Genomic DNA, 144179 nt, shown 5'->3' on the forward strand with positions numbered 1-144179 from the left:
TGGATGTGTGTGATGTGCTTAGGTTTAAGTAGTTCTAAGTTCTAGGGGACTGATGACCTCAGAAGCTAAGTCCCATAGTGTTCAGAGCCATTTGACCCTGCTTAGCCCTTTTGCACTTCCTGTCAATTTCATTTTTTGAAAGTATTGCATTTAGTTGGTGCGTCCAGTGCATTTTAATATTTTCCCCTTTCATTAATTAAATTCAGTATCTCTTATTTTATCCAAAGATTTTTTACTGGGCCTTGTCTTTTTACATATTTGCTGTCTCCAATATTTCATCTCTCAAAGTGACCCATTCGTCTTGAACTGTATTCGTTACCCCTCTTCCTCGCAATCTTTGCCTAATGCTCCTTGTGGAACTCTCAAGAACCTATGGTCCCGTATGCTTAACTTCCTATCTTTATGCAGTTCGTTCAGTTTTGATCTGTAGGCGATTACCACGAAACTGTGGTCAGAGGCAACATTTGCCACAGGAAAAGCCTTACAATCAAAAATATGGTTTCAAAAATCTCCGTCTTGCTATTATATAATGATTGTGGAACCTTACGGATCCTCCAGGTGTTTTCCATGTATACAACCTTGTTTCGTGATCCTTAAATCCAGCGTAGGCGATGGTTAAATTATACTTGTGCAAATTTTTACCAGTTCGCCTCCTTTTTCATTCCTTTCATTCCATATTCAAGTACTATTTTTCCTCCTCTACCTTTTCCTGCTATGTCTCCTTCGCTTCATTTTCCTACTATAGAATATCAGTCACTAAATACTGTTAAATACTCATCCCCCTTAACTTCCTGGATAATTTCTCTTACGTCGGCATATATTCCTTAGGTCTCGTCGTCATCTGCGATGCTAGTAGCTCTGTGGTGTGTGTGCGCTTCGTGTTTATCTCGGTCACGGTAATGCCTTTTTATGCTGTTTATAGTAGCTTAAGGGCATTCAGTTTACTTATACGTTGCTAAACCTACACCTGCACTATCCCTATTCGATTTTGCATTCATAGCTCTGTATTGACCTGACGACAAGTCCTGCTCCACCTGCCACTGAACGTCACTAATCCCCAAACATATAACTTCATTCTGTCCACTTCTCTTTTTAAGTTCTCTAATTTGGCTGCACGTTTAAAGGATCTAACATCCTACTGTCTGATACGTAGAATATTAGCTTCGTTTCCCTTGATGACTTAATGACATTCTCTTGACTAGTCACCGCCCAGAGATCCGAACGGGGACTATTTTACACCTCGAACATTTTACACAACACGATGTCATATCGTATAATATAAGAACCATACAGTAGAGCTGTATGCCCTGATGGAAATTTACGGCTGTAGCTTCCCTTATCAGCCAAATATCCAGTCTGTTACCCCTGCAACTACTGAAAAGACTGCTCCCTCGCTTTAGGAACCACACGTTTGTCTGGCCTCTCAAGGGATACCCATCCACTGTGATTGCCCCTACAGCATAGCTGTTCGCATCCTTGAGGTATGCCAGTCCCTGCCCCCACCCCTATTCCGCCCATGAACAAGTGGATGTCTATTAAAGCGATACAGTCCTTAGCAGGCAATTTCAAGTTAACCTGCCGCACCGCAGTTGGGTGTTGGTGGACCTCCTTGTCCCCATTCTCGTGCAACCAAAATGGATCATGATTCACAAAACAAAATACCCTCCAGTAGATCGGGTGGATCACTGATTGTACCGATCAGAAATCTACTGGTTAATCCTCCAGACGAAGCCACAATGTTTATGGAGAAAGTGAACGGTAACAGTGTATCACTGTATCAAATTGTATTTACAGTTACTAACTGAGAAATAGCTACCTTCGAGAAGTTTTGTCTTTTCTGTGTTTAGAAGGCACTACTGTGCATCCGTTCGCTACTAAACCAATTAAATCGAGCAGTGATCACATGACAAACATTGGTTAGAACTATCATGGATATCCCGGTAACATACAGGCACAAATTTGTCGACTCAGAGTCTAACAAGAAATTAGTGGTCAAAACGCCGTTGCTTAAGTACTGAATTTGTATGTAAATAGGGATATAAAGAATCGCACGAAAAGTTTTTGTTATGCAAGAGCGGTTAGCAACAGGTATTAATTGTATCTTAGGGGCCAAGACGAAACTTTCATCTGCAGCACTGCCAATGTTAAGCATAAATGGACAAAGTTTAAGCGTATTGTACAATTCGCTATAGAGAGGTATGAGCCGAAGAATTTGTGAGGAATGTGGAAGACCGTCCGTGGTTCGACAGCTTGGCAGACGCCTACTAAGAAAGCGCAGAGCCTCACTGCAAATTTAAATGTAGCCAAAGCCTCAGAGACAAACAATGACCTAAACAAAAATTAGTATGAAACTTCCTGGTAGATTAAAACTGTGTGCCGAACCGAGACTCGAACACGGGACCTTTGCCTTTCGCGGGCAATGTTCTACCATCTGAACTACCCAAGCACGACTCACGGCCCGTTCTCACAGCTTTACTTCTGCCAGTACCTCGTCTCCTACCTTCAAAACTTTACAGAATCTCTCCTGCGAACATTCTGGAAACATCCCCCAGGCTGTGACTAAGCCATGTCTCCGCAATATCCTTTCTTTCAGGAGTGCTAGTTCTGCAAGGTTCGCAGGATAGCTTCTGCCAGGAAGTTTCATACCAGCGCACACTCTGCTGCAGAGTGAAAACTTCATTCTGGAAAAATTAGTATAAGGGAAGTTAAGCTTGAAAGGGTTCCACGAGTTCGAAAGTAAAATTATATCTCTAGATGTTTTTGTCTTACGTGAAATTAGTAAACAGTTCGAAGCCATCTATCTTTGCAGACACTCTGTATCCACAATGGCATCTAGGATTACGCACACAAGGCAGGCTAAAAAGGGGCGTTTACAAAGTTTCAGTTTGACGGAGTTGCTTACATGGATTGCTATGTAAGCACCTAAATACAGGAAAGATGGTGGTAAATTCCTATGGGACCCAACTGGTGAGGTCGTCGGTCCCTAGGCTTACATACTATTTAATCTAACCTAAACTAACCTACGTTAAGGACAAGGACACCCATGCCCAAGCGTGGACTCGAACCTCCGACGGGGCGATCCGCTCGAACCGTGGCAAGGCGCCTCGACCGGGCGGCTATGCGGCTTGGTTGTAGATAAGGCATCAGTTTTACAGGCGAAGCACAAGCATGTGGTACAAGAGAATGTTGTTACCAGATGCGCCCAAACAGGACCAAATGCTGTTATTCTGCTCTTGGCTGCCGAAGGCCAAACACCGGTAGACATGCATCGTAGAATGAGGAAAGTATACACGGCAGCATGTATGAAAAAAATCACGGCTGTGGACTGGTGCTCCAATGGAGGCTGTTGCCTCATGATAACGGACGTCCCGATACCGCAAATGTAAAGCAAAATCTACGCCATCTTAAGTGGGAGGCATTCGAGCCCCCACCTTATAGTTATGATCTCTCGCTGCCCGAATAACACGTCTTTGGTCCCTCAAAAACAACGTTGAAGAGTCGACCATTCCTGTCGGATGAGGATGTGCTGCGGCAGTTACCGACCTCAAGGCTGTTGACATAATCAGCCAGGAGATTCGCATGGTGTAAATTTTCTATTCATCTTAGGGATTGAAGACCCATGCGGTCAAAATCGCAGTTAAAATCTTCATCTGGACTGAATGCTAGTTTCGGTTAACAATCAAGCTATCTTTTTGTAACATTGTACAAGTGAATAATATGGCAGCTGATGGTGTGTTCTTGTACCTGTTGTAACGTAGGAAAGGCGAATAAGAAGGCACCTGATGTACAATAGAACTTTCAGGAAACGCAACACTCGGCATGCACATAGTGTACACATCTGTGGTCATCTGCCATCTTAGCTTCATTTGTTTTTAATCGCTAACATAAATTGAATAAATAAAATACAAAAAACTTTACTGACATCTTCACACTGGAGGACTGCATGTTTTACGAGGCCGATATCTTCAACTTGGTGCATCGGTGGGATGATTGTCTCAGTGATGACGACGATTTTGCCTGATTACCATGCTGATTCTGGACTGTACGGCCTTCGAACGGAAACTTTTTGATCACTCCTTGTACTAAATGTCTTTTTCTATAACAGTTTCATTGACTAAGATAACACTGTAGTTCTTCCTCTAAAGGATTCGATGAACGTCGAAGTGTCAGGTTGAAATTAATGACCATTGGATGAATAGCAACTGAAATCTCTCAACAGAGGGAAGGCCACTGGATCTGACGGGGTGCCAATACGATTCCACAAAGGTGATGCAAAAGAACTGGCCTCTTCTCTCCGTAGACAGCTGGAAGAGTGAAGCGTTCCTAATGATTTCAAGAACCGCAGGTTATTCCTGCTTTCAAAAACGGTCATCGAGCAGTCGCGTAAATCTATAGTCCTGTAACTCTGACGTCGGTATATTTCTGGAGATCGAAAATCTCATCTTTAGGAGTCAACATAGGTACCGATTACAACAGTCGTTTGAATCTTAGCTCGCTCTGTTCGTCCTGAGACCTAGAAACCAGTAGATACCTGTGCTCTGTTTACGTCACGCTTCTTGTATATCCAGTACATTCAGTACAACTCCAAACTGTCGTTCATTGAACTAAGATCGAGCGTACCGAGTATATGTACGCTCTTGTGGTTGAACTAGGCACTTCATGGCAGATGTAACTAAACATATGCATCTTGACGGAGTAAAGTCCGTACTTGGAGCATAAATTTCAGGTTTAGAGCCTACCACAAGGATGTCTGACCGGGCCATTACTGTTTACAATATATTAAATGATCTAGCGGATAAAGTTGGAAGCAACAATAGGCATTACGCTGACGCTGCTGTTGTTTGTAGGAAGACTGCGACGCGAGGAGACGGTAGCTAAACGAACAACACCTGCAGAGAATCGATGATGGGTACACGTAGTGGTAAATCAACGAAAGCACGAATCGCCAAGCATTTAGACGAACACAGACGACTAAATTATAATCAACATAGCTGTCGAACAGATATGAGTACAGGAACAGTGATAAATTGTTAAACCGACTAAACTGTTAGATCTTTGGATAACAACAATAGTGTTTTAGGAGATATCTTAGATCTTTCTACAGCTTTCGATGCTCTAGGATTTACTGGGTGCACTTCAGATGAAAATAATAGAAAAAATGGGTCCAATCATATTTCCAAAACAGATTACAGATTATCGAGCTCACATCAACTTATGCTAACTACAAAATCCAATTAATGTGTAATGCAAGGAAAGTCGAAGAGGTGTACACCAAGGTAGTGTGTTAGGCAGCATTCTGTTCTTAGTTTTGTAAACGACATGCAAAAATCATAAACTGCAGCCAATATCATGTTGTTTGCTCAAGTCGCTGGTGTAATAGCGAGGGATGTAAGGAACCTCTGTCCACTAGAGCTGATAAGTTCTGTGTTCATTCATTCATGGCTCAGAGTGATCAGGTTGACCCATAGTGTGAAGATAATAAAAAATGTATAGTTTCGGAAGACCAACCGAAACTAAAATTTCTGCATGGTGTTCGGCGGAAATGAGTCACTAAGGCTACGACGCACAAAACTTTCAGAAATGTATTTTGAGTAAGAGAGATGGTTATTCTTATCTTGTAATACAGCTTGGATGGGGCTCACTGAATGACCCCATTAAAAGGTTGCGTTTGGTTACTGTACCCTCCTGTATGCACACAAATATGCATTTGTGACTAAGGCCAGACTTTGTGACCTGCAAGCCATCCCCTATTACCTGAGTTATAATACTCTCAGCTGTGGGTCACACCATGAAGAACAAGTTAGAACAACCAGAACTCAAAGGCATGTAAGCCACTTTGCTGTCATTCTTTTTAATGCATTGTCAACGTACGTAAAGAGGTTGGAGACATAAACGCGATTTAGATCAGAGTTAAAATCATTTCTTATTGAGAAGTTTTTCAACAGATTACATGAATATGTTAGGATACAGGATTACAAACTCCTGATTTATTGTTAAGTTGTTTTGATTCTGTTAATACCATACATGCTGTGTTTATCTTTGCAAAGTATTTATCTGCTACGTAAAACATTCTCGGTTTTCTTGCCGCGTCAATTCGTAATAAAATCTTGAGCTTTCGACGATAGCCACCATAGGCATCGTCAGGAGTAACTGTCTGTCTTGATGGAGCTGTGGGCATTTTGTAGCCCGTGGAGAGCTTATGATTGGTGGCTCATTCTTATTTCAACAGGCTCCTCAATAACAGAACCCCAGGGGAAAGAATTTTTGTTTCATCGAGCATTATCTTACGATTGTTCGTGAGCCTGTGCACCGCAATTGCCAATTTCTGAAGTTCTCTATTTTTAATATGGCATTGACGTTCCGCACATTGGTCGGAAACGGTACGAATGGACTGACCTATAATTGATTCCATACTCACATGGGATATTATTAATTCCAGGGACCCTGAAGCCGAGACTGTCCTTAACAGGGCGCATAATGTCCTTAACTCTCTTAGGGGGACGAAAAATCGGTCTTAAGCCCCGTCTACCCAGGACTCTTCCCATCTTTGCTAACAGTTTTTGCTCTATTTACCAAAGTGTTCAAAACTGTTCTCTCCTGAGGAGGATGATAGAAACTCTGTGCATTAAGGTAAAAATCGATATGCGTTGGCTTACGGTATACAGAGTGGCCGAGACGGTCGTAAAGTAAGACATAAAATAGATTAGAAAAACATTCATGCGCCATTGAATAATACTTTAAAATGTGTATGTTAAATGAGGTATGTCACACTTGTCTCTAAAACATCTAATTTCTTACTTTGGTACCACATTTCTCTAACACAGAATTACAGAATTACATAGATATTTGGTCATTTAACTGAGAGAAATAAACTTTTTACTTCGTTACTGACACAAATCCACTTAATTATACAGTTCAATAACTTTGCATGTATGAAGTTATACTTTGTCTGTACCTTGTAAGACGTTTGTATATTTTCAGACCCATTGTGATACTGTGAGAGATTTTACTGATGTACATTGAATGGACTCTTGATTTTTGAGGTACATGACACTACTGAAACGAGCAGAGAGCACTTTTCTTAAAGTTTTGAGATATTATGCTTATTTTGAGATGCGATTGATGTATTATGATGATGTTATTATGAAGACCATGTGTACTATGATGTTGAGATACGTTTATGATCAGTAAGGCGATGCTATACGAGGAATATCATTATGCTATGTCTTTATTATGATGTAGTATTGAAGAAGTATTGACGAATAAGTAATAAGACGATGAATGTTGAATAGTGGTTAGGGACTCTGGTTTGTGGAAAAGAATCTGGACACCAATAATTGTACTTTAAGAGTTATGAAATTTGAGTATAAATGTGAATGTGAGTACCACAATGCCGACGGAAATTTTTGGACACTGTAATTGCTGAAATTTCGTTTCCTAAAAGTTCTCCAGTAATTTTTCGACTTGTGAAATTTTTTATTTGTTTGAAACTGTCGTTGTAGCTGGAACTGTTGTCACAAACATTTTCATAAAGTGTGTACGTGACCTTGACGTAAGGCTCTGCGGCGCCCTTCTACGCTCTATCTGCTTGGAAAGACCCAATGTATTGTTGCCATTCAAATGCACAGCAGTAGAAAAGAGAGCCCATTGACCTCGCTATTGACATTTATTTGCAGAACACACCACAAAGATCACTTACTATTACTTGGAAACATATGATTACACTTTGGAGTTGATACTTCGTGCTGCTCACAGAAATGCTTATGAAGTAACGAGAAATATTCTTACATCTACACACCTGATTATGATAACTGTCTCTCTACGAGAGTTGAGAGAATCTTTACTGTATTATGAAATGTTATATGGCTGATGAAGGATGTTTTATGCTTTGCTTGTGCATATTTGCTGATTTTATTTGTTATCTGGTACTAGATGCGCAGCAGCATTGGTCTTATAAAATAAAATTCGGTACATATGATAATGTACACACTTTCTGTCAACAGATCCATTAAACTATAATTTTGTGATCCACATTCTTAATAAAGAGCACTTGGAGAGGAAAGAACTATAACAAGGGGAAGCGACTAGTGACCGGAATTTCATGCATAATTTTCTTTTCAAGGAATTGGTAATTTTTGGGTAGAATAACTTGTTGTGGTGCACCACTCTAGTGTTAACATGTGACATAGACATAAAGATGTGAAAAGACATTTCCCTTATCTGCATTCCTGTCTTTATTGTAATATGTTTTCTGCTTGTGCGTTGTCATGTTTAGGTATAAGTTATTGCATTTGCTGCTGCTATTTGTCAGGCATTGTCCTACTGAATTTTACATTGTATAACTTTGTTAAGCCAGTTTTACCATTAATTTATTTTTCATGTTTGCTGCATATTTTATTATATTAGTTGTACTGTTGCATTTTCTTTGTCAATTTAGATATGCTGCTGCTTCCTTTGCCACTTTGCATTTTTGTCATTGTTGTTTGAGTCATTTGTTTTGTGCTGCTGCATTGCCTCATTCTCCAGTTTTTGTATCTGAGCTCAGTAGATTTAAGTTAGCTTAAGAGGGGGTATTCTACATAAAAAATGAGTTATCATGAATTGGGAAGAAATGCTTGAGAATCTATATGGGAAAGGTTTGGGCAAAGAGTATTGTACAATGAGGAACAATTATTTTGAAAATGGAAATGGACAGATTAGTAGGATATAGTGACAACATGTTTAGGTAGGATTCTCTTGGAAACATATGATGTAAGAAATATATATATATGAAAGTATAAATACAGATAGATAGGACTTCTTTTTTGGGAATAAATGTTGAACTAACGGATTTCTCTGAGAATTAGATGAATTTGTTTTGGCTGAAAGTTATAGAGGTATCAGAATGAAGGATATTATTGAAAGGAGAAAAATGAAAAATAGGTATATAATGCTCACCACAAGTACTGCAAATACCAAATGTCACAATGAAAACAGACCCTGTTCTTTCCTTTTGTGTTATTCTGCTATGCTTTTGGGTACCTTTGTGTGTCTATTTTCTTCATGTCTTTGTGTCTTTACCTGATAAAATAAATTATGTAGAACTTTTTTCCTTCTAATTCTAAGCTGTATTCACTATGATGAGAAATAGTATTATTCTCAAATTTCATCTGTTTTTGTAAGATTTTCTGTACTTTGGAAAGATGTTTACTCATTATTTATTTTGTTATGTTTTCTTTTAATGCTCATGTGTGAAGTCAATGTTTCTAAGGCTATTGTCATTTTTCATTTAGTATGTCATAATTCCTGTAATACTCATGTATAATTTTATTTTCATTCTTTTTGTAAAGCCTGTAAATACTGCAAATGTTATCTGTATTATCACGTTATTTACTGTAATGATGTTTTCTTTACCTTTGTAATTGTATTATTATGCTGTAAAATTGTAATTGTATAGACACCAGTTCTCCATGTTTGGTAAATAGTACGGATTAATTTCACTGCACACATCTGTCTGTTGGTCATACAATATGTATAAAATCTCAGTGGTTTTATTACTGTGTTGATGCTTGCACGTGAGACGTGTGTTGATAATTCAGCAAGGGATTGGCTAACAGCATTGCTGGTTCCAAGGATATTGCACAAAAAAAGTATGTTCCCAAGTGGTAGTTCATGGACTTGCTATATTATCCTCAAGACTCTTCAGTTGTGATTGTCCACACTCACAGTTGCAATGGATGGCTGCCGGCCATCTCTAGAAGTACTACAGTGGGTTTGCACCTTTTGTGGTCCACTACTGCCATAATATCTACAAGGTCTACAGTGGCTCTGCAACTTTAGTAGCCCATTACTACTATAAGCTCTACAAGGAACACTGTGTGTGCTCTGTGGTGACCTACCTTTTCTACCAATATTCTTCAAGACTTCGACTGACTCTCTTATGCGTCTGCTCTGTTGTGGCCCATTACCAATCTTCATGTCTTCATGTCAAGAGTCGGCACTGTGTTTCTGTTGGGATGACAACGCTACTTCTTCAAGACTGCATGGAGGTCAGCTATTTACGTGGGCACTTTATTATGCTGCTCAGACTTTGTGCACAAAACTGTCATAGACTACGCTTATGATGAATGATTAGGACTGTCTGTATGGACTGTTACGACAATTTTTGCTTTGTTCACCAACATTTTATTACTAATTGTGTGCATCTAATCTATTAGATATTGTTATTATAACAATTCTCAACAAGTTAGTCTTGAACACCGCACAAAACACTTTCAAATTTTTTTTTCAGAGGAGTAGGAGGGTATGTATGTAGCCTGTTTATATGTTTGTTTGTAGACATTGCTTTAGACTGCATTAATATCACTAACAGCGCTGAGCGCCCTCTGTAAGAGACTCTGTGGCTGGTCGGACTCGCTGTTAGAAGTTAATAGTTAGCATTGATCGAGATTAGAAGCAGTGTTAGTGCGGGCGGACGGTCTGGACGGGTGTCCGTTATAGAGATTTAATGTTGGTTGGACATGGATTGGAAATTGTGGGTAATGGAATCATAGCTGATTATATAATTTTTGTAGCTAGATGTAACATGATTAAGGTAAAATCTGCTAAATACATTGTTTGCTCTGCAACAAAATCTTTCCTTTGCCAACCGCATTTCTATTAGTAGTTAGAGCCTACAGTAGTTAGAATCCTTTTAATTAGTTAGCTGTATTTGCTTTAGTTCGTGTCATGAGGATTTTCTGTGAGGTAAGTGACTTATGAAATGTATGGGTCATTGTTGGGATTTCTTCTAATTCAGGGCCATTCATCTGTGTTAATCAAAAGTCAGATATCGCTCTCCTTGTATGCTGTGGGTCATAAATGAATAGAATAAGTATGAGCTGTATTTGTCAGAGAAAATTCTGTAGGTCAGTGCTGAAACGATAAAGGCAAAGAGACAATAATTTCAGTTTCACTTAGCAGTTTCAAAAATAAACGTAGAAGTTTCACCTTCTGAGTTATTTCAGTTTAATTAAAAAATAAAGAAGTTTCAAAATGTTATGCTGCTGTGGTATTAAGTGTGAAATGGTTTTCTTGGAACGAGTAGTACATTTAGGACGTTTCGAGAAAGCAAATCAAGTGTCAGCTATCTCAGGAAAACCTGTGAATAAAAATGATCTGTCGTAAAGTAAGAAATAAAATCGATTAGAAAAACATTCCACTCACCTTTGAATGATACTTCAAAACATGTGCGGTAAACGAGATACGTCACATTTGTCTCTAGCATATATAATTTCTTCCTTTTAGATAAAGCATTCCACAAAAGAATTGAGAGGCATTTTTTCATTTTTTTTACTATGGCAAAGTGCTATTTCGTGCTCTAAATAAAGTTTTCTGCATGCCGATATAATTTTCTCCACGGTTGTTGTTTGGTACAGAGAACTGATTACTCCACATACAATATATAACTGTGGCTCACAATACGTGATAAGTCGCTTATTAATCCCTGTTTTCACACTTCAGCCATTCGACTAATTTCATACGCGTCGTTTCGCCCTATCTCGATTTTGCAAGCCTACAAAGTACATTTTTAAAAATCTCTTTCGCATATTTTAATCTTCACCTATCACTTTAAATGTTGACCTCTGTTGTTCACTTCAGTTCTAGATTAACTATTCGTAGGTACGTAAGTGCTAGCCTGTTGTAATCAATATGTTCATGCTTCAAGGTTCTTGAAATTTTTCATACAGTCAACATGAACGCCAGACATCAGCGCAAGTGATTGGAAAAATCTTCCTCGTACACTCGCGTTACTCTAAGCGGTTTTCCTTTTTCTCACAGTTACGTCACCGATTTCGGGTATAGAATTTTCTTTAACAATCGTAGAAACAGTTTTCCATATCAATCACTACTTGAGAAATTATTTAAAAAAGGAAGAAAGGAAATACTCAAGTATTTCGTGAATGAAAATATAAAATTTCTGTCAGTACTTACAAGTAACAAATAACAATGCAAACTACATCGAATCTCTAAGCCATATTACTGCACCCTGTTTCATATTTTGATTTATATATGTTTCAGAAAACGGTTTGATTATCAAATGCTAGCATACCGTTCGTATCAGTTCATTGGAGACGTTAATTCTGTTTCCAGCAACCAACATCTGAACGACTTTCCTTGTATTTGAGAAGTTGTGCTAGCGTTTCCTTTGTTTTGTTTATTGTTATCGCCACTTTTTCGAGCACCTCGCAACAACGGGTGTCATTGTACTGCTCCGTTACTTTTTCCTGCTTGTGCGTAATACTTGAGTTAAGCTGAGATAACAGAAAACGGATACCCACAGAAGTTAATCACTCATCAATACAGCTGAGTTGCTATTTCACTCACCTGTTTCGGCATGTTCTTATTAAACACACAGTAAGAAGAGAAATTTCTAGTAAGAGAGTGAGCTCTCACAAATTACTTCTGACACAAACTTCTTATAATGCTTTTTAAAATCAGTGCAATGCAGTGTACGCACAGGTTCGAAAAGAAAATTATGTTACTTTTACTGAAAGCTTTCTTTCCACATTTAGTATGCCAAAGAACATACCACTTTTCTAGCACCAGTGTGTGCCGTAGAACTGTTGTGGAGCGAATTACCCTGAAATTAGAATAAAGAGTGCAGTCATTTGTGTTTCCAAGACGAATCGTCGAACAGACGCACTAACGTATAGACCAACATGTCTGACATTGTTGCACAGTTTTTGAAGATGTTCCACGCTCGCTCATTTTGACGTTTCTGGAGACCTGTTCTGTAGGAAACAAAATGTGTTCAGAGAAGAGCAATTGTATAATATCCAGCTCTCTCAGTTCGTCGACGAGACCCAGAAAGCAGAAGATACCGGCGCCAAAGTCAATGTTGCGATACTTCACTTCGAGAAGGTTTTTGATACAGTTCCACAGTGAAGCTTAATGAAGAAAGTACGTTCGTAAGCAGTGTCATACCGCCTGTGCGATTCGACTGAAGAGTTTCTTGCAAAGAGAACACAACATGTTATTCTATCTAGAGAGAAATCTTCAGACGTAAAAGTGGTTTAGGGCGTACTTCAAGGGACTGTCATAGGGTCATTATCTTCCACAATATACAAACGACCTAGTAGTCAACGTCGGAAGTTTCATGATGCTTTTCGTGGGCGGTGCTGCTGTATATAAACAAGTCGCAACGCTATAAAACTGCAGATAAATGGAGACCTGGAGAGTATCGGCGTTCGCTGAAGTGATTGGCAGTTGACCTTCATCATAAATAGGCAGAGATACATATTATAGTATTACAACATGCTCTGCGCTCTTAGGTAGCACAACGCTTCTTGTACAAGCCTACCGCTGCGCACGGGGATCACAGCACAAAGTAACGACACCTGAAGATCGGCGTATGAGAGCCCGAAAACGGTCGTATGATAATAAAAGAACTTTACAACTGAGGTGGTATTTTCAAACCCTGGTATTACAGTACCAATCACAGGAAAGAGCCATACCCATAAAATGTCTAGGAGCATGGGGGCGGAGCTATCTAAGGTAAAACGACCTGGTGAAACCAGTCGCGTGTAAGGCAGTCGTCAGACCGAATTTCATTGGAAGAATCCTCCGTTAACGTAGACCCCCACTCACAAAGGAGGTAGTTTACAACACTCTCTTTCGACCAGTACATGAATATTGCTCACCACTCTGGGATTCACAAGAGATAAGGTTGATAGAGGAAGTATTGAATATCCAAAGAAGAGCAGCGCGTTTCGTTAGAGGTTCATTTAGAGTGGTTCAAATGGTTCAAATGGCTCTGAGCACTATGGGACATAACATCTATGGTCTTCAGTCCCCTAGAACTTAGAACTACTTAAACCTAACTAACCTAAGGACATCACACAACATCGAGCCATCACGAGGCAGAGAAAATCCCTGAACCCGCCGGGAATCGAACCCGGGAACTCGGGCGTGGGAAGCGAGAACGCTACCGCACGACCACGAGATGCGGGCATTTAGAGTGTGCGAAAGTGTCACAGGGATGTTCAGCTAACTCCAGTGGCTGATGCTGCGAATGAGGCATTCTGCATCACGATGTGATTTATTTTTACAGGTCCGAGAGCGTATTTTCTGAGAGTCGACCAATGTATTGCTTCCTCTTCACTGTTACAGTTTCGAGAGCGCATTTTTTTGGAGTCAACCAATGTATTGCTTCCTCTTTATAAGTATAACCCGCAGATATAGCATGAAGATAAAATTAGAATCTTCGAGCTCACACTGAGGCATGCCAGCGATAATTCTTTCCGGGATCCATTGCCATTTGGGGCACGATAAGGAGAACCGGCAATGGTGTACAAAATACCCTCCGCCGCACACCGTAAGGTGGCTGGCGATGTGTAGATGTCGACGTATCTTTTAATGTAGTACGGTAAAAATTCTGACAAAATGAGCTTTATACGAATCACTGTGTAATGTAAAAGGAAAGCCACAGACATAATGGCTAGGCACATGTTTCGCAGTTCACCAACTGTTCCATACATACACATATACTTAGCATGATAAACGTATAGCTTTTTATTTCTCATTGACACTAGTATTCTACCGCTTTAAATCCCTTGAATCATGAGCACAGAGAGGTCGTGGAACACATAGACCTAAAACCACGATCACTTTCAGATGCACCGCACATTCCCAAAGGTTTTCCAACAAACCGAATTCGCTCTTCCTATAACAGATTTTAAATATCAGGGCCAGTCCATACCGCTTCATGGCGTTCAGCTCCTGTATTCAGTAAATTCAGACACTTTTCGATGGTATCAGGTGTTCTCCTACCACTAACCAGGCTACTGCACCTTTCAGATACTCTTACACACTATACTTCTTCAATATTCTGAGGATAAAATGATGAGTAAAATTGTTCCTCTAATAAGTGAATTTGGCTCCAATTATCTCACGAAGCATCAAAAATAGAAATTTAAAATTAAAAGGAGTTATGTGGAAACTTGTCATAAACGGCATTCAGATTAGTGGCGCTCAAGACCTGTCGCATCAGGCTATGTTGTTCCCTTTCGAGACGACAGATATCTATACCCTTTCAAACGAGCACCGCCTATTTCCTTTCCCAGTCTTAGCCAGCCTGAGGTTGTGCATCATTTTTGATGACCTCGTCGTCTTCTCTCAAGGCGCCTTTGCTTCTGCACGATGAAATACTTGGATATGGATTCTATCTCTCTTACATACATGGCCTCATAAGATGAACATCAGGATTTTATGGATTGCTAAATCTTATTGACCTGCTGTACACACACTTGGGTGTGCTGCTTCGCCTGAGTCTCGCCAACGGGGTCAAAACTTCAACTTGTCAGTGGCTCGTTTCTCTTTCTTCCACGATCGACAGAGGATCTGTCACATCGCCGTGAAACTAGCATCCCTGTGAGCTGGCTGTATGATGCCTTGAGGTATTAGTCCTTCTGGTCTACGCGCAATACTCGCTACGCGCGCGGAAGCTTTTATTTGGCAAGCAGCTCTTGGGACCCTCTGTCGGAAGAGCTCTGTCAGCGAAAGACCCATGTCAGCCGGGCAAGAGCATATGTCCACTTCCATCTGAGCAACCTACAAATCATGTATATTACGCATATATCGACGAAAGGTGGAACTTCAGCTCTGACTTCAAAACAATCGCCAAATATTGCAAGTGGTAGGATAATACATTCAGGGCAATGCTGCCGTTGATCAGTACATCGCTAATGGGTACAAATTACAAATCGCATCACATTACGTTTAACTTTTGTGGGTGTCTTGGTGTAAGTGAGAGGACAGAAAATTTTTAGAAAAGGGTAGAATATGGTCAGAATATTGCCTTGCAGTGGACTGCAAGCTGAATCACAGATACGAACTGTTATTAGTGCTATTACTCAAAAAGATATCGATACTGAATAATTACACGGCCAGAAAAGAATAAGTACACTCTCTTAGAGACTTTCACTCAAGATTTGTTTCTGCAATATTGCTTATGGAATAAATGAAATTACATTTAGAGATTAATAGCAAAAGCGGTTATGAAGTGCCAGGTATCAACCCATGCTGAAACACCAAAATTAGTACGTGGTGTGGCCTTCACGTGAAGCAATGCAGGCAGTGACTCTGGCAGACAGTTGATCGTACAGATGGTGAATACTGTCCTGGGATACGTTATGCCTTGCCTGCTTAGCCTGTTCTCGAATATTTGTTGTTTGATGAGTCACACGTGTCACTACTCGTCCCAACATCTTCCACATACGCTTGGCTGGAAGACAAGGCTGGAAATCGTACGGGCCAGGGAAGTCCCTATTCGTCTTGCAGAGCACGTTAAATTATACCGGCAATGTTTGGGCGAGTATTATCCTGTTGGAAGAATACATAACCTTCCTGATGCAAGAACGGCAAGTGAACCGGTCTGACAACATTCTGCACGTACCGGACACTGGTTAGAGTCCCCTCCGGAAACGCGAAAGGTTGTAGTTCAGCGCACCTCAGACCATAGGTTTGAGGTGGGGCCAGCCTGCCTTGAACGAAAGCACTCAGCGACATAGCACTCACCAGGTCTACGTCGTGTGCGCACACGACCATCACTTTCATGCAACCAGAATCTGCTTCTGAAGTCCATGGCGCGCCACTCCAAGTGTACCTGAAGGCAACCGTCGATCCGTGCGCATCGATGCTATGGTGTGAGTGAAAGATGGGCTAGAGGTGTGGGTTCCTGTAATCGCAGTGCTAATAATTGGTTCGCAACAGTTCGTACTGACACGTCTGGGTTCACCAGCTCTCTTATTTGTGCTGTGGTGACTCTACGATCTGCCATTGCTACCCAATACGACGACCAATGTGGGCATCTGAGCTGCGTGGACGTCGAGAATCTCGTCTAAGGGTCTGAAATAGTCACGTGACCACTGATACCAGCACCGTTATACTAGTGAAGCTGCACGTTCCACCTGTGTGCCAGTTCTCCGAAAGTACAATCCCGTCACTCGCAATGCCACAGTTGAGCCCCTTTCAAATTCACTCATTTGGCTGTAGGAAACACGAGCGGGACTCCGTGGCATGGTTGCCTGCTTGCTCCACACGTTTGAACGACACTGAGCCTTCTTGCTGAAAGCATTTCGTATTAAAGGGTAGACACATACGGCGCTGCTCTGGTAGTTATGCCACTACGCTATCTGTTGATGGACGATTCTCAGTGAGTGCAACTACTATACCATAGATGGCATATGCCGTTATCGGATCAAAATCAACGTCATCTTTCCAGTGGCACAATTTCTTTTTTTTTCTATATTAATGAGGTTCTATAAATATATAGAATTAAACGGAGACTGTCTTACGAGATAATACCACAACACTATGTAATAAAGCTTCTATATCATTAATCAGTTTGTGTGACAAAATAATTTCTGGAAGCACATATTCATTTATTAATATCAAATACATGTACTACTTTAACTTTAATTCGAAATGCAAACGTTTTGTACTTCCAGTCGGTAGTCACTCAAAATCGTAGCCACATAATGAAAGTTATTTTATTTTACAGTTGGATGTTTTATTATTAGTTTGATAGCCTAAGATAAAATGTTTATGTAGTAAGAATTTCGTTGTCACAGTTAGCTTTTAATTAACTAAGACATCAAACTTGCACACACGCAGTGATGCCACCTTAGCTGCCGTTAATTCTGCATGCCATCATATGGTACTCACCTAGTAGCCACGGAAGATGGTGGTGGTTAGTGTTTAACGACCCGTCGACAACGAGGCCATGAGAGACGGAGCACAAGCTAGGGTTAGGGAAGGAATGGGAAGGAAATCGGCTGTGCCCTTTCAAAGGAACCATCCCGGCATTTGCCTTGAAACGATTTAGGGAAATTACGGAAAACCTAAATCAGGATGGCCGGAGACGGGATTGAACCGTCGTCCTCCAGAATGGGAGTCCAGTGTGCTAACCTGTGACCACGGAAGAAAGAAGTTATTAAAAACCACGCTGGAGGCTAACAGTGCAGGTCTTTAAGACTGGTTGAAGAAATACAAACATAAATAGTGACTGTAATCACTGTGAAACGTTGAACGTTGTCCAAGCAATAATTCCGCAAAGCAGTAGAAAAGACCGCTTTTGACAGGAACGGCTATACTCCTGGATTCCACGTACGTTGCTCAACGTCATTCTGATACATGTGGCATCCATCGATAAACATTATTCAACATCTAATTATGTTTCATCTTTACTTATTTATTTAAACTTTTTGGTAAAGCAACATAGGTATTTGCCGCAACCGAAGCGTCAACGCATTTCACCATGACGTTTTGCAGACCGCATCCTGCAGTCCTTTTACCATTAGTTAAGGTTTACACAGGAAAATTAATACAACCTATATTTATAACCAACAGGTTTATTTTTAATTTGGCAGTACGTTGTCAATGAAACCATGTATCCTAATGAAAGAAAATCAGCGATTTGAATGTATAGCTTGATTGGGCCGAATGTGACTGACGTTATTAACGTGCATTTATTATTTTCCAGTGTCAGATGCTATTGGCAGATAAATTTATTGTGTAATCAAAAATGTAACACCAGATGACATGGGGCTTCCTTTGGGTTTGAGCCAATCTATTACAGGAAAAGAAAATGATAAAGAAGGACTGAAAACTGTATGTAAATAACAAGTTGTATTAAATAACAGCTGATTTGATTTATTGTATTTCGTGGTCGAATCAATGAAACAGAAAAGTCGTTGAGGTTATTCAGGTAGTTTTGTTGCTAGTACCTGAGGTAAATTCTTCTGCTGTCGGATTTTCTTGGTACCTCTAAGCACACTCATTATTTTTCTGCTTTTCGAAGATTCCTTGTCGTCAGGAGATCCACTCGGACGTTACTCGCTGGAGGATGAGTCTTCTGTTTCAGTGTCTTCCTCTAGATTCAAACGCCGGGAAGATTTCGTTTGCATTGGGCAAAGTGACGTGGTTGCTTTACACATCTCCCTTGGTACAAACGTGTAAACTGTAACAAATAAAAGGAAGGATATCTTAATAACGGTAGTATCTGTGAAAAACTTTTCTACAGGTGTTATTATTTATTGTTGATAACATATATGTCGCTTTTTCCATTTCCTTAACGGCACGGACAGCTGTTGTTGCAATGTGACTAGATCATGTTCTGGCTTCGCAATTTAGAGAAAGTTAGGGATTCATTAGCAAGAAGTGGGTCCCCACACGCCCAAGAGCATGTTAAAAATATAGAATTCCTTTGACCACATTCCCATTAATACAACTGTGTCTTGCTTGTTCTTGAGCGTTTGGTCGTCCATATTTGCTTGCTCGGTGAAGCATTGTCATAGCGAAAATGTTTGATGGGCGTTGGAAGTTACCATGTGTGCCTTCTTGTGTATCTTGTGTTTTGAAGGCTAGTGCAATGGCGTTTCATTACTTACACTTGTGCTACGTATATATTTCGGAAGTGCAGCGAGTTCTTTACATCTTTATATGTTTAGTCATCCACATTACTTTCACGGACGAAGCGTAGGCAGATGACTGTTCATGTGTGTCTTTGTCTCCAATCTTTCATTTCATCTTGAAAGTGTCTGTGGTGATACGTAAAGGGATGTAAGGTGCGAGCTTTTGCGGTACTGCCGTAATGTCGGAGCGTGATTCAGGTGGTACTTTGTAGGCCAGAAGGAAATGAGATCGTGATTTAGCCATCTAGATTCCGAGGTAGATACAGTCCTCTATTAAATAAACTCGGCCTGAATATGTACTACATCCCGATAAGGCGAAGCATTCGTTAGTAACAGCAGTAAAATTTTTCCCATTTCAGTGGTATCAAACGTATCATGGCAAGAGGGCTTCCGGTTTAGTGGTCTGTACAAATACCTAGCTGTCCGTGGAAATAACGTAGTCTTCGATTTCGTAATTTACAATACCACCAAGAGAACGGATGTATCATCAGGCTGTACAACCACCCATACAAACCACGGAGCTTGTCTTAGAGATCGTAAAAGAACACGTCTCACAATTAGAAATGTGTTTATAGCTATAAAAATAAAGAAGTTACATATTTCTATATACACAAAAGTTTTGAAGATTTTACTGTAGACGTACATCAGTGAAAATACTAAGGACAGCATACACTCTACAGTCGAGACAACAGGAGAGTAACGTATTACCAGTGAGGAATAGACAATGTCAGCATTGACTGCAAAAGACTAAGGGAAAATAGTCGTATTTGTAGTAATCGGGTAAAAAAGAATATCCACAGAAAGTTCCCTACATTACGAAACTTTTTTTTACATAATACTTAGTTCTCTTCTATATCTGCTTCAAAAAAGATAGTTGCGTTATATATAAGTATGATCATCTCGACATTGTAACGTGCCAACAAACAAGCCATTCGCAGAGATTACAAACTGATTCAATAACTAGTTTTGAACAATCAGTTCTGTATGAAAATTCCTCTAAAATACGGAGAAGAGTTACTGGAAAACAACGACAGCCTTGTGTCCTCAGAGTGTTTCACGGCGACATGACTGGACAAAATCGTATCAGTTTTCAAGCCGCATCAGTTCCAACAAAACTCTCGAGCTCTCGATGGCAAGCTCCGCCATCGACGACAGTAGTACTGACTGCCAGGACGGCTCTTTTGTGATTTCATTCCCCTGCCTTGTCTCCGATGTGTTTGGTATCCCTTGCGAGTTAGGCAGCATCTATAACGACCTGACAATCAACACAGTTGCGGTGCGTTGTACAGTGCACGAGGGACATACTAAGCACAGGGAGCTCGACACGTCGGTCATAGCTGAGCATTGCCTCAGAAACGGATACAAAGTACTGTCTAAGAACACAAGAGTCTGGGCTCATGCGTCAACATGCTGGGAATCAGTTATAAAAGAGGCTGCCGAGATTAGAAAGAACAGCAACAATTGCAACAGATATTTACTATTAACAACAGCCTTGATCACGATTTATTTATCAAGGTGACCGGTTTCGACCACTACTGTGGTCATCTTCAGACCATTGAGTAGTAACCTCTTCTGTTGGAGAATGGTAGTAGTGATTCTCCAACAGAAAGAGGTTCCTACTCAATGGTCTGAAGATGCCCACAGTTGTGGTCGAATACAGTCACACCTCGATAAATAAATCGTGATCAAGACTGTTTTTAATACTGAATATTTGTAAGACATTGATCACAGCATTTCCCATAATGTATTCAAAAGTAATTGCAACAGAGACAAGGGATACACACTAAGTAGGGCATGGCGGCGGGCTTTGGGCGTCGAAAGCAAGCAACGGCGGATGCTTAAGGGAGGCGGGAACTGCAGTTCCAAACGTGGCGCCGGCCCATCGCGCCATCTGACGTCATTCGGTCCTGCAGCGTGCCGGAGCTGCCGTGAGCTGCCCAACTCGCCTTCCGCGTACCCCTCGTTTCGGCCCTCTCTGGCTGGTGCCAGCGGCCGTAATCTTAGGTATGAAAGCGGGAAATGGTGGCATCCCGAGGCCTCCCCTCCTTCGGCATGTCCCTCCATGCAGTTTTTGCTTTTCTTCGTGTGTAATGCATCTCGTACGGTTGTTTTAAAGTGTAATCGTTCTGGTATGTTTTAATACTGTGGCCAACCTTTAACTTGTGCATGTGACTTCAGTGTTTTTTACGTGTTACACAAATCACCAGCTGTGTTTTTTTTAACTTTATGTGGACTTTCTTTTAACTATCCCACAATTAAGGTCTCCGCGTACGTGCGTTTTTAACCCCCACTTATTCGGTTCTTATGTTCCTCTTTATCGCCTTTTATATGTATTGTTTTCATCTTTTTATTATTATTATTATTATTATTATTATTATTATTATTATTATTATTATTACTGTTTATTATCACACGGCTGAAGAGAGACAGATTGTGCCGCTGCCAGTCCTTCCCAGCCCAGCTTCATCTAGGGGGGTAGGGTAATAAAATCACAACAAAGAAAGGAAAAAACGCTATCCCAGCAGTCGGTAGTTTTACTTCTGACAACAATGCGGAGCTCGAGAGTTTTATAGGAACTGATGCGGATTCGAAACCGAGAACATTTTGTGCATGGTCAGACTTTTCAATGATTAACGAAAATATTGGACCAAATAAGCCCTCGGTTACAAATATTAAGTCAAAATTGACCTGGTCTCGACGCTACTATGAGCGTCGTCTTCAGAATTAGACTAACTGTTCTAAAACAAATTAGTTCAGTCTCGTTGCTACCCTTGTTAACAGTACGATCAGCCCTTAGCGGCTCGCCATCTCACAACAGTTTATGACGTCGCCTTTCCGGCTCAGATCTTTTTTAATATGTGCCTTGTATGTACTGCATCATTTCCAGTCAGTACAAACTTTAATTTTATTAATGTAGTATATACCTAATATGTTTTAGAACAGTTACTCTAAATCTGAAGACGATGCTCATGGTAGCGTCGAAACCACGTCAATTTTGACTTAATATTTCTGACCGAGGGCTTACTTGTTCCCAATATAATTCTGACACGGTCACTGAACCTTAGCAGCTATGTTACAAGTTTTAGATTAATGAAAACCATCTCAGCTGTATAGTTACATATTTATTGAGCTAGCTAACAGCTAAGTCGCTATACAGATAAGGCGCTAATCATTACCTATTAAATTTTACCATGTATAAGTCTCAGCATGATCAAGATTGTTGATAGTCTTGTTATTCATATTAATAATGCTCTTTAGCAATAAGAATTTAAATGTGTTCACACCCATTATATGACTGCCTTAGCGATATATTATTGCAGTAAAATTTATGGCCTAAGAGATGCTAAGAACTATTAGAGAGTGACGATTTACCATAAGATAGTGTGTTCTGTGACTGCATCTTCAACTTTGTTCTCTATTTTAGCACATTAACTTCTTTGTATTGTAAATTAAATGCAAGAGCCTTGTTTATTCGAAAGATGGCATAGTGCATATACAGTGCACTCAATACTCTGTAGAAGTTCCTCTGGCAGGCATAAATAGTCCAGTCAACTTGCAGAAATACCCTGCAGAAGGTGGGGTAGAAGAGTTTATTTTTTCAACTCGTTCATATGGTTGGAAATATTAGAAAACCGAGTTTTGCCAACAAAATTTGGCTTGAGAAAACTTTCTGCAGTCAAAAAACTTGGAAAAATTCGGCCTTTTTTCCGTTTTTTCAAAATATCTCAGTTTCATTTGCTCCTATCGCTTTAACGTCTATGTTCTTTTTTAAAGAGCACAAAATTATCTACAAATTTGATTCTTGCCATTTTTTTCTACTTCCAATATCTAAGGCACTACAGCGTCTCCAAAAATAGCAATTTCTCAAATTTTGAGCATAGTGGCAAGATACCTTATTTTCGAACACTATTTTTTCAGTTTTTGTTTGCGTAGAATAAATACATTATACATCATGTTGTATGTTGGAATTTACCACTCACTTTCAAGTAGTCGATTTCTCTGTATGCAACATGAGGATTGCTGGCCACCCAACTGTTGTGATTCTTACATCACTACCTGAAATTCACTATGGGCCACTTCAGCCCTGGTATTTGTAAAATTATAAATATAAAAATACATCACTAACAGACACATACATACATACACACACACACACACACACACACACACACACACACACACACACACACACACACAAAATAAATTGTCTCAGGGAAATTGAACTATTATTAGCTGCAATAAGCAGCCTAATTAGGTAGGTAATTATTCTGGTGTATAAAAGCCACACAGTTGACAATAAAAAATTAGCTTTATTACAATTAAAATGCATTGTCAGTTACTAACAAATGTTGACAGTTCTGGGTGTGTCATACTTGTGATATCGCTCATTAGCGCACTTGAGACAGATATGAGCATCACTTCCAACGTTTTGATGGGCCAGGTTCCTCAGTGTCACCAGAAATACCTTGAGTTACGGATTCAGGGTCTGTACCTAGAGTTGATCCCAGATTGACCTCTTCTTGAAACAGCGAGTCAGCCTCAGCAAGTTCACTGATTTCGTCAGCGGTTTCCTCAACATACCCCATAACATCTTCTTCACTGTCTTCATATAAAAATTTTGGTACATTTTCACAGTTGACCCCAATACATTTCTTGCAAATTGAAGAACATTTCAAACCCGTTTTTCTGCAGGAGCACGCCCCGCCACAGTTCAGCTTGCATGAGCATGAAACAATGTGAAGTGCTACAGGTGCTGGAGCTTGGCTCATTATAACGGGTATTTCACCGTGGTCACTGTGATTCCAGCCCCATTTCTCAGGAGTTTTCCAATTTCCCATGCAACTTTGGACTTGTTGGTAAGTCCGCAACGAATGATGTGTAGCATCTAGTGTAGGTGGCAACCGTGCAAGATTCAGTTTGCTTTTTGTGGCAGGCTTGGCGAATAGCTGGTACCAAAAATGGTCTAGTGTGTGGGAACTGCTGACACCTCCACTATACAATGCAATAGTAAACTGTTCTGTTGCTGTTATTATTTCTTCATGGGTAGCATGTGGTTTATTGCCGTGCAAAGCGCTGAGGTTACGTGTTCATTTTTCGCAATAATATTGCAGCACATAATTTTTCCTTGACCAAAAAAAAGCGGATGTTGTATCACATCCACTAAAGGCGTAAGTGAACAGAATATATTCACTGTCAAATTTGTAAGATGCAGTGAGAAACCACATGTCTTCTGCATTTCCTCTTCCTGGCTTTAAGAAAAATAAGTTTTCAATACCATGCCCCAAACCAGTCTTGAGCACAAGCAGGTCAACATCTTCTCCTGTAATGACAACACTTCCCAAATATTTGGTCCTTGAAATGACAGATGTTACAATCATAACGTCAGCAGCTTCTTGTGCCTGGTGCACTTCAACGCTACACTCCAAAAATTCCTGATTAAGAAGTGTGATCAAACGTACCTTGTTTCGTTCATTGTACAAGAACTTGTCCTGAGAGACTTGGTTCACCATCTCTGATTCAACCACAACGTCAACCGAAGAATGTTTTTGGACCTACCAATCCTCTCAGCACTCTTTGTGCTACATTTGTCTCCCACGCATGGATACCCATCACATACAATAGCAAGTTGAGATCCAAATTGACGTTGCAGGTAAGACACATAGCTTTATGCTATTGACTTGAAGCAAACATATCGGGTCCAAGTCACGTTGTGGATAAGGTAGCCTCCATCAAAATTTCGTTTGGCATATGGCAGTCTTAACTGCTTGGTTAAAAATTCATCAGAATTCCCTTTTGCACATAAGACGCATTTCTCTTTTAACTTGAACTGACCTTTTTCCTGCGATCGACATAGCATGCCTGTTGGTTCCTGAGGATGTCGATGGCTAGCTGCTATCATTATCTCATTAAAATACTTCTTGTAGCATGCTACATGCACCATCACTTCACTGAGCGTTTTCAAAAAACGGGTGTGACTAGACTCCCTGCGTTTAGCAATACAATCAGTAAGTGTGCTCAGTCATTTCTTTTTCACATTGCATCCAGCACTCATCTCAGTTTTTTCACAAATGAAACACAAATTCATGTCAGACATACTCATTTCCATATAGTGAATGGAAGCGACTCCAAACTGTAGGACCCTTATTGTTGTATCCTAATAGCTGTCAGCGCGCTGTGAACAATCACTAGAGATAATTGCCTTCCGCCCGCTAAAGAATAAATACGCTTTTGTCTGCTAAAGAACAATTCCTACATACTTTTTCTTATAACTGATCATTAACGTCAATCAACTGTAGAAAATGTACGGCACCTGCATGCAATCGTATTACATATTGTAACACAAATAAACTTCATGCAATCCGACGTGAATGTGTTCGTAGTTACTGAATATGATGCTGTTTGTCCTGGCCCTGCAGCAGAGTGAGATGGTAAATTCCAATGAATAACATGATGAGTAATATGTTTATACTACACAAATAGAAACTAAAATAAGTGTTCAAAAATTAGCTAATTTGCCACTTTGCTCGAAATTTGAAAAATTGGTATTTTTTGACTCACTGTAGCGCCTATGATATTGGGAGTAGACAGAAATGCTAAAATCTAAATTTGTAGAGAATTTTGTGCTCTTTAAAAAAGAAACTAGACGTCAAAGCGATAGGAGCAAATGAAACTGAGATATTTTGAAAAAACTGAAAAAATTCCGAAATTTTCGAAGTTTTTTGACTGCAGAAAGTTTTCCCAAGTGAAATTTTGTTGGCAAAACTTTGTTTTCTAACCTTTCCAACAATATGAACGAGTTACAAAAATAAAATCTTCTACCCCCACCTTTTGCAAGGTACAGGATTTTTTTCTGACAGTTTTACTGGACTGAAAAGCTCTGATTGTTCTGGGTATCGATTCACACACGTCTGACTCATAAGTCAATATGTCCTTTTTACAATCTCTCGCAAAGGAACTACTTGTGAAATGTGTGGGACGACCGTAAGGCCAGTCGTTACTATTGCACTGCACATCAAAATGACTCGTTAATATTCAGAGGTGACTATTTTCAAGACAGAAAGGAAGAACTGCTTCAACCTCGCTATACTCAAACTATTCTCAGTCATTGGTGCTTCCTGCACTGCAGACATCCTGAGGACGACCGAAGATGGCTTGCGGCCATCTGCTTCGTGTGGAGAAAGCACTATCGTGGGCGTAGGGTGTGACGCAGCACCGATCCTTGTGGCACGCGTGCTGCGATGGGTCTGACCGTGGTGACAGAATTGCAGCAGTGCCATGAATGCCTTCTTTCTGCAGTTCCTGTCCTACTCTTTTCATTGTTATTATCCTCTACAAGCCATTAAGCCTAGCCATCACCGCCGGGCAGTAGTTTAATCACAATCTTCTGTAATACAGTCCATGCATATAACTAAATTTAGCATGATTTTACGTCTAGCAGATAAAGTTTTCCTGTTAAGTACGTAAGCTATGCTGTCTTAACACTAGATACGTTATCTCTACAAATATGCCTTCACTAGATTTACGACGATTGTCTCCTATGTACTATCGCTTTGGCCTCGTTCAAAGTTTGTTTATCCGACACTATGGTTCATCACCATCCCTAGCTACTTCCGGCTTCTCAGCTGTAGAGAATTTCAGTCTGTGACAAAAACTGAGAGATTCTGTCAGCGCCATGATGCTCACACTTCTCTAGTCTCTTTTTCACCACTTACTGAGAGAGATCGGGAGCAATAAATGCAATTTTCTTGTCCGTGACGTTAGAGAAGTATCTGAGGGATATTGTTATGTACAGATCTCGAATGCTACTGACTTATTACCTATTGTTCTGTAACAGATCACACATTAAGGCGGTCACATTTCTACACACGCATTAGTAACACATTTCCACAAAGTGCATGGAACTCACAGCCTAACATTAATTTCCTACATGTATACCTTTCACACAAACATCTTGAATTACTTCTTTCGAGGAACTAACCACTAATTTCATTAAAAGTTTCCTTCCATTTGTGTCTACAGTGATGTGAGTTGGAACATTTACTCTAACTGGACGGTGGAAACTGGGAGAATCCGTTGTAGCACCGCTTTGCTATCATGTTCGAACTAGTGAGAAACCTATGGTATCGTGTGGAGTGCAATCTATGTAATAACAAAAGTAGCTCTTCACATTAATTGGGATTTTTCCAAACGAATGGACGGACCTCACTGGCGGGAGTGGTATCTCCTACAAGTAATCATTGGCAATTCACAGTGGTATGTAGGAAGAACAGTACAATAGTAACATGAGGCAAATTTGACATTGGTGACAAATTATTGTATCTATAACATTCTGAACCCTTATACAGCGGAATGCAAACATTGTTACAGGGAGCTGCCCTATGCGTTCCCCGAGAGGTGGCTCTGTCTCTGTTGTAAAGGTACTTACCTATAAGCTCGAGCTTATCCGACCAAGATAACCCAAGACCACTTTTTTCAAGGTGTGCTTCTGATGTCATTACACAACAATACAGCGCGACACTAAGGTCTGATAAACTTCGACGATCACAGGAACTCATCTCGGGAAAGCACATACACGAGACTTATATGTCAGTCGTCTACGAGCGTATTAACCCTCCTCTGCCTTTCCCCACTCCCTCTCGCGTCTGCCCAGCCCCCCCCCCCCCCCTTTCTTATGAGCCGTCGTCCTCCGCCGGCTCCTTCCCCCCACTTCGTTTTTCCTCTCCTTCCGCCTTTTCTTTGCCATCATCTGTCCAGGTTCCCCCCATCTTCCCTCGGCGGTGGTGTGTCATATTTGTGCCAACATTTTAGTGCAGTGTTCAAGTGAGCGTTCAGTGTTGTGCGTCTTTTCCAAAGTGTTGCGATCAGAAATCATGCTGTCACTGGGTGTGATTTTTATATCTCTTGCGAACAGAAACCTAATTGTCTGTCTATTATTTTACCTGTCTGCTTTCTGTGTATTTTATTAGCATCGTCAACCCTGTGTTTTATGTTTTAAGTTCCAGAATTTTCCGCTATTTTACCATTTAAGTCAGCGATTTTAAAGCCTGCTTTTATTATTTATTATATTCATTAAAAAAAATATTCTGTAGGCTGAAGCGCGGTGTACTAAGCTGCTGCCAGTCCGCCCTCTTCTGGGGGAATCAAATCTCAATAAAGGAAAAAAAGGAGCGTATTAACCGGTTGTGACTGCTTGACGTTAGTTAGCATGTAATAACAACTCAGTAGAAGGAAATATTTTATTCAGTCCATCTGGCTACCTTAAGTTCTCCATGGACTGCCGACATCAAGATCATTACAGATATAGAGCTAGTTCACACAGACGATGGTACAAATCGGCAGTAAACTCATTAAAAGAAACACACAGACATTCGAAAGCGCTGATAAAAATCCTGTAGAAAGCATCTGATGTCTTTAGGGCGCTTATAGATACGTCTCCAACAAACTAATACAGTACTGCCAGACTGATCTTTCCTGCTGTTTCCCCCACGACTAATCAGACCACCCTAAAGTGATAATTTAGTAGAACCGCATTGACTACCGGGATTCAACTACTAATTTTCTCCAGTTTTGCAATCTGTATTGCTCTCCAAGGAGCACTTAACACAGACGATCATTCTGGTCTTTGAGGTTATCGTGGACTCTGACGGAACAACTATGTCTCGTAGACAATTAAGCCCATGTGCAGTAGAAATGAGTGCATTTCGAGAATAATACTGTCATCTAATATGAGAATTATAAATTTTCAGAAGTAAATTCATTGGTCGTTATTCACAACTGAGACGATGTCATAAAGATTGTGATCCTAGTTTCTATTCGCCCCAAATATGGGTTCATTAGAGAATAGTAATGCTGCATTGCTTTACGGTTGAGGTGGGCGATCATTATCAACATAGCCGGCCAGGGTGGCCGAGCGGTTCTATGCGCTACAGTCTGGAACCTCGCGAAAGCTACGGTAGCAGGTTCGAATCTTGCCTCGGGCATGGATGTGTGTGATGTCCTTAGGTTAATTAGGTTTAAGTAGTTCTAAGTCCCAGGGGACTGATGACCTTAGCAGTTAAGTCCCATAGTGCTCACAGCCATAGTGCTCAGAGCCATAATCAACATACGCTTCACCCCACACTCGTCTTTAGTGGCCCAGTAAGTCAGCCATAGCCAAGCATTGTATCTCCACAGGACATTCTACTCATACTTCCGCCACGGAAATCTTGATCCCAACGACAGCCTACTGGAATTCAGTTATTAAGGACTCTGTGGAAATACGTTACGTAGAAATTCTTGTAAAACGTGTTGGCGACTCAACTGGATCAGGCGCTGGACCCGATGATTTTAATATTGTCAGAAAAAAACACTTTACGCATTACTACACGCCTAGCGGGAACATATTTTAATGATTTGACAAATGGATTTTAACACCGTGGATCCGCGTTCCCTCAGAAGACTTGCATACAACATTACCTTTACGCTTGCGTCTGCGCTCCACATATGGAACAACATCTGAAGAGCGCGCTGAACTCAACAGAGGGCGCGCATGCAGTTGTAAACTGTGCGCCAGTTATTAGTGGAAACTCAATGGTGCACACCACCAATGTCCAGTGTCAAAAACCTAAGGGTGGCTGAACGGTTGCAATCCGCAGTATCGTGCCATCCGGTTCCAACGCTGAAATGTCACGGAAATCTAACAAATCTGGGAAAACTTCAAAAATGTTTTTAGTTATTTTCAAATTCACTGTCACACTGTCTCAAACACAATAAAACTGTACCACCCAGAAGGGAAGGAAAAACCGAAATGAAAGTTCACGAATTAAGAGGGCACGTGACGATATTTTAGTGACATGTTCAGGGATGATTCTGAAGAGGTTTCGACGTGCTTTGTGCATAATACACTGACCCTACCTTTTGGTAGCCAGACGATGACGACAGTAACCTTGACGAAGAATATGCCTGCCGCCACGTTCCCATGCAGTGTAACATCGGGCCACTGTCACACGCAAATGTTCCACAAGTCTGGATATTGGACGAATTGACCAAGAGCCGAAATGGAGAGTCAAATCGATGTCTCTGAAAGTGCGTCAGGTGTTGAAAATGCTGTCTCCTTAGAGTAAGCTACATTGACTATGTCCTTCACAGTAATCACTGAACATTCAGCAACGCTGAAACTCGTTAGCCACGCGGAGTGGCAGCGTGGTTTGAGACGCTATGTCAGGCATTGGGATTCCGCCCCCCCCCTCCCTACGCCACCTCCTCCCCCCCCCCTCCCCCTCTGGCGGAGATTAGAGACCTCCATCGCACATGGGTAAGTCTAGAAACAGATGACCTCAGCAGTTTGGTCCCTTAGGAATTCACACATATTTGAACTTTTTTTTTCAACCCCGATATATATACCTTAACGAGCCAGAAAACAACAGTGAACACGAACAGCTCTAATGCCCTCAGGCCGCTATACCGGTCACAGAGAATTGCAAACGTAATCATTTGCATTTAACGCCGACAGTGTTCACGTGTATGAAGTTACATTGATATCCGACTATTTAATGTACACTGTGTGACCAAAAGCATCCGGATCCCCCCCCCCCCCCCCCAAAAAAAGCATACGTATTTTTCATATTAGATGCGTTGTGCTGCCACCTACTGCCAGGTACTTCATATGGGCGACCTCAGTAGTCTTTAGACATCCTGAGACAGGCAATGGGTCGCACCGTGGAACTCACGGACTTCGAACATGGTCAGGTGATTGGGTGTCACTCGGGCCATTCGTCTGTACGCGAGATTTCCACACTCCTAAACATGGCTCTGAGCACTATGGGACTTAACAGCTGTGGTCATCAGTCCCCTAGAACTTAGAACTACTTAAACCTAACTAACCTAAGGACATCACACACATCCATCCCCGAGGCAGGATTCGAACCTGCGACCGTAGCAGTCGCACGGTTCCGGACTGCGCGCCTAGAACCGCGAGACCACCGCAAACATGCTTAGGTGCATTGTTTCCAGTGTGATAGTGAAGTGGAAACGTGAAGGGAGACGTACAGCACAAAAGCGTACAGACCGACCTCGTCTGTTAATTGAAAGAGACTGCCGACAGTTAAAGAGGGTCGTAATGTGTAAGAGGCAGATATCTATCCAGACCATCACACAGGAATTCCAAATTGCATTAGGACTCACTGCTAGTACTAAGTCAGTTAGGCGGGAGGTGAGAAAACTTGGATTTCCTAGTCGAGCGGCTGCTCATAAGCTATACATTATGCCGGTAAATGCCAAACGACGCCTCGCTTGGTGTAAGAAGCGCAAACATTGGACGACTGAACAGTGGAAAAACGTTGTGTACACAGTGTGGCGATCCGATGGCAGTGTGTGGATTCGGTGAATGCCCAGTGAACGTCATCTGTCAGCGTGTGTAGTGTCAAAACTAAAATTCGGAGGCGGTGGTGTTATGGTGTGGTCGTGTTTTTCATGGAGGAGGCTTGCTCCCCTTGTTGTTTTGCGTGGAGCTATCACAGTACAGGCCTGTATTGATGTTTCAAGCGTCTTCTTCCTTTCCACTGTTGAAGAACAATTCGAGGATGGCGATTGCTGCTTTTCACACGATAAAGCACCTGCTCATAATGCATGGCCTGTGGCCATGTGGTTCCAAGACAATAAAACCCCTGTAATGGACTGGCGTGCACAGAGCCCTGACCTATGGGATGTTTTGGAACGCCGACTTTGTGCCAGGCTTCACCGGCCGACATCGACCCCTCTCCTCAGTGCAGCACTCCGAGAATAGTGGGCTACCTTTTCCCAAGAAACCTTCCGGCACCTGATTGTGCGTAAGACTGGGGGAGTGAAAGCTGTAATCAACGCTAAGGGTGAGCCAACATAATATTAAATTCCACCATTACCAACGGAGGGCACCACAATTTTGTAAGTCATTTTCAGCCAGATGTCCGGATACCTTTGATCTCATAGTGTATGTGCTTCTCTTTTCCTGTCACGCACGGAATTGCTCTTACAACTAAATCACGATCATTAACTGCAGTCTCTAAGACAACCTCCACAAATGCTGATATTTGATTGCCTACAACGAATCTAATATAATCCTGGCATTTGTAAACCCAAAACTGACGTCCTGCCAAGTTTCCGGAAAATTCCTTATAATGGTTCTTCAGGAATTTTTATTTTCCTGAGCTGTTGCTACGCTGGTCAAAATTTACTGGGCTGCTGTTGAACGTCTAGGAATCAGATGTACTAAAGAATAAATGTTTTCTTATGGAACTGCCAGTTACATTCACAAGTGAATTTGAAAGACACAATTACAAATTTTAACTTATTCTTAGCGGTCATTCTTGTTAAAATCAACACTGTTGCTGACACAGTTGCAACTCAATGTGTTTCTGAGCTAATCGCACGACTCGCCAATTTGTATTGCTTTACAAATGCTTCGGTAGCTGTTTTTGTATAACTAAGGTAGCTATTCATTATACATTTCTGATTTAGGGCTTTGTTGGGTTCCAAAGATTTCGTAAACACGACTGATCTTCAAACTCTAGATAACTTTTGCGTGGTTTTCACGGCTGATTACTGATATGGTGCATGAATAAGATTCATGGCAGTAAGGTTTATCCCATAAAGCAGAGGCCAGTACGTTTCGTCAGCACTGTCCAATCCAATCTACGCCTTCGTCCCTAATGACCTCTTATTCGACGGGGCTCTTTTTAATGAACTTCCTTTATCTTATAGGCCTATTTCCGTTTGTTCATTATAGGCAGTGTTTACGCAGACTAATGACTTCAACGCGGTAAGATGAAAAATTCATTCAGCTCTGCCGAACACGGGTGCAGGCACTGGACCTGTAACGCAGCATCTGTCAACTACCAGTCACGGCATTCGTGCCAGCATCAATTGCTTGGTGAAATATCTCTTCCCAGAGACTACTTTTTGGTACCCTTTATCCCTCATCTTCCGGAATCTGCTTTATTATTTTTGGAATATGGCATTAGTAGTGTTAGAGAAGTCGCTTAGAGAGACGACATAGCGAATGTAGAAGAAGATTATGAAAAGACTAGAAAGTATCCTTGCATAGTGCCGGAGACATTGATTTTAACTGATGAAAGGAAACAATACAAAAAGGTAGAAAAAATGACAAAAAAATACAAATGTATGAAAATGAGATTCATAGGAAGTGCAAAATGGCAAGCAGGAGTGGCTACAGGACAAATATAAGTCTACAGAAGCCTGTATATCTAGGGGAAAGATAAATATTGCCTTTGGGGAAGAAAGAAGCAACTGTATAAATATTAGAATTTCAGATGAAAAGCCAGCACCAAGCAAAGAAAGGACAGATAACACGTGGAAGGAATACGTAGACGGGATATGCAAGGGAGATGAAAACAATTTATAGAAAGGGGAGAGGAAGCAGGTGAAAATTACATAGGAGATATAAAACTGCGGGAAGATTTGAAAGTGCAGTAAAGGATCCAAGCCGAAAGAAGGCCCCTAGAGTAGGCGACATTCTTCTACAACCTCCGATATACTTGGCAAGGCACCTACATGTATGACGAAACTACACCACGTGAAGTGCAGGATATACGAGACACGGAAAGTACACTCCAAGTTCAAGGAAAATATAACAACTTGTGATCGAAAGAATGCAAGTGATGACAGACTTGAATGTTGCTGGACTATCAGTTTAGTAAGTCATCGTTGCACAATACTCATGGGAGAATGGAGAACCTGGTAGAAGCCGACCACGTGGAACATTATTTTTCTGGAGAAATGTAAGGATACGCGACGCAGTATTGACCCTTCTACTTATCTGAGAAGGGCGCTCGCGACAAGCGGTAAATCAGGTTACGAATTCCCGTACGGTACAAATTCTCATGTGCCATATATTCATACCTAATGTAGCTAATGTCAGAATGATAGCGCAGCTTGGAATAAATTTCGTAAATTTAGTAGAGCTGCAAGATCTTCACCTGTGTCTGTTCCTTCAGACATCGTAACCAAAAGAGACTGAAAGCCTCTAGTGGAAAAATAGCAATATCAACACTGACGTTGAATACGTTTGTGTCTTTCAAACGCTGTGGCGGTAATATAACTAAAATTGCGAGAGACAGGGTCGTACACAGTATGACGTATGGAAGTTTTGATCGGTCCTGCAAGCGTGCTCGGATAGCCGAAATGGTAAAGGCAAGCGCTCGGGTCAAGCTCGTACTATGGTTTAGTGTCACAATCCGGTAATAATCTTTGTGTGTCAGTAACAGGTCATGTCACCATATCTGACCCAGCTGTTGTCAGAGAGATTCTTGTATTCAAAAATTGATTTTATAAATTTGTTACGGCTGCAGGATCGTCACCAATGTCTGTTTCTTTCAGACATCCTTAAAAACGCTTCTATATCGACAGCAAAATAACTGATAATGACCCAAGGAGAGAGGATATAAACTGTAGGCTGGCAATAGCAAGAACAGCGTTACTGAAGAAGAATATTGTTACCACGTAATTCAAATCGAAGTGTTAGGAAATGTTTTCCGAAGGTATTCCTCTGGAATGTAGCCTTGTACGGGAGTGAAACATCGTCGATACGCAGTTCATAGAAAAAGGAATACAAGCTTGGGAAATATGATGCTAGACGAACGCTGAAGACTACACGATTGCATTACGTAACCGTTGAGGAGGTACTGAAATAAAACGTGGAGAATTAATTTTGAGGTAGTAACTTCACTAAAGGAAGTGATCGGTCGATAAGACACATTTTGGGACATCAAGAGTTCACCAACGTAGTACTGGAGGGAAGTGTGAGGGGAACCGAGAACAGCAGGTAGGTTTCAACTGATATTAAATTAATACGAGTACTGCAAAATTGTTGAATTGGTCAGTGAACGAAATTCCAGCAGTTAAAAACCAATGACTTTATTGGACTCGTTTCGAGAGATATCCATCATCATGGCCACCTAGGTATTCAGATGCATAAAGAGAAGCTGTAACTGATAAAGCTGTAACTGATAAGGCTGTATCAATCTTTATGCATGTCTTTATGACCTGAATATCTAGATGATCAAGACTCTCTGATGATTAGTATATCCCGAAACGAGTCAAATAAAGTTAGTGGCCTTACATTAGTGCTATTTCATTCAGCCACCAATTCAGCAATTTTGCATCACTCATATCAATTTTGATTATGACTCCATTCTTCCTGCGTGACTTTATGTCTCAATTACAGTTGATGTGAAATTGATGTGAGTGTCAGTAGTTATTCGGAAACGAAGAGGCTTGAACAGGATAGGGTAGGGTGTAGATTCTCATCCGACCTCTCTACGGACGGAAGAAAACAACAACATTAGTGGTAAAGGATGGTGGCGGGACGTTCTACCTGTCGCCCCCCCCCCTCCCCCCAACCCCCGTGAAGAAATTCGTGTAACCCGTCTGTCTACACCCAGTGGTATCCAGATGAAAAGTGTGCCAGTGTGCCAACATTTTCTAAGTATTTGTCAATAGTGTAAACGAGGTAGACAGTGTGTACCTTGCCGGTCTTCACCTAGTCGGATGTGAGAAACCGCGTAAAAACTACAACCAGGCTGACTCGCACACCGGCGCTAGTCGAATCGATTCGGGGCCAGGGTCTTCCAAAATCTTCGGAAGGGCGTGTTAATGCGCCCATTTATGAGAACGGTAAAATTTAAATGTCGTGTGAATAGGGCCACACGTCGGGTAGACTGTTCGCCGGGTGCAAGTCTTTTGATTTGACACCACTTCCGTTACTTGCGCATCGATGGGGATGAAATGATGATGATTAGCACAACACAACACCCATTCCCTGAGCGGAGAAAATCTCCGAAAGAGCCGAGAATTGAACCCGAGAACTTATGATTGACATTCTGTTGTGCTGGCCATTCAGCTACCGGGTAAGGACATCAGAACGGTAAGAGGAAAATTAAAAGATTAAGAAATGTATGTTCCAAGAATACTGAGCCTAAGCATCACGCCGTCTTTCCTTTCAGATAAGAAACGAATCTTACATAAATGTACTTATATACAAAGTTATGGTCGGTCAAAACCATGAAAGACATCTACTGGGCTCATTACGCAGTCTAAATTAAGCAGATTAAGTAGATGCAGCAAGTACCAGAGACAGTTACGAAGAATAATCCGAACGAGTTGTAAGCACAACCGCAAGATGGGAAGTCATGGAGCGAGCGAAGAAAGATAGCTTCCTGACGTTTCACTGTAAAGTACGAGGAACAATGCTTCCTTAATTCATTTCGCAGGCATAAATATGTAAAGTCCCATTCCTGGCTACTCATATTTCCATTCTGACATTAGAATCCTGCGCTAAGTAACTGCACAGTCCGTCGATATCTCATCAATAACACACGTAAAAAACAACTTGATTTAAATGCCAAGAACTTACCGAACCCTGCTTCACAGCCGCACTTTCGCACCTCACACTCATTCACGAACAAGTAGAAGTCTTGGTTGCTGTCTTCGACACACACGGGTGCGTAGATAAGTGGACAAATGCTTGGGCACGGCAGCTCCGTGTACGACATTTCCTGCGATTCTGGCGAGGCGGAACCGTCGTCTTCTGAGCGGCGCCGGACTGTTCCGGGACTGTGCCGCCTCTCTGCCGATGACGGCTGCTCGCTGTCCTCCGTGGGCTGGTAACGCGACTCCCGAGGGCCGTAGCGCGCATGCGCCACGGCGACCAGGGCTGCAGAGACCAGAAGACACACACACTGTAGCGAATATCGTCTACTGGAAGGCAGTTGAAATGTAATTTAATAATCAATTATCCAAGCACCGCCAATCCTGACAATTACCGACAATTTAAAAATTTATATTGAGCGAAATGCGCGCATTTTATAGAGATTTTTATGACAACAGCACAACATCACGCGTTCCTTGTTTATTCCACTGGTCCTGGCAACTATTCCGAAATTGTATTTTATAATTCCTGTAGGAAATTCATACTTGCACCAGCTGCGACATAGTCGAGAATACCAACAGTGATCCAATACTGATGTTAATGATGTTCACGGCATTCGATGCCGCATATATTGTCTACCATGCACCCACTATATTATCTCCTAATGGCCACAGGGGGCGGGACTCAGGGCAACCAATGATGAGCACAGCATGACGCTACGCAGCATAGTTGAACTGATTAGCCGACGAGTAGCTCACAATAGTGCTACAGTTCTAGTCGTGTTGATGAAGAGCAGAGTAATATCAACGATAAACAAAAATTGGGTTATATCCACAACAACAGTTCCCGAAGGCGACATTTTCAGAAAGGAACCCAAGGAATTTCCGAGAGTGAGAAAGAAGTGGCAGATGAAATATTAGCAGAGTAATATCAACGATAAACAAACATTGGGTTATATCCACAACAACAGTTCCCGAAGGCGACATTTTCAGAAAGGAACCCAAGGAATTTCCGAGAGTGAGAAAGAAGTGGCAGATGAAATATTAGCAGAGTAATATCAACGATAAACAAAAATTGGATTACATCCACAACAACAGTTCCCGAAGGCGACATTTTCACAAAGGAACCCAAGGAATTTCCGAGAGTGAGAAAGAAGTGGCAGATGAAATATTAGCAGAGTAATATCAACGATAAACAAAAATTGGATTATATCCACAACAACAGTTCCCGAAGCCGAAATTTTCACAAAGGAACCCAAGGAATTTACGGGAGTGAGAAAGAAGTGGCAGATGAAATATTAGCAGAGTAATATCAACGATAAACAAACATTGGATTATATCCACAACAACAGTTCCCGAAGGCGACATTTTCAGAAAGGAACCCAAGGAATTTACGGGAGTGAGAAAGAAGTGGCAGATGAAATATTAGCCGAGTAATATCAACGATAAACAAAAATTGGATTATATCCACAACAACAGTTCCCGAAGCCGACATTTTCACAAAGGAACCCAAGGAATTTACGGGAGTAAGAAAGAAGTGGCAGATGAAATTTTAGCAGAGTAATATCAACGATAAACAAAAATTGGATTACATCCACAGCAACAGTTCCCGAAGGCGACATTTTCACAAAGGAACCCAAGGAATTTCCGAGAGTGAGAAAGAAGTGGCAGATGAAATATTAGCAGAGTAATATCAACGATAAACAAAACTAGGATTATATCCACAACAACAGTTCCCGAAGCCGACATTTTCACAAAGGAACCCAAGGAATTTACGGGAGTGAGAAAGAAGTGGCAGATGAAATATTAGCAGAGTAATAACAACGATAAACAAACATTGGATTATACCCACAGCAACAGTTCCCGAAGGCGACATTTTCACAAAGGAACCCAAGGAATTGCTGAGAGTGAGAAAAAAGTGGCAGACGGATTATTAGCAGAGTAATATCAACGATAAACAGAAATTGGATTATATCCACAACAACAGTCCCCGAAGGCGACATTTTCACAAAGGAACCCAAGGAATTGCTGAGAGTGAGAAAAAAGTGGCAGACGGATTATTAGCAGAGTAATATCAACGATAAACAGAAATTGGATTATATCCACAACAACAGTTCCCGAAGGCGACATTTTCAGAAAGGAACCCAAGGAAATTACGGGAGTGAGAAAGAAGTGGCAGATAAAATATTAGCAGAGTAATATCAACGATAAACAAAAATTGGATTATATCCACAACAACAGTTCCCGAAGGCGACATTTTCAGAAAGGAACCCAAGGAATTTCTGATAGTGAGAAAAAAGTGGCAGACGAATTATTAGCAGAGTAATATCAACGATAAACAAACATTGCGTTATAACCACAACAACAGTTCCCGAAACAGACATTTTCACAAAGGAACCCAAGGAATTTACGAGAGTGAGAAAGAAGTGGCAGACGAAATATTAGCAGAGTAATATCAACGATAAACAAACATTGGATTATATCCACAACAACAGTTCCTGAAGGCGACATTTTCACAAAGGAACCCAATGAATTTCCGAGAGTGAGAAAGAAGTGGCAGATGAAATTTTAGCAGAGTAATATCAACGATAATCAAAAATTGGAATATATCGACAACAACAGTTCCCGAAGGCGACATTTTCAGAAAGGAACCCAAGGAATTTCCGAGAGTGGGAAAAAAATGGCAGACGAATTATTAGCAGAGTAATATCAACGATAAACAAACATTGGGTTATAACCACTACAACAGTTCCCGAAGCCAACATTTCCAGAAAGAAATCCAAGCAACTTCCCAAAGTGATAAAGAAGTGGCAGATGAAATATTAGCGGAGTAATATCAACGATAAACAAAAATTGGATTATATCCGCAACAACAGTTCCCGAAAGCGACATTTTCAGAAAGGAACCCAAGGAATTTCCGAGAGTGAGAAAGAAGTGGCAGATGAAATATTAACAGAGTAATATCAACGATAAACAAACATTGGGTTATATCCACAACAACAGTTCCCGAAGGCGACATTTTCAGAAAGGAACCCAAGGAATTTCCGAGCGTGAGAAAGAAGTGGCAGATGAAATATTAGCAGAGTAATATCAACGATAAAAAAAAATTGGATTACATCCACAACAACAGTTCCCGAAGGCGACATTTTCACAAAGGAACCCAAGGAATTTCCTTGAGTGAGAAAGAAGTGGCCGATGAAATATTGGCAGAGTAATATCAACGATAAACAAACATTGGATTATATCCACAACAACAGTTCCCAAAGGCGACATTTTCAGAAAGGAACCCAAGGAATTTCCGAGAGTGAGAAAGAAGTGGCAGATGAAATATTAGCAGAGTAATATCAACGATAATCATAAATTGGATTATATCGACAACAACAGTTCCCGAAGGCGACATATTCCGAAAGGAACCCAAGGAATTTCCGAGAGTGGGAAAAAAGTGGCAGACGAATTATTAGCAGAGTAATATCAACGATAAACAAACATTGGGTTATAACCACTACAACAGTTCCCGAAGCCGACATTTCCAGAAAGAACTCCAAGCAATTTCCGAGAGTGATAAAGAAGTGGCAGATGAAATATTAGCGGAGGAATATCAACGATAAACGAAAATTGGATTATATCCACAACAATAGTTCCCGAAGGCGACATTTTCAGAAAGGAACCCAAGGAATTTACGAGAGTGAGAAAGAAGTGGCAGACGAAATATTAGCAGAGTAATATCAACGATAAACAAACATTGGATTATATCCACAACAACAGTTCCCGAAGGCGACATTTTCAGAAACGAACCCAAGGAATTTCCGAGAGTGAGAAAGAAGTGGCAGATGAAATATTAGCAGAGTAATATCAACGATAAACAAAAATTGGATTACATCCACAACAACAGTTCCCGAAGGCGACATTTTCACAAAGGAACCCAAGGAATTTCCGAGAGTGAGAAAGAAGTGGCAGATGAAATATTAGCAGAGTAATATCAACGATAAACAAAAATTGGATTATATCCACAACAACAGTTCCCGAAGCCGACATTTTCACAAAGGAACCCAAGGAATTTCCGAGAGTGAGAAAGAAGTGGGAGATGAAATATTAGCAGAGTAATATCAACGATAAACAAAAATTGGATTACATCCACAACAACAGTTCCCGAAGGCGACATTTTCACAAAGGAACCCAAGGAATTTACGAGAGTGAGAAAGAAGTGGCAGATGAAATATTAGCAGAGTAATATCAACGATAAACAAACATTGGATTATATCCACAACAACAGCTCCTGAAGGCGACATTTTCACAAAGGAACACAAGGAATTTCCGAGAGTGAGAAGGAAGTGGCAGATGAAATTTTAGCAGAGTAATATCAACACTAATCAAAAATTGGATTATATCGACAACAACAGTTCCCGAAGGCGACATTTTCACAAAGGAACCCAAGGAATTTCTGAGAGTGAGAAAGAAGTGGCAGACGAAATATTAGCAGAGTAATATCAACGATAAACAAACATTGGATTATATCCACAACAACAGTTCCTGAAGGCGACATTTTCACAAAGGAACCCAAGGAATTGCCGAGAGTGAGAAAGAAGTGGCAGATGAAATTTTGGCAGAGTAATATCAACGATAATCAAAAATTGGATTATATCGACAACAACAGTTCCCGAAGGCGACATTTTCACAAAGGAACCCAAGGAATTTCCGAGAGTGAGAAAGAAGTGGCAGATGAAATATTAGCAGAGTAATATCAACGATAAACAAAACTAGGATTATATCCACAACAACAGTTCCCGAAGCCGACATTTTCACAAAGGAACGCAAGGAATTTACGGGAGTGAGAAAGAAGTGGCAGATGAAATATTAGCGGAGTAATATCAACGATAAACAAAAATTGGATTACATCCACAACAACAGTTCCCGAAGGCGACATTTTCACAAAGGAACCCAAGGAAATTCCGAGAGTGAGAAAGAAGTGGCAGACGAATTATTAGCAGAGTAATATCAACGATAAACAAACATTGGGTTATAACCACAACAACAGTTCCCGAAGGCGACATTTTCAGAAAGGAACCCAAGGAATTTACGGGAGTGAGAAAGAAGTGGCAGAAGAAATATTAGCAGAGTAATATCAGCGATAAACAAAAATTGGATTATATCCACAACAACAGTTCCCGAAGGCGACATTTTCACAAAGGAACCCAAGGAATTTACGGGAGTGAGAAAGAAGTGGCAGATGAAATATTAGCAGAGAAATATCAACGATAAACAATCATTGGATTATATCCACAACAACAGTTCCCGAAGGCGACATTTTCAGAAAGGAACCCAAGGAATTTACGGGAGTGAGAAAGAAGTGGCAGATGAAATATTAGCAGAGTAATATCAGCGATAAACAAAAATTGGATTATATCCACAACAACAGTTCCCGAAGCCGACATTTTCACAAAGGAACCCAAGGAATTTACGGGAGTGAGAAAGAAGTGGGAGATGAAATTTTAGCAGAGTAATATCAACGATAAACAAAAATTGGATGACATCCACAGCAACAGTTCCCGAAGGCGACATTTTCACAAAGGAACCCAAGGAATTTCCGAGAGTGAGAAAGAAGTGGCAGATGAAATATTAGCAGAGTAATGTCAACGATAAACAAAAATTGGATTATATCCACAACAACAGTTCCCGAAGCCGACATTTTCACAAAGGAACTCAAGGAATTTACGGGAGTGAGAAAGAAGTGGCAGATGAAATATTAGCAGAGCAATATCAACGATAAACAAACATTGGATTATATCCACAACAACAGTTCCCGAAGCCGACATTTTAGCAAAGGAACCCAAGGAATTTACGAGAGTGAGAAAGAAGTGGCAGATGAAATATTAGCAGAGTAATATCAACGATAAACAAACATTGGATTATATCCACAGCAACAGTTCCCGAAGGCGACATTTTCACAAAGGAACCCAAGGAATTTACGGGAGTGAGAAAGAAGTGGCAGATGAAATTTTAGCAGAGTAATATCAACGATAAACAAAAATTGGATTTCATCCACAACAACAGTTCCCGAAGGCGACATTTTCACAAAGGAACCCAAGGAAATTCCGAGAGTGAGAAAGAAGTGGCAGACGAATTATTAGCAGAGTAATATCAACGATAAACAAACATTGGGTTATAACCACAACAACAGTTCCCGAAGCCGACATTTCCAGAAAGAAATCCAAGGAATTTCCGAGAGTGAGAAAGAAGTGGCAGATGAAATATTAGCAGAGTAATATCAACGATAAACAGAAATTGGATTATATCCACAACAACAGTTCCCGAAGGCGACATTTTCAGAAAGGAACCCAAGGAATTTACGGGAGTGAGAAAGAAGTGGCAGATGAAATATTAGCAGAGTAATATCAACGATAAACAAAAATTGGATTATATCCACAACAACAGTTCCCGAAGGCGACATTTTCAGAAAGGAACCCAAGGAATTTCTGATAGTGAGAAAAAAGTGGCAGACGAATTATTAGCAGAGTAATATCAACGATAAACAAACATTGGGTTATAACCACAACAACAGTTCCCGAAGCCGACATTTCCAGAAAGAAATCCAAGGAATTTCCGAGAGTGAGAAAGAAGTGGCAGATGAAATATTAGCAGAGTAATATCAACGATAAACAAAAATTGGATTATATCCACAACAACAGTTCCCGAAGCCGACATTTTCACAAAGGAACCCAAGGAATTTACGGGAGTGAGAAAGAAGTGGCAGATGAAACATTAGCAGAGTAATATCAACGATAAACAAACATTGAATTATATCGACAACAACAGTTCCCGAAGGCGACATTTTCACAAAGGAACCCAAGGAATTTCGGAGAGTGAGAAAAAAGTGGCAGACGAAACATTAGCAGAGTAATATCAACGATAAACAAACATTGGATTATATCCACAACAACAGTTCCTGAAGGCGACATTTTCACAAAGGAACCCAAGGAATTTCTGAGAGTGAGAAAAAAGTTGCAGACGAATTATTAGCAGAGTAATATCAACGATAAACAAAAATTGGATTATATCCACAACAACAGTTCCCGAAGCCGACATTTTCAGAAAGGAACCCAAGGAATTTCCGAGAGTGAGAAAGAAGTGGCAGATGAAATATTAGCAGAGTAATATCAACGATAAACAAACATTGGATTATATCCACAACAACAGTTCCCGAAGCAGACATTTTCACAAAGGAACCCAAGGAATTTACGAGAGTGAGAAAGAAGTGGCAGACGAAATATTAGCAGAGTAATATCAACGATAAACAAACATTGGATTATATCCACAGCAACAGTTCCTGAAGGCGATATTTTCACAAAGGAACCCAATGAATTTCCGAGAGTGAGATAGAAGTGGCAGATGAAATTTTAGCAGAGTAATATCAACGATAATCAAAAATTGGAATATATCGACAACAACAGTTCCCGAAGGCGACATTTTCAGAAAGGTACCCAAGGAATTTCCGAGAGTGGGAAAAAAATGGCAGACGAATTATTAGCAGAGTAATATCAACGATAAACAAACATTGGGTTATAACCACTACAACAGTTCCCGAAGCCAACATTTCCAGACAGAAATCCAAGCAATTTCCCAAAGTGATAAAGAAGTGGCAGATGAAATATTAGCGGAGTAATATCAACGATAAACAAAAATTGGATTATATCCGCAACAACAGTTCCCGAAAGCGACATTTTCAGAAAGGAACCCAAGGAATTTCCGAGAGTGAGAAAGAAGTGGCAGATGAAATATTAGCAGAGTAATATCAACGATAAACAAACATTGGGTTATATCCACAACAACAATTCCCGAAGGCGACATTTTCAGAAAGGAACCCAAGGAATTTCCGAGAGTGAGAAAAAAGTGGCAGATGAAATATTAGCAGAGTAATATCAACGATAAACAAAAATTGGATTACATCCACAACAACAGTTCCCGAAGGCGACATTTTCACAAAGGAACCCAAGGAATTTCCTTGAGTGAGAAAGAAGTGGCCGATGAAATATTAGCAGAGTAATATCAACGATAAACAAACATTGGATTATATCCACAACAACAGTTCCCAAAGGCGACATTTTCAGAAAGGAACCCAAGGAATTTCCGAGAGTGAGAAAGAAGTGGTAGATGAAATATTAGCAGAGTAATATCAACGATAATCATAAATTGGATTATATCGACAACAACAGTTCCCGAAGGCGACATATTCCGAAAGGAACCCAAGGAATTTCCGAGAGTGGGAAAAAAGTGTCAGACGAATTATTAGCAGAGTAATATCAACGATAAACAAACATTGGGTTATAACCACTACAACAGTTCCCGAAGCCGACATTTCCAGAAAGAAATCCAAGCAATTTCCGAGAGTGATAAAGAAGTGGCAGATGAAATATTAGCGGAGTAATATCAACGATAAACAAAAATTGGATTATATCCACAACAATAGTTCCCGAAGGCGACATTTTCAGAAAGGAACCCAAGGATTTTACGAGAGTGAGAAAGAAGTGGCAGACGAAATATTAGCAGAGTAATATCAACGATAAACAAACATTGGATTATATCCACAACAACAGTTCCCGAAGGCGACATTTTCAGTAACGAACCAAGGAATTTCCGAGAGTGAGAAAGAAGTGGCAGATGAAATATTAGCAGAGTAATATCAACGATAAACAAAAATTGGATTACATCCACAACAACAGTTCCCGAAGGCGACATTTTCACAAAGGAACCCAAGGAATTTCCGAGAGTGAGAAAGAAGTGGCAGATGAAATATTAGCAGAGTAATATCAACGATAAACAAAAATTGGATTATATCCACAACAACAGTTCCCGAAGCCGACATTTTCACAAAGGAACCCAAGGAATTTCCGAGAGTGAGAAAGAAGTGGGAGATGAAATATTAGCAGAGTAATATCAACGATAAACAAAAATTGGATTACATCCACAACAACAGTTCCCGAAGGCGACATTTTCACAAAGGAACCCAAGGAATTTACGAGAGTGAGAAAGAAGTGGCAGATGAAATATTAGCAGAGTAATATCAACGATAAACAAACATTGGTTATATCCACAACAACAGCTCCTGAAGGCGACATTTTCACAAAGGAACACGAGGAATTTCCGAGAGTGAGAAGGAAGTGGCAGATGAAATTTTAGCAGAGTAATATCAACACTAATCAAAAATTGGATTATATCGACAACAACAGTTCCCGAAGGCGACATTTTCACAAAGGAACCCAAGGAATTTACGAGAGTGAGAAAGAAGTGGCAGACGAAATATTAGCAGAGTAATATCAACGATAAACAAACATTGGATTATATCCACAACAACAGTTCCTGAAGGCGACATTTTCACAAAGGAACCCAAGGAATTGCCGAGAGTGAGAAAGAAGTGGCAGATGAAATTTTAGCAGAGTAATATCAACGATAATCAAAAATTGAATTATATCGACAACAACAGTTCCCGAAGGCGACATTTTCAGAAAGGAAGCCAAGGAATTTCCGAGAGTGGGAAAAAAATGGCAGACGAATTATTAGCAGAGTAATATCAACGATAAACAAACATTGGGTTATAACCACTACAACAGTTCCCGAAGCCGACATTTCCAGAAAGAAATCCAAGCAATTTCCCAGAGTGATAAAGAAGTGGCAGATGAAATATTAGCGGAGTAATATCAACGATAAACAAAAATTGGATTATATCCGCAACAACAGTTCCCGAAAGCGACATTTTCAGAAAGGAACACAAGGAATTTCCGAGAGTGAGAAAGAAGTGGCAGATGAAATATTAGCAGAGTAATATCAACGATAAACAAAAATTGGCTTATATCCACAACAACAGTTCCCGAAGCCGACATTTTCACAAAGGAACCCAAGGAATTTACGGGAGTGAGAAAGAAGTGGGAGATGAAATTTTAGCAGAGTAATATCAACGATAAACAAAAATTGGATTACATCCACATCAACAGTTCCCGAAGGCGACATTTTCACAAAGGAACCCAAGGAATTTCCGAGAGTGAGAAAGAAGTGGCAGATGAAATATTAGCAGAGTAATATCAACGATAAACAAAAATTGGATTATATCCACAACAACAGTTCCCGAAGCCGACATTTTCACAAAGGAACTCAAGGAATTTACGGGATTGAGAAAGAAGTGGCAGATGAAATATTAGCAGAGCAATATCAACGATAAACAAACATTGGATTATATCCACAACAACAGTTCCCGAAGCCGACATTTTCACAAAGGAACCCAAGGAATTTACGAGAGTGAGAAAGAAGTGGCAGATGAAATATTAGCAGAGTAATATCAACGATAAACAAACATTGGATTATATCCACAGCAACAGTTCCCGAAGGCGACATTTTCACAAAGGAACCCAAGGTATTTTCGGGAGTGAGAAAGAAGTGGCAGATGAAATTTTAGCAGAGTAATATCAACGATAAACAAAAATTGGATTACATCCACAACAACAGTTCCCGAAGGCGACATTTTCACAAAGGAACCCAAGGAAATTCCGAGAGTGAGAAAGAAGTGGCAGACGAATTATTAGCAGAGTAATATCAACGATAAACAAACATTGGGTTATAACCACAACAACAGTTCCCGAAGCCGACATTTCCAGAAAGAAATCCAAGGAATTTCCGAGAGTGAGAAAGAAGTAGCAGATGAAATATTAGCAGAGTAATATCAACGATAAACAAAAATTGGATTATATCCTCAACAACAAATCCCGATGCCGACATTTTCACAAAGGAACCCAAGGAATTTACGGGAGTGAGAAAGAAGTGGCAGATGAAACATTAGCAGAGTAATATCAACGTTAAACAAACATTGGATTATATCCACAACAACAGTTCCCGAAGGCGACATTTTCACAAAGGAACCCAAGGAATTTCTGAGAGTGAGAAAAAAGTGGCAGACGAATTATTAGCAGAGTAATATCAACGATAAACAAAAATTGGATTATATCCACAACAACAGTTCCCGAAGGCGACATTTTCAGAAAGGAACCCAAGGAATTTACGGGAGTGAGAAAGAAGTGGCAGATGAAATATTAGCAGAGTAATATCAACGATAAACAAACATTGGATTATATCCACAACAACAGTTCCCGAAGGCGACATTTTCACAAAGGAACCCAAGGAATTTACGGGAGTGAGAATGAAGTGGCAGATGAAATATTAGCAGAGTAATATCAACGATTAACAAACATTGGATTATATCCACAACAACAGTTCCCGAAGGCGACATTTTCACAAAGGAACCCAAGGAATTTCTGAGAGTGAGAAAAAAGTGGCAGACGAATTATTAGCAGAGTAATATCAACGATAAACAGAAATTGGATTATATCCACAACAACAGTTCCCAAAGGCGACATTTTCAGAAAGGAACCCAAGGAATTTACGGGAGTGAGAAAGAAGTGGCAGATGAAATATTAGCAGAGTAATATCAACGATAAACAAAAATTGGATTATATCCACAACAACAGTTCCCGAAGCCGACATTTTCAGACAGGAACCCATGGAATTTACTTGAGTGAGAAAGAAGTGGCAGATGAAATTTTAGCAGAGTAATATCAACGATAAACAAAAATTGGATTACATCCACAACAACAGTTCCCGAAGGCGACTTTTTCACAAAGGAACCCAAGGAATTTACGGGAGTGAGAAAGAAGTGGCAGATGAAACATTAGCAGAGTAATATCAACGATAAACAAACATTGGATTATATCCACAACAACAGTTCCCGAAGGCGACATTTTCACAAAGGAACCCAAGGAATTTCTGAGAGTGAGAAAAAAGTGGCAGACGAAACATTAGCAGAGTAATATCAACGATAAACAAACATTGGATTATATCCACAACAACAGTTCCCGAAGGCGACATTTTTACAAAGGAACCCAAGGAATTTCTGAGAGTGAGAAAAAAGTGGCAGACGAATTATTAGCAGAGTAATATCAACGATAAACAAAAATTGGATTATATCCACAACAACAGTTCCCGAAATCGACATTTTCAGAAAGGAACCCAAGGAATTTACGGGAGTGAGGAAGAAGTGGCAGATGAAATATTAGCAGAGTAATATCAACGATAAACAAACACTAGATTATATCCACAACAACAGTTCCCGAAGGCGACATTTTCACAAAGGAACCCAAGGAATTTACGGGGTGAGAAAGAAGTGGCAGATGAAATATTAGCAGAGTAATATCAACAATTAACAAACATTTGATTATATCCACAACAACAGTTCCCGAAGGCGACATTTTCACAAAGGAACCCAAGGAATTTCTGAGAGTGAGAAAAAAGTGGCAGACGAATTATTAGCAGAGTAATGTCAACGATAAACAGAAATTGGATTATATCCACAACAACAGTTCCCGAAGGCGACATTTTCAGAAAGGAACCCAAGGAATTTACGGGAGTGAGAAAGAAGTGGCAGATGAAATATTAGCATTTCGGCAAGATGATTCAATGGAATGTGCGTTGTCGTATGCGCTGACTGTGTCAACAATCCCCATGAGGTGAACGATGATGACGATACGTGATAAACAAGTGGAAAAATACTGAAATCGGTGTCGATCATGATAATCCTTGTCGCAAAGGGAACCCGTCCGACACTTCCCTTCACAAGTGAAACATAACAGAGGACAAAGGTTGTCCCTGGAGGGTGTGGAGCGGGTACAAAAAAAATTCTGTGTATGGACGATTATCCGCAGCATAGTAAAAAAGCAATAACGAACAGATTTAGAATGAGTCCGCGGCAGTGTGGCTATGTAGAGCATCAGAAGAGCTACGGATATTTAAGGTAGGACAAAGTGCACTTGGCACAAAAACTGGTGTCTGCGCGTCTTAAAGATGCCCCTTACAGTTTACACTATGTACGTGATACCGACTACTACGTTACGCACATCAAATTGGCCGCAACACGGGTTACAGGTGATTTCAAGAGAAGCAGTCGATGGTTGCCTAACTCCAAACAGTGCTACAGAATTGGAAGATACAAGGAAACGAAATTTCAAACATAGGGTCAAGCTGTCGATGAACAGCAACCAGAGAAATAACCAAGAAAATTTGTAGATCAGATAAACAATCTTATCTCACCCTTCAGTGAGGAATGTACTTTCAACTCTGAACAATCCTGATATGAAGAAGAAATATTTGTGAAAGGGGCCCTTGAAAGTAGATACCCCAAGAGAGCTGTATTAACAACAACTAACGTCAATGCCCTTAACGCAATCGTATAAAAATATGTTGACTGTTGATCTGGATGGTAAATTGGATGGAAAGTTATATATTGTAATAGATGTAGTTGAAATTAAGACAAAAAAAAACATTAACGGCAGTTGAGAGAGGTACATCACTGAATTAATAAGACTGCGATTTATTGGCAGAGCACTTATAAAATACAACAGACGTTTTGTATTTTGTAGTTGGAAAACAAACTACAGATCTCAAAGTATACTAATTTATCATTGTGTGAGGCAGATATAGCATTTAAATTATTTACAAGGCCCACAGAGTTTGAAATACTCTTCTTTGGTTTACATTTCGTCTTGCTCTTAAATATGGTGCCCAGTTTACTATCTAGTTTGTAAAATGGAGCGGTCAATGATCATAGAACTGGACGAATAGGAGCACCTTATTTAAGCACTTTAGGAATCCCATACATTGCAGGAGGCACTGGGTTCACATGACTTGTCAGTTTTGCTTCAAAATCAGAGAATATGGCTTTGCATGAATTGATTGCACATTTAACATTCTCTTTGAATAATTTAGCACAGTCTTAAGAAGAACGTGGAAGTTCATGGTATTCAAAAAATCATTAACTTTATCCACATAATCACGTTTGTTCAATAGTACTTCACTGCTTGTGAAAATGACTTCTCCTTGTTGCAATTTCTGTTATAGGGACTTAACGATGTGAAAATCAACATCCCGTGGGATGTTACACTCAGATCTGGTCTATTTGTTCAGTGCATTGGCAACTATATATTTAGCAGTGATCTCTTCATTAGGGCATACTCAGTATCTGCTTTCGTTACATCGTGTTGTTTTTCTGACGGAGAGTGGGAAGGTGCATGTTTAAAACCTTTCTGAAGAACTTTTCGTTCATTTGGCGACAGAACCTACCTCGATAGTTATGGTATCGTGTTCGTGACAATGTATGTAGTCGTCTAAAGGTGGTAACAATGACTATCACATCCAAGTTACACCCCTGTGTATTTGATTGTGAAGTCCGTCAACCTGTAAATGGCCTTATTCATGATGTATTTTTGCGGCAGATCAGAACATTATCTATGATTTAAAACGTGAGTTCACGTCTAAAAGGAAATTGCAAACAAAAGTTTTACCAACGTGTAGTTAACGTATCGAACTTGGTTCTGTCGCCAAATTAACAAAAAGTGCAAGATTACCTTTTCGCACTGGATTCGTTTCGATATAACAGGAAATAAAATAAATAATAATGGTATGAATTACTATTTTTCATGGAACGGAAAGGGGTGTGCTGAAAACATAGCAGACATGTTAAAAACAATGAGAACACACGTTACATTCATTACCGTGACGAGTAGAGGGGGACCCTCCTATTTGGCATATGTAATGGATCCTTTTAATAGAGCATTTGGTGATCTATTAGGATCAATTAGGACATTAGGACACACCGGTGACTCCAGAAGGTATGAAATGACGTTAACAGGGGCCAATGGTACGGTTAACTCTAGGTGTAATTCGATCTGCAGTATTGTTTCTATAGAATTGCTTTTATATCGGGTAGCAATGCTCAAGGTCAACATTTTAGACACTTGGTATGATAGCCGTGGAAATTAACATACGAATCGCACCTGAGTTACATGTTTGCTTACATTTGGTATAACGTGGCAGACGTTTTTGAAACCTCTTCTCATGACTGTGGAACAATGGTTCACGAGGCTATTATTTTGATACCATTTGATCAGGTCCCATACATGTTACGCAGCTGAAATTCTCAAGCACGCTTCTTTCATATTCACCAGAAAAAATTATATTGTTGCATTAGGGAGAAGCAAAGTCTATGTCGTAATTCTGCAACTATGAACAATAAAAATTACTTTCGAACGTCTGGAAATTTGCTACATTGTTTGCTGTAGCATGGCGAAAATACCACCTCGCTGTACTTATTAATTCTGGGGTGGTCTGTCTTAACTGTCGCAGCCGGTATAAGAAAGGACTAATACCACTTCGAGTCATCTTAGAGGAGACAACTAAAAGTTTACAAAACTGGTTGAAATTGCTCTGAGCACAATGGGACTTAACATCTGAGGTCATCAGTCCCCTAAAACTTAGAACTGCTTAAACCTAACTAACCTAAGGACATCACACACGTCCATGCCCGGCGCATGATTCGAACTAGGGACCATAAAGGTTTACAACTACCTTTCATAGTTTCTGCGACTTGCATGTAAACCAGTAAATAAAATTTGGCAAAGTTTTGTAACAGAATACAAGTATATACAAACAGGGTGAGGCAGTCAAACGAAAAGGTGTAGGAACTACCTGACTTCCCTGATGTGGATTATGGGACTGGGGACTTGAACTCGAAGGTGTAGACAGATTGAAGTCTTAGTACCCATCGAACGTTGGTCAGGTGCACAACGGGCGTTTGCTGTAATGGCATATTATTACATTCGGATTTTTCTTGGAACTGAACATGCTTTTGCCATCGGGAGTTTAATTTACCCTGCACGAGGTGCCGTGGCATCTCCAAACGCTTTCTTGCTTTGGGCGACAAACTTTGAAGCCACTGGAAGCACTACAGAGGAAAGAGGTGGTGGCTTAAATACGTACAAGACGGACGGTAGATAATATTGACCGTGTGAGTGGCCTTTACGAAGGAGACCACGAAAATCAGCTGGACGGCTCAGTGCAGAACTCTGATTCTTCGAGCACTACGACGTTGGAGCAAATCGGGCTTCTGCAGTGTCATTGGATTTAGCCAGACGCGCAGTTACTCTATGCATCATCAGGAGAAATGGCGATATTTCGTAGCCGTCTGTCCACCAGCTTTAATGGCTCCAGGCTTATTTCTTTGGGGTTATCTCAATCCAAAGATTTCCGGGGCAACCATCCAAGCATCGGAAATGATTTGAACGAATGAATTTACCAAAAAATTAACAGTACTCTGTTGTAGATGCTACGTAATTTCGTTGGCGGGTTCACATCAGACTCTGATAATGTGTGCAAGACCAAGGACGCAATGTGAGTGATACCAAATTCAGAGAAAACAATTGAACTTTAAAGGTACATCTACATCTACATGACTACTCTGCAATTCACATTTAAGTGCTTGGCAGAGGGTTCATCGAACCACAATCATACTATCTCTCTACTATTCCAATCCCGAACAGCGCGCGGGAAAAACGAACACCTAAACCTTTCTGTTCGAGTTCTGATTTCTCTTATTTTATTTTGATGATTATTCCTACCTATGTAGGTTGGGCTCAACAAAATATTTTCGCATTCGGAAGAGAAAGTTGGTGACTGAAATTTCGTAAAAAGGTCTCGCCGGGACGAAAAACGTCTTTGCTGTAATGACTTCCATCCCAACTCGCGTATCATATCTGCCACACTCACTCCCCTATTACGTGATAATACAAAACCAGCTGCCCTTTTTTGCACCCTTTCGATGTCCTCCGCCAATTCCACCTGGTAAGGATCCCACACCGCGCAGCAATATTCTAACAGAGGACGAACGAGTGTAGTGTAAACTGTCTTTAGTGGACTTGTTGCATCTTCTAAGTGTCCTGCCAATGAAACGCAACCTTTGGCTCGCCTTCCTGACAATATTATCTATGTGGTTCTTCCAACTGAAGTTGTTCGTAATTTTAACACCCAGGTACTTAGTTGAATTGACAGCCTTGCGAATTGTACTATTTATCGAGTAATTGAATTCCAACGGATTTCTTTTGGAACTCATGTGGATCATCTCACACTTTTCGTTATTTAGCGTCAACTGAAACCTACCACACCATACAGCAATCTTTTCTAAATCGCTTTGCAACTGATACTGGTCTTCCGATGACCTTACTAGACGGTAAATTACAGCATCATCTGCGAACAATCTAAGAGAACTGCTCAGATTGTCACCCAGGTCATTTATATAGATCAGGAACAGCAGAGGTCCCAGGACGCTTCCCTGGGGAACACCTGATATCACTTCAGTTTTACTCGATGATTTGCCGTCTATTACTACGAACTGCGACCTTCCTCACAGGAAATCACGAATCCAGTCGCACAACTGAGACGATACCCCATAGGTCCGCAGCTTGATTAGAAGTCGCTTGTGAGGAACGGTGTCAAAAGCTTTCCGGAAATCTAGAAATACGGAATCAACTTGAGATCCCCTTTCGATAGCGGCCATTACTTCGTGCGAATAAAGAGCTAGCTGCGTTGCACAAGAGCGATGTTTTCTGAAGCCATGCTGATTACGTGTCAATAGATCGTTCCCTTCGAGGTGATTCATAATGTTTGAATACAGTATATGCTCCAAAACCCTACTGCAAACCGACTCCAATGATATAGGTCTGTAGTTAAATGGATTACTCCTACTACCCTCTTAAACACTGGTGCGACCTGCGCAATTTTCCAATCTGTAGGTACAGATCTATCGGTGAGCGAGCGGTTGTATATGAGTGCAAAGTAGGGAGCTATAGTATCAGCGTAATCTGAAAGGATCCTAATCGGTATAGAATCTGGAGCAGAAGACTTGCCCGTATCAAGCGATTTGAGTTGCATCGCAACCCCTAAGGTATCTACTTCTAAGAAACTCATTCTATCAGATGTTCGTGTTTCAAATTGTGGAATATTCCATTCGTCTTCCCTATTAAACTATTAATTTCCGCTGGTATAGCCTGTATCCATGAAAAAAAAATTAAAATTTGTTTAAATCGCCCCTTTTTTATTATTTAAATCTTCCACTCCAATGCCCTACTCGGTATTTGATGATATACTGTGACACAAGACGAAAATATTCAAAGTATTCAATCCTTCATTTGAACCAAGACAGAAAGAAGTGTAATAGTTAATTAACATGCGACAGTTGTAGCGTTAAATAGACAGTAAACAACAGAAGCAAGTGGCAGCTGTTGTTTCACATGTTTTGGGTGCATACGTATTCTTTCTAGTGACAGGAAGGGAATAACAGTATATGTCTTAAATTCTGCTGCCTTCCTGACCTGCAGTTTTCTGGGTAGGTACCTCCATTAAAATACTCTTCATTGTAGACAGCGTCACATGACACTCGAATTTTGCACATGAATTCCAAGCGTGGAGCAAGCCATTGAGTATTGTCGTAATCACAAGTGAAATACTGAGCACGGCCAATTATTCGTAAATTTTGTCCAGAACGTACTGTCCTAGGAAAAAAAGAACCTAACATTGCTCCAACGCTGTGCTTTCGACCTAGGTTTCAGTAAGTTTCCCTAGCTTTCAAGGCATACACAGAGTGTGGAAATTCCGTGCTAATTGGTAATCCATCTGCTCCACTATCAGCTCTCCTGGACTTTGGAAGAAAGTAACTTGGCTCTCCAACGTGTCGGATGTTTCAGACTCCAACCCCAAATTTCAGAGTACTTAATGAAATGAAAAATAAAGAGAAGAATAAAAAAGAACCAAATTCTACAATTACAGGGACCCAGCATGCTCGTCCAGTTCGTGAATGGAAAGTGTTTTCTTTCTGTTCTTTATGGATGCTATATATTCAGCAAAGCCTTTTACTTTACACGAAACAGAATAGTTCGTACCATTATTATTTCTTTGGCGTCCTGTTATATCGAAACAAAACCATTATCTTGCGGTAATTGGTCGCATATGCGTATCTTGTTCTGTGGGGAGATCTATGTGGTAGTCTACATTAAGTATTAACACAAGTAACAAGTAATCGATTCTGCAGAGCAACTTGAAATTGTGCTAGATGACATTCGTCTGCCTACTACCAGGTAAAACTTACCTTGTTTAAGACACTTTAGCGACTTCATGATGACTTTAACTAATAACAATTTACGAGAATATCGTCATCTTCATCAGACATTCTGAATATCTACGCAGCTGTCGTGTGGACTATGACACTATCCTCTGAATTCATTCAAAAACAGATTTCAGAACACTATACGCTGTTTTTTCTCCTTTCTGATGCTCTATTTTCCTTACAGTTCTCCCCAGAAGACGAAAACTTTCGTTCGTACTTCCTATAAGAGGTTTTACGTGCGCATTCCACTTTATATTTTGATAGTTAGCAAATTTTACAAAAGTACTACGACTCTCGTTAATTCTTTAACATCGTAAAATGTTTTCCCCTCCTGTGGCCTTCCGCATACTCGTACAAAAGCCAAGATGTCACCCAATACACAAAGTATAGTTTTGTGTACGTGTGACTGTGTTGCACAAGCAGCTGATTTTCAGCAAACACTACGTACAGGTTGAATCTGTCTAATAGGTCCTCTCTTAAATTCTTCATTCAGACCCCATTCTTTCAAGTCTTTCATGTCCTTCAGGCGTAAGGTGTCTCTGACAGATAGCACTTTAATCTACCAAAATCACACTTTCAATTGTACTAAAAAATTGTTGTTTTGGACTACATGACAGCGCCATGTCCAGAATATGGATGTTTGGGTCTATTTGGTAGTATACATAAATGAAAGAGGTAAAAAAGAAAAGGCTTTACCGTAATTGAATATTAATACAATACATTCCGACAGTACTTACCAACAACAAGCAGCAGAACGACCTTCATTGTACTCGGCAAGCTGTACTGCTGCTCGCTGCGATATATATATAACCACTAACAGTTGTCTTAAGTACTGCTGGTAACATCGAAGGTTATCATACAGCTTCAGTTCTTTTTACTTAATATTCTGTGTGCTGTGGCAGCATGCAACTCAGCAGCCAACAGAAAACCAACGCAGCGAACTACAGTACTGCTGAGTTGACGTACCACACGTGTAAGCGGCAGTTGTTGAAAATGGCTGGTGTTACATACGTATACAGAACTGCTAATGGCAATTCGGTAAGCGCAGATGTCAGTTATGCCTAAAGTGAGTAAGAAATTCTCTCAAGAAAACGTATTCCTGCACTACTGCAAGTTACTCAAAACATTTAGAAATAATTTTTTTTTTTTTACGAATAAGGCAGAATCCTGATGTACAAAATTTGTTTCTCCAAATAAAGCCGAATTTTTAATACAATACAGCTCAAATACTGATGACTTTTACAGGAGTTGCTGATAGTTTATTTCGGTCATCGTGTAACTAAATGCCTTTTCGTATTTCGACCATGTAGATCCAGGGAAATCCGCATATCGTTTACAGATGTTCAATGTAGTTTATTCAGTTGTATATTGATATCTGGGCAATACAGTACGTGGAGAGCTCAGTTCGTGTTGCCACCGCAACGAACCATGATTAAGACAGCACGCTGTACTGGTGCCAAACCATCTTTTTTCACTGTAATGTTGGTCGCTTCTGTTTTCAACTCTAGGATTTCCTGGAGAAAAACAAATTTCTGATTTCTATTGTTGAGTAAGCTAATATACATTCAGGAGCTTGTCATCTGCATCCGATGAGCGTAAATTTTATTTAATTTATTATTAACTTTACTGACGTTTATTTGATGTACTGATTCTCCTCATCACAGCGGAGATTTGCTCGTCGCATTTCCTTTGTGAAACTAGGCGTGTAAACGAAACAAAAAAATTGAAATTGTAAAAAATTCAACACCTGATGTGCTACACACAACTTTACTCTTATTCGAATACCATTCATGGTTGGTATTCACACCCCTCCCCCTCTCCGACCAACTCAACAAATGCTATTAGTAATAGCAGCTTTTGCCAAGAAAACTACTGTAAAAATGCAGGAAATTTATTCCGCTGTATAGTGGAATGTCGAAAGTGAAACTTTGTGCCGGACCAGGACCTCTTCAAGCAAGGTGTGGCCCTAGCAGCTTTGACCGTGTGCGAATCACCGAAACCCAGAACTTTCATATGTCGTCGTTTATGTGCCAAAACATTCCCTCGTACGCTACGTATATTCCGGAACAGGAAAGACATTTATTGAGAGTCGAGGCGAAGAAATGTGAAATGCATGTTTGTCCTAAGGAACCGTGCTGTTTATTAAAACAGGGATTGCTAATTAGTAATGTAAAAAACTTTTTGATATATTAAACGCAATTACTGTCTCTTAAGCTCTTGTCATAGTAGAAATTAACAACACTTCGAAGGTTTGCTCATTAAAAATGGAACATCAGTTCAAATGAATACGATTGGAGAAAGAAACTGGTGGTAACCTACTCTAACAAACCCTTATTCATATGTAGCGATTTAATGAAATTGCGGAACATCTAATTTCGGATGGTGGAGCGAGTATTCGAACTGAATATCCTGCCAAACCTACTAAACTGCTCTTAGCAACTCCCATTTGCATTCACATGCAAAAACTGTAATGAACGTTGCTGTAATTGGAACTCTTTATCCTTGACCCTTGTGATGAATTTTAGGCCTAATTATATGTTCTTATCGCTGCTAGCCTACACATAAGAACCAACGGTGCCAGTTACCTCTAAATAAATCTTGTATGGAAAAGACGTTTACGACGTAAGGCAATTCGTTAGAATATATATTTTCCGTACAAAGTAACTATTATTGAGTTATGTCTCTCATGTTCATTCAATATATATTCACACTTCAACGCTCTTACTGACGAACAAAGTAAATGTTCAAGTTTACGCACTTGAATGAGAAAGTAAAACAGGCATTCTTGGAAACTTCATCACATTGCATCCTCTCTGAGTATGAATCGTCTAAAGTTCTATTTTATTCTAGCGAAGTACTCTGTATGTTCGTGGATGGATGTTGTGTTCGTTGCTGCATAGATTAATGCACCTTTCGACACTATCAGAAGAACTGGATGAATATCGAAGAATAGGCTGAATGAAATGCCAACAGTACAGCAGTTGTCTTCAGTAGACTACAATATATCAAAATAAAGATTTGATGTAAGGGATTTATAATCCGTCTGAACTATGATTACCATTGTCAGAAGTGTGACCCCGATGGAATATTTTAAAATTAATTTTTCCAGTTATATCGTCCTTTGAGTATAGTCATCCTTCTTTGTACAAAACATTTTACGTTTTTATGTACTTAAAACACCATAACTATGGTCTGGGAGACCTTTCTTCAGTTTTTATCTCTTACAACATCATCGCCATCAAGACCACGTTTACTATTCTCGGATACTTCGACAGGCATTCAGCCACCCAGTATTTTTTCACATTTGTGGTTCGTTACATCATTCTTTCCTGCGTATACTTACCTTTTGCATTCGTAATTAACGTGTTCTTAAGTTTTGAAACCTTTCGGTTATTTAGCAATTCATATACGTCTGCTTTCTTCATTTACAATATCTTTACTGTCACGTATCACTCTCATACAGCGCTGTTCAGACACTTTCTTTTATTCTATTTTCTTCTTTTTTTGAGTCATCAGTCTTCTCATTTGTTTGAGAAGACTTCTGTGCCAACCTCTTCATCTCAGAGTAGCATTTGTAACCTACTTCCTAAATTATTTGCTGGATGTATTCCAATCACTGTGTTCCTTTACAATTTTTGCCTTCTACAGCTCTCTCTAGCGGAAGACATTTTATGATGAAACACTTGTCCTATCATCCTGTCCCTTCTCCTTGTAACCTTGTAAGTATTTTACACACATATTCCTTTCCTCTTCTATTCGACGCCGGACCTCGGCATTCATCACCTAATTAGTCCACCTAATTTTCATCATTCGTCTGTAGGACCATCGCTCAAAAGTTTCGATTCTCTTCCGTTCCGGTTCCCCGACAGTCAAATTTTCGCTAACTTTGCTATATGACTGTTCGTTGGCTGTATACTGGTTCTTTATATATTTTTAATTTATATTGAACCTGTGTTACCATCTCCACGCGTTACCTTAGAGAATTACACTAGACTTTGCGTCCTGGCTGCTAATAGATCAGGCCCATAAGAAATGATGTCTATATTGTGACCCTTATTTGATTAACTTGGTAAACAAATTAATTACATTAGAAATGTGCGCAACGGAAACTGGTACGAGTTTCTCTAAGATAACACGTTATGGGGTGGTTGAACTCACAGCCTTCACTATAGCAGCTGCTAGCCTATCTAAATTCAAATTGTAGATTATTTCTATCTTACATTAACTTTACAAGACGAACTGAAAAGGATTATCTTGTTTAATTGAACTGAATAAAACATCCTATCCATTTCATGTATCAGGTGACTGGGGGAATATTTCTTAATTGAAATGCTGACCCTCATTTAATACATTTATTTTCTACGATGTGGAAAATATTTTAGAAGACGACGCATTAGAATTTTTTTGTAGTTTCAAAACTTATGTCTGAATGAGCATTAAACCTGGGTAGGACAATGAAGAAACGAAAACACTACACGAATAATTTCATCATCGTCTCATTACACAAAAAATATATAAGTGGGACACACCGCTTTTTAGCGGGATAATCGCCATTCATTCTTTAAAACTCACGTTTCATCATGCATAAATTACACAATAGAAATATAAGGTCAGCCATTGCTTAAGATAGAGAACCTCAACCAGACAAAAGATTCTGGATAAAATGTTACTCAAACGTTTGTAGATTTTACAATAATTTACACGCCGCTGACTGTTTCAATTGAAAGCACTATGCAATGAACACGTGGTCAATCATATGAGATTTAAGAAACTACATCAAATTCATAAAATATTTAGATAAAAGCACTGTAGCACAGTAATAGCGGTTAAGTATCTTACTGGAGACAACTGTAAGCATACTGAAACTCGAGAATTGACCACATTACATGACTTTGTACTATTGGCGCCAAAATGAAGTACGAACTAAACTCACAAAGAAAGTACCAAAAATAATTAAATTTCACGACAGAGATTTCTCGATCTACCACCCTATACGCAATCTGCACTCATTGAGCTAAACGTGAAGCTTTTAACTCGGGAAATAGCTACATGAACTGATGGTTCCTGTTGCATGCTCACTACCACAAAGCAAAATTTCACAAACACGTTTCAGAGAAAACTATTGCAAAAAATTAAAACCGTAACTTGAACTGATGAAAGTATATTGAACGCGTGCTATGATCATACCCTGTCGTGAATTTTTAGCCATATTACCTCATTTTTATCTCGCCAAATCTGCGAGCTGCTGTGCTTCCGCGTCCGGTCCGTCCGGTGCTCTCCACTCACCAAAATACGACTAACGTTCCTATTCAAACTCGGTGGTGGGGAGACTCACCTCACCCCCGCACCAACTTTGTAACCTACCATCGTGCCTGTTTTCATCTTTGCTTGCTGCTCTGGCCTACCTGCCGTTATTCTTGTAATGTTGGCAATAACTGCTACTCCCTTAAACTGTTCCCTTTGGTCCATTCTCCCGCTACATTTGACTTCCATTCATACCTAGGCACACTCATACAGGATGGAACAAGGAGTTACATATAAACGGCGTGTGATCTCTTTGTAAACTCATGAAAAATAAGCTAATGCGTCAAATATTTCTTTCACCCAGGGAAATATTGAAGCTGCTAGCAATCGAAGAAAAACTTATATCTCGATATAGAATACATAATTACTTCCTACTGTAACCTGAGGCAAAACGAAAGTAACTCTTCAACATACAATGCTGTGCTCAAAGCGTACATTCATGGTAATTTCTTCCACAAATTAAGGCCTACATTGAATACTATTAGACTTCTCTTTGTCAGGAATGCCCTTTTTACCAGTGCTAGTCTGCCTTTGATGTCCTCCTTGCTCTGTCCGTCACTGGTTATTTTCCTACCGAGGTAGGTGAATTCCTTAACTTCATTTGCATCGTAACGATCAATCGTGATGTTAAGTTTTCCACTGTAGTCATTTTTGCAACTTCTCATTACTTTCGTCTTGTTTCGTTCAGCAGATCATGTAACTCTTCTTCGCCTTCACTCAGGATAGCAATGTTATCAGCGTGTCGTATCATCGATATTCTTTCATCTTGTATTTTAATTCCACTACTGAACCTTTCTATTTCCATCGTTGATTCTTCAATATACAGACACAACATTAAGGGTGAAAGACTACGTCTTTGTATTACACCATTTTCAGTCCGTTCACTTAGTACTTGGTCGTCCACCCTGAACATTCACTCTTGGCTTGTGTTCGTATTGTATATTACCCGTCTCTACCGGTAGATTACCCCTTCTTTTCTCAGAATTTCGAAGATCGTGCACCAATTTACTGTCGAACGCTTTTTCCAGGTCGACAAATCCTTCGAACGTGTCTTGATTTTTCTTTAGTCTTGCTTGCCTTATCAACCACAACATCAGAATTGCCGCTCTGATGCCTTTATCTTTCCTAAAGCCAAACTGAACTTCATTTATCGCATCCTCTATTTTATTTTCTATTCTTCTGTATATTATTCTTATAAGCAACTTGGATGTATGAGCTATTAAGCTGATTGTAAGATAAATCTCGCACTTGTAGGGTCTTGCAGTCTTCAGAACTGTGGGGATGACATTTTCCCGAAAGTCAGATGATATGTCACTTGACGCATGCATTCTACACGCTAAATTGAGTAGTCTTTTTTTCCACTTCGTCCAATGATTTTCGAAATTCTGAAAGAATGTTAGCTATACTTCCGACCTTATTTGATCTTAAAACCCCGAAGCTCTTTTAAATTATGATTCTAATACTGGATACCCTATCTTTTCTACATCAATTCCTCTTCCATCTTCTACCCCACCAGACAAATCTTCCCCTCACAGAGGCTTTCAATGTACTCTTTCCACCTTTCCGCTCTCTACTCTGCATTTAAGAATTGAATTTCCGTTGCAATCTTAATGATACCACCGTTGTTTTTAGTATCACAGAAGGTTATTTTGACCTACTATATGTTGAATCAGCAATTCGCCAGTCATTTCTTTCTCGGTATTTCACATTTGTCATGCAGCCGTATCGTCTTAGCTTCTCTGCACGACCTATTTATTTCGTTTCTCAGCATCTTGTATTTCTGTTCTCCAGCATTTCCCTGAACATTTCTGTACTTTCTTCTTTCATTGATCAACTGAAGTATTTCTTCTGTTACCCTGGCTTCTTAGCAGTTAGCTTCATTAGATCTATGTTTTTGTTTCCTGCTTACTGGACTATTCCTTATTGTTGGTCTACTGCCTTAATGTACTTCAAGTGTAGCTCGTCATTCCTTAGTATTTCCGTTTCTCACTTCTTTGTGTATTGATTCTTTCTCACTAGTCTCTTAAACTTAGTCTACTCTTCATCACTGCTACATTGCGATTTGCATCAGTTCCTGGTTACGCCTCTCAATATCTGATTTCGGCTTCTCCGTCTGACCATGATGTAATCTAACTGAAATCTTCCCGTATCACCCTGTCTTTTACAAGTCTACCTCCTCCTCTTGTGATTCTGGAACACAGTATTTGCTATTACTATCTGAAATTTCTCACATACTTCGATTACTCTTTCTCCTCTCTCATTTCTTTTAACAAGCCCATATTCTACTGTAACCTTTTCTTCTATTCCTTCCCCTAAAACTGAATTCAGTCTCCCATGAAATACAGAATTTCGTCTTCCTTTAGGTAATGTATTGCCGTTTCAGTATCCTCAAACGTACTCTACGCTTGGGCATGTACACCTGAATTATCGTTTCGGTGCTGGTTTGCTTTTATTCCGATAAGAACAACCGTATCATCGAATTGTTCACAGCAACACTCCGGCCCCGTTAGCTGAGTGGTCAACGCGGCGGAGAACCACGCCAAGGGGCCCGGGTTCGAGTCCCTGCTGGGGCAGGAGATTTTCTCCACTCAGGATGTTGTGTTGTCCTCATCATCATTTCATCCCTCTCTCCGACGTGCCAGTCGCCCAACGTGGCGTCGAATGCAATACGTACATGACCTCGGCGGCCGAACGTCCCCAAATGGGGGATTCCCAGCCCACAATGCCGTACGCTCTTTTCCATTCACAGCAACTCACTATTTACCCTATATTCCTATTCATAAAGAATCCTACTCCCGTTACATGATTCATCCCCTGCTGTAGACATTACCCAGTACTCCTGAAATCCTTGTCTCCTTTCCATTTCACGTCACAGACGCCAACTGTATATAAGATTGAGCCTTTGCTTTTCCACTTTCAGATTTTCTAGATTCCCTACCACGTTCAAGCTTCTTACATTCGACGCCTCGACTCGCAGAACGTTATACTTTTCTTCGTCATTCAGTCTGTTTCTCGTGGTCACCTCCCCTTTGGCGGTCCCTTTTGGAGTTCCGAATGGGGAACTGTTCCGGAATCGTTCGCTAATGGAGAGCTTGTTATGAAACATTTTCAATTTCAGTCCACATGTCCTTCAGATACAGGTTAAGTGTATTTAATGTTATGGTTTCCATTTCCTTCTCTATCCTTATGCCGTTGATCATTGCTGATTCTTCCACTTTTAAGGGTTTTTCCCACCACAAGGACAAGAGCGCTCGCTGAATATCTGTCCGCTCCTCCACCCTTTTTGTCAAGACCGTTGTCAGAATGAGGGTAACTTCTTATGCTGGAGGTGCTCTGCGGCCAATGCTGATTATTAATCAAAATCTAAGTGGTGGCGGGTTTCGAACGCGTTACCAAGGACGGTTGATTATCAAATACGCTATCCCTAGGCCAGGTGTTCAATGAGTTTGGACATGTAAATGAATGCTATAAATGAATATTGTTCCGAATTTGTGCAAAAATATTTAGTTATATAATAGCCATAGATTTCACAGACATCCATTGCGAATGTAACCATGTTCAGTTTAACTTAAGGTCGTAAACTGTAGTTATAATTTACTATTCAAACAGTTGTGTAGTAAATTTTAACTCCCATTTTCTCTCAGTTAGTCACTTTCGTCCCACTAAATGACATGTAGTTTTGTATGTGCAACCAGTCGTGTCCATCACTTCAGTGTTGTCTTTTGACTTTCCGGAGTACATAAACTTTTTGATGTGCTGTGTCATGCCTCATCTACATGCAGGTAGGCACAGAATGATACACCGAATTGAACTAAGAGGTGCGCCACAGTGAACGGTTGTGTTGTGAACTCATAAACATGATATATATTCGCATTTGTTAATACGGACCACCATCAGCCATATAATGGAACGAAGATAACGAAAATTCATGCCGGAAGGTGACTCGAACCCGGATTTTCCGTTTATCGCGAGTGATCGCCTTAACCTAAGGCTATCCGAGCACGATTTCTGGGCAAACCCAAGCTTCCATATGTCGTCAACCGTGTTTCTACAAAATACCCTCGTACACTCATTATGTATATTGCTGTACAGGGGAGGTATTTTAACTGATAGACGCTTACACGGTGTCGGTGGTTACAAACTGTACTGCAGTTCCTGTATTGTTTACAAGGACGATGCAAGATACATTTGGAAAGAACTTTGCACTGTCCTCCTGAAAGACAGAGGCACAGCAATATCGTATTGTGAACACAGTCAGTGGCTACTCATGCTTCAGAACTCGGGCTACACTCGATTTGCATTATTAGCTGAACGTATACATTTCTTTGTTTGATTGCAATAAAAGTGATTGTGGTTGTTTTGTAGAGCGTTTCGCTTTATTTGAAGTAATGAGAGCTCATCGAACTTTTCAATCTTCCATACTGGATGATAACAGGAGTCAGATGACTGCAAGTCTAGTAGGTAGCTGATTTATTTTGATTTGTTGTAGCTTTAAACTCTTGCATATACGAGTACATCCTAACCTGGCCTCTGTTTCAATAAATTAAGAACCGACCAAATTTGGCATGAAACTAATATCTTTATCTATGATATTATTTACTCCGAATCTCGAGAACTACACAACCCATAGTGGCCTCTATAAATGCAAAAATCAATAATTTTTTAGTATTTGCAAACATAACAATAAAATAAATTTTTTAGTTCGCAAATAGTTGTAGCTCCTGGCAACCTGTCTTCGGGTGACAGCAATGCAACGTTTTTAGGCTTCAAATTTCTCGAACTGCAAAATTGAGCAATTTTTTCCTGGTGTCCAACTAAAATATAACGCACGTAGTTTTAGCAGTTATTTAGGGCAGTATATTTTGAATGGATAGGATGAAGAAATAAATGGTTTACTCCGTAAAACGATTTTGTACCATTTTTGTAAGTGAAATATGAAATTATTTCAAAATATCTAGTTATATTAGACCCAACGGGTAAAATATTCGTTAACAGGAAGGATTATGATCTTTAAAAATGATCCAGATTGTCAGTTTCTTGTTTCTTGTATTTTCTTATTATTGTAAATAACTGAATATCTGATATCAGGGCGTGGAGCGATAAGAACGGTGGCCTTGGAGCTTGCTCGTAGAGTGATGGATGCACAAGGGCGATTGAATAAATAATGGTCCAAACACTTTACAGAGGTTAATATGTACACTACCTGTAGTGTAGGGGTAGTATCTTTAATTGTAAACAAAACGGTCAAAGGTTTGAACCCTAGCACTGTTTGAATTTTAAATACAGGCTCATCAGATATCTGGCGTAAGAAGTCCCTCTCATTCTGCCAACGGCTTTGTCAAAGAGCGAGGGATAGAGGACAGAGGTTGTAGCACTCTCTTGCTCTTGGAGTGCGAAACTACCCTTAAAAGATGGAAGAATCATCAGTGATCGAAGGCTTTAGGTTGCAGAAGGTAATGGAATCCGCTGCATTAAAAACACATAAAGCGTATCCACAGGACATACGATCTGTAACTAAGAAAGTCTCATGATGACTTCTCCATTGGCGAAAGTTTCCAGATTAGCCCCCATTAGGAGCCCTGAGTGTGACTGTTAGGACAGAGATGACCATAAGAAAGACGTTGAATAACCAACAAGAGGCTAGTGTTGTCTGAGACGGTGGTGGACTGTAAAATGTTTGAGCATGGTAGGAAGCTAGAAAAGTCTGGAAAGGGGAATGATAAGGCTTAACCCAGACCAATAAAAATAGTTCAGATATTACTGCCGACGTCGCAAGCAATACATGAAAGGACGGAAACGTTTATGAGAGTTTTGAAGAGGTAATTCAGTACGTGAAGCGAAATTGAAATTTAATAGATTTAGCTGGACTGGAATGTGGTTGTAGAGGAAGTAGTAGAAGAAAAGATACAGTAGAATATAGGCTTCGCAGGGGGGAAAGGAGAAAGGAGCATGACTAATTGAGTTCTGCAATAAATTTCAGATGGTAATAGAGAATACTCTGTTGAAGAACCACAAGAGAGTCAGGTACACGCGATTTGTAGCGCAAAGCAAGTGTCAGCACAATTTGTTAGTGCAGGTTGCATACATCACAGTCGTGCAAGCATTCGGTGCGAAACCTGTTGCTTTCTTTTGACTGCAAGACCCAGAACCTATCGCTCTGCTAAGTGGATTATGCCCCCTAGGAATAATCTCACCTCCCTCACCAGCAAACAGCTGTGAAAAAGATTCAATTAAATTGGCTATTTTGCAGGGAATCGATTACAGTGTATGGAATATTGTGTAAACAATTTCTGACAGACAAGGCAGTATGTGAAATCTCGCTTATTTAAAAAAACGTATTGAATACGAGTCAGTGTCTTCAATACAGTTTACTTGCTTGTCTAAATAATTTGCAACGAAATTGAATGCAACGTATGGAACACAATGACGAGGCAGTATAAAATATTTAAACAATTGGGGAGCTACTTTTGTCCCAATCATGCTAGGAATGCTGTCAATGTAACTCATCACACGTAATTAAACTATTCGAAATGTTTTGATTGTGATGCAAGCACAGTCTGCCATCGGCCCAGTTGGCTGCATCACATTTTCCCGAAAGCACAGCCGCACTACACCCACTGGTGCCCCATGCCTAGTAGAGCAGAAGTCGCGCTAATCCCCAAAAAAGTTTTAGGCCGTGACCACCCTTTAATATTTCTTAGCTGACACCTTCCTGACACAACATGTGCTTTCCCTCTCTCTCTCTCAATGACCACATCCTGTATTCCTGGACTTGCACACACCATCGATCACCATCGGAGTCAATTGCAAACAAAGCAGCGTTTACCATGTAAACCCCAGGTGGGGCGTATTCGAAATGTTCCAACACTCTGTCAGATTTACTGAGTAATTAATTACATCCATACCCTTTGTGGGGGACACTTTTTCCATGCAATATATTGGTGGATACAAGGATTGGAGTATCTGGCGGGATTAGGTCCTACAACTACCTGGCTTCTAAAACCTACCAGATTTTCCTTTTCCCTGGCCTCTTATTGATGCGTACTGACACTGATAGGTCATTTGGTAGGAAGTCGATTACACTGGATGTAGATGAAAATTCCAAATTTCAGATCAATTGCATGATATGTCCATAAACAATCTGTGCAGGTGATGGATGAGTATGTGTGCTTGTAATACCATTGTCAGAAACAATAAATTGTGCAGTTGGGAAACTGATCGTAATTTTTTCTGTTTTCCGTCGTTCCTTAGTTGCTTCATAATTCGTGGTGGTATGTTCCATCTATGCAACTAATTGAAGGGAGTTTTTTTATTGACATGCTTGTTTTGCTTCTTTTATTTGTGAAGCATTTTCAGTGGCTTGTAATATATCTTCGTAATTATACACATAACAAATTTATTATGTGGCAGTTACAACATCGTACTATGTTGCATTTTAACATGTTTTCCTCTTGTTTCGTAGGTTACACTTAAATTTTGTAGCACAAATGTCGTGATGTGAAATTGTCGTTTGATATTACTTACGATTTCCAGTGCTGTTACCCAATGTGTGGGGTCTTGGAGATGTATTCATTAGTCTCCATGCCCTAGTTGTCCGATTTCAGGTGTTTTTTCAGCCACATTGGATTAAACACACCGCATACATCAGTTTTACTTTACATATTATGTTCAACATGAGTGCGATTTTGCTGTGTACTCTTGCCAATCGTCGCTGTATGTTTATCTCTCATCTTTTGTTTGGTTGAGAATCTGGTTTTGTATTTTCATTTATTTTGTGTGTGTGTGTGTGTGAGAGAGAGAGAGAGAGAGGAGAGAGAGAGAGAGAGAGGAGAGAGAGAGAGAGAGAGAGAGAGAGAGAGAGATGGAGGGAGGGAGGGACAGAGAGAGAGAGAGAGAGAGAGAGAGAGAGAGAGAGAGAGAGAAAAGAGAGAGAGAGAGAGAGAGAGAGAGGGAGGGAGAGAGAGAGAGAGAGCGAGAGAGAGAGAGAGAGAGAGAGCAAGAGGGAGAAGGGGTGGGGAAAGAAAGATACGTTATTTATTTATTCTGGTTATGTTTTTGGTGGCCATTCTCATATTTCCAATTTTTTATATGTTCTTTATATCTAGTTTTGAAGTGCCTACCTGTCGTTGCCCTATATACTGAATTACATTTTTGGCACTCTTACTCGTGTGTACCTGCTCTTTGGTATTTATCTGATTTTTTGAGCAATGTGTAATTCCTGTTTCTTTAATATATTTACTATCTTATGTGTTGCTTTGAGCTTGTATGTACACCATTTTTTTTCTTTTAGTCATATCATGGGTGTAACTGTTTCGTGTGTGTATGTGTGCTGTACTCTCTCTGGGCTTATTTGCTGTTTGTATTTCTGCTTGTTTTGAGTTTTCTTTAATTGTGTTTAATCTTTTTGGTTGAGATAAACAAAACTAACACATCACACAGAAAGAACCGAAAAGCACCAACGCTCAGAAACCAACCCAAGGTCCACAGATCCCTTATTCCATTAAAGCGTGTTTTTAAATTCAAGAATGCACCAGCATACCACAAAGAGGGTCACTCCCCATTTTAACGTACAGAGTATGCACACATCAGTACCGAGAGCAGACACAACAAAAGCAACTGAAGAAAACTTACCTACATACAACAAAGTACCTTCAGACAATATTAATGAAATTAATAAAACACTCAATGCAATCACATTCCAAAATAATTTACCATTAGGAAAACAATTTTACTGATATGAAGGTGGGCCTCCATCGGTATCCCCAATAGCAAAAACACTGGCAAACATATTCATCAACCACCTATGAAACAAAATCCTTAATTCATTCGTAACAAATAAACGATAGAAAATTTTCTACGGCGACTGTTGGCAACACTGCACGCCGTAAACACAGACATGCTGAACACAACGTGTAAAGTGCAATTGATGTATACAATGTGTTGAATCAAACGTGACTGAAAGTACCAGGGAAATCGGCTATCTGTACCATGGATGCCAGTGAACAAATCTCGATGACTACACACATGGGCTCACAGCGCTGGAAATCGTAATACCGAGCGATAATTTTGCATGACGAAATTTGTGCTACGAGAGTTAATGCTAACCTAAAAAATAAGAGGAAAATATGAAAGCAGGATTGGGTTTCTAAAGCACTCTATAACACGTTAGTTGTTTCTCTCACCTACAACAGGATGAAGAATATGCAGGAGGAGGAAGAGGAGTAGAAGTAGGAGGAGGGGGAGGAGAAGGAGGAAGGGTATACTGAATGGTAACATAGAGGCAACCTTAACAACAGTTACCTCTGCAAGATAAAGTCCACTGCGATTTATTGAGAAGCACTAAACAAGACACACTTAGAACTTGATCCAATCCGCAGTGAAGTTGTGATCGGGTTTTTAAAGCACTATAGAATTCGTAAATTGACTCTCTCCATTTGGATGGAGGAGTAGGAGAAGGAGGTGACGGATCCAGCTGTGAATACCACTACAAGACAGAGTCAATCGAGATGTATCTTTAAGTACTAGACAGGTCTTAAGCCACGATCCAGCCCATAGCAGTAGTTGCCACCGATAGATGTTGGCTTTTCGTGGACGGTGCTGTTGTATACAAACAAGTTACAACTCTAGAAAACTGCAGAGAAATAAAGGGAGACCTTGAGAGTATCGGTATTCGCTGATTGGCAGTTGACCTCCACCTAAAATAGGCAGGTGAGACATATTGTTGTAGTATAACACGGTCTGCGCTCGTAGGTAGCACAACGCTCCTTGTACACGTCTACCGCGCCGCTCGGGAGTCACAGCACCAAGTAACGACACCGGAAGGTGGGCGTATTAGAGCTCGAAACCGGTCGTGTAATAGTAAAAGAACTTTACAACTGAAGTGGTATTTTCAACGTCTGGTATGAGAAATGAGAGTTTGGCGTCATTGGCCGGGAGGCCCCTCACGCGGCTTGTCCTGCCGCCTTTGTGCAGGTCTTAAAACATTCGACCCCACATTAGGCGGCTTGCGCGATGTATGGGGATGAAATGACGATGAAGACAACACCAATCCCTGAGCGGAGAAAATCTCCGACTCAGCCTGGAATCGAACCCGGGCACGTAGGACGGCAATCACGCTGACAACTGAGCTATCGGTGCGGACACCTCTGGTATTATAACATGTTTATAGAACTATCATTGGAAACAGCCACACTCATAAAATGTCTAGGAGTATGCAGGCAGAGCTATTTGAGGTGGAACGACCAGATGAAACCAGTCGCATGTAAGGCAGACGTCGGACTGACGTTCATTGGAAGAAGCTTCAGCAAACACAGTCAACCCACCCACAAACCTTTTTTCGACCCGTACTTGAATATTGCTGGGCACTGTGGGACTCACAGGAGATAACGTTGATACAGGACATAGTGAATGTCCAAAGAAGAGCAGCGCGTTTCGTTACAGGTTCATTTAGTATGCGCGAAAGTGTTAAAGAGGTATTCAACTGACTCCAGTGGCTGATGCTGCAAAAGAGTGTTCTGCATCACGGTGTGATTTATTGTTACAGTTCCGAGAGCGTATTTCCCTTTAGTCAACAAATATATTGCTTCCTCTATATAAGTATAAGCCTCGGAAAGACCATGAAGATAAAATTAGAAGCTTCTAGCCCACACGGAGCCATGCGAGCAATAATTCTTTCTGGGATCCATTACCGATTGGAACACGATAAGGAGAACCGACACTCATCTACGGAATACTCTCCGCCACACACCTTAAGGTGGCTTCCGATGTATGGATGTAGACGTATCTTTTAATATAGTACGGATAATATTCTAAAGAAATAAGCTTTGTACGAATCACTGTGTAATGTAAAAGGAAAGCCAAAGGCATATGTTTCGCATCTCACTAACTGTTCCGTATACACACAAGTGTACTTAGCATGATAAATGTTAATCTCTCTGGTTCTCATTGACAATGGTATTCTACCATTTTAAATCCCTTGAACCATGAGTTGAAAGAGGTCGTAGAACACGCAGACCTAAAACCACGATCACTTTCAGATGCACCGCACTTTCTGAAAGGTTTTCCCACAAACCGAATTAGCTCTTCCTATAACAGATTTTATGTATTAGGGTCAATCCATACCGCTCCATGCGTTCAGCTCCTGTATTAAGTAAATTCCGATACCTTTCTATGGTATCAGGTGTTCTCCTATCACTGACCAGGCTACTGCACCTTTCAGATACTCTTACACACTCTACCTTTCCATCAGTATTATGAGGATAATATGATGAAGAAATTGTTCCTCTAATAAGTTAATTTTGCTACGATTATCTCATGAAGCATAAAAAAACAAGTGAAATTAAAAATTAAAATGAAATATGGGTAAACTTGTCACAAACGGCATTCTGATTAGTGGCGATCAAGCCTTATCACATCAGCCTATTTTGTTGTCTTTCGAGAGGACAGATATCTATACCTTTACAAACGGACGCCGCTTATTTCCTTTCCCAATCTTATCCAGTATGAGCTTGTGCACCATTTTTGATTACCTCATCGTCTTCTCTCAAGGCGCCTTTGCTGCTGCACGATAAAATACTTGGATATGGATTTTATCTCTCTCACATACATGGTCTCGTAAGATGAACATCAGGATTTTATGGAGTGCTAAAGCTTATTGACCTGCTGTACACACACTTAGTTGTGCTTTTTCGCTTGAGTCTGTCTTCAAAATAATCACAAAATATAACAAGTAGTGAGATAATACATTCAGGGCAATGCTGCCGTTGGTCACTACATCACTAATGGCTACAAATTAAAAATCGCATCACATTACATTTAACTTTTGTGGGTGTCTTAGTGTAAGTGAGAGGACAGAAAAATATTAGAAAAGGGTAGAATATGCTGAGACTATTTCCTTGCAGTGGACTACAAGCTGAATCTCAGATACGAACGGTTATTAGTACTATTACTGTAAAAGATATCGATACCAATTAATTACACTGCAAGTAAATAATAAGTACACTTGAAATCTGCTTTCGCAGGACGGAGCGGATGAGGTTGTGGAAAGGAGTCCAAATTATTTTCTGTTTGTTGCACAAACATAAAAACTTTATTTTGCTAAAACACTTGTCGCACATGCCCTTAAAAGAATTCAGAAACACTACATCTCAAGGCCTAAACAGTGCTTGGAACTAAAAGAAAATCGCAATCTGAAAACAACAGAACAATGGAGCTCAGAAGTGCTCCACGGGTAGGCCTCAGACGGTAACTAACGTAAGGTTGGGTGAGATAGACAGCCAAGAATAAAATTAACTAATCAGATGGCAACCCGACGCAGGGACGGCTGAAGGACCGACCAACAACTCATTCAATTCCCTTCCGGGCGACCAGCGGCACCACAACGGAAAATGACACGAAGGACGAAGATGCCAGCAGCGCTACGTCTTCATATATTGGCGTCCAAATACAGATAAGGCACAATAACCACTAAAAAATACTAACAAACACCAAGGGCTGTAGAACTACACTCCCTACCAGACAGCCTCATACGGCGAAGAAAAAGATACTGCGGAAAACGACGCTGATGGCATCACCGCGGAGACTTCCTCGCTGCTGTGTCCCAATCGATTGCCTACTCCAGTACGATAACAGCATTAAAATCAACTACTAAGTCGAAATCACACACGCTAGACACAGTTCCACAAAAACACATCCACAAGAACTCGAACAATGCTAAAAGCAATCACTGTGGAACGACAAGGATGAATCACAAGTCGACACACACGGAGAACCCAGAAGCGGTCGGCGACCAGATATACGTCGTCCGGTGAGACGACCGACCGAATGAACAACCAACATCGTCCCCACTCAAGTCATGCGTGCAGCCACGGTCGAGCGAGTCTTGGCTATCCGGACCTCCCTGCAGCTCCATCCTGACTCAACTCCATGGCCGTCCCGAACTCGGAGAAACGGCGACCTTACCACACTGGCTCGGACCCAACCATGCCGAGGTAACACTTGCTCATTGGCAACCCGACATCTCTACACAAGGAAGGAACCGACCCAAGGTGACCAACAGACGAGGCCCAGGAACGGTCAAAAGACCAAATACACGTCGCCCGATGAGACGACCGACAGAACGACCAACCAAAGGTCATTCCCACTCCAGTCTCCTTCCGTCGGACAGTGCATGTGTGTCGCCAGCGGTCGGCGAGTACTGGCTGTCCGCACCTCACTGGTGCTCCGTCCCAACTCCACTGCCGACAGACCACGACCCGGAAATACTAGCGGTCGCTCCAGAGATAGTACGACAGTGCTCTTATCGATAAGCGCTGCTGCTGCCACTCACGGACAAGCAAGCCAGCAACTTAGTGACGCCAGTAAATCGAATAAGATACGAGATGGCGGTACCGCAAAGACAAGCTGTCAAGCAATTAATGGCAAGAACGAGAGCCACGCACCGCTCAAAACGCTTTTAGAGATTTTCAGTTCACTCAGTATTTGTTTTTGCAATATTGCTTATGGAATAAACGAAATCACATTTACAGATTAATAGCACAAGCGGTTCTGAGGTACTAGGTATGGACCCACGCTGAAACACCAATATTAGTACGTGGTTTGGCCTCCACGGGAAGCAATGCAGGCAGTGACTCTGGCTGCCAGTTGATCGTACAGATAGTGAATATTGTTCTGGAATACGTTATGCCTTGCCTGCTTAGCCTGTTCTCGAATATTTGTTGTGTGATGAGTCTCGCGTGTCACTACTCGTCCCAACATCATCCACATACGATTGGCTGGAAGACAAGGCTGGAAATCGTACGGGCCAGGGAAGTCCCTATTCGTCTTGCAGAGCACGTTAAATTACACCGGCAGTGTGTGGGCGAGCATTATCCTGTTGGAAGAATACATAACCTTCCTGATGCAAGAACGGCAAGTGAACGGATCTGACACCATTCTACACGTACCGGGCACTGGTTAGAGTCCCCTCGGGAAACGCGAAAGGTTGTAGTTCAGCGCACCTCAGACCATAGGTTTGAGGTGGGGCCAGCCTGCCTCGAACGAAAGCTCTCAGCAACATAGCGCTCACCAGGTCTACGTCGTGTGCGCACACGACCATCACTTTCATGCAACCAGCATCTGTTTCTGAAGACCATGGCGCGCCACGCCAAGTGTATATGACGGCGCCAGTCGCGCCGTGCGCATCGATGCTATGGTGTGAGTGGAGGATGGGCTAGAGGTGTGGTGCCTGTAATCGCAGTGCTAATAATCGGTTCTCAACAGTTCGTGTTGACACATATGGGCTCACAGGTCCTGTTATCTGTGCTGTAGTGAGTCTACGATCTCCCATTGCTAGCCAATATGACGATCAAGGTGGGCATCTGTGCTGCGTATACGTCGAGAATTTCATCTACGGGTTCTGAGAACGTTCACGTGACCACTGATGCCAGCACTGGTATACAACTGAAGCTGCACGTTCAGCTTGTGTGGCAATTCTCTGAAAATACCATCCTGTCACTCGGAATGCCACAATTCGATCCCTTTCAAACTCACTCAGTTTGCTGTAGGAAACACGAGTGGGTCTCCGTAGCATGGTTGCCTGCTTGCTCCACACGTTTGAACGACACTGAGCTTTCTTGCTGTAAGCATTTCGTATTAAAGGGTAGACACATACGGCGCTGCTCTGGTAGGTTTACCACTACGTTATCTGTCGGTGGACTATTATCAGTGCAACTACTATACCATAGATGGTATACGCCGTTATCGGATCTTCCCAGGCGCACAATGTCCTTTTTTTCCCACCTTTTTGGCTCCGGAATTGTATATTAATGAGGTTCTATAAATGTATGTAATTAAACTGAGTCTATCTTAGCAGATTATAGCACACCACAATGTAATAAAGCATCAATGCTATTACTCAGTTTCCCTGACAAAATAATTTAGGGAAACACACACTTATTTCTTAGTATCAAATATACGTACTAAATTAAATTTAATTTGGAATGTTTTGTACCTCCAGTTGAGAGTCACTCAAAATCGTAGCCACATAATGACGGATATTTTATTTTCAGTTGGATATTTTTATTATTAGTTTGATAGCTTAAGATAAAATATTTCTGTAGTAAGATTTTCGTTCTCAATTAGCTTGTAATTAACTGAAACATCAAACCAGCACACACGCAGTGATACCACCTTAGCTACCGTTAATTCTGCATACCATCATATGGTACTTACCTAGTAACCAGGGAAAAAAGAAGTTATTAGAAAGCACGCTGGAGGCTAACAGTGCAGGTCTTTAAGACTGATTGAAGAAATACAACGTAAATAGTGACAGTAGTCACAGAAAAACGTTCCCCAAGGAATAACGCCACAAAGTGCTAGAAAAGAGTGCTTTTGACAAAAATGGCTATACTCCTGGATTCGACATGCGTTGCTTAATGTCATTGAGATACAAGTCACATCCATTGATAAACATTATTCGACATCTAACTATGTTTCATCTTTATTTAATTATTTAAACTGTTTTTGGTAAAGAAATATAGGTATCTGGCGCAACCGAAGGGTCAATGCTTTTCACCATGGTGTTTTGCAGACCGCATCCTGCAGAGAATGAGTTCTTCAGAGGTGTGCTCAGTCTTTTTACCATTAATTAGGGTTTAGACAGGAAAATTAATACAAACTCTATTTGTAACTAACAGGTTTATTTTTAATTTTTCAGTGCGTTGTCAATGAAACCGTTTATCATTGTGATATAAAATCAGCGGTTTGAATGTATAACTTGACTCGGCCGAATTTGGTTGACGTTATTAATGTTCATTTATTACTTTCCAGTATCAGATGCTAGAGGCAGATAAATTTATTGTGGAAACAAAAATGTAACAACACATAACATGAAACTTCCTTTGGGTTGTAGCCAATTTATTACAAAAAAATGATAAAAGGGGCACAAAAATTTATGTAAATAGCAAGTTATATAAAATAAAATCTGATTTGATTTATTGTATTTGGTAGTCGAATCAATAAAGCAGAAACGTTGCTGAGGTTATTCAGGTAGTTTTGTTGCGAGTACATGAGGTAAGTTCTTGTGCTCTCGTACTTTCTTGGTACCTCTAAGGACACTCATCATTGTTCTGCTTTACGTAGATTCCTTGTCAGGACAGCCACTCGGACGTTACTCGCTGGAGGACGAGTCAGCTACTTCAGCGTCTTCCTCTACATCAAGACGCCGGAAAGATTTTGGCTGCAGTGGACAGGGTGACATTGGACCTTTACACATCTCCCTTGGTACAAACTTGTAAACTGTAACAAATAAAAGGAAGCATACGTTAATAACGCTAGTAACTGTGAAAAACTTTTCTAAAGGTCTTATTACTTTTATTACTTACTGTTGACTACATAAATGTAGCTTATTACATTTCCTTAACGGCAGGCACATCTGTTGCTGCAATTTGACCAGATCATGTTCTGGATGCGCAATATAGTGAAAGTTAGCTATTCATTATCAAGACGTGGCTCCCCATATGCCCAAGAGCTTGTCACAAATATAGAATTCCTTTGTCCACATCCCCATTAATACAACTGTGTCTAGCTTGTTCTTGAGCTTTTAGTCGTCCGTATTTGCTTGCTCGGTAAATACATTCTCAAATTTATTCCATAGCAAAAATGTTTGAAGAGCGTTGGATATTAGCACGTGTGCCTTGTTGTGTATGTTGTGTTTTGAAGGCTAGTGCATAGGCGGTTCATTATCTACACTTGTGCTACGTATACAGGTCGGAAGTGCACCGGGTTCTTTATATCTTTACATGATTGGTCGGCCCCCTTACTTTCATGGACGAAGCGTAGTCCGATGACTGTTCATATGTGTGTCCAATCTTCACTTTAATTTTTTCTTGAAAATGTCTATGGTGATATGTAAAGGGATGAGCCGCGCGGGATTAGCCGAGCGGTCTCCGTCGCAGCATTCATGGACTGTGCGGCTGGTCCCGGTGGAGGTTCGAGTCCTCCCTCGGCCATGGGTGTGTGTATTTGTCCTTAGGATAATTTAGGCTAAGTAGTGTGTAAGATGAAGAGGTTAGCACAGGAAAGGAATTCGTGGCGGGCCGCATCAAACCAGTCATTAGACTGATGACAAAAAAAAAAACCTTAGGGACTGTGACTTCAGCAGTCACGTCCCATAAGATTTCACACACATTTGAACACATAAAGGGATGAAAAGTCCGAGCCTTTGCAGAACTGCCGTAATGTCGTAACATGATTCAGGAACTACAGTTGAGCTCTTCGGTGGTACGCTGTATGCCTTTGCAGAACTGCCGTAATGTCGTAACATGATACAGGGACTACAGTTGAGCTCGTCGGTGCTACGTTGTATGCCAAAGGGAAAGGGAGGGGATCGTGGCTTAGCCGTCTAGATTCCGAGGTAGATACAGTCCTCTATAAAATAAACTCTGCCTGAATATGTACTGTGTGCCGATAAAGCGAAGAACTCGTCAGTGAGTACCAGCAGTAGAATTTGTCCCATTTCAGTGGTTCAGCCGGCCGCTGCGGGCCGAGCGGTTCTACGTGCTTCAGTCTGGAACTGCGCGAGCGCAACGGTCACAGGTTAGATGCGTGTGATATCCTTAGGTTTGTTAGGTTTAAGTAGTTCTAAGATATAGGAACAACGTGGTCTTCGATTTCGTAATTTACGATATCACCAAGAGAACAGATGTATCATCAGGCTGTACAACCAACCATACAAAGCACGAAGCTTGTCTTAGAGATCGTAACAGAACACGTCTTACAATTCGAAATGTGTTTATAGCTATAAAAATAAAAAAGTCTTTTGTTAAAGTTACACATTTCTGTACACACAAAACTTTGAAGATTTTACTGTACACATACATCAGCAAAATGACTAAGAAAAATATACATTCTACAGTCGAGACAACAGGAAAGTAACCTATTACCAGTGTGAAATACAAAATATCTGCATTAACAGTAAAATACCAAGAGAATATAGTCATAACTTTCGAGTACTCGGGGAAAAAATATATCCACAGAAAGTTTGCTACATTACGAAACTTATTTTATAAATCTTTGTTCTCATGTATATCTGCTTTAGGAAAGATGGTTCCGTTGCATCTAGACATTGTACACATGCCAACAAACAAGTAATTCGCAGATATTACTAACTGATTTAATAACTACTTTTAAACAATTAGTTTTTTTCTGATGTGGTAAAAAGTAGAATTTCTGTATGAAAATTCCTCTAAAATACGGAGAAGGGTTACTGAAAACAACGACAGTCTCGTGTGCTCAGAGTCTTTCGCGGCGACAAGACTAGACAAAATCGTATCAGTTTTCAAGTCGCGTCAGTTCCAACAAAATTCTTCACAGCTGTAGTGAACTTCAGTCTGTGACAAAAACTGAGAGATTCTGTCAGCGCCATGATTCACTCACTTCTCTAGCCACTTGTTCACCACTTACCGAGAGAGATCGGGAGGAATAAATGCTATTTTCTTGTTCGTGACATTAGTAATATATATGTCACCAGACTATCAGTTTAGTAAGTAATCGTTGCACATTACTGATGGAAGAATGGAAAACCTGGTAGAAGCCGATCCCGTAGAACAGTATTTTTTTGGAAAAATGTGAGAATAAGCGAGGCAGTATTGACCCTTCGGCTCATCTCAGAAGGGCGTTTGCTACAAGCGGTATATTCGGTTTCAAATTACCATCCGGAAAAAATTCACATGTGCCATATATCCATTTCTAATGTAGGTAATATCAGAATGATTGCGCAATTTAGAATAAATTTCGCAAATTTAGCATAGCTGCCAAATCTCCAGCAGTATCTGTTCCTGCAGACATCGTAACCAAAAGATATTAAAAGCCTCGACTGGCAAAATGCCTATCTTAAGACTGACGATGAATACGTTTGTGTCTTTGGAACACTGTGGAGGAAATATAAAAAAAAATTGCGAGGGACAGGATCGTACACAGTATGACGTAAGGAAGTTTTGGTCGGTCCTAGAAGCGTGCTCGGATTGCCGAAATGGTAAAGGCAAGCGCTCGGGACAAGTTCATAATATGGTTTAGTGCCACAACCCGGTAAAAATATTCATCTATCAATAGCAGGTCATATCTCCATACCTGACTCAGCTGTTGTCAGAGAGATTCATGTATTCCGAATTGATTTTATAAATATAGTACTGCTGCAGGATCGTCAGCAATGTCTGTCTTTAGGAATTCTTAAAAACGCCTTTATCTGGACAGCAAAATAGCTGATAATGGCCAAAGTAGAGAGGATATAAAATGTAGACTGGCAATAGCAAGAACAGCGTACCCGAAGAAGAAAAATTTGTTAACACCTAATATAAATTTAAGTTTTAGGAAGCGTTTTCTGAAGGTATTTCTCTGGACTGTAGCCTCATACGGGACTGAAACGTGGGCAATGAGCAGGTCAAAGAAAAAGAGAATGCAAGCTTTGGAAATATGATGCTACAGACGAATGCTCAGGACTACAAGGGTAGATAACGTAACTGATGAGGAGGTATTGAAATGGGTCGATAAGACACATTCTGAGACGTCAAGAGATCACTAACATTGTACTTGAGGAAAGTGTGATGGGGAACTAAGAGACGAGAACAGCCCGTAGCTTATTATGAATACTGCAAAATTGTTGAACTGGTCACTGAACGAAATTCCAGTAGTTAAAAAACCAATGACTTTATCGGACATGTTTTGAGAGATATCCATCATCATGGTCATCTAGGTATTCACATGCATAGAGAGAAGCTATAACTGATACTGCTGTCATGGCAGACATGATAAGGCTGTATCAATCTTTATGCTCTGATTAGCTAGATGATAATTGCTCTCTGATGATTGGTATATCCTAAAACGAATCAAATAAAGTCATTCGCTTTTTAATTAGTGGCATTTCATTCATCCACCAATTCGAAAATTTTGCATCACCCATATCAATTTTCAGTATGGCTCCACTCTTCCTGCGTTACTTTATGGCACAATTACAGTTCATGTTAAATTGATGTGTCAGTAGTTATTCGGAAACGAAGAGGCTTGCACCGAATAGGGTAGCCTGTAGAGTCTCATCCAACCACTCTCCGGACGGAAGATAACAACAACATTAGTGGTACAGAATGGCGGCGGGACGCTCTTCCTGTTGCCACCCCCTCCGACAGCCCCCAGCCCCTGAAACCTCGTGAGGGAATTCGTGTAGCCAGTCTGTCTACACCTAGTGGTATCCAGGTGAAAAGTGTGCCAGTGTGTCAACATTTTCTAAATGATTGTCAGTAGTGTCAATGTGGTGGACAGTGTGTACCATGCAGGTATTCACCTACTGGGATGTGAGAATCCGCCTAAAAACTACAACGAGGCTGACTCGCACACTGGCCCTCGTTTGTAACCACTGCACGTATTCGATTCGGGGCCAGTGCCTCCCAGAATCTTGGAAAGGGCGTGCTAATAAACGCATTTATCAGAACGAGGAAATGTAAATGTCGTGTGACTAGAGCTTCCCGTCGGGCAGACTGTTCGGCGGGTGCAAGTCTTTCGATTTGACGCCACTCCTGCTACTTTCGCATTAATGTGGCTGAAATGATGATTAGGGCAACACAACACCCAGTCCCTGAGCTGAGAAAATCTCCGGCCCAGCCGGGAATCGAACCCGGGCCCCTTAATATTGACATTCTGTCACGCTGGCGAGTCAGCTACCAGGGGTGGATATCAGAACAGTAAGAAAAAAATCAAACGATTAAAATAACCCTGTTCCAAGAGTATTGATCCTAAGCCTCACAGTGTCTTTGCTGTTGGATATAAAACAAATCCTATGTAAACATACTTTTATACAAAGTTGCGGTAGGTCAGTAGCATGAAAGACATCTACTAGGCTCATAAAGTATTGTAAAATAAGTAGAATAAGTAGATGCAGTGAGTTGCAGAGACAGTTGTGATGAATAATCCGAATGAGTTCTCAGCTCAACCTTAAGATGGGAAGTCATGGACTGAGCCAAGAAAGCTTCCTGCCGTTTCACTGCAGAGTACGAGGAACAGTGCTTCCTTCATTGATTTCCCAGGCATAAATATGTAGAGTCCCATTGCTGGCTACTCGCATTTCCATTCTGACATTGGAACCCAGCGCTAAGTAAATGCACAGACCGTCGATATCTCATCAATCACACACGTAAAACAACTTCATTTAAATGCCAAGAACTTACCGAACCCTGTGTCACAGGCGCACTTGCGCACCTCACATTCATCATCGAACAAGTGGTATTCGTGGTTGATGTCTTCGACACACACTGGTGCGTAGATAAGTGGACAAACTTCTGGGCACGGCAACTCCGTGGACGACATTTCCTGCGACTCTGACGAAGTGGAACCGTCGTCTTCTGAGCGGCGCCGGACCGCTCTTTGGCTGTGCCGCCTCTCTGCCGATGACGGCTGCTCGCGGTCTTCCATGGGCAGATAACGCGACTCCCGAGGGCCGTAGCGCGCATGCGCCACCGCGGCCAGGGCTGCAGAGACCAGAAAACACACACACTGTAGCGAATATCGTCTACTGCATGGTAGTTGTGATGGAGAGAAGTCTTCCGAAGTAAGAGTGATTTCAGGTGTGCCGCAGGGGAGTGTCATAGGACCGTTGCTATTCACAATATACATAAATGACCTGGTGGATGACATCGGAAGTTCACTGAGGCTTTTTGAAGATGATGCTGTGGTGTATCGAGAGGTTGCAACAATGGAAAATTGTACTGAAATGCAGGAGGATCTGCAGCGAATTGACGCATGGTGCACGGAATTGCAATTGAATCTCAATGTAGCGAAGTGTAATGTGATGCGAATACATAGAAAGATAGGTCCCTTATCATTTAGCTACAAAATAGCAGGTCAGCAACTGGAAGCAGTTAATTCCATAAATTATCTGGGAGTACGCATTAGGAGTGATTTAAAATGGAATGATCATATAAAGTTGATCGTCGGTAAAGCAGATGCCAGACTGAGATTCATTGGAAGAATCCTAAGGAAATGCAATCCGACAACAAAGGAAGTAGGTTACAGTACGCTTGTTCGCCCAATGCTTGAATACTGCTCAGCAGTGTGGGATCCGCACCAGGTAGGGTTGATAGAAGAGATAGAGAAGATCCAACGGAGAGCAGCGCGCTTCGTTACAGGATCATTTAGTAATTTCGAAAGCGTTACGGAGATGATAGATAAACTCCAGTGGAAGACTCTGCAGGAGAGACGCTCAGTAGCTCGGTACGGGCTTTTGTTGAAGTTTCGAGAACATACCTTCACCGAAGAGTCAAGCAGTATATTGCTCCCTCCTACGTATATCTCGCGAAGAGACCATGAGGATAAAATCAGAGAGATTAGAGCCCACACAGAAGCATACCGACAATCCTTCTTTCCACGTACAATACGAGACTGGAATAGAAGGGAGAACCGATAGAGGTACTCAGGGTACCCTCCGCCACACACCGTCAGGTGGCTTGCGGAGTACGGATGTAGATGTAGATGTAGATGTAAATTAATTGTCGAAGCAACGCCGATCCTGACAGACAATTTGATCCTTAAAAAAATTATATTCAGTGAATTGCACGTTTATGTAGAGATTTTCATGACAACAGCACAACCTCACTCGTTCTTGTTTATTCTACTGGTCCTGAACAACTATTCCGAAATTGTATTTTATAATTCCTGTAGAAAATCCATACTTGCACCAACTGTGACATCGTCGCGCATACGAGCAGTGATCCAATACTGTCAAACGCTTTTTTATTCCAGTCTTTCATCACAATATCAATTCTTTTGACGATGACCGGTTTCAGTCCGTGATGACCATCCTCGGATCTTTTGTACACCATATCCATGGCATTATCACCTTAGGATATGATGTGGAAACGAATGACGATGGTCATTAAGGACTGAAACCGGTCATTGTCAAAAGGAATGAAATTGTAATCAAAGACTGGAATAAAAAACATACGAATCCATACTTGGAATGCTGAAACTACTTTAATACTTTAACCCAAATGTTGCTGACGTGAAGTTACTTTGACCTCCTTGAACGTGAGGAAGGAAAAGTTTAGTGACGTTTACGGCATTCGCTTCGCGTCTATTGTCTACCATACACCCAAAATACTATCTCCTAATGGCCACATGGGGCGGGACTCAGGGTAACCAATGATGAGCACAGCATGGCGCAACGGACCATAGTTGAACTGATTAGCCGACGATACAGAGCAGAGTAATGTCGTTGACAGAAAAAGCAAACTCTGTATTACATCCACAACAACATTTCCCGAAGCTGACATTTCCAGAAAGTAATCCAAGGAATTTCTGAGAGTGAGGAAGAAGTGACAAACGAAATATTAGCATTTCTGGCTGGTGATTGAATGGAACGCGTGTTGTCGTATACACTCGACTGGGGGGGCAATGTACATGAGGAGTACGATGATGACGATGCGTGATAAACAAGTGAAAAAAATATTGAAACAGATGTCTAGTGATGTACATTATCCTTGTCGCACAGGGAACACGTCCGACACTTCCCTTCTCAAGTGAAACATAACAAAGGACCAACGTTGTCCAAGGAACGTGTGGAGCGGTTACTAAACAAAATTGTGTGTATGGATGGAGAAAAGAGAACCACTTGCATGAATATCAAGAGCTCAGATGGAAACCCAGTTCTAAGCAAAGAAGGGAAAGCAGAAAGGTGGAAGGAGTATATAGAGGGTCTACACAGGGGCGATGTTCTTGGGGACAATATTATGGAAATGGAAGAGGAGGTAGATGAAGATGAAATGGGAGATATGTGTGAAGAGTCTGACAGAGCACTGAAAGACTTGAATTGAAACAAGGCACCGGGAGTAGACAACATTCCATTAGATCTACTGACAGCCTTTGGAGAGTCAGTCCTGACAAAACTCTACCATCTGGTGAACAAGCCGTATGAGACAGGAGAAATTGCTTCAGATTTCAGGAAGAATATAATAATTACAATCCCAAAGAATGCAATGTTGACAGACGTGAAAAAGTACCGATCTATCAGTTTAATAAGTCACAGATGAAAAATACTAACGCGAATTCTTTACAGACGAATGGGAAAACTGATAGAAGCCGACCTTGGGGAAGATCAGTTTGAATACCGTAGAAATGTTGGAACACGTGAGGCAATACTGACTCAACGACGTATCTTAGAAGAAAGATTAAGGAAAGGCAAACCTACGTTTCTAGCATTTTTAGACTTAGAGAAAGCTTTTGACAATGTTAACTGGAATACTCTCTTTCAAATTCTGAAGGTGGCAGGTGTAAAATACGGGGACCGAAAGGCTATTTACAATTTGTACAGAAAGCAGACGGCAGTTATAAGAGTCGAGGGACATGACAAGGAAGCAGTGGTTGGGAAGGGAGTGAGACAGGGTTGTAGCCTCTCCCCGATGGTATTTAATCTGTATATTGAGCAAGCAGTAATGCAAACAAAAGAAAATTTCGGAGTAGGTATTAAAATCCATGGAGAAGAAATAAAAACCTTGAGGTTCGCCGATGACATTGTAATTCTGTCAGAGGCAGCAAAGAACTTGGAAGAGCAGTTAAACGGAATGGACAGTGTCTTGTAAGGAGAGAATAAGATGAACATCAACAAAAGCAAAACGAAGATAATGGAATGTAGTCGAATTAAGTCGGGTAATGCTGAGGGAATTAGATTAGGAAATTACACTCTTAAAGTAGTGAAGGAGTTTTGCCATTTGGGGAGCCAAATAACTGATGATGGTCGAAGTAGAGTGGATATAAAATGTAGACTGGCAATGGCAAGGAAAGCGTTTCTGAAGAAGAGAAATTTGTTAACATGGAGTATTGATATAAGTGTCAGGAAGTCGTTTCTGAAAGTATTTGTAGGGTGTGTAGCCATGTATGGAAGTGAAACATGGATGATAAATAATTTAGACAAGAAGAGAAGGGCTTTCGAAATGTGGCGCTACAGAAGAATACCGATGATTAGATGAGTAGATCACATAACTAATGAGGAGGTATTGAATAGAATTGGGGAGAAGAGGAGTTTGTGGCACAACTTGACTAGAAAAAGGGATCGGTTGGTAGGACATGTACTGCGGCATCAACGGATCACCAATTTAGTAATGGAGGGTAGCGTGGAGGGTAAAAATCGCAGGGGGGAGACCAAGAGATGGATACACTAAGCAGATTCAGAAGGATGTAGGTTGCAGTAGGTACTGGGAGATGAAGAAGCTTGCACAGGATAGAGTAGCAAGGAGAGCTGCATCAAACCAGTCTCAGGACTGAAGACCACAACAACATCAACATGAACGATCATCGGCAGCACAGTAAAAAAGCAATTACGAACAGATTTAGAATGAGTCCGCGGCAGTGTGGCTATGTAGAGCATCAGAAGAGCTACGGATATTTAAGGTAGGACAAAGTGCACTAGTCACAAAAACTGGTGTCTGCGCGTCTTAAAGATGCTCCTTACAGTTTACACTATGTACGTGATACCGGACTACTACGTTACGCACATGAAATTGGCCGCAACACGGTTTACAGGTGATTTTAAGAGAAGCAGTCGATGGTTGTCTAACTTCAAACAGTGCTACAGAATTGGAAGATACAAGGAAACGAAATTTCAAACAAAGCGTCAAGCTGTCGATGAACAGCAACCTGAGAAATAACCAAGAAAATTTGTAGATCAGATAAACAATCTTATCTCACCCTTCAGTGAGGAATGTACTTTCAACTCTGAACAATCGTGATATGAAGAAGAAATATCTGTGAAAGGGACCCTTGAAAGTAGATACCCCAAGAGAGCTGTATTAACAACAACTATCGTCAATGCCCTTAACGCAATTGTATAAATATATGTTTACTGTTGATCTGGATGGTAAATTGACTGGAAAGTTATATATTGTGCTAGATGTAGTTGAAATTAAAAAAAAAAAAAAAGAACGGCAGTTGAGAGAGCTACATCACCGAATTAATAAGACTGCGATTTATTGGCAGAGCACATATAAAATACAACAGACGTGTTGTATTTTGTAGTTGGAAAACAAACTACAGACCTCAATGGATACTAATTTATCACTTTGTGAGATAGATATAACATTTAAATTATTTGCAAGGCCCACAAGGTTTGAAATAGCATTCTTTGGTTTAAATTTCTTCCGTGCACTTAATTAAGGTGTCCAGTTTACTATCTAGTTTCTAAGATGTTGCCGCCAATGATCATACAACTGGACGAATAGGAGCACTTTGTTTATGCAGTTCAGGAATCCCATATATTATAGGGGCCACTTGGTTCACATGCCTTAACAGTTTTCCTTCAAAGTCAGATAATGTGGTTTTGCATGAACTGATTACGCATTTAACATTCTCTTTGAATAATTTAGTACAGTCTTTAAGAAAGACGTGGAAGAATATGGTATTCAAGAAACCATTAACTTTATCCACAAAACGACGTTTGTTCAATAGTACATTACCGTTGCCTTTATCAGATCTTGTAAAACTGACGTTGTTTTGTTGCAATTTCTGTTATACGGACTTAAGGATGTGAAAATCAACATCCCGTGGGATGTTGCATTCAGATCTGGTTTAGTTTCTCACTGCATTGGCATCCCAACATTTTGCAGTGATGTCTTCATTAGAGCATATTCAGTATCTATTTTCATTACCTCCAGTTGTTGTTCTGACGTAGAGTGGGAAGGAGCACGTTTAAATCCTTTCTCAAGCACTTTTGGTTCATATGGTGACAGAACCAAGTTCGATAGCTATGGTATCGTGCTCGTGACAATGTATGTAGTCGCCTAAAAGTGGTACCAACGGCTATCACATCGGAGTTACACCTATGTGAAGTCCGTCAACCTGTAAATGGCCTTATTCATGATGTATTTTTGCTGCAGATCAGGACATTATCTATGATTAAAAATGTGAGTACTCCTTTAAACGCAAATTACAAACAGGAGTTTTGCCAACGTGTGGTTAACCTATTGAACTTGGTTCTGTCGTCCAATCAACAAAAAATACAAGATCCCCTTTTCTCACTGGATTTGTTTCGATATAACAGGAAATCAAAGAAATAATAATGGTATGAATTACTATTTTTCAAGTAACGTAAAGGGGTTTGCTGAATACATAGCAGACATTTTAAAAACAATGAGAACACACGTTACGTTCATTCCCGTGACGAGTAGAGGGGGACCCTACCATTTGGCACATTTAATGAATCCTCTTAATAGAGCATTTGGTGATCTATTAGGATCAATTACGACATTAGGATACACCAGTGACTCCAGAAGGTATGAAATACCGTTAACATGTGCCAATGCTGCTGTTAACTCCAGATGAAATTTAATCTGCAGTATTGTTTCTACAGAATTGCTTTTATATCGTGTAGCAACGCTCAAGGTCAACATTTTAGACAGTTGGTATGACAGACGTAATAATGTAGGTACGAATCGCACCTGAATTACATGTTTGCTTACATTTGGGATAACGGGTCAGACGTTGGTGGAACTTCTTCTCATAACGGTGGAACAACAGTTCACGACGCTGTTAATTTGATACCATTTGATCAAGTCTTATATATGTTACGTAGCTGAAGTTCTCATGTACGCTTCTCTCATATTACTCAGAAAAAAATATATATTTGCGTTAGTGAGAAGCAAAGTCGATGTCGTAATTCTGCCACTATGAACAATAAAAATTGCTTTCGAACGTCCGGAAATTTGCCACACTGTTTGCTGTAGCATGGCGCAAACGACACCTCGCTGTATTTATTAATTCTGCCTCAGCCTGTATAGGAAAGGACTAAGACAACTTGTCGTGATCTTAGATTCATCTTTAGAGGTGACAACTAAAGGTTTACAAAAATGGTTCTAATGGCTCTGAGCACTATCATACTTAACATCTGAGGTCACCTGTCCCCTAGAACTTAGAACTACTTAAACCTAACCAACCTAAGGACATCACACGCATCCACGCCTGAGGCGGGATTCGATCCTGCGACCTTTCATAGTTTCTGCGACTTGCATGTAAACCAATAAATAAAATTTTGAAAAGTGCCATAAAGGAATACAAGTATATAAATCCAAGGTGAGACAGTCAAACGGAAAGGTATAGGAACTAAATGGTTTCCCTGATATGGATTATGGGACTGGGGACTTGTCCTCGAGCGTGTAGACAGACTGAAGTCTTAGTACCCACCGAACGTTGGTCAAGTGCTCAGCAGGTGTGTGCTGTAATGGCATACTAGTAAAATTCGAATATTTTCTTGGAGCTCAACACGCGTCTTCCGCCGGGAGTTTAAGTTACTCTCCACGAGGTGTAGCGGCATCTCCAAACGCTACCCGCCTTTGGACGACAAACTCTGAAGCCACTGGAAGCACTACACAGAAAAGAGGTGGTAGCGTAAGTACGTACAAGCCGGACGCAAGAGACCATTGATCGTGTGAGTCGCCTTTACGAAGAAGACCTCGAAAATCAGCTGGACGACTCAGTGTAGAACCTTGTCTCTTCCAGCAGTAGGATGGTGGATCAAACCGCAGTGTCATCTGATTTGGCCAGACGTGCATTTATCATCAGGAGGAATGGCGATATTTCGTAGCCGGCTCCAGGCGTATTTCTTTGGGGTTATCGCAGTCCAGAGTTTCCCAGGAAAACCATACAAGAACCGGAAATGATTTGAACGAGTGAATTTTTAAAAAAAAAAAAAAACATTGTACTGTTTGAGATACTACATAATTTCGTGTGCTGATTCACCTCAGACTCTGATAACGTGTGCTAGACCAAGGATGCAATGTAAGTGACAGCAAATTCAGAAAAAAAAGACAACTTTCAATGTAAACTATTAATTTCCTCTCTTCTATACGGTATGCATGAAAATAATTAAAATTTGTTTAAATCCCCGTTTTGTGTGAATCTTCAAAATCTTCCCATTCGCATGCCCTACCCGGTATTCAAACCTTTGTTTCAACTAAGACAGAAAGAAGTGTAATAGCTAATTAGCATGCGACGTGGTAGCGTTACATAGACAGTAAATAATAGAAGCAGGTAGCAGCTTTTGTTTCACACATTTTTGGTGCATTATGTATTTTTTCTATTGTCAGGAAGTGAATAATATGACATGTCATAAACTCTGCTGGCTTTCTGGGCTCTAGTTTGCTGGGTACGTACCTCTATTAAGATAATCTTCACTGCAGACAGCGTCACATGACAGTCGAATTTTGCACATGAATTCCGTATAATTGAAGTATAATGCACTTTCCACTACAATTTGAATCGACAATAGCAAGCGTCGAGCAAGTCATCGAGTATTTTCGTAATCACGTATGAAAAACTAAGCACGGCCAACGATTCGTAAATTTTGTCCAGAACGTACTGTCCTAGGAAAAAAGAACTGAACATCGCTCCTATGCTCTACTTCCCATCAACGTTTCAGTAGGTTTCCCTAGCTCTCAAGGCATACACCGGGTGTGGAAATACCCTGCGAAATGGTAATCCGTCTGCTCCACTATCAGCTCCTCTGGACTTTGGAAGAAAATAACGTGGCTCTACAATGGGTCGGATGTTTCAAAGACCGCCCCCACATTTCAGGATACCGAATAAAATGAATAATAAAAAGAATAATGAAAAGTAACCAAACTCTACAACAACAATATTTCAGAGACCGAGCCTGCTTGTCCAGTTAGTGAATGAAACACGTTTTCCATATGTTTTCATGGATGCTATATATCCAGCAAAGCCTTCTACCTTGCACGAAAAAGAATAGTTCGTACCATTACATCGAAACATCATTATCTTGCAGTAAGGAATCGTATATACGTAGCTTGTACTGTTTGGGGGTTGGGGTCTATTTGGTTGTCTACATTAAGTATTAATCCAAGTAACAAGAAATCGATTCTGCCGAGCAATCTGAAATTGTGCTACATGACATTCGCCTGCCTACTGCCAGGTACAAGATACTCGTTTAAGACACTGTAGCGGTAATCTTAAAAGAACATCATGATTATTTTAACGAACAGCAATTTATGAGAATATCGTCATCTTCCTCAAACATCCTGAATATCTGCGCAGCCGTCGTGTAGACTATGACACTAGCCTCTGAAATGATTCGCAAATAAATTTCAGAAAGGTGCACCCTGTTTTACCCTTCGTATGCGCTATTCTCCGTACGGTTCTCCGCAGGAGACGAAAACTTTCGTTCGCACTTAATATAATACGTTTTTATGTGCTCATTACGCTTCATATTTAGTTAGTTAACAACTTTACCGAAATTATTACGACTCTTGTTAACTCTTTAACATCATACAATGTTTTTCGCCTCCCGAATCCTTCCACAAACTCGTATGAAAGCCAAGATGTCACCCTATATACAAAGTATAAGTCTGTATATGTCGACCGGAAAGTTTTGCAGTTACTGTGTTGCACAAGCAGCTGCTTCCTCAGCAAACACTGAATAGGTTGCTCTGCGTAATAGGACGGCTCTTAAATTTTTCATTCAGACCCCATTCTTTAAGGTGTTATATGTCCTTCAATCGTAAGGTGTCTATGACAGGTAGCACTTTAATCTACCAAAATCACACTTTTAATTGTACTCAAAAATTGTTGATGTCGACAACATGACAGCTCCATGTCCAGAATATGGGTGTTTGGGTCTATTTGGTAGTATATGTAAATGAAATGTCTTCGTAGTACCCACGCAGCATGCTGGGTTATAGCAATTACTTCGCTGACTGTGAAAATGGGCATTTTTAAAGGATGATAGAATTATTTCTTTTAGATTAATCATCATTTCAAAAATTATTTAATGGAAGAGGTAAAAAAAGAAAAGGCTTTACCGTAACTGCATATTAATACTATACATTCTGACTGTACTTACCAACAACAAGCAGCAGAACGACCTTCATTGTACTCGGCAAGCTGTACTGCTGCTCCCTGCGATATATATATAACCACTAACAGTTGTCTTAAGTACTGCTAGTAACATCGAAGGTTATCATAAAGCTTCAGTTCTTTTACTTAATATTCTGTGTGCTGTGGCAGCATGCAACTCAGCAGCCAACAGAAAACCAACGCAGCGAACTGCAGTACTGCTGAGTTGACTTACCACACGTGTAAGCGGCAGTTGTTGAAAATGGCTGGTGTTACATACGTATATAGAACTGCTAATGGTAATTCGGAAAGCGCAGACGTCAGTTATGTCTAAAGTGAGTAAGAAATTCTCTCAAGAAAATGTATTCCTGCACTACTGCAAGTTACTCAAAACATTTTGAAATAATTTTTTTTACGAATAAGGCAAAATCCCTATGAACAAAATTTGTTTCTCCAAATAAAGCCGAATTTCTAATACAGTACAGCTCAAATACTGATGACTTTTACAGGAGTTGCTGATAGTTTATTTCGGTCATCGTGTAACTAAATGTCTTTTCATATTTCTACCATGCAGATCCAGGGAAATCCGCATATCGTTTATAGAGGTTCAATGTAGTTTATTCAGTTGTATTCTGATATCTGGGCAATACAGTACGTGGAGAGCTCAGTTCGTGTTGCCACCGCAACGAACCATGATTAAGACAGCACGCTGTACTGGTGCCAAACCATCTTTTTTCACTGTAATGTTGGTCGCTTCTTTATTCAACTCTAGGATTTCCTGGAGAAAAGCAAATTTCTGCTTTCTATTGTTGAGTAAGCTAATATATATTCAGGAGCTTGTCATCTGCATCCGATGAGCATAAATTTTATTTAATTTATTATTAACTTTACTGACGTTCATTTCATGTACTGATTCTCCTCATCACAACGGAGATTTGCTCGTCGCATTTTCTTTGTGAAACTAGGCGTCTAAACGAAACAACAAAATAGTAATTGTAAAAAATTCACCACCTGGTGTGCTACACACAGCTTTACACTTATTCGAATACAATTCATGGTTGGTCCGACCAACTCAACAAATGCTATTAGTAATAGCAGTTTTTGCCATGAAAACTACTGTAAAATGCAGGAAATGTATTCGCTTTTGCGAATATAAACCACCATCGGCTGTACAGTGGAATGTACAGGACCTCTGTGTGCAAATCACCGAAACCCAGAACTTTCATATGTCGTCGTTTATGTGCCAAAACATTCTCTCGTACGCTACGTATATTCCGGTACAGGAAGGACATTTATTGAGAGTCGAGGCGAAGAAATACGAAATGCGTGCTTGTCCTAAGGAACCGTGCTGTTTATTAAAACAGGCATTGCTAACTAGTAATGTAAAAAACTTTTTGATATATTAAACGCAGTTACTGTCTCTTACGCTCTTGTCATAGTAGAAATTAACAACACTTCGAAGGTTTGCTCATTAGAAATGGAACATCAGTTCATATGAATACTATTGGAGAAAGAAACTGGTGGTAACCTACTCTAACAAACCCTTATTCACATGTAGCGATTTAAAGAAATTTCGGAACATCTAATTTCGGATGGTCGAGCGAGTATTCGAACTGCATCCCTGCCAAACCTACTGATCAGCTCATAGCAACTCCCATTTGGAGTCACTGTAATGAACATTGCTTTTAATGGACACTTCATCCTTTACCCTTATCATGAATTATAGACTTAACTATCAGTTCTTATCGCTGCTAGCCTACACATAAGAACCAACATTGCCAGTTACCTCTAATTAAAAATGGAAAAGATATTTACGACGTAAGACAAATTGTCAGAATACATCGTTTCCGTACAAAGTAACTATTATTGAGTTTATGTCTTTCATGTTCATTCAATCTATATTCACATCTCGTAGTTCCTACAGACGAACAAAGTAAATTTTCAAGTTTACGTAAGTGAATGACAAAGAAAAACAGGCATTCTTTTTGAATACTTCATCACGTAACATCCTCTCAGAGTATGAATCGTCTGAGGTCCTATTTTATTTTAGTTAAGTACTCAATATGTTCATGGATGGATGTTGTTTTCGTTGTTGCATAGATTGACGCCTCTTCCGACACTATCAGAAGGCCTGGAATCATATCGATGAATAGGCAGAATGACATGCCAGTACTACAACAGTTGTCTTCAGCACACTACAGTATATCAAAATAAGGATTTAATATTTGAGGCTCATAATTCATCTTAACTATGATTACCATTGTCAGAAGTTTGACGCAGATCGGATAGAACATTTTAAAATTAATTTATCCAGTTATATTGTCCTTTTAGTATAGTTTTCCCTCTTGGCACAAAGCATTTTTGCAGTTTTATGTACTTAAAACACCAAAACTGTGGTCTGGGTTACATTTTATAAAGGCCCCTTGGAAAAAAAATTTGTTTACCTCTACTACTAGGCTAATTACTGTTTAGCTCTACAGGACATTTATACTGAAATGTTTCCTACACCACCTTGTATTGTCTTTCTATGTGTGTGAGTAACTATATGTTAACTGTGTGGGTAAATACATACAGCGTACACAGGGCGATGTGTGAATCTGATAGCGATTACATGCTACCACTGTAGTAGAAATCTGCTCCAGCTGCTGCAGATACCGCGTTGACCTGAAAGTAGTAACAAGAGTACGGAGAAATATTCTCCGGGGCATGTTGCATAGTAATGAGGTTGCTTTCAGTTTTGAGAAATGTTCAGGTACAATCGTGAATTTGAATGATCCATGAAGTGACTTCTTTTCCGAAGAAAGCATCGAACTATTTCACTAGAACTGAACGCTCCCGTCTTAACTGTACTCAAGCTGGTATTTACCATTAAATCACAATATAAGTATACGCTGGTTGTAGAACAACACGCACATTCTCGAAATGAACAATATTTTATTGCCGGCCGGAGTGGCCGAGCGGTCCTACGCGCTACAGTCTGGAACCGCGCGACCGCTACGGTCGCAGGTTCGAATCCTGTCTCTGGCATGGCTGTGTGTGATGTCCTTAAGTTAGTTAGGTTTAAGTAGTTCTATGTTCTAGGGCACTGATGACCTCAGAAGCTAAGTTCCATAGTGCTCAAAGCCAACAATTTCTCTCGCTCTGCCTCTCTCTCTCTCTCTCTCTCTCTCTCTCTCTCACACACACACACACACACACATATCCATTAAAAAATATCACACTCTCACCCAGAACAACACACTTACATACAACAAAATACACACAGACTTACACACACACGCACACACACACACACACACACACACACACACACACACGCACACACAAATGCCAGGAACACAAAACAAAGAAAAGAGGAGATACAAACACACAACGAGAGTTAGCAACACTACACGCCGAAGACACAGACATGCTGAACACAAAGTGTAAAATGCAAGTTATGTATGCAGTGTGTTGAATCAAACGTGACTGAAATCTGCTAACTGGACCATGGACCCTAGTGAACAAATCTCGATGACTGCAGACATGGGCTAACAGCGCTGGAAATCACAAAACCGAACAATAGTTTCACATGACGAAATTTGTGCTACGAGTGTTGATGCTAACCTAAAACATAAGAGAAAAACATGACAGCATGTAACACAGTAGCATACTGTAAGCAACACATAATACATTGATTTTATGTATAAAAATAAATCTACATTACAGACCACTTAAGAAGCTTCATAAATAAAAGAAGCGAAACACCTATGGCAATAAACAAACTGCCTTCAGTTAGTTGCATACATGGAACATACCCACACGACATGCGAAACTGCTGTGGCGATTGGGTCTTTAAGGCATTCTGTAACACCTAAGTTGTTTTTCTCACCTACAATGGGATGAAGAGGAGGAGGAGGGGGAAGAGGAAGGGTATACTGAATGGTAAGATAGAGACAATCTGAACAACTCTTACCTCGGCAAGATAAAGTCCACTGCGTTTATTGAGAAGCACTAAACGTGACACACTTAGACCATGACCCAGTCTGCAGTGAAGTTATGACCGGGTTTTTAAAACACCGTAGAATTCCTAACTTGATTCTCTCCACTACATTTGGATGGAGGAGAAGGAGGAGGCGACGAATGAGGAGTAGGAGGCTACGAATGAGGAGGAGGAGGAGGAAGGGTGTGGTGTGCGATGGGACAGAGACAATTGTGAATACCGCTGCAAGACAGAGTCCACCCAGGTTTATTGGCAAGTACTAAACACGGCACACTTAAGCCACGATCCAGCCCATAGCAGTAGTTGTCACCGATGGATGTTGGATATCGCTGAAGTATCCGTACATACCATGCACTCATGACCCGATGTCATGACACGGCGCCCCAGCACAGAGTGCCACACAGTGCTAGTTGTTGCAGTGTAAGCGAGAGAGCACCAACTACCAGCGAAGGAGGGCATCCGGGGATTATCAGAGCGGTTGTAAGTAGGATCGGAATGGGAATATGCTGTCGCAGCTCAACAAACTGTGTACAATGTGTAACGCCAGGGCCTGTCGAAGCTTTCTGCTACAATACAAGGTAATAGATGAGAAATTTCGAGCAGTGACACTAATGTTACTTATCAGGAAAATTAGGACCACTCCATAACATACAGGAACTGGGAGAAGAGCGAGGATTTTGCTAGTGCATTGAGGTGGAATTCCAAACTACATAAAGGTACTGGAGCCCAAATAGATCTGCATTCCTCGGGATGCATTCATGTCTGTCACCCAAACGTTTCTTCTATTTCTGTTATTTTATAGCATCCAACAGAGAAAAACTAAAAGCTATAAAAACTATGCTAATGTCACTTGATAAGATTGAAGTCCTCTATTCTGATGTATGGAAAACAAACACCACCTGCATGCTAACATCGAACATATGTGGCGATCCTATGACATACACAGGTATTGGTCCACTAGAGCAGGTGGCCGATAATAATAATCGCCTGCACAGACCAGTGTAAAGTTTCATCAACCATGTTATATGAGTACCATATTCCACAGACTATCAGTCGCATGACAGGGTCCCTGTGTTGTTCTTTGACAATCAGCTTGAGACAATAACACATCCAATTTCCCACACTTCCGTATATTTTGTTTTCCCACCATTATTTTGCGGTCCGTTTCAGGTGCTAAACTGACATTAACGTGTTTCAGTCCACCGGCTCTCACAAAAAGCTGGTCATCGATGGTGTAAACTATGCTGCTTCCAAAACACACGAGATGGTTTAAACAAAAGTCAGAGGCGATGTTTCTTATCGACAAAAAATGCGAAAGGCATCACAACATATGGAAACTGGAAGAGTTTGTGGAATTGTGAAGCGTGTCCAAAAAGCTACCTGAAGGACTACATTTAATCTCATCTTTCACAGTGACAGGTAGCAGATATCTAGGTGTTCCATTTCGATTGGTTACTCATATGGCAGTCATGTACGCAAACACTATGTCATGCAGGCCGTCACCAGAAGATGTTGCTCCCACCAGACTGCTTCCATCTCAGACAAGTGCTATCAGTCAGTCATCATGTAGTAATCAACAGTACTTCAATAGGCACCACAGTTGATTGTGCGATCAATTTTAGCAATTTTACCAGTTTTTCCGTGACTTCAACGCTTACCAGTGACATGACAGCATGCTTTCCAGTGTCTGTGCTACCGTTAAACCATCCCTTCAATACTTTCGGTATACTGTATACTAGGTTGCTAAAGTAGATAGATGATTGTGCAGTAGGTCCATTTATGGTTAATTCTCAAAACAATACGCCTAAGTATGCCAGACGATGCCCTCTACCGATGCAGTTACGACATCTACACATTTCTAGCACTTCGATCATAGTGCATAATTTACCATTACGATTTCCCATCTTTCCCTATATGAATGGTAGTCACACAGCATACTCGCATTCTTAGGATAAATTCGGAGAATACAAATCTCCCCATACTGTCTTTGAGCAGGCCTCCAGACAACACAGTCCTCCATTTAATTTGCAACTAACCAGAAGTAGTAGGGTACTATACCGTGCTCGGCTGATGGCAAATGTTGTGTACTTTGCTATCAAAAGGTTATCAACAGTTTAATTACATGTCATGAGTTACTTCGACAGTATTACTTGCATGAACAGGACATAAAAAGTGCCTAAATTTTTTAAATATTTCATACTGCATTGCGAATCCCAAAATATTTAAATAGTCAGTATTCCATATTCTGCATTCAATTTACCTGCAATTTTTTTTAAATGAATATATACACTGTATTCCAAAAAGGGCCTTGTATCCAATAGATAACGTCATTCCACATATTACCTTGCCTACCAGAAATAGTTCAAAGAATATTCCATGCATTGCAAACAGTTTCCCGGTACTTTCTGTAAATAAATACATAAACTATATTCCATGCACCACCTTGTATCCAATAAATCGTTTAGGTAAACAATATTCCACATATTGCATTGTCTACCAGTAATTGTAAAACAATAATCCATACACTGCAATCGATTCCCTACCAACAGCCAATCAGTTGAGCCTTTTTCCTGCAGGTTTCTAGACGGGCGAGGAAAGGGGAAGAGCTAGTGTTTCCCAGAGGGGATAGGTTAATTAATTGATCAAATTATTTGATTAATCGATCAATTTGATGTCAAGGTGTGGTTGCATCAGCGAGGGGAACTCCCAGAGGGTTGGGTGTGGATGAGGGGGAGGAGGAGAAGAAGGTGGAGGGCGAGTGGTGGAGGGAAGATATCTCAGAAGGACAGATTAACCATAAAGGGCCATAATCCGCTTAACAGAACAATAGATTAGAGACCTGTCAATCAGAAGATGTATGCAGCCTGCACTAACAAAACCCGCTGATGCCGGCATTACCTAGTACTCATTTGCAAAAAGCCAGGAGACAGAAGAAGTTTTAAGTTAAATTACCTCCTGGTCAGGCAGTCATTGCAGAATGAGATACTGCACTGAAAATGTCACCCAGGGAGAGATATAGATTCAGATCACAAGTTGGTAATGATGAACTTTAGCCTGAACTATTAGTGAGTATAAGAAATAATGCGTAAAAAAGTGCTACACGAAAGAAGAAAGAGTGAAGAAATTTGCTTGAAATTCTCTGAGGTTATAGATACTGCGATATTAAGTAGATCAGTAGGCAGTTCAGTTGAAGAGATACGGACATCCCTAAAAATGGCGATCACAAAAGTTGGAGAGAAATACATCGGTACAAGGAGGTCACGGCGAAAAAGCACTTCAGTTGATCGATGAAACAAGGAGTACAAAAATATTCAGGGAATTTCACGAAAACTGATAAACGAATCACTTAGGAATGAGTTAAAATGTAAGTGTAGGGAAACACGGGTAATATTGAATATGACTGGAAGAACAAGTACGAAGTCCATGAGTTGAGAAGGGTGTAAGGCTGGGATGTTTCTGCTCTTGCTTTTCAGTTTATATGTCGAAGAAGCAATGACTAAAATAAAAGACAGGTTCAAGAGTGGGATTAAAATTAAAGGTGAAAGGATATCAATGGTAAGATTCGCTGATGAAATTGCTATCCTCAGCACAGAATAAGGACTGACAGGAAATGGAAGGAAGAAGGAAGTAATGAGATGTAGCTAAAACAAGAACAGTGAGAAAGTTAACTAGTTAATTGGTGATCACAAAGTAGGTGAAATTAAGGAAATTTTCTACCTAGGCAGAAAAATACACTCCTGGAAATTGAAATAAGAACACCGTGAATTCATTGTCCCAGGAAGGGGAAACTTTATTGACACATTCCTGGGGTCAGATACATCACATGATCACACTGACAGAACCACAGGCACATAGACACAGGCAACAGAGCATGCACAATGTCGGCACTAGTACATTCTATATCCACCTTTCGCAGCAATGCAGGCTGCTATTCTCCCATGGAGACGATCGTAGAGATGCTGGATGTAGTCCTGTGGAACGGCTTGCCATGCCATTTCCACCTGGTGCCTCAGTTGGACCAGCGTTCGTGCTGGACGTGCAGACCGAGTGAGACGACGCTTCATCCAGTCCCAAACATGCTCAATGGGGGACAGATCCGGAGATCTTGCTGGCCAGGGTAGTTGACTTACACCTTATAGAGCACGTTGGGTGGCACGGGATACATGAGGACGTGCATTGTCCTGTTGGAACAGCAAGTGCCCTTGCCGGTCTAGGGATGGTAGAACGATGGGTTCGATGACGGTTTGGATGTACCGTGCACTATTCAGTGTCCCCTAGACGATCACCAGAGGTGTACGGCCAGTGTAAGAGATCGCTCCCCACACCATGATGCCGGGTGTTGGCCCTGTGTGCCTCGGTCGTATGCAGTCCTGATTGTGGCGCTCACCTGCACGGCGCCAAACACGCATACGACCATCATTGGCACCAAGGCAGAAGCGACTCTCATCGCTGAAGACGACACGTCTCCATTCGTCCCTCCATTCACTCCTGTCGCGACACCACTGGAGGCGGGCTGCACGATGTTGGGGCGTGAGCGGAAGACGGCCTAACGGTGTGCGGAACCGTAACGCAGCTTCATGGAGACGGTTGCGAATGGTCCTCGCCGATACCCCAGGAGCAACAGTGTCCCTAATTTGCTGGGAAGTGGCGGTGCGGTCCCCTACGGCACTGCGTAGTATCCTACGGTCTTGGCGTGCATCCGTGCGTCGCTGCGGTCCGGCCCCAGGTCGACGGGCACGTGCACCTTCCGCCGACCACTGGCGACAACATCGATGTACTGTGGAGACCTCACGCCCCACGTGTTGAGCAATTCGGCGGTACGTCCACCCGGCCTCCCGCATGCCCACTATACGCCCTCACTCAAAGTCCGTCAACTGCACATACGGTTCACGTCCACGCTGTCGCGGCATGCTACCAGTGTTAAAGACTGCGATGGAGCTCCGTATGCCACGGCAAACTGGCTGACACTGACGGCGGCGGTGCACAAATGCTGCGCAGCTAGCGCCATTCGACGGCCAACACCGCGGTTCCTGGTGTGTCCGCTGTGCCGTGCGTGTGATCATTGCTTGTACAGCCCTCTCGCAGTGTCCGGAGCAAGTATGGTGGGTCTGACACACCGGTGTCAATGTGTTCTTTTTTCCATTTCCAGGAGTGTAATACATGAGAGATGTAGCAGGGAGTACATAAAAAGCAAACAAGGACATTCGTGGTTGAGACAAGTCTACTAGTACAAAACGTAGGTCTTCATTCAAGGAGGCAATTTCTAGGACTATACGTTTGGATGAGAGCATTGTGTAGCAGAGACACATGGATTGTGAGAAAACCAAAACAGGAGAGAATAGAAACATGTGAAATGTAATGCTGCAGAGGAATGTTGACTTCGAAGAGAAACTCGTGGCGGACAACGTCAAACCTATCAAAAGACTAATAAGTTTTAAAAAAATCTTTAAATGCTGCAAATTTTGTATCTCTTCTGCACGTGTGCCAAGGTTGAAACAGTTTCGTCGGATGGCATTGCTGTAGTGTACCGTGGAAGTAGCGTCAGCGCAAGACAATTTTTACAAGCAAAATGCTGTAACAGAATTCTTTATTGTTGAAAAAGAAGCCGTGGAGTGCACCCACAAACGTTTGTGCCCAGTATATGTAAATGTAGTTGACTGCACTATTGAGCGATGAATAACAAGGTTTAAAGCGTCAGAAGGACAGCTCGGTCATCGGCCACGTTCAGAATACCTTTATAGATAATTCTCCCGGCATCATGAAAAAGATGGATGCTATTTCTCGTGCAGGATCCTCTACATGAGGCAAAGTTTGAAGCTATCGAGAGAGTAACTAAAGAAATGTAAACATGACTACTTGCAGATATCAAGAGAGTTTACCAACGGTTAACACATACTCTTACATAATGCTAGCGTAAGGTTGGTGAACGTGATGGTGACTATGTAGAAAAACTGTACACTTAATACTGGCATGAAACGCTGGCACTTAAGAGCAAATGTATTCTGAAAAAAGAAATTGTGGAACATTATTCAGAGATTGACCATTGTACTTTGAAAAGACACCTTTCTTTGTCCTTTCTTTCGCATAGATATGAGTTGAACATAACTATTTCATTTACTTAGTGGGTAGAAGTATACCTCCTCGGGTCATGTGGTTGATAAACATATAATCCTCCACTTTAATATGAGGAAAACTGAGATCTATTTCCTCGTTGTTGCCTTTGTAACTCGATACTGAGACATGTCTTGTAGATACGATACTGACCAATCGCAAAACAGCGCAAGCACAGACATTACTTGCATCTGAAGGCTGGGTCACTCAACTAGCGATGTGATAATTGAATAACACGCTACTAAACAGCCGATATGGAAGGTCATAGTGGCAATGGCTGATACGTTGGTATCTGAGGTCACTGGTGCGATTCGTACGTAATGAAGGTTGTAAGTCATTGCTTATTAAATTACGCTACTTGTCACTAAAGAATATAGAAAGGAATTTTTAAAGCAATAATTTATATCAGGCAATGGTTTTCGGCTTAGAAAGTCACTTGATAGTAAATTGCTACCTTCATTAAAAAAGAAATTAGATACGAGAGTGATGCAAAAGCAACACGCCGGATAGCCGCATACTTTATCACGGCCAAATTAGAATTCTGTGAAATGCACTGGCCAGGGATCGAATCCGCTTGATGCATCAACGACGAGGGCTATTGTGCGGGCCAGTCTGGATTGGGTTTTTAGGAACATTGCCACACATGACTAAATCAGTGCTGCTCAGCCTTTTTGGCATCACCCGTATTGCATGCAACTTAGTCCATTTATAAATCTACTGACTTGAAAATTCGTAAAAGTCTGAGCATAATACAACACCAGAACGAAAATTAAAAAGTTTAGTTACACGAAAATTGTGAAAGGGAATTTTCTCTCTGCTAAAAGTTGTAGCTCTACTACTCGGTTTTCCAGATATTATACACTTGAAAAACTTACAACATACACCATCATGAATGTTGTAAAACTTTCAGTCAGATACTTGACTCTTACATATCATTGCAAAGTTTACTGCAATTTGGTGAATAAATGGTCGGAACCATCCTTACGCAGTCTGAAAGGTGAGGATCAGTCAGTTCATTTCTACATTAAGTTTCATTATGTTCATCGTTGAAAATGCTGATTGACATAGGTGACCCAAGAACCAACAAAATATACAATCGTAGTTACACGATGTTGGAGTAGATTTTTACCCTCACTATGTTAGGAAAAGTTATCTTTATTGTACTCTGCCTTTTAGGAAATGTCATTCTGAAACCTAATTATTTTCTTTCGAAGTTCACTCGAACTGCAATAGAAAAGAGTACTATCTTTACTTGAAATTTGTGCCATGGAGACTGTTTGGAAAAGCTGAGCTATGATTTCTAGAACAGCTTACATTGCCTGGAACCGGAGAATTGGTTTTCAAACTCTGTCTTCAATACTGTCAGGTTGGCCATATACTTACTTGCAGCTTCTAGATCCAGTGATATTTGTTGATCTGACAGTTCTGACTGCATTTGAAGAAAATATTCTGCGACTGTGCTGTCCGAAGGTGAAGTCTGGCACAAAACCTTCAGTTCTGTCCCCATTTGGCGCTATCCTCGCTCGCAAAGGGCCGAGTGGCAGTTTGTGTGTAGCGACCTCACCACGCCGACGGAAAGACGGTTGCTTGGCGCGAGTGTTAAAGGTGGTGAAACATAGATGGAGTGGAGACGAAAGAAGCGGAGACAGTGTTGTCAGATTTGCCTCCTGAAAATGTAATACGAAACATTCACTGTCATAGAACTGGCATTTTCAAAAAGAGCTGATTGACACAGTTTTCGCAATAGGTTTTTGAATGATCGATTCATGGTGATCGACAGGTCGATAGCTATAAACGGGTTGAGAATCTCTGGACTTAGTTACACGATTGGCAAATATTGCGAACACGTTTTCACACTCACATGGATAACACTAGAGGCAAATAGAGCGTCTTTCGGTACCCTGTACAACTAATAATGCCAAATCCAGACTAACATGACGACCCGGTGAAAATGCGGGATAAGCCAAGATAAAAGAGGTGTGTGGTGTAAAAATAAAGTAAATAACACCTTTTACAGTGCATCAGTCACGCAGCTGAAAATATACAGGCACAACTGTAAAACCATATAAACGGAACATACCAGGAAACCTTAACTTTAAAGGGAAGGGAAATTACAGTTTTAACTTTCTGTTGACTTCGAGGCTATTAGAGTTGCAGAAAAAGCCCACGCATGATATGGATGGGAGAAGAAACCATCTGTGTCGTTTACAAAATAATCAGACCAGAATTTGTCTTAAATAAGTTAAGAAAAACACGGAGAACCTAAATGTCGATCGTCACATTTGCGGTCGAACAGCTTGTCTCCCAAAAGTCCATTGAGAATAAACTTTGAAAAAGTTATCTGTTTGTGAGAGTGAGCAGTAGACATGGATCCAAGGCATGCGATGGCAGAAGATCATGTGGGTCGTGACACTCTAAAAGTATTAATCTAAAAGTGTTAGTATTTTTATATATGATTTTCCAAGTTTCTCTGATAACTTCCAGAGGATAAATTACCACAAAATTAAGACTAGGAAATAGCAGATTTTTTAGAAAATTAAAAGACTCTTGATAGTTTGTCGACCAGGTGGGTGAGTTTCCTTCCCAACCACCTGCGGAGTAAAATCCTCCCAAGTAAAAGTGACAGTTCTGAAACTAACCACAAGTCCGACATGATTCGATACTCTACAGGTGAGACAGATGAAGCAGAGGAAGTTGACTTAAAAAAGAGAGAAGGCGATAGAACTTTCTCCCAACTAATAAGAAAGCCCTTCAATGGGAGGCAGAAAAGGCCATACATAGTTACGCATATGATTGTCTATGATGCAACCGTAATATTCGCTGCTAATGGCAACAGGGGCCGGCACTGGACGTATACATTGCTGAGCGCGGAATGAGGCTACGAAACAAACTAATCTTCTTACTAGATGTCTAGTGCTAGAGTGCTGGTGCTATTAATACAATGAAGAACAATGGCGACGATAACAAAGCAAACGTTGCATTACAACTGCAGCAACAGCTGCGAGGTTGACATATCCTCAGGAAGCTCGCATAGTGGTAAAGAAGCGACAGGTGTAATATTAACGTATCTGTAAAATGAGTCAGTGGAATGTGTGGTGACGTATACGCTACACTGTGCGGACAATGTACATGAGGAGCACAGTGATGATCAGACGTATTTAACAAGTGAAAGTGATATTAAAAGGTGTGTCGAGCCAATGTAGTTCCTCATCCTTGTTGATCTGGAAACCTTTTTCAGTGAAACATTGTAAAGGACAAACATTATGCAAAAAACAAGTGCAGAACATAGTAACCTGCATGGAAGATCATCCGCACCATAGTAAAACAAAGCAATAGTGACCGGACTTCGAATACGTCCACAGTAATATGACCAAGTAGCGTATGAGAAAAACTACAGATATTCAAGGGACGACAAGGAGCACATGTTACAAAAACTTGGTGTTTATGCGTTGCAAGAATCATCGATACTAGTCACAGGATGTGCATGATACTACGTTATTCATGAAACTTTCGCATGACATTGATTACAGTGACTTCAAGGGCAACAGTTGATGACTGCATAACTTCGAACAGGGCCACATAACTGGAATACTTAAGCTAACGAGGTTTCAGAAAAAGCGACAATCTGACGATGCACAGCAAACCGTGCCATCGGGGCGAAATTTCGTAGATGAGGTAAACAAACTTATCCCATCGCTCATTAGGGAATTTCTTTTCAACTCCGACCAACCGGGGTTTGAAGAGTAAATGTATATGAACGGAAAGATGGAAATTAGAGGTACCAAGAGAGTTGTATCAAGATCAACTAACATAACGGCCTTAATCCATTATTGCCTGACGGTACTTAAAATTACCAGTAAGTTTTGACTCTCATTATTTTCTCGTGGTGCAGTTTCGTCATCTGAGAGCCTATCGGTACGTAACAGTAACTCTGCACTACTGTTTCATAGATGTTATTGTGCAATACATAGACTTCTCGGGCGGTCAGAGCTTGAAATTGTTTTTCGTGCTCTGCTGTGAAAACAGAAGATTGTATGTGCTTGTTTCCATGGTGTTGCTTGAATTTGTGCGCAATTTATTGAAACTTCCGTTGAGTTTTCCATTGTAAGTACTTACATTCTTTGTTATTTTGTTTTATAAAAGTTTGAAACATAACGTTACAAATGAATGAGATGAAGTGCAAAATATAAAGCGGACTTGTTAGAACCGTCAGGTTGTGTGAACACTTTTTGTAGCAACAATGCGTTACCTCCCACGAGTTGTTCTGTCCACTTTTTCTCACACAGAGGGACGAAAATCGTAAAACTGGTGGCTACTTTCGACCTTTTAGTTATGCAGAGATTGAAGCAATTTTGTATGAGGACATTCCCTCTGATACTGCACAGGATACTGACATTGAAGATGATGACGAAAATGTTAATAATTTTGACAAAGCTTTTTCGGGCAATTTGCAAGAGGCAGAGTGTGAAACAAACTCCACTTATTCGGATAATAAAGCATTTTACACCTTCAGCTGAATGTGAATATATGACAAACAGAATGTGGAGAGACAAACACAATGAAACAAGGAACTGTGAATACAGATATAGTGAAGGTACCTTCTTATACTTACAATATCATAAATTCTTTTTCAGTATTAGTCAATTTCCGCTTTTTCATTTCACGAATTAAACTAGAATCCTGTTCCGTCTGTGACAACTGCAGTACTATTTCCATTCATGTATTCGTTTTGCATGGCCTTTGGAAGAATAATTTCAGGATTGCCACACAGCTACTGGTGTTTGTATTTTCATTTTGAAGCCCATAGTAGCAGAAATAATTTTCCAGAGCAATCTTTACGCAACACAAAAGGGAATAGTTCTAAATCTGAAGGAAAATGAGCTGTTTGTTTTTTTGGGAATTAATTTATTTATGGATTACCACATACTGCCGTCGTGGGAACATTACTGGCCTGCATGTGATGACCTTGGTATTTCTACTGTAAGGCGATGCATGAGTGGGGACAGGTTTGATTTTATTTTGAGTAATGTACATCTTAATGATAACACAAAAATTCCAGAAAGGAAGACTGATAAACTGTATAAAGTATGCCCCCTTCTGACTGCTTTGAATAAGCAATTTATGTCCATATATAGGGGCACTAGAGAACTCAGTGTTGCTGAATCAATGATTTTCTTCAAGGGCAGAAGTAGCATAAAGCAATATAATACATTAACATCAATCAAAAGAGGCTATAAACTATGGGAAATTTGTGCCCAAAAAGGATACACACTCAATTTTGAAGTGTATCAAGGTAGAAATGAGACACTGGAGAAGGAATTTGAAGGGTACGGTTTAGAGGAGAGAGTAGTACTGAAATTGTCTAAACTGTATTGGGGTCAGTACAGAAAATTGTACTTTGACAATTTTTTTACTTCTATTTCACTTTTGGAGAAATTAAAATCAGTAAATACATTTGTCTGTGGAACAATTAGAACAAACAGGAAAGGTTTGCCAGCGAATTTACCTAAAGAAATATGTCTAAAGCGTGGGGAATCAAATCACAGAGTGTCATCTTTAGACCTAACAGTATTTCAATAGTGGGACAATAAAGTAGTGTATTTTTCGTCAAACTTCCATGTCAGTGAACAGTGTGTAGTGTTAAGAAAACAGAAATATGGAACTAGTATGACTGTACCATGTCCAGTTATTCTATGTGGTTACAATAAAAACATGGGTGGTGTGGATCATGCAGACAGATTACGTTCAACTTATGGTCTTGACAAGCGATCAAAGAAATGATGGCACCGTCTCTTCTGGGGAGCAATAGAAATTGCTTTTGTCAATGCTTACGTCATTTTCAGTTATCTACATGGGGCACTGCCACTACTGGAAATAAGGCGTGCTGTGGCACTAGAGCTAATGAATGAACAGCAAGTGCCAAATCTCAAAAAGAGAAATAAAAAGATGAAATAACTCCCCCAAAGAGAAGAAAAGATAACTTTTATGTTCCTTAGGATGTACGTCTTGGCAACTGAGGAAACCATTTTGTAGTGTTTAGCTGTAAAAGAGGACGATGCGAACTGTGTGAGAAAAATAAAATTCAGTCGAGACCACATTCATAATGTAGTACATGTAAAGTGTATTTGTGTTGCAAAGAGAACAATTTCATGAGGTATCACTAAATATGTGATATGTATATACTGTCAAAAATGTGTAGCTAAGTTAACTATGTATTGTGAAGTTGCTGTAGAAGGTAAATTTATGCTAAATTTAAAAAATTCATAAATATAATATTTTTGCTAATTAATTTTCTAATGAAAAAGTATTTAATATTTATGTGGAATAAAGTACAAGTTATAAAAATTGGAGCATTTTTCTGCGCAGGTTATGATTCTTTCCATGGAGTCATGGAGTCTGACGGTTCTTCTGAGTACCAGGAGTGAAAAAAGCTATAAAAAATAAAACAAAATTTTACAAAAAATCCTACCGTCGTTTGAGGCCACAATAGCATAAATTCTGCAAAGAAAACGTTAAAAAGTAAATTTTTTCTTATGTCAGGAAACAAAGGTATGCTCTCGTATACAATTATGCCGACTGTTAATCTGGACATAAAATTGGCTGGAAAGTTATCTGTTGTAATACGAGAAGTTGGAGGGGCTATTGTCCCCAACGATTCTTTCTCGTATGCGTAATCTTGGAAGGGCTCTATGGAATATTCATATCACAGCAAGCAAGGGTGGGTAAATGGACGTAGGGGAGCTAGAACTATGGTACGAGCACATATTTTCGTCAATATCACGTCAAAATAACTTCCTTTTGCTTGATTCCTGGTCTCCGTGTAAAATTCATCCCCATTTTCAGGAAATTATTCCTTCTGAAGAGTATGTGGCATTGAAAATCACAGTACCTTTAGCCACAGGACAAATTTAGCCTCTCGATGTTCGTTTCTTCTGTGCTAATAAAACATATTGTCGCACTACCAGCATCTATGCCTTAGAAGGATAGGCAGTTTCAATGGAATCTTCAAGACAGATTATGTCGCATTCGGTTTCATGCCATCACATTCTGTCAGTTCTCGCCACCCGGTTACACCAACATGATTCTATATGCATTCTTGAAGAGTGTATACCTATCTGAACTCCCTGCATGGTTTGTAACTCCCAAGCATTTCGCTTACGAGCTTGATGATGGAAACATTAGTTATCAGTGTTTTTCATTCAGTGTTCCATGCTGCAAATGGAAGGTTTGTTTTAAACGCTTCTTAAATGTCTACCATGTCCAGTCTGTGAAGTGTAATAAGTACATTCCATACAAGGCTATCTACATGTCCCGGACACTTATTTTCTGTCGCACTCCTGCTCCAAATGGTGTGTCACTAGTAGGTTTTTCCTGTCAAAATTGTTAACACAACACTTGCAAATGGCCCTACTAAAGACTGAACTTATTTTCTCGTGCTCAAGTGGTTCGTTGTAAGGAAAATTATAGAAAGAGAGACTCCTGTAGCGTGGTCGCAAACTACTGAAATAAACAGAGTCCCAGCATTTGCACTCTCATGCAGTCACATGCCACAGTCCTGTGCGTTTTAGGCAGGCGTGCTATGGTAAAAGTGGACATAAATTAGATCTGAAGTGGAGAAGGAAGTGGGAAAGAGCTGTTAAAAACCTAACCCCGCCCCATTGAGCACCGAACACTGGAGAGGCACCTAATGGGAGGATAAGGAGAACTAAAGTAGAGGAACAAAATGAGACAAAAGAAATGCAACCCTAGAATCTCAGCACACAATTGTTAACATTACTACATAAATGGTAAGTTTATACAAGTATGCAGTATTAGACTTAAATGAATACAATGTACAAATGATAAAACAGCAGACTACGTAGTAGTTATAATTACACGGACAATAATTGAAATATGAATAGAAGACATTACACTCTGAAGCTGCAGAACAATTTTAGAAAAAAATTTGAAATACGGAATAAGTGATGCGAAAATGGGGTAAAATTTATTTTTCACAGTTGTAACCTATCTTATAATGTAAAAGCTAACTTGTCAGTAAATATTCAGGGTCCTCAACAGATTCAGCGTTTGCCTTGTGCTAATAGAGAGTTGGCGCGCTGTAAATATAACTTTAATTATAATACGGGCTACTGTAGACAGCTAAAACTTTATGAGCATAAATAATTTGGTAGTGCAAAAAATCTGTGTTGTAATGTTACTGAACTGAAGTTTTAAACTCTTCCACAAATTTATACATTTTCTATGCACTGGTAATATAAATTTAAACATTAATCATGCAAATAGTAATAAAGAGTAGAAATATTGCTCCCTTTCTCCATTCGATTGAGATATTTATTAGTACTATCAGGTTTAAATATATTCTCAAATTATTTTCTGTTTCATTCCGAATCTGAAAATGATTACATATTCTAACAGTGTTACTCAGAAACATTTTATGGACTTCACATAGAAGCTTTTGGTTTTCACGTCCTTATTTATTGGCCACTTTGTACAACTTCCCTTTCCTTGTCCACATTTCGTTTTGCAAAGCCTGGTCTTTCTGCTGAAGGTCCTTGGCCTTTATTCTTTTGGTTGTCATGTTGGTCACTTTATGTCTGATGGGTTTGCCTCGCGATCTCGTCTCTGCTCTCCTGTGCATAACTGATTATATTAAATGAACTCCTTGCTCTCGTAGGAACAATCTTCTGGCTATATTATTGCTTTCATTATTTCTGTTAAATATCTTTTGACCATTTATTCCAGAAATACCAAAGCTACGGAAAAATAATGAACAGAACTATCGTTTTGTTTCTTTCAACTTGGAGTACGTGGCGCACATTTCACCCAGGTCAGGGCTCCCGTTTTTTGTGGAATTATACATTGTGATAATCTCAGGCGCCTTATTCTCTCCTGTGCTATTATCTAGTTTACTATCACAGTGTGTTGATGGAAGAAGTATCATATTCTTGTTATTTTTTGGCACATACGTGACGATTGTCAAATCCCTTTGAAATCCAAATAATAAATAAATTCTGGCAGCACCTTCAGCACCTGATAGGTGAGTAACATTATTTTGGGGTCGTGTCCTTACATTCCTTGGGGGGGGGGGGGGGGCTCTTCATCCATTTCGTTTATTTGTCTTTCCCCAAGTAGACATTGTTCTTCTCGAACCTTATTTCACTGCCTTCAGCATCTGTCCCTTCATCGTTTTGATGCTCCGGTTCTTTGCACTCATCAGATAATTATGAACCTCTTCTATCATATGTTTCTTCTTTTTCAACTTCATTAATTAATCTCCGGATTCGTCTTCGTTTTTTTTTTCCTATTTTCCAATATAATGACAGAAATCACCCCAAATCCAATACTTTTATTTCACCCTGAAAGATTTACGGTAGCAGTACAAAACAACAATGGGTTCAGTAAATACACTCCTGGAAATTGAAATAAGAACACCGCGAATTCATTGTCCCAGGAAGGGGAAACTTTATTGACACATTCCTGGGGTCAGATACATCACATGATCACACTGACAGAACCACAGGCACATAGACACAGGCAACAGAGCATACACAATGTCGGCACTAGTAAAGTGTATATCCACCTTTCGCAGCAATGCAGGCTGCTATTCTCCCATGGAGACGATCGTAGAGATGCTGGATGTAGTCCTGTGGAACGGCTTGCCATGTCATTTCCACCTGGCGCCTCAGTTGGACCAGCGTTCTTGCCGGACGTGCAGACCGAGTGAGACGACACTTCGTCCAGTCCCAAACATGCTCAAAGGGGGACAGATCCAGAGATCTTGCTGGCCAGGGTAGTTGACTTACACCATCTAGAGCACGTTGGGTGGCACGGGATACATGCGGAAGTGCATTGTCCTGTTGGAACAGCAAGTTCCCTTGCCGGTCGAGGAATGGTAGAATGATGTGTTCGATGACGGTTTGGATGTACCGTGCACTATTCAGTGTCCCTTCGACGATCACCAGAGGTGTACGGCCAGTGTAGGAGATCGCTCCCCACGCCACGATGCCGGGTGTTGGCCCTGTGTGCCTTGGTCGTATGCAGTCCTGATTGTGGCGGTCACCTGCACGGCGCCAAACACGCATACGACCATCATTGGCACCAAGGCAGAAACGACTCTCATCGCTGAAGACGACACGTCTCCATTCGTCCCTCCATTCACGCCTGTCGCGAAACCACTGGAGGCGGGCTGCACGATTGTAAAATGTAAACTTTCACGGCCGGAACTGTCATGATTAATAGAATTCTTTTTCGGGCTATTATGCCGTGGTCTGATGGATTTCGCATCCATCAGACCACGGCATAATAGCCCGGAAAAGAATTTTATTAATCATGGGCTGCACGATGTTGGGGCGTGAGCGGAAGACGGCCTAACGGTGTGCGGGTCCGTAACGCAGCTTCATGGAGACGGTTGCGAATGGTCCTCGCCGATACCCCAGGAGCAACAGTGTCCCTAATTTGCTGGGAAGTGGCGGTGCGGTCCCCTACGGCACTGCGTAGGATCCTACAGTCTTGGCGTGCATCCGTGCGTCGCTGCGGTCCGGTCCCAAGTCGACGGGCACGTGCACCTTCCGCCGACCACTGGCGACAACATCGATGTACTGTGGAGACCTCACGCCCCACGTGTTGAGCAATTCGGCGGTACGTCCACCCGGCCTCCCGCATGCCTACTATACGCCCTCACTCAAAGTCCGTCAACTGCACATACGGTTCACGTCCACGCTGTCGCGGCATGCTACCAGTGTTAAAGACTGCGATGGAGCTCCGTATGCCACGGCAAACTGGCTGACACTGACGGCGGCGGTGCACAAATGCTGCGCAGCTAGCGCCATTCGACGGCCAACACCGCGGTTCCTGGTGTGTCCGCTGTGCCGTGCGTGTGATCATTGCTTGTACAGCCCTCTCGCAGTGTCCGGAGCAAGTATGGTGGGTCTGACACACCGGTGTCAATGTGTTCTCTTTTCCATTTCCAGTAGTGTATAATATGATATGGACAATGAAATGGATGCAAAATTTAGAAACAAATTGCACTTGGTATTATTTTGTCGCATTAGGACTATTGCTGGATGGAGCGCATGGGACTGTGCCTGGTAATAGTATCCTCTCGTCACTACACGCTGAGAAAATTCGGATTAAGAATTCCGTATCCTCCAATTGCGTTCCTCACGTTCTTCCACTTTAGTTGCTGTGGTTCTGAGTGACCGATATGGAACTTATTACAGTAACGACAAGTAATCTTATACTCTCTACAGTTGTCCAAAAACTGGGCCTTGCCTCTGTTGTTGAAAATGAAGTGGAATGTGGTTTTCCAGTCATAAGCATGAAATTTCATTGATACTTGTCATGAGTATGAAATGTTATATCACATTGTGCCGACATTTGAAGCAACAGCGGAGAGAGAGAGAGTGATGCAAGGCAGTTGTTTTCAGTCTTTTATTCTTACGTAAGGGGTGGTCAGTCGAGTCTCTGTTATAGTTAATGTGGAGGCAATAAATGTTATGTTCTCTAGATCTGCTTCCAAAACTTAATTAGACATTGCAATGTGTCTGAGCCTATGTAGCACGGTACACAAAGCTATTTGTTCGTAATCTGTTTCGTGCTGCGATCAAATGGTACTGCTCTCACACTTACCGTAATTTTACTGTACATTTGTCTTTGTGAAGGGGCTCTAAGACATGTAACAGGCTACACGGTTTCCTAGCACATGGAAATAGCTTTGTATGCAAGCATATCTCAGTGGCCAATACCAAACCATCTACTTCCCCACGTTTGACGGTAGATCTGTACAATGGATTAGTCAGAATAACGAAACATATCAGTTTGTACGTTGAAATGTAAACTATATACACTACTTTGCACTGTCTAGAATAGGTCAGGAGTTCACTACACTCAGCTGGCGGCTACACGGGTAGCGGAGGCTGTGTGGCGTGGACTGGGCGGTTTTTTAGGTTAGAAGGCCTCGGGAAAGTGGGGGATGGGCTGCAATGTCAAAGGGTGCTTGGCAATTACAGGACGTGCTTGGATCAAGGAACAGTCGGAATTATAGTTGTAAATTGTTGTAGTTGCGCTGGAAAAGTCCCTGAACTTCAAGCGCTAATAGAAAGCACAGATGCTGATATCGTTATAGGTACAGAAAGCTGGCTAAAGCCTGAAATTAGCTCTGCAGAAATTTTTACGAAGTCTCAGACGGTGTTCAGGAAAGACAGATTAGGCAGAATTGGTGGTGGAGTGTTTGTGTCTGTCAGTAGTGGTTTATCTTGTAGTGAAGTCGAAGTAGATACTCCGTGCGAATTGGTATGGGTGGAGGTTATACTTAACAGCCGAATTAAGTTAATAATTGGCTCCTTCTACCGACCCCCAGACTCCGACGATACAGTTGCGGAACAGTTCAGAGAAAGTTTGAGTCTCGTAACAAATAAATACCCCACTAATACGGTTCTAGTTGGTGGGGACTTCAACCTACCCTCGGTATGTTGGAAAAAATACTTGTTCAAAACCGGTGGTAGGCAGAAAACGTCTTCCGAGATTGTCCTAAATGCTTTCTCCGAAAATTATTTCGAGCAGTTAGTCCACGAACCCACGCGAATTGTAAATGGTTGCGAAAACACACTTGACCTCTTGGCCACAAACAATCCAGAGCTGATAGAGAGCATCATGACTGATACAGGGATTAGTGATCACAAGGTCATTGTAGCTAGCCTCAATACCATTCCTTCCAAATCCATCAGAAACAAACGCAAAATAATTTTATTTAAAAAAGCGGATAAAGTGCCACTAGAAGCCTTCCTAAAAGACAATTTCCATTCCTTCCGAACTGACTATGCGAATGTAGACGAAATGTGGCTCAAATTCAAAGATATAGTAGCAACAGCAATTGAGATATTCATACCTCATAAATTGGTAAGAGATGGAACGGATCACCCGTGGTACACAAAAAAGGTCCGAACGCTGTTGCAGAGGCAACGGAAAAAGCGTGCGAAGTTCAGAAGAACGCGAAATCCCGAAGATGGGTTAAAATTTACAGACGCGCGAAATTTGGCACGTACTTCGATGCGAGATGCCTTTAATAGGTTCCACAACGAAACATTGTCTCGAAATTTGGTAGAAAATCCGAAGAAATTCTGGTCGTATGTAAAGTACACAAGCGGCAAGACGCAGTCAATACCTTCGCTGCGCAGTGCCGATGGTACTGTTATCGACGACTGTGCCGCTAAAGCGGAGTTATTGAACGCAGTTTTCCGAAATTCCTTCACCAAGGAAGACGAATGGAATATTCCAGAATTTGAAACACGAACATCTGCTAGCATGAGTTTCTTAGAAGTAGATACCTTAGGGGTTGCGAAGCAACTCAAATCGCTTGATACGGTCAAGTCTTCAGGTCCAGATTGTATACCGATTAGGTTCCTTTCAGATTACGCTGATACTATAGCTCCCTACTTAGCACTCATATACAACCGCTCGCTCACCGATAGATCTGTACCTACAGATTGGAAAATTGCGCAGGTCGCACCAATGTTCAAGAAGGGTAGTAGGAGTAATCCATTTAACTACAGACCTATATCATTGACGTCGGTTTGCAGTAGGGTTTTGGAGCATTATGAATCACCTCGAAGGGAACGATCTATTGACACGTAATCAGCATGGCTTCAGAAAACATCGCTCTTGTGCAACGCAGCTAGCTCTTTATTCGCACGAAGTAATTGCCGCTATCGACAGGGGATCTCAAGTTGATTCCGTATTTCTAGATTTCCGGAAAGCTTTTGACACCGTTCCTCACAAGCGACTTCTAATCAAGCTGCGGAGCTATGGGGTATCGTCTCAGTTGTGCGACTGGATTCGTGATTTCCTGTCAGGAAGGTCGCAGTTCGTAGTAATAGACGGCAAATCATTGAGTAAAACTGAAGTGATATCAGGTGTTCCCCAGGGAAGCGTCCTGGGACCTCTACTGTTCCTGATCTATATAAATGACCTGGCTGACAATCTGAGCAGTTCTCTTAGGTTGTTCGCAGATGATGCTGTAATTTACCGCCTAGTAAGGTCATCCGAAGGCCAGTACCAGTTGCAAAGCGATTTAGAAAAGATTGCTGTATGGTGTGGTAGGTGGCAGTTGACGCTAAATAACGAAAAGTGTGAGATGATCCACATGAGTTCCAAAACAAATCCGTTGGAATTCGATTACTCGATAAATAGTACAATTCTCAAGGCTGTCAATTCAACTAAGTACCTGGGTGTTAAAATTACGAACAACTTCAGTTGGAAGGACCACAAAGATAATATTGTCGGGAGGGCGAGCCAAAGGTTGCGTTTCATTGGCAGGACACTTAGAAGATGCAACAAGTCCACTAAAGAGACAGCTTACACTACACTCGTTCGTCCTCTGTTAGAATATTGCTGCGCGGTGTGGGATCCTTACCAGGTGGGATTGACGGAGGACATCGAAAGGGTGCAAAAAAGGGCAGCTCGTTTTGTATTATCGCGTTATAAGGGAGAGAGTGTGGCAGATATGATACACGAGTTGGGATGGAAGTCATTAGAGCAAAGACGTTTTTCGTCGCGGCGAGACCTTTTTACGAAATTTCAGTCACCAACTTTCTCTTCCGAATGCGAAAATATTTTGTTGAGCCCAACCTACATAGGTAGGAATGATCATCAAAATAAAATAAGAGAAATCAGAGCTCGAACAGAAAGGTTTAGGTGTTCGTTTTTCCCGCTCGCTGTTCGGGAGTGGAATAGTAGGGAGATAGTATGATTGTGATCAAAATATCCACGGGTGTACTGCCGGTCTATAGTGTCCAACGGGCACAATATTTCGGCGATCAAACATGTCGCCATCATCAGGTGAACTGACGGCCTGAGCTCCTGTGAACGTGCCGGCACGGAGATACGTACGCTATGGCTGCTCAGGGGGAACTGGGTTCGGTCGCGGCGGCGGCCGATTTAAATGCCCTCAGCCCGCGACGCGCTCCCTCCGCCGTCCGCGCCCAGCGCCACGGTCTCGCGGTGTAACAAATTGCGACGGCGTCTGAGATGACGTCGGTGTGATGGCTCTGTCCGCCGTGGTCGTCACAACTATGCGTTTGCTCGATTTACTCTTGATTAACCCATTCGCTGGTTCCCAAGCCTTGCTAAGATTATAGCCACAATCACGGTTTATGAGGTCGTCATTGGTGCGAATTTCGATGGCCTCTCTAACAACGCTGTCCCAGTATCTCGACGTCTGTACCAGACTCCTCGTGCGGTCATACTCCATAGCGTGATTTTCCGACAAACAATGTTCAGCGACCGTCGACTTGCTCGGATACATTAGTCGATTGTGCCTCTGGTGTTCACGGCATCGATCCTCGACAGTACGCATCGTTTGACCAATATACGACTTGCCACATTGACACGGAATCTGGTACACGCCAGCCTTCCTCAAACCGAGTTCATCTTTGGCGCTCCCCACCAGTGCACGAGTTTTATTCGGAGGACAAAACACAGTTCCGACCCGGTGTTTCTTCAGAATGCGGGCGATTTTCCCCGAGAGTGCGCCTGTGTATGGAATAAATGCAGTGCCTACCTCCTCCCTCGTGACTTCATCCATATCAACAGGTTGTGCTGCAGTGGTTGGGCGGAGAGCACGTTGGATCTGCCACTCTGAGTACCCTTTTTTTTTGAAACACAGTTCTCAGATGTTCCAATTCCTGGGGTAGACTCTCTGTGTCAGAGATAGTGCGCGCCCTATGTACTAGAGTTTTAAGTACCACATTCCTCTGTGAAGGGTGGCGGCAGCTATCTGCGTGCAAATACAGATCAGTGTGTGTTGTCTTTCGATACACCCCATGACCTAGGGTGCCGTCAGCCCTTCTCCTTACCAAGACGTCAAGGAAAGGTAATTTACCCTCCTTTTCAGTCTCCATAGCGAATTTGATGTTGGGGTGTATGGACTTTAGATGTGTAAGGAAGTCAAGGAGTTTATCCATACCATGTGGCCAGATGACGAACGTGTCGTCCACGTAACGGAAAAAGCAAGTAGGTTTCCATTCGGATGACGACAGGGCTTCCTCCTCGAAGTTCTCCATGTACAAATTCGCCACCACCGGTGAGAGTGGGCTACCCATGGCGACTCCCTCCGTTTGTTCGTAGTATTCTCCATTAAAAAGAAAATACGTGGAAGTCAAAACATGCCTAAAAAGTTCAGTGGTATTCTCGTCAAACCTCTGACCAATCAACTCTAGCGACTCTCGCAGGGGTACCCTCGTAAACGAGGAAACGACGTCAAAACTCACAATGATATCTGACTCATCCAACCTGAAACTATCAAGGCGTTTAACAAAATCCATGGAATTACGGATGTGATGGCATTTACCCACATAAGGACTTAATATTCCCGTCAGGTATTTGGCCAACAAATATGTAGGTGCCCTGATGTTGCTGACAATGGGGCGTAATGGTACCCCCTCTTTGTGAACCTTCGGGAGTCCATATAGTCTAGGCGGTACCGGACCTTGGGGTAACAATTTCTTAGCGTCACCCTCCGGTAAATATGCGTCCTTGAGAAGAACCCTCGTCTTGTTCTCCACCTTCTTTGTAGGGTCAACTCTGATCTTCCGGTAGGAATCGTCATTTAGCAGGCTCTGCATCTTATCAGTGTAGTCCTTACGGGAGACAACAACTGTAGCATTGCCTTTGTCAGCCGGTAAGACAACAATTTCAGAGCGTTCCCTCAGATCACGAATGGCCGCCCTCTCTTTACTGCTGATATTTGACTTCATCGGCTTGGATTTCGTCAACGCACGACAAGTTTCACGACGTATTTCCTCGGCTGATTCTGGCGGAAGTCGAGCTGCAACCTGTTCAACAGCACTAACAATTTCTGCGACCGGAGTGAACTTGGGGGTGGGAGCGAATTGAGACCTTTCTGCAAAACCGAGACCGCATCATCTCTCAACACCATGCCACTCAAATTGATGACAGTCTTGCACGGAACCTGCAGAGATGGTTTGTCAAGGAGACGTGAGAGCTTAGCTGTTTGACGTCCCGTAGCCTTCTTATGAGCGGAATCAGCTGACACCCAAGTGACACCATCAATCCAATCCCAAGAAAAAGAAGTGAACTTAGTAGCCAGTTGCAAATGTAACTTGAGTAATTCCTGTGAGATAAACTCAAGGCTCCGGCGGGTGAATTGCACTCTCTCACGTACCAATGCGAGGCTGGCTCGTTTCTTGATTCTCTTAGCTGCTGCAGTATCGATGTGATGCATAACCTTAGCCAAATTTGGAACAACAGTCTCGGAACGACATCTCTTTAGAAAGGCAAGAGTACTTAGCAAACCACATCTACGGTGGCGCAACTTTTCAAATTTCTTCATGCTGCGATTCATCTCCTCCCCGTAAAGGTGAATGATGTGATTCTTGAGTTTCTCCCGGCGTATTTGATAATCAAAATATCCACGGGTGTACTGCCGGTCTATAGTGTCCAACGGGCACAATATTTCGGCGATCAAACATGTCGCCATCATTAGGTGAACTGACGGACTGAGCTCCTGTGAACGTGCCGGCACGGAGATCCGTACGCTATTGCTGCTCAGGCGGAACTGAGTTCGGTCGCGGCGGCGGCCGATTTAAATACCCTCCCTCGCAATCTGTTCCACCGCGAGACCGTGGCGCGGGGCGCGGACGGCGGAGTGAAGAATCTTCCGACCAAATTACTTTCTTCCATCGCTCCATAGCTCAGGTTATATGGATCCAGCAACCAGTTTTCCTGTTATGGAAATTTGCATCAGTGATGAGTTGTTTTGGAATTCCAGCTCGCCCTGCATTTCAAGGATTACAGATCTCCCTTCCTTTGTTTTTTCTTAAAAAGTTTCGGAAGTGCGACGTTCAGCCCTGCAGTGACTTTTGTAGATGACCTCCTCTTATTTTTTAACGACCGTCCATCGTGATCTCTCAACACATACAAGAAGTTTTGTCTGTGATGTTGTCAGTGCCCTCACTTTTGTATCTGCGCAGTGAGTGTTCTAATGTGTGCAAACTTAGCTTGCTAATTAGCGCGCTAATGGACAAATCATCTGCACTGTCTTCTAAAGACCAGGGCATTAAACAGATGGTCTAAATAAATATGAACTTGGCCCTATGAGGGAGCTTATATTAGGTGCAGATCGTAACAAATATCATTAGAAATGCTGCTGTCACGTACCTAGAACGCATGAATTATTAAAAGCGAAAGTTTGGGATTTATTCTAGAAAGACAAAACAGCTATTCTTTTTTTTTCTACATATAATTTATGAACTGTGCTTACAAGGGTTTAGTGCTGCACAACAATCATGTTCAATTACTTTCAACACTAAATAAAACAATATTTAACTCCTGGACATATCGAACTGACGATTACTAAAATCGTTACCTCTACATATGAAATTTTTTTATCACAGAAAAGAATGATTAAAATCTTCATCAGCTCTTTTAAATCTACGTTATCATAGCTGGTCAATGCACTGAGTTGGTGGAGAATAAATTTACTTTTTGAACCAATGAAAAATTCTCATGTACTCAATGTGAGGATAGGTTAGTATCCAAGCATTTGATATTCAATGGTCAAAGCGTATGTAAGTTGGAGTAGGCAAAATCTTGACTCAACGTATACTGTTACCTAATGCGCAATGGTACTTTACCAAGTGGCATCTGCAACAGCATTGTTTCCATGCTGGACCAGAAAAGCGAATTCCCTATACTGGCCTTAACTGAATTCACTCAGTCTCAACTCTCCTGCATTCCATACAACATTACTCTTTCCCTAGTTGAAGTAACAGCTATTGCACACGTGCTCAGGGTTGGACCAAAGACCACAATCTCCTTGCCCACAAAAATTCCTGCAGGATTAATTAACTCCCTCTTTGCTATCCATCGCCATGATGCATGAAGCGTATGGTCATCACTTCAGAGAAAGCAAAGCTCTCAATTACCCCACTATTTTCCACACACTTGTGCGGTCCGCCATCAGATTATAGAGATATCTAGCCATTTTAGTTCTCATAATGCTTTTATATTACTGTGATGTCCGCACGATGTAGCCTCTGCATCGCTCGGTATGGCTTCAGCTAATCACCATCTTGACAGAGTTGAATTTTATTTTTGTTGCTCGGTCACAGCCTAGCCCTGTTAATGCCATGCAATGCCATGTCATGCAATGACCCTCGGTCATGGCCATATTTACGTTAAAAGGAACAATGTATTGTTTTGACCTTCTCCCTTTCTGCGCCGAAGCTCTCTGTTCTCTTGTAAGTGGGGTTTTCTGATGTCATTAACCACCTGCTTTCACTTCAGCTTGTTTATTCATGCCGCTGTCTATGTATTGGTAGACATTGCTTTCTTAGTTTTCAGTACATGAGATTACTACAATTGCCTTTTGTTGATATAATATGATTACTTTTCTGAGAATCTCCTACTGTATTTGAGTGTCATTATGGATCAAGCTCATGTATGCTCCATAAAATCTGGACATCTTACACATGCCATCCCTACCGAATTAATTTCGTGCAGCTATGATCAATGTTTGAGGCACTGCTTATTGTAGTGCAAAATTATAAATACAATTAATTTTAATCATGGTCCAGCTATCTGTCTAATGCCAGATGAAGTCGTTTTAACATTTTTTTAATTTGAAATGTATGGCATTTGCTACTTAGATTATTACTATGTGGTTTAACAGTCCTTTATAGCAGTTATTTGATTAATCTTACAATACTTTCCTCTCTAGTACTTGTGGTTAAATTCTATTAAAATGGTTCATCCAAATCCTTGCTGAAGTGATTATCTTGTGCACTCTTTAAAACATTACAATGAATTTCTCACATATATAATTTTCTTTCTTCGTGCGCTTTCCACTTTAAACTTCGGGCTGGGTTTGCTTCCTGATGCTGCTGTCGAACAGTGGTCGTTAATGCTGCTAGTGAGTTGTAGACTCTGTGCGATGTTGCTGAAGATTATCAACATTCACAGTTCTGAGTGTTTGATCATGAATGCCATCATATGGTCAGCTCCATCTTGCATTGTTATGATGACAAACTGCTCGTCCCATGCCACGCCATGATGTGACAATGTAGGTGGCATAGTCCTTTATTGGTGTAGCTGCCGTCAAGGTTTATGACAGTAGCCCCTCAATGGTTGCTGCATTTTGATGTCCCCATTATGTGATCTCTATCTGATGATTTGACCTCCTTTGGTTTGTTTGATAGTTACGATGAAATAACTGCCTCAGATTTGTTGAATATTGTTCTCTCTTGATTCTGCCAAATCTCATTCTGGTTTAAGGTTTAGGTCTTCTGAAAGGAATCTTCCGGTTTCTGCCCTCATCTTGGGATCCTTTCTTCTCTTTGTTGCTTGCCATGTCTTCATCTCTTCTTTCTTGGAATTTGAAACTTCACTGGCGTAGGGATAGGATATGTTAATCAGCAAACGTTATTCAGATAGATTTCCAGTAACGTTGGTACGAGATGTGGTCGAGTCTGTATAGATAATTTTGGAAGTGATATATCTGTTTTCAGTTACTAGCTTCTCCATCTGGTATTAAGAGAAATATTCTGAGTTTTATTTTTCCAGGTGGTTGTACTATGGAGCTGTTACCAGTGCTTTGCAATTGTTAGTCGCTGCTATTGTGTGTCGTGCTAATGGGTTCACCTCGCCTTCTACACAGGTGTGCATAGCTTGTCCCTCGCTGTTGCTGGGTTTTCCCGTCCAGTCGCTGCCCAGGTGAGATGTGGGTCAATGTTCTTCAAAATGCACCTCGCTCAGTCTCCACAGTAATGTAAAGTGTGAGTCAGGAAATTCCTTACTTTCGTCTCCAGTTTGTCGCCAGTGATTTATTGTGGAATGATATAAACTCTCACGCTCAGACTGTAGACTCCTGTCGACCTTCCCCTTTTGTTTTGATCTTGGCTTCCTTCTCCAGACGATTGTAGTGATGTTATTTCATTGGTTTGAATGACTTTTTGCTTAATGCTACAACCTACACGTTTCTTTATCTAAATTTAAATTATGTTTTCATATGAATATTTACATGAATAATACAATGAATACTTAAATGTTTTTTCAGTACTTTACAGAAGAATTATCATTTACATATTAAGTTACTTCATTTTATAATGGTTAGATTACATCTTAAATGACAATGTATTGATGATATTTAGATCAGTTATTTAGTATCTCACACAATTAGTTTTCTTTTATTTTTTCGAATCTACTTTGATGACATAAATGATTAGTATTATTGCAACTATATTTGAATATTTTAAATGTTTGTAGCTCGTCCTGTCTTCCTCTTGAGATCTGCTGCTACCTGAAACATATCTACATTCTTTCGATTTATCGTCTGTGGCCCACTTATATTTTTGTTTTCATAGCTAATGGCCATATCTGAGAATATATGCTTAGAATACAGCGTTTATTGACAGTCAATAATTTTCTGTGGGAGAACAGGAAAATAAGAGAATCGAAGCCCCTGAGGATGTGGTGGTAGAGAAGAATGTTAAAAGTTAGGTGGTCTAATAGGGTAAACAATTAGGAGGTTCTGCAGAGAATTTGAGAGGAAAGGAATATATGGAAAACACTGAAAAGAAGGAGAGACAGGATGAGAGGACGCCTGTTAAGAAATCCGTGGTACTCGAGGGAGCTGCAGGCAATAAAAATTTTAGAGGAAGGCATAGACTGGAATGTATCCAGCAAATAATTGAGGACGTAGGTTGCAAGTGCTACTCTGAGATGAAGAGCGTGGCGCCGGAGAGGAATTCATGGCGCACCGTATCAAACCAGTCAGAATACATATGACTGGAATAAAAACTATAGTAAAAGACTGAAGAGGTGGCGTCTAAATTATATTTGGAGGTGGAGATTAGGTTGTGCGGGAACGCAGTCAAATGTTCATCGAACGAAAAAGTCAACAATGTGGAACGCTATAAAATGGAGGAGGTCAGAAAATGAAACAAGTCTGTTAATTTAGTAGGAACAGAATAACATGCCACCAGATTTCAAACTCTAAATTCCCTACGCGTAACGGCATGCAGGTCACATGGCAAGATCTGCAATGAAAACGTTTCTAATCAATCTCCAAAATTATGTTCAGAATGAGAGCATTCAGAAAGGCTCTGTGAGTGACCAGTATGCTCCTGCTTGAGAATTGTGTTCCACTTCCACCACGCTTGTCCCTCGTGCGCTCAATTCGCATTGTATTGTTTTGTCATTAATGGTCCCACTTCGAAAGTCACCTAATGAATGAACGACGCTGGATAACTGGTTAGAGGGTGCCAAGAATTTCGAACTCGCTTTGAAGAAACCTTGGACATCAGCAAGCGGGAAATCTATGAGCCAAGACTCCATTCCTAAGACGGTCTGGAGTAACGACAACGGTTACTGTCCGTGGTAATTCGCTGTCTGACAACACGCCGTATTTTCTTCAGAAATGATTGTTGATGCATCGACGTCCTTTGTCAGCATTCATGAAACGCCAACTAGGGCTGCAGGTTAACACGAGATACGTTTGTTTGTGACGTCCTTATCTTTGGACCTCCAATCCAAGTGTCACAGGACCTTGGGAACTTGGTGGCATCCCTTAGACGCCAGTCATTCTTAGCAGGATATAATCTTCAGAGCAAAACAAATGGCCTGTTACTCTTTACCTACCCATATTTGGTGGCTTTGGGAAAAGTTTCACGATAATATGTCTCGGCTTTACTGGAACTCTTTCAGAGCGTCCGTCGTAAAAGTGCTACACCCTTGTCTTAACCAATTTGGTATGTGTCTACACGACCATCTTCTCAGAGATGGTTGCGGGACTCGGCTGTTCGATATAGGATGGCGAATCAAACACCATTTTGCTGTCGTTTCCAAACTTACTTCATTTGGCTATCCGTTTTGGCAATTTGTTAGGCCCTCTTCAGACCCTTGACCTACGTGTAGAAAGATTGTACCGTGGTTCTGCTCAAAACAGGGGTCAGTAATACTGGTATTAGTAGATTTCTACTTGTTGTTGCGATCACTCCAACCATTATGTGCCTTCCCAGATGAAGGAACTCATGCTGCAATGGGCGCCACTTTTGCTAGTTTCAGATCAGAATAGAATCGTAGTAGGAAGAGCATGTGAGAAACATGTCTGACTCACCGATTCCTTTCTTTTAATAAGAGTTTCTGAATACTTTTCTCTCCAGTGTTTCTCATGAACTCTGCTTTTCATAATTAGCAATACTTCTGCTGCTCAACCTTTATATCCAACTACTTCTTTGCGAGCCAACCAAAGTTCAATACTTCAATCCTACGCTGTGTGGAGCTTCGAGATTTTAATTTTAGGTGCTATCTTCGTTAGTTTTGATAGCAGCAGTGACATTTCGTTGAAAAATTCCTTCCCTGTGTCAGTTTCTCTGTCAGGTCTCCTTTTCCTGTAAATTATTCAAAGATAACAGAATTCTGTCATTTGTCTACACCCAAGTGATTGCATTTGCACACATAACCGACCAGCAACACAGCCCGAAGCGCCACAGTAATAGCACAATAGTAGCACAAGTGCCCGTAATACAAGAACATACAGAGATTAAGCCCGTTGTATGTAAAGCACATACAACGAAAAATGACGTACTTCATTAATGACAACCTGCCGCTCAACAAAATTTACGTGTCGTGGCTCCGCTTCGATTGGAACAAACACTTCGTCTAACAAGGTCACCCAACGTACGATAAATGGTAGTAAGGTTCAATAACTGTCTCACACGTGCTGTTTCCATTGCATATCCAACTGTACACAGCGATTGTGCAGTATCGGGGTTTCACAATATTACCATCTGTATATCCATCTGCCACAACCATTGTCATATTTCAGCTACATAAAAAGCTTCCCACACACAGGACGTACTGTCCATCACCTAGTACCTTACCGTAGCTTTATAACCCTTCGACCGTGCTCAACGAACTGATTTCGGGATGCTTGGCAGCACTGCGCTGTGTGCTCGACGAACGGCGCTTGGGCCCGCCGTTGGTAACATTCGGGAGGCTCCACAATGTGTATTTAGGGTTTGACTCCAGCCGCAAGGGTTCACTTGGTGTTTCCATATTTATTTTTCACGGCAGGTTGTTAACAGTAATAATTAATAAAAACAGCTTGTTGGCAATGTTGTTCCTGCAAGACACAGTTCAGGAACCCGATTTCGAAATGTACTGTCCGAGTAAGTATTAGCTTCTCCAAAACATATTCGGAAGACTGTCAAAATGAATCGTTTGTAACGTGCTTATTTTTCTAGTGTACAATCTTGCTGCCAACAGCTTCGAATGTTTGACAACAGAAAATGGCAACACTCAGCTGATTTGAGAAAAGTGCACTGAAGTGAGTCAGTTTACGCCCCGCTGCAAGAAAGCGTATCAATGCGTGAGCGTAATTACAGGGGCGGGAAAAGATAGCGGCGCAAGAAATAGTCCGGTTAGGAGGTTAACAGCCGCCCGTCACGTCTTACTAAACACTGATTGCTGGTGGCACATGTGCTTCTGAAAGATGACTCCAAATGCCTGTCCTTCTGTGCTCCTGCAACAGCACCCCGATTGCGCTCGTGGCGCGACAGACTCCACGCAGTGAATTTTTACCAACATTCCGAAACAGGCAACGACGTTTCAGCTTACAGAACACACATTACAGAATTTATTTTGAAGGTCCCTGTGCTATTCCAATATCATAGTAGGTAGTTCAGTTAAGGAGGAATTGGCATCTTTATAGAGCGGTAATTACAGAACTTGAAATGACCGATATTATAAAAATGTGTTTATGTATGTACTTATTATGTATGTTCCACATCTCCACCTAAACTACTGAATCGATTTTATCCAAACTTGGTAGACACTGTCGTGACAGAACCGCTGTCGGGTTGGAACTACCTACCTGTCAAAAGTGATGGAACATTGGATGAAAAAAAATATAGCCCTCAACACGCGGATGCCCGTTCTTTATTCGTCCAGTTTTTGAGAATGAAAGCACTTAGTGACATTCAACAGCTTAGTGACATTGGCAGCCAATTTTGAACTTCTACAAAACATTTTCTCGTTTACAGCCTCCACGAAATAAAGAAAGCAATAAAGTTTCTCACTATTCATGCAGAAAACTGCCACATAACGAAAGGTATGCCAATTTGGCAACAAATTTTGCAGACAGTACCAACATTAGCTACTGAATGTAACTGCAAAATTATATCATTGTACAAACATACACTTCAGGACAGGTTCGTCATAAACATTTAGCTGCGTGAAAACGAAACTGCTGGTAAAAATTCTCTGGAGGTACAGCTGAAATGTATGTACAAATCTGTGTGTAATATATTTCACATATCTTAAATATATGTCACGTGCACTTACTGGCAAAGCTGCAGGTAAACAGCGTTTCTTAAACAACAGGATCGATTTCAACCAAAGTTGGTACACATATTACCTACATATGGAATGAAATACTGTGGGGAAGAGACTCAGCAACCTAAAGGTTGGGCAGGCTGATAACTTGGAGACAGAAGGAGGGAGAAGGAGATGGACACACAGAGAGGAAAGGAGAACATGAACGCTGATATCTGAGAGAACGGTATGAAAAGAGAGAGAGGGACTCGGGAATAGACAAAGGAAGAGAAGAGGCGGTGTTTGAGTGTGTAGAGGAAGAGATGCCTACTGGAAGGAAAGAGGAAGAGATAGACAGAGAGGGGGGTGGGAGGAGATTGAGAGAGGGAAAACGACAAGATGGAAATACAGAGCAGGAGGCGGAAATGGCACGAGAAAAGGAAGAGAAGATGGATAAAAAGAGAAGGTGAGGTGCAAAAGGACACAGACTTTCTGTCGATCTCCTGCTCCCATTTCTCAGTCTGTCTCCTTTTGCCCCTCACCGTCTCTGATGAGGGCCATGTTGGCTCGTATCGATTGCAGTCTGTAGATCGATTATTTTGTTCGTTTTCCCTCTGGTAGATGCAACGGCCTTGCCGCAGTGGATACTCCGGTTCCCGCCAGATCACCGAAGTTAAGCGCTGTCGGATGTGGCCGACACTTGGTTGGGCATACCAAATGGGCCATGCGCTGTTGCCATATTTCGGTGTGCACTCAGCGTCGTGATGCCAATTGAGGAGTTACTCGACCGAGTAGTACCGTCTCCGGTTAAAGAAAACCATCATAACGACCAGGTGAGCGATATGCTGACTGCATGCTCCTTCTATCCACATACTCAGCTGCACATGACATGGTGGTCGGATACTCCCGATGGCCCACTTGTGGCCAGAAGATGGAGTGCTATTCCCTTTTATCGCTGGGCAGCGCCCTTGCACCATGTTTTCCTGGATTCGTGCATTCATGTGTTTTAAAGCAGTCCAACCACTGTTATAAGAACTTTTAATTTCTAAAAATTGTGTAGCTGTGATTTATTGTTGCTCCATTCAAAAAAATATTTAATAAATATGAATCACTTGGCAAATAATAAATGACGCTATAACTTACAGTCTGGCCGTTCCATGAATTCCTCTTAACCGAGCTGCTGGAGCTAAACAGAATTAGAATAAATACATACCTCGACAACGCCAGGTACTAAGCCAGTACACATATAAATAAAGTAATCGCGATTTGTGTATTGATAGCAGAAGAAATCCATTAATTGATCAACAAAAGAAGGGCGAAAGGATAGGAATGTAGCGCTATAAGTCTCGGAGAAATAAAATCAGCAGGAACTGCAAGAAAGCTAAAGCAATGTTTCTGCAGGAAAATTCAAAGATATTGAATATGAAGTAATCCACAGATGGGTATATCTAGCTCATATAAAACTAAAAAGATGGATTGAACGCAATGGTTTTTACATTAAAAATCAAAAGCAATTCGACTTTTAAATGTAATATACGTATATATGTGGAGAATTAATGTCCTTTACGATGGGAAAAAATTATGTGCTGATTGATATAAGAAAAATTGGTCGCCAGTTCGGAAGACTTAGGAGATACAGTGTTCTAGTCAGACTTTGATATATCATTGGATGATATTCTCTCAAACTAGGCAAGAAGAGCAGATAATATACATTTGGCATTTATAAAATGATGGGGATGAGCGGCAACCAAACGAAATCAAGTTAAAGTGCAGAATCTGTGAGATTGGAGACATACCATCGGACTTCTGGTAGAACATCAGCACGCAATGAAGAGAATTGCGAGGGTAGCTAAATTCCTAAATTATTCAACAATTATCTAAAAAGGTGATGCATCCAAGTTGCTGACAAGTAAAATATACAGAGGAAATTAAAAGAGAATGCTGATTATCTTATACATGACGACAACTTTTTCTTTAGGTGGGGAAAAGGCATCAGAGAGCTTGTAAATTTGCTATTGATAACGAAAACAAAACTTAATGAAAGTGTAGACATTTTATTGGTATTTGAAAGAAGATACAGCTTAATATAATGCTAGGTACTTCAAATCCTTAGAAAGAAAAATATAAGCTCCAGGGTGGAGCAATATGCACAAGAACAGAGAGGACTGTTTGAATGGAAGACCAAGAGAGAGAAATGCTTACCGCAGAAGAAAGAGAAGTACTTAAGGTACTGGTGCAGTCTTCCTCCTCTGCTGTTTAAATTGAGAGTCGAAGAAACAATAACGAAATGTAGAAATGGTTCAGAAATTCTATTAAGGTTTAGAGTGAATGGTGTCAATCATAAGATTTACTGATGACACTGTGATCCCTTGTGAAAGTGCAAAGAACTCCAAGACCTGTTGCCTGGAACGAACACACTACAGTATGCGGATTAAGAGTAAACAAACAGAAGTGACTACCATGTATGAGATTAGCAAAAAAGTTAAAATCGAGAAGCCTGTATAGCATGTAGCAGACGAAGTGAAGCGTTTATGTTCCCTGGAAATCAAAACAGCACGTGGCGAACGAAAGAAAGAGGACATGTAAATGTAGATAAGGGCAGAAAACATGTCACTCCTCGTCAAGAAAAGTCTGCTAGTTTCAAATACAGGCCTTAATTTGGTAAATAATTTTCTCTATTGCACAAAGGTGAATCAAGGGCTGTACGAAAAAATGGATTCGAGATAAGGTAAAACGAGGAAGTTCCCTGCAGAATTGGACAGGAAAGGAATATGTGGCAAATACCGACTGGATTAATGTACAGGTTACCAGGACATTTGTTAATACATCAAGAAGGAAGGGAGAATAAGGTTAAAAGTCCCGATGGCAATGAAGTCACTACAGACGGAGCACAATTTCGAAATGGGAAAAAAAATCGGCAGTGCGCTTTGGAAAGAACCATTTCTGGATGTATTCCCTTCTCTCTTTTGTATTACAGGTTTTCCATGGAACCTCCCTTTAGTACCACGGAAAAGTAATCCTCTGGTGGTCGTGCGATAGCGTTCTCGCTTCCCACCAGGGTTCCCGGGTTCGATTCCCGGCGGGGTCAGGGATTTTCTCTGTCTCGTGATGACTGGGTGTTGTGTGCTGTGTTTAGGTTGGTTAGGTTTACGTAGTTCTAGGTTCTAGGGGACTAATGACCATAGATGTCAAGTCCCATATTGCCCAGAGCCATCTCTGATATCTTAACATCAAGAAGTCAATCAGTAACTGCCATAGTACTACAGGCAGCTGAAACGGTCAGAAATCGTGGGAGTTGATAAAGATTAAAATGTTTTCCAAAAACATGGGATGAAGTGTATAAGTGAAATGAAAAGTGAAAGTTCCGTCGCAGTTTTGGATCAGAAACGAGGAACCTGTGTGAAATGCTCTTGTAAAACAAAATCTTTGATCGAATAATACGAGCGAGTGCAATGCTTGTTTTCCGTATACATTACTAATAGGATTGATCGTTGAAATTTGGCCAGTGTGCACAACGCCATAAAGGTAAGAACACCAAGCATAAATGTGCACCAGGCTATATTTATTATTTGTGGATCGCCTAACCATAGTAAAGTTGTAGGATAATGTAAAGGAACATGGAATCCAAGTCAGGATTCAGATTAACACGTAATCCTTCGCTCCGATAAATAACAAAAGTCATAATAAAAATTTATAATGAACAATATACTCTAAAACTCAACACAAATTGTGAAATGATGCAGATTCTGTAAAGATGTGTCAAAAATGTGGAAGAGTATATGGAGAAAGCCCAACACGATTAGGTCATCCGGAAAGATCACGAAATCACTGTTAATGATACAACAAAATGCTGTAAATTATAATCAAAGTAAACGACAGAAGTTGCTAGGCAAAGCAGGCAAACAGCGAACTGCAGAGACTATGGATCACGCTACTGGAATTGCAAACACATTTACCCAAACTCAGTAAACTACGAACCCAACAGCACCAAACAGCGTCCGATGGACGAGATATCTTCACAATGGACAGCAATCAAATGACCACAAAAACAGATCTATCCCTACAACTTTTTACTTTCAAAAGACCCTGTGTAGAAGGTACAGGTCAATGCTGTCGCCAAAGTGACATACAAAAATATCGCTTATTTCATGAAAACATAGTCTAAACTGTAGAAACTTCATATACATGGGCTACAAAACGCACCTTAACAAATAAGAGGTTGGAGCTGTAATGGAGCAACGTCCCATCCATTGATCACCTTCTTCGCGGTAAGCTTGGGGGCAGGGTGACTCAGTTCGATTGGGTAAACGAAAGTTTTGAGTGACTGCAACGAGTCTTCCCCCGCTGATTGGTCGGCGTCTCAGCGTCACAAGAGACTCGCACAGGATAAGAAACTGCTGTAGGGGACATGAAATAGTCAAGCGTCTGGTGAGAAACGAGAATTCGTTAGTGAAGGAAATTCACCAGAAAGCCCCAGCATTATACATATTAATTAGCAGTTATGTCACGGACGTAATATTTGGAACAGAAAACGGACTGAAATCGGAAGTAAATAACCTTGCGATATTAAATTATGAATAAAGTATATTCTGGAAAGATGGAATGGAAACCAACAATGGCGGTGTATTTACTGCGGTAATGAACTTGGTAATGTGTGATTACTTAAAAACAGAGTGAAGAATGCTAGATAATCAGGGGATTATTAGAAGCGTAGGTGAATAAACTTCGTGCGCAAATTCTTGAACACTTAAATGTAATGGATGCAGGTTTGAATCCGCCACCTATAAATTACAAGACGTGGGCATGGAGAAAAAGTCGAGTGACATTGTACTGAAGGTGTTTCCTAAGGTTAACTTGAACAGTAACCTACCCTCGAAGTACATGTACTGGGTCTGCTGGCCACAAACAGTCTAACTTCTCGATTCTGTGGATGTGGTACAGAAACAGCGATAGCAGGATATCATACCATCGTTAATCAACGCTTTTGAACGAAATGTTAAGAATGTTAGATACTTCTGTTTAACAATGTGAAAAAACGGTGATTACAGAAGAGTAGCAACTCATAATCTTCAACCCTCTGTTCCGTAATTCAAGCGAAGAAAACTAGAGTTCTACTGTGGATCAATACAGTCCCGTCGAAAGTATTGTAGCGGCCGCTCAAGGCCCAGAATCAGTCACCTATAAGTCTGAATCACGCACGTTACCATAGGCAGCTCTGCCTTCTTTCAGCACTCGACAAAGGTGTACAGAATCGCTCCCATGAGTTCTTCACTCGAAAAGCCCCAGTCTCACTTGACTCCAGTAGCGTTCCGTCAGTATCCAGCTCTCACTGGCTGAGTGCTATCCGCGCCGAAAATACTTTGTTCTCAAGCTCGATTTGACTCATCTTGGTCACTTTCCTGCGATAAACAAATGTATTACAACAATGTTTAAATAAAACAAATGTCTAACTTCCTGGCAGATTAAAACTGTGTGCCGGATCGAGACTCGAACTCGGGACCTTCGCTTTTCGCGGGCAAGTGCTCTACCAACTGAGCCACCCAAGCACGACTCACGGCCAGTCCTCACAGCTTTACTTCCGCCAGTACCTTGTCTCCTACCTTCCAAACTTTACAGAAGCTCACCTGCGAACCTTGCAGAACTAGCACTCCTGAAAGAAAGGATATTGCGGAGACATGGCTTAGCCATAGCCTGTGGAATGTTTCCAGAATGAGATTTCCACTCTGCAGGGGAGGTACTGGCTGAAGTAAAGTTGTGAGGACGGGGCGTGAGCCGTGCTTGGGTAGCTCAGTCCGTTTGATCTCCGGCATTCGGCAGCCATCAGCTGCCGACGCCTCCTTTTAATGATCAGAGCAGGTCTTATGGAGTATCGCCTTCGATACCTAGATATTCTCCAACGAGCTCGATACGTCAGTATATACATCGCATTCCGAGTTCCCCATGTAGCACAAGTTCTACCTTTCCCGCTTACTGTGGCACGTCGCATGTTGGCAGCGAAGGCATCTTTCGTCAGTTCTGGGCTGTTGTTCCAAGTTAACTATGCAACCCTCACTCCTCCCCGTGAACGAGGTGGGATAGGTCTGTTTCACGTGCCCGATAGAGCTCGCGCCCTATTTGTCAGCTCCCAGATGACGGTATCTACACGTTGCCCAACGAGCTTCACTGGTCTCCTCCTGTCGGCGTATTTGCCGGTCTCACTGTCAGCCCCAGTGATGATCTCGGATGTTCCGGCCCAGTTCAATTTATACGATACTTCTTTCCTGAACTCAGTTATCTACATCTCACTTTACCAAGACAGCTTTTACTCAAGACAAAGGCAGTATACAATGTCCTCCAATTAGGTCGTCCACCTAACCCGATTGAACAAAAGTTCCCGCAGGTTGACTGGAGTCATGTATGGCGCGCGGTTTTCGCCCGTTACCTTGACACGAATGTTCAATCTGTCTGGTACCTAACTGTCAATGGTAAGCAATCAACCAATTTCACCTTCATCGTATCCACCTCGCCCATTCACCTTTCCGTTCCACGTGTGGAGTGCCAGACAATGATGAGCATCGGTTTGCGGACCGGCGGTGGAGGTTTGGTACTTGATTCGTCGTATTGCCGCTTTTCTAACGCGGGACATTCCGGATCGGATTACAACCCTTTCATTATTATTTCCGGAACGTGAATATTTTCCTCGGACAAAGACCAATGCTGTGAATTGGATTCGCGGACATGCCATTCGGTACCTATTTGGACAAACTGTAGACTCTGTTCTCGATTTTTGGACATACCTCAATGACCGTCATTATGTCGTTGTCCGTCACCCAAAATACAGACAATTTTTCTCAAACTTCCTTGGGAGTGCTTTCCACGACCTGCCTCGCAGCTGGAATGTGTTAAACCAAGAGAGAAGAAGGTTTCCTGTTTGAACCAATGAACTTAAACCAATGAACATTTCTGAACAATTGAACAGAACACATCAATTTCGAGAAGACGTGACTCAACATATTACAAGCGGGGCACAGAAGGTCTCTGATCAATTACACAAAAAAAAATCAGAAAAAGGAAAATTTTGTTTTGTTTGTAAGGATATCACTAACCTTGATTTCCTATATTTACCCTGGTATATAGGCAGCTCTCTGGGGTAGGTTTAGTCAGGAGCCAACGCCTGAAGTGGACCATATTTTTTTGTTATAGGATGAAAAGTGGCGGCGGCACTTAGGGTTTTTTAGTTCCATTTTATTAAAGGCTTTTCAAAAAGAACAAAACACGAAAAAAAAGAAAAATAAACAAAAAATGGATAAAAAAGTTGGTAGAGCACTTGCCCGCGAAAGGCAAAGGTGGGATTCATATTAAATGTCTACAGATTATCATTAAATATGTTTTATACAATTATTTATGCTTTCTTAGCGGAAGCCTCTTTCAGTTCTGTCTTCAGTTGTGTTGTCCTGTAACACATGCGACTGACCACTTTAAAATTGGCACAGTTTTTATAGCACTTTCATTCAACATTTAAATAAAATAACTGGCACAGTCGTAAACTTTTCAATAATTAAAAGCTCAAGTATGACGAAATGTAAGCCAGTAATGCTGCATCAGTTTTCTGCGTAACTGTGGAGAATGCGATGTTCTCACAAGCATTTAAATAATGAAAAAGATGTAAAAGAAAGCCGTGCATAAACGAATAAAATAGTAGCAGATACGTAGCTTTTACGGATGATAGCTACAGTGCAATGCTATCATCTCAGATAACGTTTGTTGAAATCACATGAAGTGATTAAAGGTTGTTAACTCACAGCTTCATAGTGTAAATATTTATTCACTCTGCAGATTTTAAAATACTGAGATATTATTGTGTGTTTGTATGTGGCTCGTTTTTTGGAGATAGAAGATGTATTAAGAGTTGCGCTAATATCTGACTGGGAATTACTGTACAATCTCGATTAGCTGTAACTTATCAGCCATCTGTATGATTTTCTGACACTCCGCCATTTCCTGGAGTATCATCTGAACAAAGGACATGCGAGTAACATCAGTCCAAATCACCGGATTCGTGATTTTCCCCACATGCGGTCCTTCGCTAACGCACGTGCCTCGCCTGAAGCGGCCGTGGCGGCCCGCACGGTCGCGTCGTTCTGTCGGCAGTGGGGCCGCACAGCTTCGCACACCAACTCACCTTCCCTTGCACTAATTCTAGGCCGCTGATTAGCTCTTCTACATACGAGTAACAATACACGATATTAAAACTGAAACATATTATCCACTGCTCACAGCAAAAATACTTTCAGATGCTGCTAAAGTTCTAATGATAGCTTCGACCTCGTCACATTGAGATGAGCTCAGTACTGTTATTATGACGTATATAAAGTCGTTATTGACGTTCGTTATTGACATTTTTAATATTTTTTTTATCAAATCAATAACAATGATACGAACGCTCAGAATTGCTTATTACACACAGTTCGGTAGGTACTGATGTGAGATAGATAATGTTTATATTTTTGTTATTGTTAAACAAATACATAGGCGAAACTTCCTGGCAGATTAAAACTGTGTGTCGGACCGAGACACGAACTCGAGACCTTTGCCTTTGGCGGGCAAGTGCTCTACCAACTGAGCTACCCAAGCACGACTCGCACCCCCTACTCACAGCTTTACTTCTGCCAGTACCTCGTCTCTCCTGCAGGAGAGCTTCTGTTAAGTTGGGAAAGTAGGAGACGAGGTACTGGCGGAAGTAAACCTGTGAGGACCGGGCGTGCGTCGTGCTTGGGTAGTTCAGTTGGACAGTTCGGCGCTAGCGGCCGTGCGAAGCGGAGGTCCGATACTTCCGTCTGTGCGGCGTGCGCGAGTGTTTGTATAGTTGTGGACTTAATCTGCGCGCGGGCTAGTAACAACGATCATGGCGAACAAGTACAGGAAAACTACTTAACGATTCAATTTCTGCAAAGACTACGAACGACCAAAGGCTTTAGCAGTGGAACGATTCATTCGAGAGGAAGTCACCGCCAAACGATATTGTCGGAATTCACCTGTCCATCATTAGTCCCACGGTGCATGTTAAGATGGTAGATGACGCGGCGTGTGAGAGAATTCTACAGGCGACAAAAGCAGGTCTCCGATTTCGCCATAGTGACGGGAATGTCGGCACGGTAACTGTAGAACATGCTGGTCTGGATATACGGACAATACGAGTTTTTGAGCTGCCATTTGAGCTCCGGGCTGAAGAAGTTGTCGAGGCTTTTAAGTCATACGGCACGGTACATGGTCACACGGCAGAACGCTGGACACTATTCGCCACGTACCCCGTTCTTAACGGAGTACGACAGATCACTATTGATCTTCAGAAGCAGGTACCGTCCTATGTGACAATTGGTGGTTGTCGCGCGGTGGTGATTTACGATGGTCAACCACGTACATGTTCTGGCTGTGGCCAGGAGGGACACCTCAGGTCGAACTGTATGCAACGGTGGATTACGCAACTGCCTTCAGATGTGCGGGAGCCGTCGCCGGCGATGACAGTACTACCGATCACCTATGCCAAAGCCCTCACTGCATGCGCTAGTGACCGAAAGGACGCAACCCCGGTGGAAGATCAAGATGGCACTCTCCGAAACCTTGTCGCAGACGTCGGGATGACAGAGGATGCTGCTCCATCGAGCATACAATCTACAGCGACAACATCAGATGAGACGAACTCCCACCAAGCACACCGATAGTACACGAAGCAGTTCCAACCACTACGGATGCTGTTCCGTCTGGAACGCACTCTGAGACGACAACATTAGTTTCGACCGAACTCCCGCCAAGTACAACGATAGGACTCGAAAAACTTCCAGTTCCTACGGATGCTTTTCTGTCGGGCAGCCGTGATTCCCTACAATCTGAGGAAACGGAAGGAAGATCACGCAAACAACGTTCCCCGAAAAGGAGGAAACGGCGGCGTCGTACGACATCTCCTCGGGATGACTCCCCTTGCCCCGACGACAATGTGCCTATGGACCAAGACGACACAGCAGCCTCTACGAAACAGGATGAGGCAATGGGAACTGTTCGTTCAGACCCACAGCGGTCTGTCACATTGACGGTAATGGGACGCAGAAACTTTGGCTATGAACACGAATGTATCACAGCCTGAAAAGATGTGGTATGACGGTATTGAGGAGGCGCCGGACGTCATACAGAGGCAGCCGGCACTCACGAAGACGGCCTAAAAATTGCTGAAGGTGAAAGGAGAGGGGCGAAAGAACGTATTCTAACTCAGCCCCCAGCGCCGATACAGGGAGATGTTGCGCCTCGACAGAGTGGGATTCAACGCCATGCGAACCGTATTGCGACGTTAAACATAAATGACGTGCGTTCACCGGCCAAAATACACCTACTGAAGGAAACGATTTGGGCATCTGATGTGGATATTGCTTTGCTGCAGGAAGTCCACATAGCTGCACTCCCATACATCGCAGGCTACCAATCCTATTCGTCACATGGAGATCACAATGGGAGTGGGGTGGCAGCTTACGAGCGAGATGGCTTCCCAGTGGCTTCCATCGGCCAGGGGAATGGCTTTCACGACTTTTGGGACACCGTCGGGCAATAATCGGCGGCGGGAAAGGCGATTTTATGCAGAACACATAGCTTCACTATTCCATGGACGTTATGAATGTGTAATTGGTGGAGATTTCAACAGTGTTCTCAGCCAGAAAGACCAATGGCCGCAAGCAAACATCAGCCAGGAGTTGCGAATCGTTGTCAACGACCTTTTACTTAGTGACACGTGGAAATTACGACATGGAGATGCACCGGGATACACCTATGTGACAAGTCATTCGGCTAGCAGGTTAGATCGCATTTATATATCACGGGCTCATGCAAACGATGTCCAGGACGCGGAACGCTGGCCATTGGCATTTACCGATCACAGCGCTTACATCTGTCCTGTGCTTCTTCCCCGTAGAGAGGTGTGGAACAGTAAGGCCCCGTGGAAACTAAACATTCAACACCTACATGATCCTGAATGCCGTCAACGGATTCTTGAGACATGGACGATGTGCGAGCGAAGGGTTGGAAGGTATGCGACGAAGCTTGATTGGTGACTGACTTGTGCTAAACCGGCGCTTCGCCGTACGTTCATCTCATAAAGCGGGGAGATGGCAGAATGGCGCCGGCGCACGACCGACTTTTATTTTGCAGCACTGCGCGACCTAGACGATGGTCCGCCGGGACAGGATATCTGGATCGAACGCAAAAGGATAAAAGCTAAACTAGTGACTTTAGCTCGGAAACATCTTCAGGGAACCATGGTGCGCGCCAGATGTCACCATACGATAAGGCACGAGATTCCTTCCATGCACCACGTCGTGAATGAACGAAAACACCGACGATGCGTTTTGGTACGGGAATTAATTACCCGCGAAGGCCGAAGAGTGACGCGTCAAGCGGACATTGTCTCTGCATTCGTCGACCATTACCAACACATCTATCGGGAAGAAGCAGCCCCTGTCGATGACCTCGACCGTATAGCCACGCATGTCTCCCGTACACTGAAGGTGGAAGCCGCGGAAACCTTACTGGAAGCCATTAGCTGTGAGGAAGTACATGATGCGATCGCACAAGGTGCGTTGAATCGGTCCCCACGCATTGATGGGCTTCCTGCTGAATTTTATCGAGAATTTCGCTACGAAATGGCACCGCGATGGACGGAAATGTACAACGAGATGTTAAATTCCGATGCGCCTATTCCACCGGCTTTTATGGAAGGCCTCCTGGTGACAGTGCATAAACCGAAGCCAGGAATTACGGTCAGATATTATCGCCCCATCACCCTGCTTAATGCCGGCTGTAAGACCTTTGCACGGTTGTTAGCGTCCCGATGTCGTATGTTAATTCGTAGCGTTCTCTCTCCAGAACAGACGACACCGGGTGGATCGGTGAATGTGCAAACAGGTACTGGCGAATGCCGTGATGTGATAGCGCTGGCGGAGGAGTGCCGGCTTAAAGCAGCGATGGTGGTGGTTGATTTTGACAGTGCTTTTGATAAGGTGCGCCACAACTATTTGTACGCTGTACTGGAAGAAATGGGATTTCCAGGCCGTTTTACTGGTCTAATTAGAAGGTTTTATGGGGGCACACAATCCTTGGGTCAGTTTAATGGGCGTATAGCAGGGCCCATTCAAATTCGACGATCCATTCGTCAGGGCTGCCCTCTTTCGATGCTGCTGTTCGCGATAGCGTTGGAACCATTAATTGGAAGGCTAACCAAATCTCTTTCTGGGATATAACTACGGGCTACTCCTTCAAATGTCGTGCATATGCGGACGACCTCCTGCTGCTCGTTCGTTCTGAGGAAGAGGTGAAGACGGTTCTTGAACTGTTGTTGTACCACGGTGTGACGGCGGGTAGTGCAGTGAACATGAACAAATCGGCGGCAATGCCGGTTGGAAGGGGCCTTAAGCCGGAAGAAATCAGTCCGTTTCCTTATGTGCAACGATTCCGCTATTTCGGCATAGACTTTACCTCAGCTGTAAAGCATACTGCGGCAGTTAACTACCGACGTATTTTACAGACAACACGTACCATGGTCCGACAACATCTCCTACGGTGTCTTGATCCTTTGCAGCGCGTCGAGTATCTGAACACTTATGTGGTTTCTCGAATGGTGCATATTTCGCAGATCCTGCCCCTACCACTCACGCTCGGACGTCGATTTCAATCAGCACTAGGCTATTTTGTGGAGATTGGATCGCCCGTCAAGGTGCGATACGAAACGCTCACACTCCCTACGGACAAGGGGGAACTCGGACTTACGAATGTTTACTGCCGAGCGACGGCGCTCCTTCTAGCCACTATGTACAAGCAATGGCGTAGCGGACGTGATTCCCTTACATCCCGCCTACTGGATCTCCTGGTTCCAGCGTCCCTCACATCCCCAGTGGCGGTGGGCAACATTACGCCAAATTTTGCGCATGTCTCAACATTTATCGTGGACTTAGTTATGTCAGAGACGATCTTCCGCGCACGAGACCGCCATGCGCGAAAGATTTTTATGTTTGGCTGCTACGACGGATAAGTCGTAATGTCATTGAACTCAAACACCCCAGGTTGCATTGGCCGAAGATTTGGAGACATGTGCACCAAAAACTCCTTCCTACCTTCGTTCGGGCACTGTGGTTCTCTGTCGCCTGTGGCAAGTTCAACACCAACCAACGGCTGCATGAAATTGGACTAGTGGACACTCCACTATGCCCGAAATGTCACCAAGTGAAAAACGATCATCACCGCTTAACTTGTATGGCGGTGGAGGACGTCTGGCTCCTAGGAAGACAGATGGTGGCTTGCTACCTCTGTGTGACCCCGCAACATATTACCCCTGCTTCCTTCTTACATCCGGAGAGTGACTACTATCCGGCGACTAAATCACAGTCGATCATCTGGGTCAAATGTTGGACGATCGCGTACCTCTATGCTTGACCCCCCCCCCCCCCCCCCCCCCCCACGCAGTTGGGATGTGCCGGGTGCAGTCGGTTTGCACATTTGACAGCTGATAAGGAACCTCACGCTTCTCTCACGACTCAATATGTAATGCACATACTATACGATGAAATGATCTACATGTTCCTTTTAACAGAGTGATCTTTACTGAAAAAAAGTTGGTAGAGCACTTGCCCGCGAAAGGCAAAGGTCCCGAGTTCGAGTCTCAGTCCGGCACACAGTTTTAATCTGTCAGGAAGTTTCATATCGGCGCACATTCCGCTGCAGAGTTAAAATCTCATTCTAAATACTCAGACCCTGAAAAATTTACTGAATTATTCGAGAATAATTTCATATGTAAAATACCACTTTCATGAGTGATTTAAACCGCTGCCCCGACGATATTTAGTAAGTAGTTATATACTGTTTGCAAGATGGTAAATTGAATAACGTATGATTGTATCTCCAAACTGAATAAAGCCACTAACTAGGCTCTTATAGTTCAGATTTTAGTTTATAAAATATATACAAATCCAGTATCTTACTATGTATAAAATTGTATATGTGAAATCAGGCACAAATGATCCAAAAGTATTTGCTATATACGTCTTCAATGGAGAAACTTATAACATGTTTAGTCTTATGAATGTTGGTCAAATTGTAAGTTGGTACACTCAGTCAAGGAGTGTGTCACACAATCAAGTTTTTAAATAGACGGGAAGAGCTGGTGCGCTGTCTTTTGTCTTCGTCTCTTCGTAGGTGAGTTTGCTTTTGGAAGGTTTGCGGAATCAGAGATTTGCGAAATCTTGGGGTTAAGTGTTTCCCGCGACTTAGAAATATTCCGATGTGCACCAGTTCGGGAGTTAGAAATGCACCGCAAAAAAACGTATACCAGGAAAGTCGACGTCTCAGATGGACCGATAATGGTTTCAGTGCCGTACATCAACAGATAGCCAAGTGAAATAGCTATAAGAGCCCCATTTCGGTCTACCCTTCAACAGGGAATGTTCATAGCCAGTAGGCTGAGCGTGGTGCACTCGTGTGATGCAAGGAAGCAACCATGCCAGGAAGACGTACTCGTGCTTCCTGCAGCCGAATGAGAGAGCTGACAGGAGTCAAATTGCCTTCCGAGTGGCAAGATGATCATTTAGGAGACTTCCCACACAAGTTGGACGTGCTGCATCAGTTCCGCAACGGCGCTGGTATCAGTGAACGTTCTCAGACCCGTAGACGAGGTTCTGGACATTCACAGAGCACAGACGGCCACCAGCATAGTCGTATTGTAAGGGCAGCAGTGGCATATCGTATAACAGCCACAGCACAGATACGAGGGCTTGCCGGCCGAAGTGGCCGTGCGGTTCTAGGCGCTGCAGTCTGGAAACGCCAAACCGCTATGGTCGCAGGTTCGAATCCTGCCTCGGGCACGGATGTGTGTGATGTCCTTAGGTTAGTTAGGTTTAACTAGTTCTAGGTTCTAGGGGACTAATGACCTTAGAAATGGAGTCCCATAGCACTCAGAGCCATACGAGGGCTTCTGTGAGCCCAGGCACGTCAACACGGTCGCGAATCGATTATTAGCTGTGGGATCTGAGGCCCACACATCTCTAGCCAGTCTTCCGCTCAGGTCACATCATCGATGTGCACGGCTTGTTAGTTGCAGTCAGAGGATCACTTCGAAGATGGAATGGCGCGTCGTGGTTTTCAATGAAGAAAGCAGATTCTGCTCCACGCAAGTGATTGTCGTGCATTTCCGCCCTTGGAGGCTACTCCATGTACTAATGTGGGAGTTTTGGCCTGCGTCGATACGTGGTAGCTTAGAACCGCGTGAATTATTTATCTTAGAATGTAATCATTTCATATAATCCACATTCACTGTTACAACAGTGAGTCTTGAGTGAATTTGAAGCTTCTAAAAGTGTGTACTAATTTTTTCCGCAGTGTGTTTCGGAGTTGTGGAAGTAGACTCAATGTAAAGTTTTCATCGAACTTCTCAGTCTAAGTTTGTTTTTGTACAAAGACTTGTGTGCACTTAATAAATTTTAGGATTCGGATCCAGTTTGATATGATGCGTGTCTGCATACTTTCATTTTACGTACGTTACGACCTGCTAACGCTCTGCTTCCTCTGCAGAGTCAATCACTTTGATTTCTAGTTCCTATACCTGTTCAGCAAAAGCCCCTGTGATGCCAAGATTACAAACAAATCAATCATTTGGTTGTAGTCCACTCAATTGCCCTTTATCTTCCTTTAGTATTCTCAATCGACTAATTATTTTTTTGTTGATTTCACTGGTATGTGTTTGTTAAACTCACTCGCTATTGATCACTGTATCTATAGGGCTATAGGGACTTAAAGCAACAGTGCATAACTGAACCCTTCTCTTTTAGACGAACGATATACAAATTTGTGTACTCTCCTTCTGGTGTTTAAGTAGCAACAGCTTCATCCCAACTGGCGACAGATGTCTCACAATAAATTTTTACTGATTGCCCAGGTGTTACATAATAATATACATTAAGGGTGGTTTATGTTGAAACATAAAAATATAGCAGCGAGGAAGTTATATAAGTGACGAAGATTCATTGTAAGAGTCCCAGACGATTATAATTCACACACATTTATAAAGTCCTTGTTCTATAAAATCGTGATGGGCTGGTGCTCACACCAAGTTAGATAAGTGGAAGAGATAGAAAATACTGAGAAAAGAGCTTCACGCTTCCTCACAGACAAGTTTAGCAGCGTGAAAATGTCACAGAAACTTTCAAGAATATAGTGGGAGCCGCTGCTAGAAAGCCGTTTCAAAACTAATCAAGAAAGGTATTATTATATTTGCTGGACATTCTGAATGTATGTTTTTTTCAGTTATATACATAATTTTCACCTACACAATTATATATCGCCTACTAATTTCTACGGCAGAACCCTTTGTGCTGCGGGGTGTCGCCGTTATTGGTTGCTGTTTGGCATCCTCAAATGGAATAGTCTGATGAAAATTAAGTTCGTATAACTGGCGCCATACGACGGTTTGGAGTGTATGATGTAGGTGTGTAAAGGAGACAGCTCCTGAGCTCAACTACTAAATTCGTAAAATGCAACACTCAGCATAAAATAGTAATGTGCAGCTGTTAAACCAAATGAAAACATAGTTATCTGGTTTACGTTACTGCGTTCTCAAACGTGGGACGTATTCTGTAAAGAGTAAGTACATCAGAAGGTTTTGGCTCTAGCTTCGCTCAACTAAAAAAAATCGTCTAACTATTTAATATCTCCTGCGGGCATCGGAACA

At 41.4% G+C, this 144179-nt stretch overlaps 1 protein-coding gene across 3 annotated transcripts; it reads right to left on the bottom strand.

Moving 5' to 3' along the window:
- Positions 1 to 18351: 18351 nt before the first annotated feature.
- Positions 18352 to 92126, bottom strand: LOC126332010 (greglin). Of its 3 annotated transcripts, none has more exons than XM_049996542.1 (3): positions 56598 to 56715; positions 36820 to 37119; positions 18352 to 18979 (listed from the first exon to the last, which is right to left on the bottom strand). In XM_049996542.1, the coding sequence occupies exons 1-3, from the start codon at positions 56623 to 56625 to the stop codon at positions 18852 to 18854; spliced, it is 456 nt and encodes a 151-aa protein (XP_049852499.1). In that variant the 5' UTR covers positions 56626 to 56715; the 3' UTR covers positions 18352 to 18851. The 3 variants fall into 3 exon arrangements, with proteins under 3 accessions (XP_049852499.1, XP_049852497.1, XP_049852498.1); XM_049996540.1 differs by lacking the exon at positions 56598 to 56715 and adding an exon at positions 92030 to 92126 and having other exon boundaries at positions 18647 to 18979; XM_049996541.1 differs by lacking the exons at positions 18352 to 18979; positions 36820 to 37119; positions 56598 to 56715 and adding exons at positions 76804 to 77439; positions 82359 to 82658; positions 92030 to 92120.
- Between the last annotated feature and the right edge of the window lie 52053 nt (positions 92127 to 144179).

Source organism: Schistocerca gregaria, chromosome 2 (assembly GCF_023897955.1).
Source record: "Schistocerca gregaria isolate iqSchGreg1 chromosome 2, iqSchGreg1.2, whole genome shotgun sequence".
In the NCBI taxonomy this organism is placed as follows: domain Eukaryota; kingdom Metazoa; phylum Arthropoda; class Insecta; order Orthoptera; family Acrididae; genus Schistocerca; species Schistocerca gregaria.

Coding starts and splice junctions, on each gene's coding strand:
- LOC126332010 (XM_049996542.1), bottom strand. CDS start 56,625: ATGAAGGTCGTTCTGCTGCTTGTTGTTG. Junction 37,120..56,597: donor CGTTCTGCTGCTTGTTGTTG/GTAAGTACTGTC, acceptor TGGTCTCTGCAG/CCCTGGTCGCCGTGGCGCAT. Junction 18,980..36,819: donor CGGCTGTGAAGCAGGGTTCG/GTAAGTTCTTGG, acceptor TATTTGTTACAG/TTTACACGTTTGTACCAAGG.